Source organism: Paroedura picta, chromosome 12 (genome assembly GCF_049243985.1).
Source record: "Paroedura picta isolate Pp20150507F chromosome 12, Ppicta_v3.0, whole genome shotgun sequence".
NCBI lineage: Eukaryota > Metazoa > Chordata > Lepidosauria > Squamata > Gekkonidae > Paroedura > Paroedura picta.
Genome location: NC_135380.1, coordinates 8734137 through 8856032, shown reverse-complemented (window position 1 = coordinate 8856032; position 121896 = coordinate 8734137). Strand labels below are relative to the sequence as shown.

Sequence of the window (121896 nt, the reverse complement as noted above, 5' to 3'; positions counted from 1 at the left end):
CACATGCTTGGTAAAAGGCTAGGATCAACCACAGCAATCGGCCTCCCTGCCCCATCAGTAAAATGACAGAGTTGTGCCAGCTACTGACATAGAAATCTAGCTGTTCAAGGGCGAAGCTGAGCTAGAAACCCTGACCTGCTAGTTTTCTAGTGCTTTCGATTTTGCCTGTAAAATCATCCAGTCATAAGAGTCCCTGTCAGCAGCTCAGATGGACCACACGTGAGAATCAGGCCCCGCTCTGTGCTGTCTTGCAGCGTCTGTTGTGTTTTCGGAGTTTGCCACTGCTGCAGCAAATAGACAGCTACGCTGGACCCTGAGGGCACTGTGGAGAAGCAAAACATTTGTGTTTCCCTTGACCGGTTCCATGCTAGGATGCACTTAAGACATCTCTTGTTTTTTCTCAATGAAAGGAAGCGGTTGTGGGGGGAGGGGGCGCCCGTGAAAGCATGCAAAGAATTTAACAAGTTTCTGTTGCAAACATGCAGCTGAGGCCAAGAGATCCCTCACTGCACAAACATCCAGTGGCTTCGCTACCCAATTGTCTTCCTACAGGGGGTTGGAAAAGCTTCAGTCGTGGCTCCCACCCAGCCAAAAACTCTCTTAAATCTGTTTGGTCCCTGGGTTTATTGCTACAGTCCATAAGATAAATCTGTCTAGAGCATTTCAGAAGAATTCTTTTTAAAAATATCAAGAACAAACAGTTACACCCATCAGGTTGGTGGTGGGTGGAAATTGCTGTCAAGTCACGGATGAATTACGGAGACCCAAGAAGGATTTTCAGGGCAAGAGGCCTTAAGAGATGGCTTGGCATTGCCTTCCTCCACGTCTTCTTGGACTTCCTTGGTGGTTTCTCACCTGGGTATTAACCAGGACTGTACCTTGCTTATCTTCTGAGAACTGAGGAAATCTGAGGAGATCGGCTAGCCTGGGCTATGCACTGAATTAAGATTCCTCAATTAGCACTTTTAAGAGAGCCAGCTTGGCGTAGTGGTTAAGAGCAGTGCCCTCTAACCTGGAGAACTGGGTTTGAATCCCCGCTCCTCCTCCACATGCAGACAGCTGGGATACCTGCGGCTAGTCACAGCCCTGTTGGAGATGTTCTCACAGAGTAGTTCTGTCAGTACTCTCTCAGCCCCACCTACCTCACAAGGTCCCTGTTGTGCGGAGAGGAAGGGAAGGTGATTGTAAGCCGCTTTTGACACTCCATTCAGTAGTGAAAAGTGGGGTATAAAAAACAACTCTTCTTCTTCTTCTGATTTAACTCAACCAAGTCTTAACCAGCTGGGTGAGGGAAAAGATGCCAGGTCAACACCAGAATGTCCTTTTCAGTGGCATCATCATGCCAGTGATATGCAGTTCCCTTTCAAGCATTCTGCTGCAATCGCTGGCCTAATTTGTCCTTGTATTCAGCTCAAGTAATTCAGGCCTTAGTTGCTTTAGGATGCTTAGGGCTGATCCTGTGTAGAGCAGGGAGTTGGACTAGATGGCCTGTATGGCCCCTTCCAACTCTATGATTCTATGATTCTATGATCCTGCGTTGAGCAGGGGGTTGGACTAGATGGCCTGTATGGCCCCTTCCAACTCTATGATTCTATGATTCTATGATCCTGTGTAGAGCAGGGAGTTGGACTAGATGGCCTGTATGGCCCCTTCCAACTCTATGATTCTATGATTCTAGGCCGATACAAGGTGCAGTCATTTGGGGGCACCCTAGCGATGATGACAGATCTCTCCTTGCAAGGGAATGCTGAGCCCATCTTTTCCTTAAAGCTCGGCTGCAGGATGTGCTTTCCGTCGGCCAAGAAACCCGACGCATGGGAAGATGTGCTCGAAGGGGGAAGTGGGCTCCCCTCCTTCGTGGCATCAAAGCTCTCGTACGCAGGTTGGCCTGTGGGGACCCAGCAGCTCCACTGTTTTCCTTTGACCTTTATTTTCTTTGGAATGCCACTAAAGCCCATGTGGGAAATCTGGCGCAAAGTTTATATGACAGTTTGCTTTGGCAGGCGAGGGGCTTGGCGCCCGGCGGCGTTTAAACAGGATTGCGTGGACCGAAAAGCCACTCCCCCCCCTCCCCGGTTTTTTATCCGTATTTTATTTTTGCAACGCTTCGAATTAAAGCCTCCCCATATGCATTTAATAGATTCACTAACACACTTATTATACGTTAAATAAATATCAGCTGATGAAATAAAGACCGCTCACCGAGGAATAGCCAGCGTCTAATCCAAAGAATCCAAGGCAGCTGTTAAAGGTCTGTAAAACTTTTAATACCGTAATCATGGATTTTATTAAGATAATTGCCCCGGCTGACGATAATAAAACAAGGGAAGGCTGGTTCACATAGGTGAAGAATTTCTTTGCATTCGCAGCCGATGATCCGCCGAATGATGCAGGTGACACGGGGGTTGTACAGAGAAGCATCGTGTTGTATAGAAAGCTGCCTCACTGGCAGTCTTCAAGCAAGGGTTGGATACACACTTTTCTTGGATGCTTTAGGATGCTTTGGGCTGATCCTGCGTTGAGCAGGGGGTTGGACCAGATGGCCTGTCTGGCCCCTTCCAACTCTATGATTCTATGATTCTATGCAAAGACTATTGAGCATCTAGCTGAGAACTACTGAGATCTACCTTGACAGACAGCTGCTCCCTGGGTCTTTCTCATCTCCAGCCACCGGAGATCCCTCAGGCCACAGGTTGGATCTGGGACTTGCGACAGGCAAAGCAAAGAATTTTTAACTGAACCATCACTCCTGTCCATTCTTCTCCAGACTTGACACCGACTTCTTCTCCAGAGTGGCAGAACATGAGACTGAAACCATGATCAACGGGTTTAAGCCAGGTGCCATGCTTAACTAGGAATCTCGATGGCAGTTTGGAACATGCCAGAAATTCGGAGGCAATGTTCTGGTGAGAGTTTGGGTAGGGGAGGGAACTCGCCTGAGAACCAGCATGATGTAGCAGTTAAAGGCAACGGGCTCTAGTTTGGAGAACCAGGTTTGATTCCCCACTCCTCCTCCACTTGCAGCCACGTGGGTGACCTTGGGCCAGCCACAGTTCTCTTAGACCTGTTCCTCCAGCAGTTCTCTTAGAGCTCTCTCAACCTCACCTACCTCATAGGGTGTCTGCTGTGGGGAGAGGAAGGGAAAGGTGTTTGTAAGCTGCTTTGGGACTCCTTTGAGTAGTTAAAAGCAGGGTATAAAAATCTCTCTTCTTCTTCTTTGGTGGGGATATGATGATGATGAAGAAGAGTTGTTTCTTATATGCCACTTTTCTCTACATGAAGGAGTCTCAAAGCGGCTAACATTTGCCTTCCCTTTCCTCTCCCCACAACAGACACCCTGTGAGGTGGGTGAGGCTGAGGGAGCCCTGATATTACTGAATAATAAGAAGAGTTGGTTCTTATATGCCACTTTTCTCTACATGAAGGAGTCTCAAAGCGGCTTACAGTCACCTTCCCTTCCTCTCCCCACAACAGACACCCTGTGAGGGAGGAGAGGCCGAGAGAGGCCATTCTCTGGTGTGAACCAGCCCTGAAGCTTTGTCCTTGCACAGCTTTGTTTGTTGCAAATGTCAAAGATAAAAGTTTTCAAACATTTTTTTTTAAACCACCCTGAACATTTCAAGTTCAATTTTGGTTTATTTACATATCTCCCTTCTTTTCATATAAATCTACCTACAAGGCAGCTTGCAGTGCCTAACTGTAAAAACACATTAAAATATTTGGCAAGTTCAAATCATTACAAAGTATTTTTAACTCTTCGCTAAGATATATTTCGGGAAAGTCCACTTTTCACTGGATGGTGGTTAAGTAATTTGTCCATAAGAACGTAGAAAGAGCCAACATTCTGCCTCACAGAGTGACCAGCTGGGGTTGCCAGCTCTGGGTTGGAGACTTTGGGGGTGGAGCCAGGAGTGGGTGGGGTTTGGGGCAGGGAGGGACCTCATTGGAGCATAATGCTATGGAGTCCACCCTCCAAAGCAGCCATTTTCTCCAGGGGAACTGATCTCTGTTGCCTGGAGATGCGATGTAAATCCAGGGGATCCTCAGGTCTTATGTGGGCACAGGCATCTCCATGGCCAACTAGTTAGGCTGATCTTGCATTGAACAGGGGGTTCGACTAGATGGCTTGTATGGCCCATTCTAACTCTAGGCCTTGATCCATAAGGTAGGAATGCATCATGCAGGGCCCCAGGAAGTGCAGGGCCTGTAGCACATACTACATGGATAAACCGGCCCTGCACAGACAGTATGGTATATCACAGAGTCTTCCCTCTGAAAGTGGAACTCCATGAGAACTCCAGGTTCTACCTGGAAGTTGGGAATCCCAGTCCCAGCGCTCATCTGTTTGGACTCTCGATAAAAGAGATGGGACTAACCACAGCTCCCTACTGGGTGCCACTTGTGTGAAACCACTGGCCGGTGGCTGGGAAGACCAGGGTTCCTTCTCTTGGATGCAGGGTCATACGTGGGAAGTGCAATGACGTCATTTCAAGCATACTTCAGTCATGTGTTCGGAGCTGGAACGAGGGGAGCAATTTCCTAGGAAATGAACAGTGCATCATTTTATCTGATTGTCTTTCGCCAGCGCTTTATTTTGTCTGCTGGTTTTGTTTCTTGCAGAATTACTCCTTTCTGGCATGCTCATTGTTCTCTTTCCCGCACATCATGGCTGGAATGGAGACCTGACCGTCTTTTACAGTAAGCAAGTTGGAACGATTGCAGCTTCGATACGGATGACTTAGCCGGCGAAAGTATATCTGAGAAGAAAACAATAAATACCCCGAACTCTGGAGCCACCAAGACTCTCTTGGACTCTCCAAAAACCCACTCCAGTGTAATGCGGCCTGGGGCAGTGGGCTGTGGGCGGATGGGGAAAATGCATGTGGGACAGATCCCCTTCTTCTTTGTCATTTCCCCGCCTCCATTGCATCCTGTGAGTTAGCTTAGGACAGTGTTTCTAACCTTTTGACCATGGAGGTACTGCTGGGAAGCTGGGGTCCTGGCTGGTGGAGCCAGTGAGGTCTTTGACAGTGGGGCCCACCAGAAGCCATGGGCCTCAGCAAGGGTAAAATATTGCATTTTGATTATACTTATTTTTGGTTTTATATGCTGCTGCTCTCAGCGATGCTGGCTCTTGACCAGACTTGGAATCTATCAATAGGCAATGTGGGATAAGCAGTGGCACATTCATTCCAAGACCTATGGGAGAGATTAATGTTTCTTGTTAGGAGGAACTGACCATTGTAGGAGCTGGGTTCTTGTGAGTCAAACAAAACAGGGGCGAGGGCAGCCGGGTTCCCCAGAAGCAGCCTCGTGCACCAAATAGGTTACAAAATGCAGTCTGAGAGCCAATTTGGTATAGTACAAAGCCACAGGTATGCATGGACTACAATTCCCATGAGCCTCTGTCAGCATGCAGTGCTGGTAGGGCCTTGTGGGAATTGTAGTCCATGGACGTCTGAAGAGCCACAATTTGGCCAGCCCTGGTATAGAGCAGGGGTAGTCAAACTGCGGCCCTCCAGATGTCCATGGACTACAATTCCCAGAAGCCCCTGCCAGCATTCGCTGGCAGGGGCTTCTGGGAATTGTGGTCCATGGACATCTGGAGGGCCACAGTTTGACTACTCCTGGTATAGAGTGTTGAACTAGGATCCGTGAGGCCCAGATTCAAATCCCCACTTGTGCCATGGAAGTTTGCTGTGTGACCTTGGGCCAGTCACATTCTCTCGGCCTAACCTACCTGATAGGGTTGCTGTGAAGATAAAACGAAGAGAGGAGAATGCTGTAAGCTGCACCGAGCCCCATTGCAAAGAAAGGTGGGATGCAAATGAATTAAATAAACAAAACAAACACAGTCGAGGAAAGTGAACACACCTGCAGCTGGGTTCTTGTGAGTCAAACCGCTGTCCTGTCAAAATTACTACTATCTACACGGACCACCTGCAGATCTCTGGTGGGGGATGGGCCAGTGCCTATCATATTGCCTACCTGGACACTGGAAACGCCAGCGGCTAAACCTGGAAGAACCTGCATGCGGAGCAGATGTTTTATGACCAAGCCATGGCCCATCCCTTGATACGTTTGTCTGAATTTTCCTTTTCTGGGCCTCTTGAACAGATCTAGAAAAGCACAGATCAGATTGCTTCTTGAGAAAAGGTGGGGGAGTCAGGAATGCGATCCGAGGCACCCGCCAGCGTAATCCTGCAAGGCTGAGCAACCAACCTCCGGGGCTCCAAGATGACCCCAGGCACCCCGTCCTGCGTGCTTTGCCTCCTGGGCATGTGGTGCCATGCTCCCTGGTTTCCTGAACAAGGTCCAGGGCTGGTTTCCTACACGTTTGAATCCCGCCAGCTTGACACAGCCTGCCCTGCCGATGAAATCACCAAGTTGGCTGGCTCTTTGTCTGAAAAACAAGACTCTTTTCTCCGGGCCCTTCATGTACGGAAAGGACGTCGGTTCTCAAACACAGGCAGAACCCTGCCAAGTTCCTATGGCCGGCCGTCTGAGCAAGCTGATGCTGGGCCGCGGGTTTGTCGATTTGAACACTTAGAAACAAAATTAAACGAGAGGCCAATCACAGCCCCCCTCCCCTCTGGTTAACTTCACCAAAAATTTATTAAAAGTCTGTTTAAGCGGCTACAAAATGAAAGTTACGGAAGGTGGCTTGAAGCCAGGAGGCGCGTGATCAAGTCGGGAATCATGGAGGCTGCACCTCGTGAAGATAAATGTTGACAAGAAGCCACGAGTTAATTCTGCTTGGACCACCGTAGAGCAGTGGCTAGTGTTGAAGCTCAGCCAGGAAGAGATCTGGGTTCGAAACAGCATGGTGTGCGGGTTAGTACATCAGATGAGCATCTGGGAGATGCACATCCACAGCTTGGTATGAATGGTTCACGATCCTTTAATAGCCTTGGGCCATTTATACGGTTGCCAGATCCAGGTAAGAGAGAATGCTGGAGATTTGGAGATGGAGCTTGGGAAGGACAGAGACGTCAGTGGGGTATGCCAGGGGTAGTCAATCTGTGGTCCTCCAGATGTCCATGGACTACAATTCCACCACATATTCCAACAGTACTAAACCTGCTTGGCTTCTGAGATCTGATGAGATGGGCCTCTATTATACCATCCCACAGAAAGTCCTCACACAATTTCAGGCTTCCCACCAAAGTCCTGAGGACTAGGAACTCGCTCGTAACCATCTCCCCCCTCCCAGAGAGTCTCACGATGCATAATTCCGGAGCCAGAAACCCGTCTGTACACGTGGATGACCTCATGGTAGAAACGTGGGACGTATTGTAAACAGCAGCAAGGTGATGGATTGCAGCTTCAGAGGGGTTTACATGACAAAACTGGAGGGGGGAGGGTTCTTTAAAAAAAGAGACTGCCGTAAATAAACAAAAGAAATCTACCTCCGCTCCGCATAGCTGGTGAGATTTAACAACCCAGCAGGGCTTATTGGTGTAGACAGGTTCTAGGCACACAGACTGAGCCTCAGGCTATGTCAGGAATTTGCCCCTTTCTTCGCCCTCTCCTCCTGTGCTCTTGCAAGAAGGTTGGAGGGAGTCTCCATATGGTTATCATTGGGAATTGAGGCAGCATATGGCCAGATCTGGGGGGTGGGTGGGTGGGGAGAGCACATTTTCTTCTGGACCACACTGCCCATTGTTTATGGTGAGGGAAGGCCAGGTTGCGGGGTGGGGGGAAAGGAACTGTTAAGTGGGTGAAGGAACGTCATTTTTCAATAATAGGAAAACAACAATCCAGGTCTGTTGGGTGGCTGGAGAGAGCCTTGGCACAGGCCTACTCTTCTGGTGAGGGGAGTACTGGAGGGAGAGATGCTGCCATCGTGGCCAATTCTTCCTCACTGTTCAGCTTCGGTGCAACTGAAAGGGCCGGCTTCCAGGAGCAGATGCTAGCGGACCCTTGAAGAGCTGCAAGTTGTTGACAACTTCCTTTACTGCCGTGGCGAGGGGTTGCCAACTTCCAGGTGGGGCCTGGGGATCTCCCAATGTTATAATTTATCTCCGGATGATAGAGAGCAGTTTCTCTGCAGAAAAATGGCTCCTTGGGATGATTGACTCTATGGCCTGGGATGCCGCTGAGGTCCCTCCCCTACCAAGCCATGCCCTCCCCAGTAGGGTTGCCAGCTCTGGGATGGGAAATCCTTGGAGATTTGGGGGAGGGAATCTGGGGAGGGAAATTATGATGAAAAAAGAGGGATCTCAGCTGGATACAGGGTTGCCAGCTCTGGGTTGGGAAATACCTGGAGACCTTGGGGGTGAAGCCGGGAATAGGTGGGATTTGGGGGCAGGAAAGGACCTTAGTGGAGTATAATGTTATGGAGTCCACCCTCCAAAGCAGCCATTTTCTCCAGGAGAACTGATCTAATTCCAGGGGATCCCCAAGTACCACCTGGGAACTGGCATCCCTACCTGAAATCTCCAGGTAGAACTGACTTGAAATCTCCATGTAGAAACGCCCATGCAGAACTGGCAACCCTATCTAAGGTTCATAGACCATAGACTGTGCAGGCACAATGAAAAATCTGAAATTAAACATAAACCTATGTGACTGAATGCTGAATCGGAATTACGTGTACTGATTCTGTTTTGCAAGAACAGATCGATCACTACCCAGAGCAGCTGGCAAATGGAACTTGCTCAGGATCCCCAGCCTCAAAAAGGTTAAACTGGCTTCAGCCAAGGCCAGGGCCTTTACAACCCTGGCCCCAGCCAAGTGGAACGCTTTTCCTAGTGAGATCAGGGCCCTGCAGGACCTTAAAGAACAAGACAGAGGTGTTCTACCAGGCCAATAGCTGAGGCCTTGAAATAATGAATGAACATCAAAATCCTGCTGGCCTCTCTGCCCCAAATTAACCCCCAAAGGTTGATATTATCTGTCCCCCCCTTTCCTTTTCCTGGAGAAGGAGACAGCCTTTGGGCAAATTAGCTTTGATTTATAATTTTACAATTCTAATACGTTCAGACTTTTAAATCTGTATATTTAACTGTATTTTCTGATGGATGTGATCCACCTTGAGCCTTTGGGGAAGGGCAGAATATAAGCAAGCAAACAAACAATTAGACCAGCACAGATACCCTCTGAAACCACCAGAGCAGCCACGACAGAAGTATGAGCATCAGAGGCAGCCAGCCCAGCAGGCATTATGCAGGAATGAAAAATAGCCAGCCGATCAGCATAATTATCATTTGCGATTATTAATTGTGTTCTTATGCTGGTTTTCAAGGGGGCAAAACCCCGCAGGGGTGCCATAGGGTGGGACCAAAGGGCACAGTCCCTGATACACCATGCTAAAAAAAGACGCCAACGTCTACAACCAAGCCTCCAGATTGTTTTTCAAAGCTCAGTTTCAAAACCTGCAACCATAACTATGATTTATTCTTCGTTTTTACTCTTTTTAAAAACATGACACAGGGCAGCCTCACACCAGGGACCATGCCAGCCAGCCAGCCAGCCAATTTTTAAAGAAAAATCCCTAAAGATGTCTTCTGTTGAAGAGAACACTGGCATTTAAAAAGAGCTTGGCTGTGGCAAAAGGGATTCTAAGGCCAACAGGATCCTGGGTGAAGGCAAATCAGGAGGCTGCAGGCAAGGAATGAGGGTGGGCTTGCCAGCCTCCCTGAATGACAATTTCTCCCCTGGAGAAAAGAGCTACTTTGGAAGGTGGCCTGTATGGCATTATATCCTATGAAGTCCCCCCTGCCCTCCCAAATCTATCTTCCCTAGGCTCTTCCTGCAAAACCTCCAGGGGGTTCAATTCCCCGCTCCTCCTCCACATGAAATCTGCTGGGTGACTTTGCCTCAGTCCCAGTTCTCTCAGAGCTCTCTCAGTCCTGCTGAGCTGCCTGTTGTGGGGAGAAGAAGGGAAGGTGATGGTAAGGTGCTGCGACCTTAGGGTCAAGAAAGGCAGGGTATAAAGGCCAGCACTTTTTCCTCTTCCTCTTCCTCTTCCTCTTCCTCCTCCTCCTCCTCTTCCTCTTCCTCTTCCTCTTCCTCTTCCTCTTCCTCTTCTTTCTGATTTTACTATTTAGACGACTGCCTATGGAGTAGCGGCACAGTGAGAGGAGAATAGAATTCAACGGAGCTGTGTGAGAACATGCCAGTGGTTCATCAGAAAATGGGCTTCCTGGATATGCCAGAGCTGCTAACCAATCAGCATAAGGCACAGCCAGCTTTGCCTCAAATCCCAGAACCAGGAGGCAACATCAGGAGAAGGTTTTGGCCTCTATACCCTGTTTTTGGCTGTCCAGAGGTACTGGTTATCCACTGTGTAAGTCAAGACGTTGATGGACCACTGGTCTGAGGGGCTGCTGGGCTAGATGGCTGGCTGGTGTGATCCAGCACGGCTCTTAGGTTCTTAAATCCCACTGGACCAAGTTTGCTCAAGTGGAATGCAGGTATAGATGGCCACATGGTGTAGGGGTTTCCAGAGCACAGGGACTGCCATTTTAAAGGGACCTATTTCTGAATTCCTAATAGCTTTTTTCAGAATTTCCCTTTGTGTGTCTTAGCTCTTCAACTCCACACATAAACCAAGATGGGGTCATGGTAGTGGGCAGCTGGCATACTTGATTCTCCATCACATCCTCTCTTGATGTTCACCTGGAGGAGCGGAGGGTTGAAACATTATTTTCCTATGATTCTGTTAGATGGGGGGGGGTCAGTAGGTGGAGCCAAAGTCACTGGTCCTCCCACCGTCCTAAACAAGAAAATATAGTCATGTTAAAAATTAGTGGCTGACCAGGGCAGTCGACTATCCCCCCTCCCCAGACCAGGCTATAATGTATACCAGCCAGCGTCCATCACTCCTGAAGAGGCTGCTGTCCGGCAGTCTCTAAATAAACAGAGAGAGAGGACCAAACATCTGGAATGAGCAGCTGGTTTTAATGTCCATGGAGAGTACATTTCAACACATGCCTGCCATTACTCATCTGCCTACAAAGAAGCAGAACCAAAATTCCCAGACGAAGGCAGCAGTCGTCCCTTCTCGCGGGCCTGGAGGGGTGGGGTGGGAGAATGCAGTAAGGGGGTTGCCGCTCTTCATTTTGTTTTGTCCTGGTCGCGATTGTTGCACACTTCCTGTACATACGTACGGCCTCCTCCTGGGAGTGAGCTCTGGTTTTTATTCCTCCCACCACCGCCACAACACTCGGCTGGGTTTTGCCACCATGCACCTATGCGCCCGCCCCAAATAAATTGCAAGTTGTTTGGCTGAAAGAGGGTGTGCATGTGCGTGTGTGTTCTTGGGGTGGAGTGAGACGGCGGTGGCCCAGTTTGGTTTCTCCTAAAAGAACTGAGCGGAACAGAGAAGCAGATTCACCCGGCTTCCTGACCTAGTGGCATTTATTGATTTATGTTCACATTTCTACTTTGCCCGTCCAGGAGTGGTTTAAGGATTTGCAGGGCCCTAAGCAGAATACAACTGCAGCGGGATCAGCCAGATGGGGAAGGGTAGAGGGGCTCCCCACAGTGGAAAGGGGTGTCACTCCAAGTGTCCTTAAAGAGGGAAAAGGGGGGAGGAGAGATGCCACAGCCCTGATCCATGGGGGGGGGGCGGGGTGGGGGGTGGCAATGAGTGGGGCCACTGGAAGCACGGGGGCCGTAGCAAGAAATGCTAGAGATACCATCTGTCCACTTCCATCCAGCTTTTAAAACAATATTTGGGTTTTTAAGCCATATTTCTAGAACAGCGTCCAAAAGTTATGCCTTTTCTGGGTCACACAGTCATCAGCCCCCCTTCCCACCTAGAAATCTCTCATAGCTTATGGGCAACCGTGAAACCCTCCCTGAGTAGGGAATGCCAGTCTCCAAGTGAGACGTGGGGGTCCCCAGGAATTACAGTTCATCTCCGGACTAAAGAGATCAGTTTCCCTGGAGAAAATGGCTGCTTTAGAGGGTGGACTTTATGGTAATATATTCCTCTCCACCTCAAATCTCAGCCACCCCCAGGGACTCCAGGTATTTCCCAATCCAGAGCTGGCAACCCTAACCCCGAGAGAACGGCATGGCAATACCAGCAAACCTAAAGTTTAGCTTAGCAGTCTAATATAGGCAATGCATGTTGTGTTGCTGAGCAGCAATAGCTCCAGGATCGATGGCTCAAGGGGGTGGCAGGTTACAGTGGATGAGTGATAGGGTTGGGAGTGTCCTGCATATTGCAGGGGGTTGGTCTAGATGACCCAGGAGGTCCCTTCCAACTCTATTATTCTATGATTCTATGAAATAGATACTTTGATTTGAACGATTGAGCTGCAAACTGCTGCACGGTACGTAGAGTTATGCTTCTCAGTGGTATGAGGTTTTCCTATGCAAGAACGTAGAAGTAGAACGCAAAGTCAGGGCAACGGGCGATGGATCGTGGCTACGAAGCAGGTGGAAAGCCGCACAGAGGTGACCTCTTCGGTTGCCCCAATTCATTCCTTCAGCTAGCAAACTACAAATATCTCCGGGAAGATTCCCTGGCTGTCTCTCAGCTGTAGCATGTATCCCTGCGACAGGCCAGTGTTCAGGAATGGTGTGCGCCTTGTTCTACTTTGGACCTGGAAGGGCTTGCTGGGATAAAGCAATCAGTGCAGCCTCTCTGGCTGATGTTTACTTTGGGCCAGGTGGAAACCGTCTCCCTTTGGCCCAGAGCCACGGGCCCAGCATGTTTGGAAGGGGTTCTCCCCTACTACTACCAGACACTGTTTCGGAGTCTTTGGCTTTAAATCTTCCCCTGTATTTGATTAACCCGCAGCAGCTGTTTTTCCATTTGGACAACAAATCATAAATCTGGAGGCTTGTGTGAGAGAGTGTCTCTGTCTGAGAATGTTTGTCAGTCGGAGACGAGCTGGCCTGGTGCGGGAAGATTCCACCTTGGCATCATCTGTGCCAGGGGTAGTCAAACTGCGGCCCTCCAGATGTCCATTCGCTGGCAGGGTCTCATGGGAATTGTAGTCCATGGACATCTGGAGGGCCGCAGTTTGAGTACCCCTGGTCTATGCCAGTGGAGATTCTATCGAAGAACTCTGATTTCCAGGTTTCCAGCACCTTCTCGTTCCATGACACTCCTGTCCCTTAAATGCATGTGTTTGGGCCTGTCTAATCATTTGGCTTTTCTGGGAAGGAGTTTTTGAATCAGTTTTGTATTAGAATGTTCATTGGTCGTCGAGGACGTGGCTGTGCTTTTCGGCTATCTGCCTGTTCGTTGGAGACTGTCAGGCAATGAAAATTCACCCTCCCTGCCCTTAGTATAGCTAAAAGACTAGCATTACAACACTGGAAAGATAAAGTCCACCGAATCCTTGGTCAAGTGTCTGGGAGCTTTTAGATGTCTCCAGGCTGTGAGACACCCCAGAAGTGGTAGAATCATGCAAAATAGACCAAGAAAGCATGGCTGGATCCTTCCCCTTCCCACATTCTCCAGGCCCATCATTGGCCATGTTTTGGGGGCAGGTTGACATGACCGTATATGGTCATATCACTCAATAAATGTTTAACAAATTAAAAAACATAAAAAATTAATTAACTCCCACCCATTCAGGAAACCCTTTTGAGGACATCAAGAATAAGCCTGCTCTAAGCTGAGGCTACTGCTGAAGTCTAGGTCTCCCAGTGGGGTCCTCCGCAGCCACTCCCTATCCATGCAATTCCCCTACTGCCCAGTTGTTTGTTGGGATCCCTCCTGCCAGCCCCACGCTGCAGGCACTATCCAGCTCAGGATGTGAGCACCAGGAAGAATGGGAAACGAACAAACAGGTCGAGTCAGGATGGATGGGTGGAGAGACACACTGCAGCACTGTGGAAGATGTTGTCATAAGAAGTGCTAAGATCAGAAGTCCCCAGAGGCTGGAACAAATTAGACACATTAAGAGAGATACTTAGCCTGCCGCCTTAAGCAAGAACATTTTGCACACTGATGTATCTGAATATCTCAGAACTGAGATGTGCTTGAAGTGCTGCTTTCTGCAAAGTTAACATGTTTCTGCAATTATCACGTCAACTGGCAGGGGCTCATGGGAATTGTAGTCCATGAACATCTGGAGGACCACAGGTTGACTTCCCCTGGCCTAGGGTATCTAGGCCAGGGCTATGCTTATCTGGACTTAAAAAGAGAAGAGCTGTTTTTTAATATCTTGCTTTTCACTACCCAAAGGAATTTCAAACTGGCTTACCCACAACAGACACCCTGTGAGGTAGGTGGGGCTGAGAGAGCTCAAAGAAAACTGCTCTGCGAGAACAGCACTAAGAGAACTGTGGTTGGCCCAAGGTCACCCAAATGGGGAGCCAAACCCAGTTCTCCAGATTAGAGTCCACCCCTCTTTAACCACAGCACCACGCTGGCTCTCAAGCGTACAGGTGGTGGATTTCTGATGGAGGGGATGGTGCAGGAAGGAAATTGCCTGCAATTCCGCAGCACTGTGGTCTCAAATCTCCTCTTTGATAGCTGCTTTTTGCAGCACAAGTACACATATGAGGATTCAAACCCAGCTCCCTGGCATCATGTATGGTCCAGCCCTTTAGCTTTCTCAGCTATTGGACGGCTCCCGTTATCTGTACATCACCGAGAATTCATCTGGGCTGGAATCTTCCATTTTGCGCCAAGCATGGGGTGCTTTCTGAGAAATCATTAACCTTGCATGAGTCTCTGCAATGGCCCAAGATCTCACCGTGTGTTTGGTTCATTCCCTGCCAGGAGCTGGAGGAACCAAGCAGCAGCCTTCCTGGACATGAAGCAAAGATGGAACCGTCAATGACATCCCAAGGCCTTGGAAACTAACCAGCCTCTGGTCCTAGCTGTGGGCGAAAGAGGAAGGATGGTGGGGCCAGGCGGTGCTGTCTGGCAAGACCCTTTTGAGACGGGGATAGGCTCTGGGTTCACCCCAGCCATCTGGTTCTCTCCAGCACTGCTGATGGGAGATAGAGAAAGGCTGTGAAGCAAATGCCAAACTGTCCTTTCCAGGTCCAAGGGTGCATTTTGCATGTGCACAGGCTGTGTTAGCAAAAGCCTGCATTGGAAGTAAATGGCCCTTTCCCAGCTGAGATAAGTTGGAGGTGGGAGGGGAATGGTTGGGTAATAACGTTATTGCCCTATACGTTTCTCTAAAAGAAAGAGAACAAGAGAGAGAGAGAGAGACAGGGAGGGAGGGAGGGGGAAAGAAGAAGTGTTATTCAAAGACTATAAAAGGCAAAACTCTGGAGGAAGGTGATGCAGAGGGGGTTGCCAAGTTATTGGGAAGGGGAGGGGAAGTTATAAAAAAAAAAATCGACAGAGAGGCACAGCCAGAACTTGGCGTGTGCACTTGGGCTTGTATAAATCAGCCGCCCGAGTCCGGCGGTTGCTCTCGCTGACAAGATTTCAGGCTCCTTGGCGAGAGACGTGGGACATGAGCTCGGGAAGCACTCACGGAATAGTAAACTGTTATTAAAAGTCGGGATGGAGCCGGGGGTGAGGAAAGGAGAGAACAAAAATCACCAGTATGCATTACGTGTGGCTTTTGCCTGCCTTGCTGTCTTAGAACAGAATGACCTGGGCCTTGCCCAGGGCGCAGGCCGCAAGTAGGAGGAGGACCTGGCTGGGATACTCCGGCCTGAAGTCAGGACTGGAAAGAGGTGAATTCGACTAAGTTAATGGCTTGTATATTATAATCCGAACAGGAGGGTTGTAGTGCCGACCGGTGGCTGGTACTTTTGGATCCGGTCAAAGGGCTCAGCATTCCAAAAGGTCACATGACCTGTGGAAGCGCCAAGCCCTAAAAGGTAAGGTGGGTGATGTAGAGGACAGGGTCTTTATTGTGCGTGGCCAGGGTCTTTGTTGTGATCCTCATCTAAGGACACGTCTGCTTCTGTTCTAGGACCGCACCCGTGAAATGGCAGTGGATAGGGCTGTCCAGTTGCGGGGGACTTACAGAGATGCAGTAGGGAAAGCTTCCTCAATTTCTTTACCCTTCAGAAACCCCTGAAACATTCTTTGGGCTTCAAGAAACCCCAGAAGTGGTGCGATCATGCAGGAAATGGTTGGGAAGCAGAGCTGTGGACATGTCCACTCTGGGATCCTCCCCTTCCAGGCCCATTATTGGCCATTTTGGGAGGTGGGAGGGTCAACATGACCATATATGGTCATATCATCCGATAAATGGTCATATCATCCGATAAACAATTTTTTAAAATATATAAAAAGGGCCAACTGCCTCTCCCCATTGCTTGCCTTGAAAACCCTACAACAGGGTTTCTTTAAGTCCCACCCATTTGGGAAACCCTTGTAGGATTTTCAAGGCAAGGGAAGAGCAGAGGCAGTTGGCCCTTGTCTAATAGGCTTGTACACCAGGGGCCCGATCTGGATCGATTCGGTTTCAGCACCCATTCTAGTCAATGGTGCCATTGACTTTAATGGGAATTCCGCCATTCCAGCCTTTCCTGGAGCCTGGGGGTTTCAATTATGGCCTCCAAGCTTTCAGGAAAGCTCCGGGAGGCTCTTCTCTAACTATCCCCCCAGATTTCACAACAATGGGACCACGGGATCCACATCCAGGGGTTCCAAATGAGGGTGCCCTCAGCTGCTCCTTTCTATCCAATGGGACGGACTCTCCATTCTGGGGAGGGGGCACACAGAAGGGGCCAGGACTCAGTGTAGAGCATCTGCTCAGCACACAGAAGACCCCCAGTTCAATCCTTGCCATCTCCAGTTAAAACCACCAGGCGGTAAGTGATGGGAAAGAGCTCTGCCGGAGAGCTCCTGCCAGTCTGAGTAGACAATACTCTCCTTGATGGACCAAGATTCTGATTGGGTAATGGACAGCTTCATGCATTACCTCAGACCCTCAGAGACAAGGGAGGACTCCCTGCAAAGGGTCTTGAAAGACCCCATCTCCCAAAGAACGCCCCACACATGCCCTTTGATCCTGCTAAACCTTGAAAGCCAGAGGCATGCCTACTGCCCCGTGTCTCCCCTGGAACTAATGACATTCAAGAGACCCTGCAACCACCTTGCCTTTCTGCTCTTGCTGCTGCTTTCCAAGAAGGGTGTATTTGAGGGCGACCACAGGTTGGCCCTGCAGTGCTCCACGGAAAGGTGGAGCTGCTGACTTGGGTCTTTGGTATTGCATGTCTCCTTCTGACCAGCTGTGAATTGCTTTGCCTGGGTGGGAGCAACCTGGCTGGACAGTTCCCCTGCTGCTTCAGCAAACCTGATCTGGCTCTTGCTCTTTGCCCCGCTGGACAGCTCCCCGGCCTCACAGGTAGATGGAACCTGAGCCTGGAGGGCCAGGCCTGGCTGGGCATGGCCCACAACGCCTTGCTTTGCAAACACCGGCTCGTACCTGCTATTAATCAACACTTTTTAAATCCTACACTCTAGGTCACGAACTGAGCTATTGCCTCTGGGGACTCTATTTACTGACGTTTTGCAGATAGAACAACTTTGCTGTCCCCCTCCCGGAAAGCCAGCTTGGTGTAGTGTTTAGGAGTGCAGACTTCTGGCAAGCTGGGTTTGATTCCCCACTCCCCCACATGCACACGTTTGCTGGCAGGGGCTCATGGGAATTGTAGTCCATGAACATCTGGAGGACCACAGGTTGACTACTCCTGATTTACAGTGCTGTGGGCTGAGGCAGGTGCCTAGGTATGCTAGTCCCTCTGACGGGCTTTCCTTTTGTAATGGGTGCATTCCTTTAAATGTGCTATGAACAACGGAAACTCAGACCTTGTAAGTATTTTAAATAGACATTTTTTTCACCTGGATAGCCCAAGGCTAGCCTGATCTCATCAGATCTTGGCAGCTAAGCAGGGTCAGCCCTGGCTAGTGCTTACACCAGGGTCGGGACATGGAAGCAGGCAATGGCAAACCAGCTCTGAAGGAGTCTTTGCCTTGCAAACCCTTTGTCAGCTGTGATTTGACAGCTCGTTCCGCTACCACCACACTTGTATACACATCGGACACGTTTACAATAAATCCGCAGGGCCTGGGACAAGCCCTGACTTGCCCAGGGCAACATGCTGAAGCAGGAAAGCAGTGCTCGAGCAGATTTTGGAACCAACTAGGGGCTTTTGAAAACAGCAGAATAAAATCTGAGCTGAATAACTCTCCTTTTCCTGCAGGCAATTTAACATCTGTGTATGGCCAAAGGCGTGAGCTGAAGAGTTCTTGGTTTGTGGGTCTTCTGCACTTGGGACAACCCCGTAGAGATCATAACCTCCTTTAAGTTTGTGCTGTGGGGTCCACTGGGGTGTAACATTTTGTTGCGTATGCTCTTTTAATTTATAAGGACTTTGTGCCCTTTGTAAGTAGGTCAAACTACAGAAAAATAATGACACTGAAATAGGTACTTACTCCATAAAACATTAATATTTTAATGAAAAATCTTAGCATCATGTTTCTATCCAAAGACACTCAAAACTAGTTTTTCTTCCCTCTTAATTTTGACTTATAATGGGACCAGTCTGGAGATTTTTTAAAAATTTCTGAAGGGTTTTTTTTTCCTTTAAAGATTAAACAACCAGGCTAGCAAAAAAGGTACCCAATACATATTCTTCTTATATCAAACAAGCTATTATTTCAGTACAATGTAACTATACAGAATATATACAATACACGTAGAATCACAAAAGCGAACACTACAGGCTCAGAACAGATTTGAAAAAACCATGATATTCACATTGATTACAAGAACTCTAAAAATGATTGTAACAGTGAAACGGCACTTTAGTTTACAAAAAAGTCACAAAAATATATATATAGCCACCGAGAACTATGGGTTCCTGAAAAATACTAATAGCCAGATATAGTATATAAAATGCAAAGTGTATTTCAACATTTAAAAAACGAAAAACGAAAACGAAAAACAAACCCAAGAAACATTTCCATTTAGTCGATAAACATGCCAAGAAGTGTAGCTGCGGTTGGCACGGACAAGGGGGATGCTGAACGAGATGGCGGCTGGTGACCGAAGGCTGGCACAGATAAAAAGGGGGGGGGAGGCTGCTGTTGTGGGGCCCCCCGTAAGACCCCAATTCCTACTTTACTCCCATCTCTCCCCCCCCCCCAAGATTCTTCTAAAGGTCCAGAGACAGACGGCACTGCAAAAGTGGAGCCAGAAAACAATCTCGGGCTTCTATTATTCAGGGCTATCCTAATATCGGCAGCTAGCAGCAGCCGCGGCCCTACCCCTTTCGAGGCGTCTCGAAACCCTCCCGGGTCACCACAGTGCTACATGAAAGCACCTTTGACACAGCCAAATCTCTGGATGAGCTTGATAAGACCCACTGAAGGACTTCAATACCGTACAGAGAATAAGAAACGAAAAACAAAACAAAACAAAACACGCACACACTGCTTATGTTTGCATTTAAAAAATAGATTTTGTATTTTTAATACCGGCTTTATGCTACTGATAAACTCTAGTATTTAGTTGTATATATTTCTACCCCGCTTTCTGGCCAAACGTGGCCCACAAAAGCCTTGTAACATGGCAGAATACTAGCCTGGATGCAAGCAGGGACTGCTCGTTCTGGCAAAGCCAGAGGTCCGTTAACAGCAACGTTTTGTTCTTGATTGGGATAAGAAAAGAAATACCTTTTGTGGAAAGGCAACCACGGACTGCCTCTCCTTTGTATTACATGTCATCCAAACTGTTCTCGATACAGGGAGTTCAGCAGATTCGAAGAAAGGAAGGGGAAGGGGAAGGGGAAGGGGGGAGACAAGATCTAACCCTCTGCTATCTTGAGGCTGGTGAAGAAAATATTAGTAATAAAAAAAAAAACAATGTTAAAAAAAAAATTGGCCAAAGCCACTATTTTTAAAAATTTGCAAATGCGTTATTAAAAAAATACAATCTTAATCTCTTTTTGGGCCTAGGGACTATGGTTTTATAAAATATAGTATTTCTCTATAGTGTTTTCCTTTTGCTACACTGGCACTGATCACTTCATTTAAAAAGAAACGATTCACATTTACACTTTTCAGCCTAAAGGTAAGTGCCAAAACTAGAACTATTCTCAACAATTTTAGCTGACTGTTATGTTCAGCGTTAGAACTGTGAGCATAAAATTGGTCAGCCTGAGAAGAGAGGTCAAATTGACTTCCCAAACATGCATCCGAGGGGAATAAGCTGGTGACAGAAAGACATTATGCTACATGAAGTTGACATTCCGTATTGCAGTTTGGGGAAACATAATCTCATCTCCAATGTACGTACGCTCTCCATCTGGCCCTCGGGGAGTGTGGTTTGTCGGCACATTAAAAAAAAAAGAAAAACCCAGCTAAACACCTTTCTAATCCTCACAGCATTGTGCAACTCTGCTCCTTTTGTGGGAGAGAACTGAGGGAAATGTCAGGTGTGGGTTCTAGCCCTAGTCGGTGCCTCTCTTTCCTAATTGTGTGGGAACAGATGATTTCCATCTGAATTTAAAACCCTTTTTGTTACAAGTCACGTTAGGGGAAAGCTGTACAGTACATCCTGATACGTGAGAGATACGTACATACATGATGTAATGCTCCACCAACCCACTGTAGGAATTGAGTTGGCCAATGACCATCATAGATCATAAAGAGGATTCTACTCTGTCACCAAAGTGAACCCAGTTTCATCATCTGATGCTGGAAATAGCGTTCAGTCTACAAATGCAGTTCTTGTGATGCTCCCCTGGGGGGGGGGGAAATTGGACTTTTCGCTCACTTTAATTTAAAGCAGAGATGGTTAGTCTTTTAAGGCCATGGTAAACCTCCGTGATCAAACCACTTGGGGTTGGTTCATTCATGCACTTTGCAAGAGAACACTGAATGAAGCGCTTTATAGCTTTCTGAATAGTGGTACATGTGCTCTTGATGAGGATCAAATGGTTGGAAAGAAGGGCTGCATTTGGGCCCGGCTGCACCAGCAATTTAAAGGAACATGGTACTGATTAAAGGATCCACAGCATCACATCTAGTTTGGCCCTCAGACCTGGATTTGCCCGAGTGCTGGTCAGAACATCTAGGTTTTCAGGGGTAGTCAAACTGCGGCCCTCCAGATGTCCATGAACTACAATTCCCAGAAGCCCCTGCCAGCATTTGCTGGCAGGGGCTTCTGGGAATTGTAGTTCATGGACATCTGGAGGGCCGCAGTTTGACTACTCCTGATCTAGGTTTTCAGGGGCCAGAATTAAGGAAACTTCGCACCTAACAACAACAAAGGTGAGATGTGCCACAAGATGATCTTTTTTTTTTTTTAAAGTCTTTGTTTCTGGCTTGCTAAGGTTGCAAGAAAGACATACTAACCTGGAAGTCAGTTCAATTAAAAAAAACACTGGGGCTATGTGTTCTAGGTTGGCCAAGGGGTTAGAAATTGGCCCGCTTTCTGATCCTCACTTGTCTTCCACAATTCTTTATCTTAAAGCACTTCTAACAATGGAAGCCTCTCCATGGCTGAAAAAGGAAAACACAAAATCCAGAACGAGAGACAACAAGAACAGCAGTAAGACACTTCATTGGTAGGTAGCTCTAGGGTCAGGGGCATATTCCTTTATTATTTTTTTTTTTTACAAAAAAAAACCCCACTCTTGGGAAAAGAGAGAATTATGAACTGATCCTATACTGAGCTGAGATTTAAGAGTACCGAATAAATGCAACAGGAGGACTTTTACAGAAACTGTGACACAATGCACAGTTCATGCAACCAGCAACTAGGTTCACTTTTATTTTTGCAAGGACAATGGAAAGAAGACTTCTGAGCTCGAAGCAGAATTACGAATGTCTTCTTTTAATATTTTGTCCTGTTTTCAGAAAGCAAGTTGCAGTCTGATACCACATTTGAAATCTTCCTAAAATCCTGTTAGGGTAGATGACCTGCTTGGGCTAGGGTGATACACTTTGCACGCTGTTTCTCATTAACAAGTATACATTGGATAAGATTCACGCGTGAGCTGAACAAGTCAGTCTAGGGACGAGAAGCTAAAAACAGCCGCACACTTTACTTGCAGGGTTACCTGTCAAGCACAAATCTATCCGTAATGGATTAGTGCTATTTAATTGTCACCAATAGTTAGTGGCCTCTTTTGCTTGTATTTTTCTTTACGTTGATGATGAAGCCGCCCAAGGCACTGTATGTATTCCAAGCCCCATAATCCTTTGCTACCAGTTCTTCAGGAAGATATGTCTCTTGCCCTAAAAGTTAGTGGTAGGGTTGGCCGCTCCGGCGCCCAAAGTGGCTGGTCTCTCCTGGCACAGCCAGTGCCGCGCCGTGGGGGGGCAGGGGGGTGGCGCGGGTGTCAGCTCGCCGGCTGGCGTACACACGGAGCTCCACACCTGCGTGTGTGTGTGCCCGCCGATGACTGCACCTCCCCTCCCCCCCGCGGTGTGGCGCTGGCTGTGCCAGGAGAGACCTGCCACTTCGGGCACCGAAGCGCCCAACCCTAGTTGGTGGTTTAAAAAAAAAATCTGGAAAAGATGCTTTAATTTAAATTTTTTTAAACAAATCTGTTGGAAAAATTTCATGGGAAGAAAAACCTATTGGACAGAACACTTTAATTTAAAGCCAATAAGCATTTATCTGTGAAGCCCTTTCTTAAAATAGCAGAGAAGTGCAAGGAGTGGTCACAGACTGAAGACCGGGTGAATGTGCTATAGGCAGAAGCGTTCATGCTCCCTGGAAACTAATGGCCAGTTTTCCAGGCTTCAAGCACTGGTGCACAAAATAGCAACCCTGTTCTTTGAACTCCACAGTTACTTGAGACTTCTTTTGTTTCTATCAGCCCTTTACTGATTTCCCTTCGGTGAGATGACAATGACATGAAATGTATCAGTACAACTTTGAATAAATCTACCTCCTTGGGGTTCTCTTTGTGTGTGTATTAGATGAATTGTCAAGTCGGACTGTACTGAGATGCCCAAAATCGAGGGGAAAAAGAACGAATATAACCTTTCGTTTAAATTTTTACGCCTTAACAATAACAGAAGACATTGGCAATGAAATGGAAACTGCTGGCCTGAAATGCTGTATATCGTGTGTTTTCAACCTTCTATAAAATGGGGTGTTTTGGGTTATTTTTTTTTTTTTAAATGGTGAGTCTTTCATATTATTGCTTGCTGGAGCTGTGTATGTAAGCTGGAGGAATGGCTTTTATGAAACCAGCTTGGCCAAGGGTATAAAAAATCTTTTAGAATAAGAACATTTTATCATTGCTAGCAGGCCTTTTGTAAACAAACCCGTTTGGGTTAGAAACTTGGCCTCTAAAAAGAAAATAAATTGCTTGTTTTTATCTAAAACAGACTAATAAAACCGCGGTGAGTACACATAGAGATGTAGAACCGCATTAATGCACAAAAACTCTTCTTTTTTTTGCCCTTTGTAAACTCTCTCCTTTGTCATTCTTTTTTTTTGCTATCCCAAGTTGTTAAATATCACTAGAATTTCTTGACCAGAGAGAACAGTTAGACTTCAGAGAATAAAATCCAGATAAGGCCATTTCAAGGAACAGTTTCTAAAAAGGACTGGCATACCAGAGGTGAACATACTGGGGGCATGTTCCCTCTCCTTGCTTTGCCAGATCCAATCTATCATCTACTTTTAAAAAACAGAGGAGGTCCTGTAAGTTTCAGCAATAGTTACTGCATGCCCAAGAAAAGTAAGAGACCAAAACAATTCGTTCTTAAGTGAAAATACTCAAACAATGTTCATCAAATGTCTGTTCAGTGCTTGACACGTTACTTGTCATTCTGAGAGCGATCAATCTCCCTTCACTTACAAGAAGTTCTGCAAAAACCAGGATGGGAGGGAAAAAAGAATCTCTCGGTGATTGGTGCTAATTGCAGAATAATTGGAGCTTGTGTGTGCTTGGCTTTTCTTTAGAAGTGCATGTTATATTCAGAGAAGATTTTTTTACTGTGCATTTCAGCCTTGAATGTTTCCACGGAAGTGGCTGCTCGGTTGTGAAAATAGTGTAATATCTCTTGCAGTTTATGATTTTAACAGCATAGCTTACAAAATAACAAAGGGGGTGCATTCTCCCCCCCTCCATTCTGAAAATTAAATTAAATTGTACAAGACCAAACACAGGCACTTCCAAAAAGACAAAAATGAAACCAAACTCTGACTTACTCAATAGTAATAGCTGAGAGCCCCGGTTTCGGGGGTTCATCTCGGTTTGCCTCGGCACTTACAATAGTCTTTGGCTGCTCTGGCATGTCTTCCTCCTTCTCTGCCAACCCACCCAGAGGCCCCAAGGGGAAAGTGCTTTCACAATTCTGAGTTGAGGAGACCTGCGAAATGACAGGCATTTGGACAGAGGAGCTGCTTTCAAATCCGTGCTCTCCTAGCTCATACTGGCCGAGGGTTTCTTCTTGTTCTTGATTTAAGTAGTCCGGTACTAGGAAATCACTACAAGGGAGGTCAAAGGTCAAGAGAGAGCATTAGTGGAAAAGGGAATATGCTTGGGATAATTATAACATTGCATAGGAAAATGAGGAAAATCCCCTTCCCTGCACAGTGTTAAGATGGTCTCAGGAAAAAGCTGTGTTTATGGACATGCTATGGCTGCCATACAGAGAACCCTTCAAACTGCTTCAGGTTGTACCTGTTTCACGTAAAGGACTCAGAACATGGCTGGGGCAACTGCTTCTCAAGTCCCGCAAAGCAGGGGTAGTCAACCCGTGGTCCTCCATGTGTCCATGGACTACAATTCCCATGAGACCCTGCCAGCGTTTGCTGGCAGGGGCTCATGAGAATTGTAGTCCATGGACATCTGGAGGACCACGGGTTGACTACCCCTGCCACAAAGCGTTCCAGTAAAAAATCACCCCAGCCGTACAAATGGTTGACAACATGAAATCATTTCAAGAGACCTTCTATATGAAGGCCTGAATTTTGTAAACGGGTCCAAAGGGTGCCAAGATTTCATCTGGCAATACACCAGAGGGTGTGGGTTCACATTCTGACTCCATTAAAGATGTATAAGAAATGCATGGTTTATCATCTACAGAGTGCTTTCATGCAAGAATGGATGGATGTTTATTCTGAAGGCAAAATGGTGGCATAGAATCGGATTAATAAAATGTTAAAGGTAGGTAGGAAGGAACAGGTCCATGAATCATATTTAGATCACCAAGGTTTTTCTATTGACCCAAACAACCTGTGTTGCTAGTGTAAGGCAATTCCTGTGAGCCAGTTTCTCGGGAAGGAAAATGGTGAATATTTCTGGGAAGGGCAAGCCTTGGTGGGCCTCAAACCTACCTCAAATAGGCCTCAAATGGGCCATTTATGTTAACTACTTCTGAATAACAAACGAGGGATGGCAGAGATTCTCAGCTGGGGGAAACCCAGACAACACACAAAACTTCTAGAGGAATTTTGTTCTTCTGTGGCTTGCTAGATAGTTTTGCTGTGCAACCTCCCCCAAGAAAAAAAAAAGGCACTTATTTTTGTTGGACTGGTACTGCAGAATTTAACGAAGGAGTATTTTATAGGTATTTAGAGAAGCCTTTTAAATTACTAATGCAAGAAAAAAAATCAAACATCTGCAGTAAATAGAAGAATGTGTACAAACTTGACATCTTTACTAAAAATTGTTAAAAAGACAATTTGGGAAACATTTAAACAGAAATCAGTACTAGCATTTTGCATCTATGATGGAGTCAGAATAAGGAACCAACACTGCATACATAAACAACAGCTCAAAGTTAAAAACAAGCTGCCCCACAAAACTTAATTAATGTGATGTTTTATATCCCACTTTTCACTACCTGAAGGGGTCTCAAAATGGCCAACAATCGCCTTCCTCTCCCCACAACAGACAGCCTGTGAAGCTGGTGAGGCTGAGAGCACTTCTAACAGGACTGCTCTGTGAGAGGACTGCTCTAACAGGACTGAGACTAGCTCAATGTCACCCAGGTGGCTGCATGTGGAGGAGTGGGGAATCAAACCTAGCTCTCCCGAACAGAGGCTGCTGCTCTTAAGCAATACACCAAGGGAAAACATAAATTAAAGGCGAGTGCTAAACTTTTCTACATGCAGCAGGTTTTAACAGGTATACTACTGAGTCCAGTCCAGTCCAAATAAAGCAATTTTAATTTATATCAGTGACGGAGATAAACAGATGCTGAACTGCTCTCCTTAAACCAGTGAGTCTTCTAAAGGGCTGATCACCTAGTAGGTCACCTTTGCCTGGCACCTTTTATCTATGAAACTGGTGAGGATCTATTTTATGTTACGTGCACTTCATTCCCCCTTCACAAAATCAGAACTTTCAGATCAAATCAGCCACCTCAATGGTGTGGTTGTTGCTTCTGGAGGCAGCTAATTATTACAGCAGACAGGCAACAAAAGAAGTTTATATCCTGTCCTATTAACTTGCTGGTAGATAGTCCAGCACAGCAAACTGGGTGGGGGCTACTTCGTGTGAGGTAGTCTGAATGTACCTCCCCCCCCTCTCCTGATCCAAAGGTCACTCTAGATGATACTGGGCCAGGACAGCCAAAGAAACACAGTGCCATTTTCCAACCTGGTTTTTAATTTTTCAAAGGTTTGCAGGGCCCCAGATCTACTGGGGACTACGGTGGGGGAAGCAGTGAGGTGTTCTTGCCTCCTCCCACACTGTTTTCATGGCATGTGAGGATGAGGGGACAGGAGTCCTTCATCGTCTTCTGTGCCCTGATCCCCAACCGGATGGGCATTCTGAAGTTAAAAACCAAGCTGTAAAACCACACTGCATCCTTGCAGCTGACGGTGGGGTCCCAGTATTATCTACCTTGGCTCTGATATATACACATTTACATATTCCAAAAAGAGAACAGATATTACTGGTAACAGGGATGCAACAGCCCACAGGACAGCAATAAAATGGCAACCTGACAGAAAAAGGTAAATGCAGGCTGCCCTGAAAGCAGGAAGAGATGGTTTAGGAGGAGAAAAAAAAGCATGTTTCCCTGATGGGTATTTTTTTGCTGTGCACCTCACCTGCTCTGGAAGTAGTTTGCTAGCTCTGACGCTTCATGGTTCAGACTCCTCAGATGAACGATTAAATTTCCAGAGTTGGTGAACATGGCGCCACATGTTTTGCACTCGTAAATCCGAGGCTTGCGGATAATGTGCCGGGAAACCCGCATGTGGTGTTTATATTCCCCGAAGGAAGTGAAAGTGGCACTACATATCTGGCACCGGAAACAGCGTTTACCTTCGTGCTTCAGGCGATGCATCTTTAGCGAATAAGCCCGGGTGAACTTTTTCCCACAGCGGTCACACTGAAATGGTTTAATGCCTGTAGAAAGACAGGGAAGACAGGGAGGGAGCGAGGGGGGGAAATGATTTTCTGAGTGTAAGAGTGTGGTTTTACAGCTTGGTTTTAAAGCGTAACTTCTACAAATGTGGGGTGGGGGGGGGGAAGAAGAACCTCGTCAAAACTTTAACGTTGCCAAATTATTTCCAAAAGACTGAGAAGTATAAATCTTTGACCTAAATGTTAACGTAAATCTGTATGCATCAAGCACAGGATGTATCATTTAAACCTGCAATGAAGTTTTACAAGGGAGCCTTTAAAAATCAGTATTTTAAAAAATGGTCTCGGTAGGTCATAAAGGCAGCAGATTTAAGGACACCCCCTTTAAAAGTATTTTTAATATCAAAGAGTTGGACTAACTATAGTCTTTGCTGCTCATTATACAAGTTGGCTGTAACTGCAGCACTCTACGTTCCGTCACATCAAGGGCTGTCTTGCATGACTGTGCTGTAACATTCTGTGTCTCTGTTAACCTTTTCTAACCCGTTAACCTTTTCTAATTTTGCCTCTGAAGGATGTGTGCGTTCAGCCAACATGTATGATCTAGGGGCGTTCAAAAACAAACAAAACTGAACCTGAAAAATATCAGCATTTTCAGCTATTCCCAAATCCCAATATTGGTATGGTATTGGGATTCGGTTAAATAATCAGGAATATAGTCAATGGTCCCTACAGGATATAATGGAGAATCAATCTGAGGGCTGTGGCTCTAGGGGGGCTGTTTTCTGAGGCAGAGGCACCAAATTTGCATTATAGCTGCTGGTGCCACACCTCAAATACCCTCCCCACCCCAAGTTTGAAGAAGATTGGATGAGAGGGTCCAATTCTATGAGCCCCAAAGAAGATGCCTCCATGTTCCATTACTTCCACTGGAGGAGGAAAAGGCATTTAAACTGGCCCCAGTTATCTAGCGGTTCCACAAAAATTTGGATTATTTTCCAGAATGGCCATTTTGGATACCTGAAAATAGCACCCCCTCCCAAATCTGGCAGAATTAATAGTCAAAAAACATCAGATTAGCTGAATGTGCATCCCTAGCACAATCCACAGCAAAGACCAGTTTCCCAAGCAGTAAAGCCAACATGCTTCCAAGACAGCATAGGAATGCCTCTGGCAATATTAATATAATGATAGTAGCAAGAGGTGCAAACTTAAAAGGACTCCAGGGAATGGTAGAGGACAGGAAGGCCTGGAGGATCATTGTCCATGGGGTCGCGATGGGTCGGACACGACTTCGCACATAACAACAACAACAAGTAGCAAGAGGACTTCTATACACCAGGGGTAGTCAAACTGCGGCCCTCCAGATGTCCATGGACTACAATTCCCAGAAGCCCCTGCCAGCATTCGCTGGTAGGGGCTTCTGGGAATTGTGGTCCATGGACATCTGGAGGGCCGCAGTTTGATTACCCCTGCTCTACACCAATGCCTTGCCAAGTACTAAGGAGCATGTTTAAAATGTGGCTACAGCTTTTCCCCAGATCAAGACACAGGGAGGCTTGGTTTCTTCTGCGTCAATTTCACTGCCATTTGTGGCTCAGTGAAAAATGAAACTAAGGATTAACCTGTGGTTTTGAATACTCCCAACTTTTGCAAATGACATTCCGACCCTAAATCTCTTTATTCATGAGCTGATTTAAGTAGGCATTACTAGTTTCCAAGCAAATGTGGTTAACATTAACCGCTTTAGGCTCTCTGCCCGTTACTCACAAACAAAAAACGTATGGCATCATCTTCCATTTTTTCCCCTTTCTTTTTAGAAGGAAAACTTTGACATGGTTATCTTCCTACCTCAAGGTGGTATCCTTGCCATACTACATGCAGATGAGTTGATATTTGTGGGTACCCTGCATAAAGGCTGAAATGGTTGAGGGAGGCACTGCTGGCCATGCAGAATTCCAGAACAGAAGGGAACCTTTCAAGATGTACAAAAAAGCTGTAGCTCTACAATCCTAATCTCTTGGGCTTTCGGATAACAAAGGCTGATTCATGCAGTAAGATGTGGAATTCGCTGCCAGAAGATGTAGTAACGGCTTCAGGAATCAACAGCTTTAAATGATTCATGGAAGATAAGTCTATCAGTGGCTACTAGCCTTGGTGGCTGAAGGAAACATCCACGTTCAAGGCACTAAACCTCTAAATCCCAAAACAACATCAGGGGAAAGTCTTGGCCTCTATGCCCTGTTGTTGGTTCTCCAGAGAAACTAGCCGGCCACTGTGTGAGACAGAATGCTGGACTAGTCTGATCCACCAGGGCTTTTCTTATAGGCTTGTGGGGAGGGACAGCCTATAAAACGTAATAAAATAATAATGTTCTTGTTTTAGGTTTTACTGAATTTCACAATTTCTGCCACCTATACTGTCTTATGGCAGTTACTGGGTGAATTGTAAAATGAACTTTTTTTAAAAAGTCATCGGTTCCTCAATCTGTAGCTTTATAATCCAAACGGCTGCATTTTGGAATGTGAAAGAGTAATGATTCTTACCTGAGTGGATGAGCATGTGCTGTTTTAGGTTCTGAATACGAGTGAATCGAACACCACAGGTTGGGCACTGAAAAGGTCTATCAGGACCATTTGGACTGGGTCTCTCTATGCTACTGGTTGAAGGAGTAATATACAGCTGGTAAGGATACTGGACAGTCTCCAAGCTGCAGATATAAACAATCACTCATTCAGAAGTGCATCAGGGATGTATATATGTAAAACATCAAAGTACAAATGTGAATGTATGAAAAGAAGCTGTAACATGCAATAAAAAAGTTAAAACCACATTCTTTGAACTGAACTACATCAAATGCCCAAATGAATTTAAAACATATTTTCCCTACAGTGGACTTTTTTTTGGAGAAGGGTAACAGCAGGTGACCAAGGAGTGAAAATCACAGAATCAGAATCACAGAATCATAGAGTTGGAAGGGGCCATACAGGCCATCTAGTCCAACCCCCTGTTCAACGCAGGATCAGCCCAAAGCATCCTAAAGCATCCAAGAAAAGTGTGTATCCAACCTTTGCTTGAAGACTGCCAGTGAGGGGGAGCTCACCACCTCCTTAGGCAGCCTATTCCACTGCTGAACTACTCTGTGAAAATTTTCCTGATATCTAGCCTATATCGTTGTACTTGTAGTTTAAACCCATTACTGTGCGCCTTTCCTCTGCAGCCAACGGAAACAGCATCCTGCCCTCCTCCAAGTGACAACCTTTCAAATACTTAAAGAGGGCTTTGCAGCTGTTACGCAAGTCCTGCAGAAATCTCAACACACGCATAACATGCAAAATGTGTGTTTATACTGTACTTATGAAATCATTACCTTTCTCAATGTCACCTTGAAATTCAGTGGACAATCCTAAGTGGAGATGTTTTGGTTTTTATTGGCCATCAGATCACATCAGACTTCTGGTGACTCCACAGGGTTTTCAAGGCAAGAGATATTCAGAGGTGGCTTGCCACTGCCAGGCCTCTGGGCAGCTACCCTGGTGTTTTCTGGTAGTCTCCAATCCAAACACTAACCCGGACTAGCCTAATCCATCAGATTGTAGAAGTTTAGCAGGGTCGGTAATTGGAAAGGAGACCACCGAGGAAGGCTTTTCAGAGGTAGGTATTTTTTTAAAAAATTGCTTTGGCAGCAAGTACCACCACAACACTAGGGTCCTCACAGTGTGATAGAAAGCATGCTGCAGCAGCAATTTTGTACCTGGCTCCACTGCCTGTGAGAGCTATTTGATAGCAGCCATTTTGTGCACCCACCACACTGCCCCAGAATTCCAAATGTACCCACAGGATCAAAAAGGATGGGGACCCTTGTCCTAGACCAACACAACTGCCTGCAATTTTTATGTTGGACACTGTTTGCTTAACACAGAAAGTGCATCACAGCATATACTGCAGAGCATTTTACACTGCTGGTACATACCGATCGTCGTCATGAACGTTACCACCAGAGGTACTTTGGAGTGTTGGCAAGCCCTCAGTGACTCCTTCATCTATCGAACCTAGGCAGTTGAGGAAAGAACATGTATCAACCTGCAGTTTAGGTGGAATAAATGCAGCTGTATGTGGAAGAATCCTCATCATTGCTCCTTGGTTTTCATAGAAAAACATTCAGCAACTGTGATGTTATGTTGTAAAAATCAACCCCATAAAGAGTTCAATGCTCTCTGACAAGACACTTCAACATTTAGTGAAGTGATAGGCTGGCTTGCTAGTAAACAACTCAGTACACAGACTCAGTATTATAGGGCAAATTATAACCAGTTTTGTTCATGATTTCAGCCATCAGAAGATTCTCTGATGGAAACAGGACTTGGACCTGCATAAACAAGGATAGGACTGTCACTACAAAGTCAATTTGTCAAAGTGATATATGCAAAGTAGCAAGAGCAATCAGTATATAATAGCCAATTACTATTTACAAAGGCTTGAACCTCAGTTAACTCAAAAGGGCTTGGTACCAGCCCCCTCCCTTTAAAAAAACTCTAATTTTGTCCCTTAGTGTACCAAATTTTGTATTCTCTCACAAGCTTCCTCTCCCAACTGATCAACAGATCACTACACTACAATGATACTGAAGTAATTTAACTCGATAACTTCCAAGTAAATACAGGATTAGGACACTTCAGCACAACAGCCAAACAGTGATGTTTTCATCTGATAAACACACATAATGAAATTGTAACTGTGGTATATCACAAATGGAAAAAAACCCAGACACCACAAAACTCATTAAAAATCAGCCCTGCAGTATGTGGATAAAGACAAGATATTATGAACATGTGGAACTTAGAATTACACAGTTGGAAGGGGCCATACAGACCATCTAGTTCAATTCCCTGCTTAATGAAGGATCAACCTAAAGCATCCATGATAAGCATCTGTCCAGCCACTGCTTGAAGACTACCAGTGAGGAGGAGCTCACCACCTCCTTAGGCAGCCCATTCCACTGCTGAAATAGACTCAAGGAATCCTAGAATGGGAAGTGACCATCCAGGCCATCTAGCTCAATGCAGGATCATCCTCAAGCATCCAGGATAAGGATCTGTCCAGCTGCTGCTTGAAGATTGCCAATGAGGAGGAGTTCACCACCTTCTTAAGCAGACTGTTCCACTGCTGAAATACTCTAACTGGGATTCCCCACCCCCCACACCTGAAATCTAGTCAGTACCGTTCTACACATAGCCTGGACTTCCTTGGCAATCTCCCATCCAAATACCAACTAGGGCCAACCTGTCTTGGCTTTTGAGATCTGAGGTCATGGCTTGCTATTGACAGTGCTATTTTTGACCTTTTGTTGCAGACAATCTTAGGCCTAACATGTCTACTTTTCTTACCAGACAACCTTGATCACCTTTATAAACGGTCAGGTACCTGGACAGTATATTATTTAACGGGGGATGTTATCCTAAACATACATATCAGGGACTCCCGTTGAGACCCACTTGGTGGGTCTTCAGATTCAGAATGTTTATGAATGGGCTGCAAGAGATCTGTTTTGAATTTCTAGGGCAGTGGAATTGGCTGTCTAAGGAGGTGGTGAGCTCCCCTTCACTGGCAGTCTTTAAGCAGCAGCTGGACAGATACTTATGAAGGGTGCTTTAGGCTGATCCTGCACTGAGCAGGGGGTTGGACTAGATGGCCTGTATGGCCCCTTCCAACCTATGCACCAATCCAACATTTTTTCAACTGCTTTGTTAAGGGAACACAATTTCATTGGACAAACTTGTGCTTTCTTTCAGCTTTGTTTTCAGGTTTCTGCAAATGAAATCCTATTGCTTGTCTCATGCTGCTGACTGTATTGACTTAACACAGTGTAATAAGTCTGTGAGAAAGGCATATAAGATACCTGCAGGGCCAGAAGCAGCAGAGTCACTTTACTGCTAACAATGAAGCATTCCAGGCAGAATTAAGGCGGAGTGAAGGTCCTTCAAAAAAGCCCCCCCCCCTTTTCTAGTTAAACCTGCTAATTAAAAGTACAGCTCTTAAAATAATTCTAATAGAAAGACTTATTCAACCACCTGTAATCTCTCTGCAGAGCATGACCTTTACTGGTTCCCCCTTCCACTGCAGCCCAATGCAATTTTGTTCCTAGAGATCAGCAGACCCTCAGGGTCAGCACTAAAAGCAAAGTGGGGGTCTGCAGTGGCAAAAATCGCTGCTCCTTCTTCTGAAGACCCAATTGCAAATTAGTCCTCAGAATGGTTTAGTTGGATACACGCCAGTAAATTTCAACAGTTATAACATTTGTCACATATAATTTCAGTGTGATACTCAATGCAAGGAGCAGGCGGGCATTAGCATCTTAATTAAGACCACTGCAGGATTACAACAAAGCAAGAACATATTTTATGGATCACTGCTTTCTTTTCTGTGGTGATCTCTGCTCCGGATGTGGAGAAAAGATCGAGGAAAAGAGACCAGTGTATTCAGACAGCAAAGGGCAGCCTACCAGGAATGCCTTCTGTGAAAGAACCCTCTGAAATGAAAACTGGCTGCAAAAGAAAACGGTATTTATTTAATAAGGGGTTAAAGCAGGAAGAAATTCCTTTGGGGGGGGGGTAACGCTTGAAAACATTGTTGGGTTTAAAGGTGCCAACTGGACTCAAACTTTGTTCTAAAATTTGATCATGTCTATTTATCCATCTGTCGGATCTGATGGCTCACTCCCACCAGTAGAACATCAGTAGAACAACAGGAAGAATGGCCTTTGGCTGGATGAAGAGATGAGCTAGTTAGACCGTTTATGCACTGGGAACTTCACTGCTCCAGCTCCTGTGCAGGAGCACAAATCCGGGCCGGATGAGGTGCACCAGGCCAAATGCTCTCCATGTGGGTGCAGCAGGAGGTGGGGCAACCCGTCATGACTAAAACTCCAGCCTGCAGCCCAGCATAAAACCTTCAGTACATAAACAGTCTTATTGGTTCTTTTTGCCTGCTGCCTTAATAGTTGCAGTAGTATTTTTAAGGGAAATGATGGGACTTTGTGTTTTTATTCTTTTATTGTCTGTAAACCGCCGTGAGCCCACCCGGGAATGGCAGTATATAAATCTAAATAAATACATATAAATAAATAAAATTTGATCCTTTGCTATAGGAGCTGCTCGATGTGTTCACACAGCTTCCGAGAAGCCAGGATTTCCCTGCTTAGTTCAGTGATGAGCACAGCACTATGCACAAATATATCAAAAATTGCCTACAGAACTACTACTGAACACGATGTGACCAGCAAGGCCCTTGGCTGTGCACTTATAGGAACACCCTTGAGGCTGGCAGGTTACAGAGCTTAGTATTATTATGCCATCCCAGTGTATGACACTCTTCAGGGTTCTACAAGAAGACACGCCCTTGCCTTTAACAGTGTATCACAACACTACCCTTTCACTGAAATTTTCCTTGTGTTGCTGAAAACTGCTCTCTGTGTCATGATTTCACCTATGCAATCACATGCCGCTGGCAATCTCTTCCCTGAACTCCTACTTCCATTTGTTTAAGGGCATGGGGTCAGATTACATCAGTCTAGTGAACCAGTTTTTAGCGAATGGCTGCCAGAAAAGAAACTCTGCTTTCCCCCTTTTAATTTACAAACCTTGCTCTCAAATTCCCGACAGCTTAAATATAAAGAGCCTTGGAAGATAATGCATTCAACGTTCGTGTGCTTTCTATTTAAAAAGGATTCGCAACCAATGAAGTCTACGAAAACTCTTAGCAGGTCAAGCAATTTGATTTGAGCAGAAGCAACACCAATATAGAACGTCAACATATGAGCGATTCGAAGAGCGGTGCAAAAATAGCAACAGAAATACATTGAGGCATGTGCCCATTGGAACACTATCCCTGCTTCCTTAAGGCAGTTGTGCAGCTGAAGTAGTATGACTGCACAGCTAAGACATTTCCTCCCTGAAAAGGCTCCAGTCTGTTCCCACCCCCTTCACGGTGCCAGGCTAACAAAATGAAAGGTTTAAGCAGCAGACGAATCTCAATGCTGAGCTGGAAAGAGCGTTCATGACTGTACACCCTCATGACCACCACACTCTGGTTAAAGTAGGAAGACAACAGTCGCTATCATTAACAAGAAGAGCTTTTCAAATTGTCTGAAAACACTGCACTCAAACACTTGAGAATATTACATGGAAGCCCACCCTGCTCCGGATGAAACCACAACGGGACACATAGTGCAAGTGATTCTACCTATAGAAGATGACTGTGGACTGATCAAAAGGTCTTCCTGAACTTGCTCGCTTCCAGGAACCGTCTGCTGATCGCTCAGGGAACTTTGGGATGCGCTGACGGGCTGTGACACCTCCTCGTGAACTTCCTCGTCACTTAACCTTTCCACTTTGACACGCACATCTTCTTCAATTACCAGAGGGGAACTGACCTTTGTGCTCTCGCAAGTCACATAATCAGTAATTCTTCTGGACGCTTCTGCTGGGCCAGGCACTTCTAGAGTCCGAGAATTTTCTACTTGCTTCACCTTTTCCGACTGAAGCCTTCGGTCAATTCCAAAAGGGAAAGTCCAAGGAAAAGCCAAGGAAGAGTCTACAGGGTGACTTCTAGACTCTGCATAGGAAGCTGAAGGATTCAGAACCTGCGGGGAGTTAGTTTGAGTGCTACATTTTAGCGGGCTTCCGGGCGACATAACTATGTAGCTTTTGCGCTTTCGCCTTGACTCTCGGCATACAGGAATGGTTCTCTCCACCATGCTGCATTCCGAAGAAACTGGAGAAAGGCTGCCGTCTCGAGAGGTAAAGTTGCAGGTGGTGCTGTTTTCCTGCCCTGTGTCTAGGACCTTTTCTTGCTGGCTATTGGGAGTGTTCCATAAAATGCTCGACTTCATGAACTCAGAACAGGTGCTAGCAACACTGAACATTTGCATATAGCTAGCTGCAGCCAAGACATCGATAATATTTTCTGTGTTAATCGACAGGGTCGCTGTGTATGCATATTCCAGAAGAGGCATGAACCCGGTCACAGTCACATGATGCAAGTCCAGTACACTTTTGCTGTCCTCTTCTGCTTGTCCGACCAGCTTGGAACGGAAGAAGTCACTGCAGGCTGCCAACACTACTTTGTGTGCCCTGAAGATCTTGTCTTGGACACGAATGGTGATATCGCAGAAATGCCCATCGTTGCGCAGCATGTTCAGCTTCCCGAGCATCTCCTGGCTGTGTGCGGGGGAATTGTGGGTAAATGTTTTGACGCCCATCGTTTTGCCTTTCTGCCAAAATCCAGAGTATGAGAAATCAAAATGGACCTACGAAAGAACAACAAGCAAATAAATCCATGATGACAAAAATCGTTTCCCCACCAAATGGAGCCAATAAAAATATGCTTTAACATTCTACTAAATGCATATAGTGAATACAATATGCCCTGAAGGGAAGTCAATAAAGAAAAAATGCAGACTAGAGACTATGTATCATAAATTCCTAAAAAGACCACCAATGACTTGCAAGAATTTCCAGTCTATCTTTCATATTTTAAACTGCAAATTGCTTTGGACGTGGATATAAAGGGATTACATAAATACGTTAAATTAAAAAATGCACATGTATTTATGAAAGCACAGTCCTCTGGAATTCTTCAGAATATATTGAGCTATCACAAACCCAATTCAAATGCAATTCAGTTAATAGCACTTGTTTGCTGTTGCTGATGGGGGGTGGGGAAGCTGAATTATTCTGCCAGTCTGCTTTGCCCCCCAAATCACTGGTGTGCAAAGGCTAGGCTAATGTGCAAAGTTGTACCGGAAAGGAAGATGAGGACAAAGTATTCTCTTCCAGTGGCATGTTGCATGGATTAGGAAACTGGGTTGGGATGGAAGGTGAGTTGGACATGGAAAAAGAGCACATCAACACTCATGGTATCACTTCTCTCAGAAAGGTGTTGTAGGCCAAGAATTGCTTCAGATCATCCAGTGTCTATTGTACTGCATGTTCTTCAGTGACAGTAATGTTATCAATCCAAAATCTGCCATGAAATGTAAGCCTGGAATCAATCTGGCAGAAAGATGAGGCAAAAATACTTCAAACACTTAAGCAAGTTTTGCCTCATACCATACAGGTTATAGGACTAAAGTCACTTTAGTGGCAGTCTGTTTCCTCTACTACACTATTGAAAAGCAGCGAATTCTCACTTCGTTCTCCCATCTCATCCAACTTTCTCATGCTGGAATTGTAAACTACCTCAAGAGAAAATCATATATCTTCTGGAACACAAAATCAACTGACCAGCATTAAAGGTCACATGGCTGATATACTTCATTAGCTAGAAATGACGAAGGAACACCAACAACTTAACATGGCAGAGTATTCCTGGGTTAAGCTATATGGGTTTAGAATGAAACCTCTTACTGTTTGCGAAGGAAAACTAAACATAAAAGCACAAGCCTTCTATTGAGTGAAGAAACATGTGAAATTCCTTTGTACCACAAAGGCAAATAAACATTCTGCATGCATATAGGTAAAGGTAAAGGTATCCCCTGTGCAAGCACCGAGTCATGTCTGACCCTTGGGATGACGCCCTCTAGCGTTTTCTTGGCAGACTCAATACGGGGTGGTTTGCCAGTGCCTTCCCCAGTCATTACCGTTTACCCCCCAGCAAGCTGGGTTCTCATTTTACCGACCTCGGAAGGATGGAAGGCTGAGTCAACCTTGAGCCGGCTGCTGGGATTGAACTCCCAGCCTCATGGGCAATCTGCATGCATATAACCTTTCCTAAACATTATCTATTTCACTAAAGCCAAAACCCATTTTTGTAATCCTAATTTTCCAATACATGCATTGGATTCTTGATACTTGGGCATGGAGAAGGCACTTTTGCTCAAGCAATAACAGGATGTGTTGATTTCCAAGGATTACACACAGTTTGCACAACACACCATTTCAGGGGGTCCCAAACCTTGAGAGTGACTTTTCAGTTAATGTGAGGATTAATGCATTTGGACTGATGTTGGGGAAACAGGAAACTCCCAGTATGTGAGTGAAAGGTTCTTCAAGCTGATATTCTGGAACTATTTCCAAATCAATGTTCAGATATATGTTCTTTCTCATAACTACTCAGTGCAAATTTTATAAAATAAATATATAAAATGAATAAAAGTTAAAACACACACCCTTAATTTTACTTTACCCAAACAACCAGCCCATAATTTTGTACTGCAAAAGCTGTAGAGAGAAACTGAGGTTATAAAAGCCCCATGACCCCCATGTCATGCATTATAAAGGTAAAATGTCACACATTATCAAGGTAAAACCTGCCTTTTACCATACATCACTGGAAATCCCTTCGACATACAACTGTATAGCACAAAAATTTCAAGAATGTAACGTATGACCGCAAGGCTACAATTCCAGTGCGCACTACAAGTGCAGAAGAACAAGGCTGCCGTTGTAATGAAATGACACCTCACTCTACAGGTAACATAAATAACAATTAGAATTATGAAAGGGGCATGCTTAATTTGTACCCTGTCAATGCTCCACCCAGCCTCCCTCGCTTTACAAAGGATGCAGAAAATATTTCAATAGCCATCTTTCAGACTGCCTGCGTAGGAAGATGAAAGCTGAATTTCTAATGGTGAATAGCCAATGGAACAAGCATTGTTTTTTTTTTTTTTACAGAATTAGGATCTTGTGTGTAATCAATGGATTCACTGGAATATCCTGGAACCAAGGGAATGGAATTTTCCAACAGGTAAGCGGAAGAGTCTGATGTCACCCCCACCTCCTCCCATTTAATGCATATTTGCTGAGAGTGTTGCTCAAAATACCAGGAATTTTAGGGGAGATCCTCAGAGAGTCTGAGGAAGTGGGAGGGAAGGTTTTGACTCTTGACTGGCTAGACAAGCAGGAGAAAACACAGCTTTGAGAACAGGACCTGGACAGAGGCAGCACAAAAAGACCCAAAGTTGTATCTAGTAATCTTAAGTTTTATTCTACCTATGCTGAAATTCAACATCACAGGGAGATATATTTGAAGAATTACATTTTTCTTATTTTCTATAGTCAAACATTCCTAAACATACTAAAGGTTTTCCCTTTTCCCTGATCAATAGCTTTAAGTTAACATTATGATGATTTGATTTATAGGCTGCCCTCTCTGCAAGCGGGCTCGGGGCGGTTACATCAATAGATAAAAACATTCATAAACAGATTTAAACATTCTAAAAATTAAAAACTATCAAACAACATCCCAGCCCCCACCCCTTCCAGCCATTTTCATTTCCCATTTCCTGAAAAAAACATCTCATAATGGTCAATCAACTTCATTTAAATATGGTCCACACTACAGAAAAAAACAAGGAATGTGGTCAGACAAAACCTGGAAGTAAAAAGGGATGGTTTAGCTTCTAGAACAGCTAAACTAACTTATCACCATAGTCTCCTTGCTATGGTGAGTTTCTCATGCTTGTTGGGTGTGGAGACGCAGAACAAGATTGGGGAGGTAACTTCCTGTTAGGAGTCTAATAACAAGAAATAGGGGACAGCTAGGTAAATTCCATACCCCCTTGGTTGAATAGATGGGCCCATGGGACCCATTTTGCCACAGCTACCACTGTCTCATATGTAGGTTTGCCAACTCTGGGTTGGGAATTACCTGGCAATCTTGGGAGGTCTCCAGCCACCACCTGAAGATTAACAAGCTTAGTCATACAGTGGTGTCCTTCTGGTGCTAACCCTCCTGTTCCACCAGCTAGGCTGCAGAAAGCCCTGCCTGCTACAACAGGAAAAAAACAGAGTAAGATGTGCAGCTATGCAGCAGTGCCAGCATCTCAACTTGCTGCGTCAGTGCTGTGGGTAGGTTCTTTAGATTGCAACTTGGAACCATGTCCCGGAGGTATCCTGGCTCCCAGCAATATCGTTAAGGGAAAACCTGTGATCAGGATGTGTTTTAGCGATAGCTTCTGGCTCAGTTCCTGCAGGATTCTTTTGGAAGGAGGGCAAGGACTACAATTTTTCCTTCCCCGTGAGAAGAAGATGGTTGACAAATTTTTTTTAAAAAAAATACAGAGTTGGGCAACAGCAGCAACATGAATCTCTATTGTTTATCAAAGATCTTCTTTCCCAGCTTTTCCACAGCTTCTCTAATTTTCTCTGCTTACATTTCATAATAACAGTTAAGCTATACAAATCAAGCTTGCTCCCCATAATTTCCGAAACAAAATGTGGATTTGTAGTTTCAACAGGATACCCATGATGTAAGAATATAACTGTCTTGTTGACACAGATGAATGGTCCCCCCCATGTAATCTTGTTTCCAACAGCAGGTACCTAGATACCTCTGAAAACTCAAAAGAGAGCAGAGATATGATCAAGGTTGCCAACAGGCCTTAGAATAGATGCTATCTGTCGGTAACAGAGGTTTAATGTGTGAAAATGGACAGCCAAAACTTGTCATGGCATGCAGGTAAATAAAATCACCTGGTAAACAACAGCCCATTAAGCCTCTTATCAAAAGGACATCAAGTGTTTATTTCTTCACACAGTTGATGACTCTAAAGATGATACTGAGAATTCTTAGTACTAAAACATCTCTTAATTTCTTATATGTAATGCTTGTACCATCTTTAATAGAGTTGTGATCTTCTTGATAAGATGAAAATGTTTTAAATTACCTGTATCTCAGGGTTCTTATCTCAGACATGAAGTGTTGGCTCACCAGATGATGTGTCTAAGTACAGGTGAAATAAGGCCCATGTAGATGACAACTGTTCAGACAGAAGGCCAAGGAAGATTTATCTGAGTGTGATTAACTTGTTTGGAGCAGCTACCTAAATCATTATGAAAGCAGGTTTGTTCACTGGCAACCAAGATCAAGATAATTCATATTATAGTATTTCCCATTACTATGTATGGGTGTGAAAGCTGGACAACAAAGAAAGCTGACAAGAAGAAAGTTGATTAATTTGAAACATAATGTTGGAGGAAGATTTTACATGTACTGTGGACCACCAAGAAGACAAATGTGGGATCTAGATCAAGTTTGAACTTTCCATAGAAACTAAAATAACTGCATAGTGGCTATAGTACTCGATCCACATTATTTGAAGACAAAAGTCACTGGAAAATAAGGGGAAAGCACAAAAATACCCAACATGAGATGGGCTGACTCTAACAAGCAAACCATGTCACTCAGTTTGCAAGACCAGAGCAAGGCTGTTAATGATAGAACATTTGGGAAGTCGTTAATTCATAGGGTTACTGTAAGTCACAAGTCACTTGACAGCACTTAACACATACACATCTAGTTGGGGAGAGAACGAAGGAACTAGAACATATTGTTAACCAAATCCTCATATATGAAACTTAGGAACCAGTATAATTGTTGAAATGTTCCACTAGCACCAGTGAGACCTAAGTTCCAATCCCTGCTCAATCATAAAGCTCTCTGAGTCGCCTTAGGTCAATTGGCCCATCCTACTTCATAGTGTTGCTGGGAGATAAGACAGAGAAGGGGAGAAATATGTAACACATCCTGAGCTCCTTGGAGGAGGGGCAGGAAAACAAGTGTACAACAAACTTAAGCTTACCACATTCCAGTACCTTTTGAAAGCTGCCAGAAAGGCACAATTTAACTGAAGCTTACCAAGAACTGGGGCCAGGAAAAACATTCAATGTAAGAGCAGTGTAAGATTATAAAGAGTATGGTCAAGCAAGCCTTTCGAATTTCCTCATTTGCAGCCATTTAAAAATGATGTTATCTGTTTGTATGCAGAAGAACAATTAAAACGTTACTGCAGCTGAATAACTAAGAAACAAGAATAATGTAGAGCATTCTATAACCTGAGCAGCAACATCATTAGAACAGATAAGAAACAATCGCACAGCTGGATGTGGCCAATTGCTTGTAGTTCTTCCTGCATCCAGCGCTGTGTGTGTTCCCAGCATTTAAGGCAGTTGTTCTTGGCCTAGACAGTAACACTTTGTGCTCTTCCCCTCCCCAACTTTCCTGCAAAAATCTATTCTCATCTCTTGAGGGCCAATAAATCCTATTCAGTTTATAACAAGTGATTAACTATTGTAAGACTGTTGTGGTTTTATGGGACACATTAAGAAATACCACACTCCTGTGGGGTTGCTTTAGTTTAAAAATATTTAAACGCTGAGGTCCGCAGAATTTGAGAAATCTGCAAGTCTTTAATCTTACCTAATCAACGTTTGGCCTTTGATTTCTTGGCTTGCTCCTGTTTCACTTACTTGCAAAGCCTACAGCCATGTCCTGTTAGCAAAGGAATTTAGACTCTAACCTAACAAAGAATTCATGATGAGCGTTCCTCCCTTCCCAGCCTGAACTGGAGTTGAGCTCGCTAAACTGAGCTATTTTGGTGAAAAATTGGAATGTACTTTTAGTACTTTCTGAATTTCAGAACCCCACCCAGGCTCCCCTGACATAACTGGGAGTACTATGGATTTCTGCAAGTCTCCTCTCTAAACTTCCTTCTGGCTTTCACTGTAGTAGCAATGTGGATAGAAGAACGTATACGTCTTGGTGTAGTGGTTAAGAGCTGTGGCTTCTAATCTGGCCAGCTGGGTTTGGTTCCCTGCTCCTCTGTATGCAGCCAGCTAGGTGACCTTGGGCTTGTCAGTCCTGTTAGTGCTGTTCTCAGAGCACTCCTGTCAGATTTCTCCCACCTCCACCTACCCCACAGGATATCTGCTGTGGAGAGAGAAAGGGAAGGCAATTCTCAGTCGCTTTGAGTCTCCACTGGGTAGTGAAAAGCAGGGCATAAAAAACAACTCTTCTTCTGTCCCCAAAAGCCTTCAGAGCTGCTTGCGCTGGACAGCTAGGAAATGTAAGCTTACAAAGGACCTGACACAGAAAGGGATATGTGTACGAGAGATATCCTCTCTTTCTTGCTGTCATGGCTATAGTCAGGTAAGTGGGAGCATTAGAATTCAAGTTATAAAAGACTTGGATTATAACGGTTTGGGGTTATAACATTCACTTCATGTTAGAAGTGACTATTAAGAGCACCCAAAATTCACTTGCCAGATCTAGAAGTTATGAGTTCTGGCAGAATCACATATAGCACACACTTCAATAATCCTAACCCAGCTTGTGGGGTCTCGGTACAATGATAACATCAGCCCAGTTCACATTATGATGAAAGGGTAGACTTCCTGCATGTGTATATGCACACCAGTTTCTCAAAAAGTGCCAATGTGCATTCAATCTACAAATCCTATTGTATACCATTTCCTGGATAAGTGTGCAGTTTCAAGCATGCATGCAGGAGTTGTGGTTTCCAATCACACATTCAGCTGTGCATGTATCGAATGTATCTTGTGAATTTTACTTTATGCATGTATAAAGAAAAAGCCTAGTGCATGTGGATGGTACATGCATCGACTGTAACTTGTGGACAGGCTACTAAACGTCTTCTAAAGCAACCATAACTTCTCTTTCACCAAAGGCTGCAACACAGAGCATGCATTGCTCTTCAAGAACTCTAGCACAGAAAGACAGGCTACTATCTTCCCAGTAGTATGTGTTTGAGACACAGAAGAAGTCACAAGAGGTGAGTCAACATTCTAAAGCTTTGTAAGAGTTTAATTGCTCCATCTGCTATCGCTTAGGCTTTCAGCAATACTAACAGGTTTCTAAATATAGCATAACTTTCTTCTTATATTGCAACAGGCATCTAAGGACAGCATCGTAAGACAGTCTTATTTGAAAGACAAAGTTAGGCATGACCTGTTGCCTTTCAGATGTCATATTGCTTTGCTGGAAATAAGCGTTAATGGCCACTGCTTACTCAAAGGGATGCGATCCTGCATGTAGCTTAATTGTATGAAGAATTTAAAGCAATTCATTCCCACTGCCCTAACTCCAGGAGTTGTGGTTTCCCATTATCTTTTACTAGGGCTAAGTCTAAATTAGAAAAAACATGTAGTGTGCCTTCCTTAAAAAGATGCACATTATCTTATCTTGAGGAGTAGGGTAATGCACAAAGACTGTGCTAGTACTTTTCATTCCGAAAACTGAGCATTTCTGTTTTCCATCAATTTCAAAGGGATAAGCTAAACAGGAGAGACAGAAAGCGTCTGGAAACTTTGAAACATTAAGGAAAACAGAGTTTCAGGGCGAAGGGGTGCGAGGAGGCATGTGGAAGTGGTAAACAAGGCAAAATATGTAATACTAATAATTTTATATAAATTTCTATACTGCTGTATACATTTTAAAAACTTTCAGAGCTTGACAGCACAAATAATTGTAAAGGCATGTTAAATGTAAATTTACTTTTTCTTTTTGAAACCTAAATCTTACGTAACGTACCATTTCAAAACAGTTCAATAACTTTATTCTGCAAAAGGAAAAATGTATAAGGAATTTCCTCACTCCTTTCAATTTTCTCCTGATTTTTCATTTTAGGCCTCTCCAAAACATAAACGCTTTACAGCTCTAATTTCAAGGTGTGTACTTATTCACGAAGCCACCCATTACTCTTACATAAGTTTCTTCTGTAAAAGGAAGTGACTTCCAGGAATCTTGCTCAAGTTTAAACAAGACCAATAGCTAGCATTGTCATCACCTTCTCTGCATTGAGTCATCTTTGAGCAATCACACGAACAAATCTGTGTATGTTAAAATCACTTTAAAAACTTCCCAAATAAGAAGCATTTCTGTTGCAGGATCAGCAGAGACATGCCAGAACAAACAAAGCTTTCTTAGAAACACTATAAAGATCTGTAACTCCTATCCTTAGAAGGGGGGGGGATGAGTGTGTGGTCTTCAGAAGGCGATCTTACATCCTTCTATTTACCTTTTCCTTGCCCTGAAGTGGGGTCAAACAAAAAAGTGTGAAGAGGATTAACAATTTGCAGCAGATGCTCCAGCTCCCTTAAAAGAAAAATAGATTGGAAACTGCTTTTGTATATATTTGGAGGATTATACAAGACTTCTTATAGTTACCTGGGAGAATAAATTTATTAATGTCACAGTCTTGAAACACAGGCAGCAAAAACAAATTCTGGCACTGTGCTAGCACTGTATCAAATGGAAGGAGGGACAGGAGAAAGGAAATATGGACAGTCACTTACAGAGTCCTTATAATCTAATTTATTATTATTTATATTTATTTATTATCACCTGTTACTTGATCATTTTAACTGGAGATGCCAGAAACTGAATCTGGAACTTTCTACATTTATATGCCATCTTCCTGCCATTGTATTCAGAGGTTAAACAAAATGTCTTTACCTCTTACAGATCTCATAATATGTGTGAGTTATACCAAAAAAGAGAAAGGGGGGAAAACTGGCAAATCTAACTTTTTTCTTTAGTAAGTAGGCACAAAATTGGGGGAGATTATGTGAAGGAAAAATTCAACAAAAAGTTCCTTTGAAATGTTGACTTTTCTGTTTCTTGCCATCATGATAAGGATAGCTTTTTCTAAATCCAGAATAACTCAGTGACTTAATATTCAATGTTTTTTTTTTCTTTAAAAGAGAAAGGTGGGCCTGCATTCATGTCAATCATTAGGCAGGCTGCTTTTTAGGTTACCAAGTTTTATGGACATATTTGTAAGGCTGCCATGAGTAATTAATTATACAATTAGTGGGATAGTTAAACGAGTTTGTATGTATCATCTTCCCAAACAAAATCTAGTTTTCTCCACTCTTAGCTCTAACATTTCAGTCACAGGCGCCAAACTGAGTAATGTTGAAAGCTAACACCAGTCACTTGGCAAGCGTGAACAACACAGCATTAACTACCAGTCTGACCATGGACTGTTTCAAACGTGGTGCTTGTCCATGCCTTCTCTTTCCCATAATCAGATTCCCCCATATCCTGGATCTTGGCAACTGCCATTCTTGGCAACGGCCATATTCCCCCCCCCCCCCGATATCCTGGTTCTTGGCAACTGCCGTTTGCTGTAATTACCAAATTCAGCAAACTAAGATTACCACAGTTTGTCCCCAAACCAGAACTAGAAATCATAGGTTTGCAACTCTGGTTTGGAGGCAAATGACAGTTTGTATTAACCATAGTTTGCCTGATTCAAGAATCAAGAGAAATGGTGATAACCAGATAAGAGAGAGAACCTGGAAACCCAGTAATGTGGAGGAAGGAAGATGCAAGCATGTGGTTGTACAGAAGCCTGAAGATCATGGTAGAACTGCCAAACTGTCAGAAAGCCAACTTCACTGCATTACTGTGATCTGAGAACACCATCTAAAAAATTATCTATGTGATGAAAACGTAATTACTACAATAAGAAGCACTGTCTGCACCAACTGTGGCCACTGATGGGAAAACAGACTGACATGTTTAATTTAGATCAATATCTGAAATAAGCAAATTGGCTATTTATAAAAAGGAGCAAGTTGCCTAACTTTGCTTCCACTAGTCCTGTTCCAGTTTCATTTGATGAATACGTACTTTTTTGTAAATGGGTTTAGGACAAATATTGCTCACTCCCTTTGAGACAGTTGTGGTTTGTTTGTTGCAAATTTGTTAATCAGAAATCAATTTTCAACTACCAGGCAGCAGGCTAATTGCGGTGAACACAGTGTAGGTCTAAATAAGCACCTAGTTAATAGGATGCACTACGCACAGAAGTCATCATGTATCTCTTTGGCATTCTGGCTTTGGGTTGTTAGAATTAATTTTGATGGTAAAAGCACTAAAACATTTTTAGGCTGAACTGGACTAAGGTCAGCATCTGACAGACTATCAGAACAAAGAGGTTCTTGATAGATTTCTTCATTAAGCAACCCCCTCTAGACCAGTTCAGAAACTAGTTTTGAAACTTTCCTCAAGTTATGGGAAATTTCACTGGGCTGGCACACGCTCTTTGGATGGCTAAAGTATCCAGCACTGATATTTATTGGGCTGAACAGAGCTCCTCTATGGCAGGGAATGTAAAGGTCCAAAGTGCAAACTAGGCAAATTATGAATTAAAAAAAAAATTCAAATGAAAACACAAAACTTGACTGTTGAGTATCATACTTATAATGCAATGGCCTCCACCTTGAGCCAACAATATATAACCCCTATAGTTCAGTCTTTCAAAAATGGGGGAAGGGGAATGCACTAGTTAAGAAACAGAAAATAGATTCAGATTTTAAACCATGTTATTTTTAAAATAATAAAATCAATTTAAAATTAAACCTTACTTTTAGAAAATCATGTTAAAAATCCCAGATTTCTTCCTTCCCCCAACATAAAGGTGCTACTTGCTTGGGGCAAGAAGCCATTGTTTCCAATCCTGCACCTAAACGATAATCTTCCATTAGTTGGACCCCTGAAGCCCAGTGTATTTTCCACAGCAGTACTATAGTGACTGTATTTCCTCCCTTTGATGGGAAGGCTGAGGACGAGACTAGCTACCCACCCAGTGCTATGTTGTGTGTGATGCGGGAAGCTTCATCAGAATGGGGAAGCAAAGCCGAGCATGGATTTATACCTCTCCCCACTCCCCACAAACCCTGGAATATATTGCCATGTTTGAAGCCCTTCCCTGTATCAATGGTTTAGCAGCTAATGCATAAGTTATTTCCTTGTCTAGATATAATCTCTAACAACACACTGGGGCGTATGAAGTGCTGTGGTTTACAGTTGACAGTTACTGCCTCCAGCAGAGCAGGACTGGCCAACATTGTAACTTTACCAGCCTGGAAGGGAAGCTTCCCTTTGAAGCCGTCCACAAAGTGAATAAAGCAGAGTTTGCATTCTCAAACTTGTTTAGTATCTTTTCTTTAGCATCTAAATGCTAAACCCACACCAATATACAACCAGCATTCTATAGTGCAGAGTAGGGGAAATTACTAATGCTAGCAGTTAGAGGGGTGAAAACTTGTTGGTACATTATACACTTCAGGCATCACACACGGTGTAAACAGAATGTCTGTACATACCAAGGGCTGAACCTGTGAGCAGAAGTGAAGCCCCAGTTTCTCACCTATAGTCAGTAATGCCCACAATATTCAGTCATCTTCAGCTGCACTATTTCTCAATCCACCTGTGCTACATCCTTAGATAACTAATCAAGTAAACAAAGGAGTGGCTGTAAAATGGGTTCGCTGAGACAAAGGTGGGAATTTACTTCACAGCTAGTGATGCACATGTGATGACAGAACAACATGGTAGGATTAATATACTCCATCATGTTTCACTAACATAAATGACCCCCCCCCCCAAATCCTGCTTCTGGGGCATTTCAGGCTGCTGGAGGTGAAAACAGAAAAGTCACAATCTACAGGTGCTCTCTGGAAATGCTGCACTGATTTCAAAGCAAGAACTTACAATTCAGCACAATCTTTACACAACAATGCTGTGAAGCCCCCTGAATCCCTGATCTTGCAAACTGTACCTGTTGCTTGTAATGCTGAGAGAACCAAAGCCTGCTTTATTCGGCCACATTCACCTGACTTGCAAGCCTCAAGCTTAATGAATTACATTCAAGTGTGCAGCCATGTTGGTCTGAAGTAACAGAACAAAATTTGAGTCTAGGGGCACCTTTAAGGCTAACAAAATCTTAATCAAGATTGGAGCTTTCGTGTGCATGCATACTTCATTGTGCAAGTGTGTGTGTGCACACAAAAGCTCAAACCTTGAAGATAACTATGCTGGTCTTTGAGGTGCTACTGGACACAAATTTTATTCTGCTTAATAAGGTAGTTATTAATGGAGAACCTTCCAGATCCTGGCTGTTTGGAATGATACTCATAGTTCCTGGTTGCTGTCTTATTGCAAAACCTGACCATAAAACTTCTAGTCTAAAGTTGTTATTTAAATATTCTCCCCTTAACATTTTGCTACTGTAACTTCAAAGTCATCTGTTGAGAAGACAATCTTGAAACAGCGATAGCGTAATTCCTGTTTTCTAGGGACTGCTCCACACATCTTACACAGACAGGCTATCAACCATTCAGGAAAAATTGATTTAAATTGAGATTAAATTCACTTTGAATAATAAACGGAAAACTGATTTAAACCCACAATTTAATCTTTCCTTTTCCTGATGATTTAAATCACCAAGAAAACGATTAAAATTGTGAATTTAAATCAATTTTCCATTTATTATTGAGATGCCTTCTATATATGAGTGCACGCTAACTAGATATTAGAACCATAAAACACATTGATTGAAAACTGAATAGCCTTAAGCTGATCTTAGAGGATAAACATTTCTTAAATGTTTAATAAATTTACGTTTTAGAAAACAATATATACGATAAACGATAAACAAATGATATGTTTTGATACAATACTTATGATTTCAAATAGTCTCTTGTGACATGCTGTTATGACAAGTTTCAGTAAACAGATAGCTGGAATCAACATTAGAAGTTGCAGGGTTCATTTGAGTTTTAGTATGCCCCTCTCGCCCTCACAAAAAAGTAAACAGTCTCAATCAGTAGCATGTACTCTCTCTGACAGGTACTGGCCAGATCATTGTTCTCTGTGAGATGGAAGGTTGACCGATTGTTTACTTAGTGAGTATAGTCCATCATTTGTAATTCAGGAAACTGAGCTAATTGCAGAGATCAGGTTGCTCCTAGGCATAATATAGCAGTAAAAGAGTCACCCAGTGGGAGACTCCTGGGGTGACTTTTCCAGCCTTGGCTTCAGTATCAAGCCATAATGCAAGCGCATTAACTGTTTTGCTCCATAATGACTATCAAAGATGCTTTCTTCATAGTTCTCAAGCGGCCTTTTATAATGATCTTAACTTCAGTTCTAAGAGACAAGATATCTAAATTCACTTAATATTTATTTTTAAACAAAATTATTTTAAAATTTTCAATTACAGGTGTAACATTAAAAATAATTTGTTTTAATTCACCTTACAATCATTTGTAAGAAATATTTTCTTTCAACCTGTGTCTAGCCTGGAAGATGGCTCCTACCTTAATACAGCCTGGTCACCCTAGATCTAAAGCACAGTGACACTGAGACTAGACTACTGTAATCCACTCTACATAGGTCTCTCCTCAAAGTCAATTAGGAGACCCTAGTTGGTAGAATGCCCCGTCTTGGTTGTTTAATAAGAGCTAGATGGAGCATTAATATTTCTCCCATACTGCAGGCACTCTATTGGTTGCTTATCAGTTAGTCGGCTCAATTTAGGAGACTACCTATCATATACAAAAATATTTATGGTCTTGGTCCCTCATATCTGTGGGAGTTTTGCTCATTGGAGCAGGGCCTTCTGTGGGATCCACCCTGCAACTGGGCAAAATCAGCATCCGCCCATATATGTACATGTTCCGTTATGGTCCCTTGTTGAGAACAGGAAAGCTACCACTCTCCAGGATTCTGCAAACTATGCAAAACTGAATAATTCAGGGAAGATATTTGCACACAAAATAGGGCTTTGCTGTAACAAAATAGTTCAAAAAGAAGGTTGCAGTTAGGGATTGTTGATGATGTGTGTACTTGGTATTATCTGTTGTTGTAAAGTACCTTCCTACTACATGTCATGTTAATACTTATGTTTTGTTTCATCTCTGTTTCAGATCTCTGGTTGGTTCCAAGTCAAATCCTGTTCCACTGTTTACTGGATATTACATCCTGCAGTAACGCACTCTGAGTACCAGAGAGAAAGGTACATTATAAATAACGTAACTAAATAAATAGATGCGTATAAGACCTGCAGCCCTAGACAGAGTTAGGCTTGCTTAAGGATATTAATTAATTTCAACAGGTTTAAGAATGTCTGCTTCTGTAATGAATAATGCATTTTTTAATCTCATTTTCTTACAACAATACCACAAGGAAGATAATATAGGTGAACTGAAACTTTAATCTTGTTCAAGATTATCCTAGCATTTGGGACTTGATTCCAAGTTATTTGTAGACAGGTGACATCAAGTGGCCTGTACCAGTTTACATAAGCTGTAGATAAGCTGCAACAACACAACTGAATACCTGTCCACACAAGACTGGCTAGAGAAACTAAATTTCTGCAGTGATGTATCACACCCTTTTGCAAGAAGGGAGAACAATTTCAGCAGCCCACAAGAACCTAAACTTTTATTACAGAAAATGGATTTAATCTGGGAAAGGAGAATACAGAACTGGAAGGAGGACGAATATGGATAGTGTGGAACAAAGACTGATGAGATGCAAGACATGAGATCTAGGACAGGGGTAGTCAACCTGTGGTCCTCCAGATGTTCATGGGCTGCAATTCCCATGAGCCCCTGCTAGCATTTGCTGGCAGGGGCTCATGTGAATTGTAGCCCATGAACATCTGGAGGACCACAGGTTGACTACCACTGATCTAGGTTATAAAGAAACTGGTATAGTAAGTGACAGTACTAGTGGAGCGATCCACCAACGCTGACATCAAGGCTGGAGGCATCTCCCCTGAGTTTTCAGCTTGGCTTCATTTAATAAACTTTTGTGGTGCCAATATTCAACTCAGTTACCGATAACAGTACTCAGTTACCAATTCTCAACTCAGTTATTGGCTTCTAACAAGAAAGGCAGTGGCCCTAAGTGGTACTTAAAATAATTTAAAATCAGCCCTCTATAAATGCATTAGCCAAACGTCATAGTATATTAAACATAAGTTATTTGTATTTAGATTTCTGCAGTCTCATACAGATTAATGTTCTCCCTCCTTCCCACCCATGTACGGTTTTGGCCTACCAACAGCATCAAATGCCAGGCTAAGAATCTGTCATATCAAAGCACAATGGATATGCTTAAAGGTAAAAATAAATGGGGTTGGAGGTACAGGTGCTTTAAGAAGAGATGCACAAAATAATGAAATGCCAAAAGCAGGCAAGTTTTATATTGGCGGGGAGGACAGTGAATTGTGATTCAGTGACAATAGTCCACATAACAGTGAAAAGAAAGATAACCAAATGAACAGTCAAATAACAAAGATGATGACAGGGGGACAGACTCGATGCCAGATTATTTACAAATAGAACGATCAGGTATTGCAACAAGACAAAAGAGAAGGGCCCCTTAGGAGACATCAAGAGAGATGAAAATAGTGAATCCATACAAGAAAGACAGAAGAGTAGCTGGAAGGAGGGGAAAGCAGAATGGCAGAAAGGATGGATGTTTGGAGCTACTACCTTAGAATGGGGTCAGGTGAGATACAGGATAAATGCCAGAGAGCAAGATAAACTACAGGAAGCTGGAAACCATGTAAAGAGAAAAAATGGAGAGGTGCCAAGGCACAGAGAGAAAGGAGGGCCTGGGATTTTTGGATGGTTAAGTCAGGACCAAAACAACTGTGGGACTAGAACAAGAAAACAGGCTGTGATGCAGAAAAAAGGGGGAAGAGGGGCAATAGGACCTGTGGCCAAAGCCACGAGGGAAAGAGAATCAACATCAGAGAGAGAGATAATCTGAAGAATAAATAAAAAGGAGGATTTTTAAAATCATCAGAGCGTGGCGGCATCTGGAGAGGCAGCATATGTGATTTTAAAAAGCAAGCCCTTAGAGGCAAGGCAAAAGAAGAGCGGCAAGGAAAGGATGCGGTTAAAGGTGCGCATGTCTGTCTGTGGCCACGCAACGGTGATAAACATGCCCACATTTGTTTATTTCCCTCCCTTCTCCTTCTCCATCATTTGTGTGGTGCTTAGCAGGTTTGCAAGCCGTCCTGACCACTTCTTTCCTACTACAGCAAAAGAGCTCCGAGCACGAAACGGCACACAGGATTAAGCAAACAACAATAACGCCGCCCAGGCGAGGAGGGCCAGGGCCAGCAGATGCCAGGCAGGGGGAAGAGGCGGCTTTCAGGAGGACGGGCAGGGAGATGCAGCCCGGCGAAGCCACGGGGGGATCAAGGCAGCCAGCGCGGGAAGGGTCTGGGGAGGTGGGGGGGGGGCACCTAGGGATGCAATGGGAAGCGGGGGGGGGGAATGCCCCGAGACGGGGGCGGGGCAGGTGCCAGGAGGGGGCGGGGCCTGCCTGTTTGGATCCGTCTACCCGCCCCCGTTTCAAACCCCAACCGACCAGCCGCCCCTTCCTTCTCCCCCGTTACCTGCTTTTGGTGGGGCCCTCCCCTTTTCCGGGCCCGGCAGTGAGGGGTGTGTGTCTCTACCTATGGCTACGTGGGAGGCCAAGGCTTCCTCCGGGTTCCCCCCACAGCCTCCCCTCCCCCCCCTATCTCGGCCCGCGTCTGGGCCCCCGCTGGGCCATGGCGGCCGCCGTCGCCACCACAGCCGTCGCCTCTTCTGGGCTCGCGCCGCGGGCGAGGGGGAAAAAGGGGGGGGAGTAAAGGAGGAGAGAGGGTGGCAGAGGCCCGCGCGCCTGTACGCAGGCGCTCTGAGGAGAAGGGAGAATGGAGGGGGGGGAGAAAAAGGGAGGCGGTGCGGGGCCACTCACGCGCTGACTGGCTGGCTGGCTGGCGCGCGGGGCCCAGGCGCTCGAGCTGCCCGCTCCCGCCCCCCCCCCCTCACGCCAGCCCAGCCTAGCCGGGCACTTTGTTTGTGTCCCACAATGCAACGCGGCGGCGGCGGCGGCGGCTGTGAAGGAAAGGAGGGAGGGGGGATTCGGAGTGAGAATGAAGGGGGCGGGGCCGCGCTCGGGGCAGCGTCGATCGGAAAGGCGGGAGGGAGGGAGACGGAGAGGGGCGTCTGGCGCGCGGCTTGCGCTGAGGCGACCGTGAGGCGGTTTCTGACGGTTGGCGGTGTGGCCTCCCGCGTTTCTCTCCCCCGCACGCACGTTACCGCGCAGGCGTGAACTGAGCTTGTGCCTCTCCCCGAGTGAACTCAAAGCAGATCGTGATTCCCATCCACTTCGGACAAACAGACAAATCAATAAATGGCCTCTGTGGAACGGCTCGGGGCTTCTTTCCGCCTTGACGCGCCCCGCAGGGGGTTTAGGCTGAAGAACGCGTCGCCTCCCGTGTCAGGAGCAGGCTGAACTTCGTCTGGGCGCGGGCCGGTGTTGGCGGCGGAGGCGAGGGGGGAGATTCCTGAAGGGATTTTTCGGGGGTGGGGGTGTGCCATGCCAGTGGGCGAACCTGACTTGGGCCCTGTCAAAGATCCCATCTGCAGATTTATGATAAGGTTTCTGTTCCTGCCTTTATAGGGTGATGAAAGCGCTCCTGTGTGCAAATTCCTTTGGATCGCCGCAAAAACACATTTTGTGGGGGGGGGGATGGGGCCACCTTTAAGACCAGTTTTATCCAAAGTACAATGACATGGAAGTGTGCATGCACATGGAAGTTCATACCTTGCCAAAAAACAAAAAAACTTTATTGGTCTTAAAGGCCCCAGAATTTGTTTTGCTTCTAACCAACACTGCTACACACTTGAATATATCTACGTTTTGTGTGTATGTGTGTGCTAAGTGCCATGTTGCTTCCAACTTTTGGTAACCCTATGAATTAATGTCCTCCAAAACGTCTTCTCCTTTACAGTCTTGCTCAGGTCTTGCAAAATGAGGCTCCTAGCTTCCTGAATCAATCCATCTCTTCCTCTTGCTGCTTTCAGCTTTCCCTGGCATTATGGTCTTTTCCATTGAGTCTTGTCTTCTCAGAATGTGACCAAAATAGATAGCCTCAGTCCAGGCATTGAGCTTCTAGAGAGAGAGTTTAGGTTTGATTTGATATAGAAGTAATCTATATTTTTGGCAGTCAACAGTATTTGAAAACCCACTTCCAAGGCTACATTAAATCAACTTTCTTCCTGCCAGCTTTCTTCATTGTTCGGCTTTCACACCCGTACATAGTAATGGGAAATACTATGAATTAACTTTATCTCGGTCACCAGTGACCGAATCTTTTCTAACTCTATCATGGTTACTCTTCCCAGTCTCAATCTGAATTCTTGATTGCAGTATCCTTTTGGTTTAAGATGAAGGCAAGGAAATCTTGAACAATTTCTTCTTCATAGTCAACCTTAAAGTTGTGTAATCCCCTACCAATCATTACTTCTGTTGCATCAGCTGCATATCTCAAAAATGCAAACATCTGTTTTGTGGCTTTTAAAATGTTGTTGTTTATAGAAAAACAAACTGCTTGTTCTCCAGCATGGCAAAATGTACATACCCTAATGCAAGTGTTTTATTTGTTGGGCTAGTAGATAGCAGAAGCAAGAAAGTGGTTCTGGTAGAGGTTCTCCTACAGTGTATAGCTGACCATGCAAAGCAAGAGTTCCTGACCTTTTTGAGCTTGTGAGTGCCTTTGGAATTCTGTCACAAGGTGGTGGGGTGCAAACACAAAACCACTGCCGCAAGAGACAGAGCCAATCACAGAATGTCAGGGACTGGGGTAACTCTACTGCTTGAACTTTTCAGGCAGAAGCTCTGCTTAGCAGGCTCCCTTTTGAAATTATCACACTGTTTTAAAATATTTTCTTGTGTACACCCACAGTTTACCCTTAGCCCCTCAGTGAAGATCTTTATGTTGGGCTGGTGGCTGCTCCCAAAGCAACATTTCTAAAAATGGCTCAGCCAATCAGAAGCTGGTCCCACCCACGTTCTAAAAGCCCTTGGCAGGCACCAAGGGAAGGGATCAACAGGTGCCAAGGCACCCACAGGCATAAGTTTGAGGATCCCCGATGCAGAGCATGCCAGCTGCCTCTGAACCCAAAGCGTCCACTTAGCCATTGTGGTTAATATCCGTTGATAAACCCATCCTCCATCAATTTGTCTAATCCCTGTTTAAAGCCATCTAAGCCAGCAGCCAGTACAGCATTTTAGAACAATGAATTCAATGTTAATAATGCAATTGTGGCAATCTCTTGGGTAAATGTAGTAAGAGCTGTGTTTGCTATTGGTATGGTGAAAAGAAAAAGTCAATAAGAACGCTTACCAGAATCTTGCTTTCTTACTATGTTTGCTTTCTTCCTTCCAACACTATCCCTGGCTTTTTAATTCTTTCAGGTTTCTTTCCTCTTACTGTTGCTAGCTATGCAGTCCTATCAGTTTGCTGCCTCCCAGTATTTCAGACTGGATTCAGAAGAGGTAGTTGTAGTCCTCGTTGAGATGATGCCCTTTTACTGCCCTACCTGCTACTGGCCATCCCCTCTTTGTCAAATCCCACAACTTTAAAATGTTAGTACACTTGACATTCTTAAACCAAGCTCTCCTAGTTATCATAATCCAACCTCTATTAGGCTGTGAGCCTAAGGGAACTGCGGTATACAAGTTTAATAAATTAATTAATTAAATAAATGACCCACGGCCTCAGAATGTTCATTCTGTTCTGTAGCGAGACATCAGACCAGCACCTTCTGTTTGCTTGTGAATAAGCAGTAAAGAAGAAATTAAAATGTTTTCATGCACTTCTCATTCTCATTAGCTCATTCCCACTGTGCTAATTCCAACCAAGTCATTAACAGTTTCAAGAAGCTCAAGAGATTGTGGTTCTGAGGAAGAACATGAAAATAATGTGCAAGGTTAAGGCTGGACATTATTTAACCAGTTAAAATTATATAGTAGCCATTGACTGGTCATCTGACAGAATACATCACTGATTGGCTATTTGTTTCCAGGTCCAGTTTAAGATTACAAATGTGAGGTCTGTTAATGTGTTTAATTAGGATCAATTTTAATGAGTTTAATATCTAATTATAATGAATAGTATCTGTTACTTTACCTGTCTTGGGTTCTGATTGTTGGGAAAAAAGTATATACATATCCCCAGATGAACAAGTATATGACCAGGCCATGGATCAACTCAGTTTGAGGTCCTCTGCTGAGGAAAGATTTCCTATCTGCCCTTCTACCCTCCACTAGCCCTTATACTTGTCTACACCTTCAGAATTAACTTGCTTCAAGCTAATAATGCACCATGACAAAAAATAAAAAGGAATAAGCCAAAGTTTTGGACAATAATGACGATTATATCCTGGCAAACCAAAAACAACATCTTTCTTGAGTCTCCTTCAAAGAAAACAGTTATAGCTCAGTTTGCAGCCATACAATTCTTCTCTTTCCAGCTTCAAATTGTCTGATGTACAACCTTGGTGATACATCCGTTTGTTCTTGCGCCCAAGGTGTACCAGTTCCACTTGTCATTTCCTTTACTGACAATGAGACTCACATTTCTAAAATATATTTATATGAAAGAAAACTCAGCTAAAATTATTGAATCAAGTGAGGCTGTGGTCTGTATATTTTCTGTTAGGTAGAAAATAAATTCCCTTGTTAACCTAGGGATCCTTGCTCTTTCTTCCTTTTTTTGCTAGGGACTGAACAGCAGTTATTAAAGGACAAGTCCTGTACAAAAACAGCCTCTAAAGCAATTTCTGTTAAATGAAAAAATAACAAGGTTTAAGAATGTAGAGATATCATTTAATTTATTTAAAATATTTCTTCATCCTTATACATTAAAATAATGGTTATGCTGGCTTATATTAATTAAGATAATAAAACCCATAATAAACACAGTGACAAAAAAATCCAAAACTAAACTAAAACCCCGTTAAATCAGTCTTTCTTGCATGCCCAGAGAAATGCTGATCACCACTTTGGGGTCAGAAGGTGAATTTTCTCCAGACCAGACTACACTGACCAGGGATTTTTGGGGGGATGGCATCATCTGGGCATGGAATTGGGGTCACCATGTGTGGGCAGGTAGTTGTGAATTTCCTGCATTCTGCATAGGTCGGTCTAGTTGACCTTAGAGGTCCCTTACAACTCTATGATTCAATGATTCTAAGAGTCATTCAATAATCCCAAGACCAGTGCTTTAAAACAATGGGATGTACCTAACCTCTCATAGACTTTGTTCACGGTGACTTTCCTGTTTCTTCCATGCTGCAACCAGATGAGCCACCTGAAATTTTGTACCTGGGAGTTAGTAGAATGTCTGGGAGAACATACGGTAGAAAACAAGGGTCTGCAGTGAGAAGGAGGAACTAGCAGCAATTGTTCCCTTCCCTCTTCTGTACATGGAAATGCCTTTCTGACAGAGAAACTTCATGGTTGGTGACACTCCAGTAGGTCCCTGGAGTGTGAATGTAATGCCAGACAAATAGACTTTACACATTTTTCTGAAGGGTTGGAACAATTTTTATTGATAGATCTCTTCTGAGACATGGTTGCACAATCTGGGGCTACAGCTGTGAAGGCCCCATTCCACACGGCAGATATTCTGGCTGCCCGTACCAAAGGAACACAGAAGAGGATCTTGATAGAGAATTTAACAGACAGCTGGATGTATCTGTGTGTGTGTGGGGGGGGGGTGGAGAGTTCATCTTTAGGTAGGTGTTCTCTGGTGTATTCAGGTCTCTAGATAGAAAAGGCTTTAGAGTTGAAAACCAGCTCTTTTCCTTGCTTGGATTAACACAGCTCTCATACGTGGAGACACTTGTTTTCTCCCCTAGGATCCTCAAGAAGCTGATTTCATTGGTGTGTGCACATGCGTATGAACCCAGCAGCTGCCTTTGACTGTGTCAGCTACTTGAAGGCGATGCCAAGTTGATTTCACTGGCCTATTGATGCAACACAGTTCCAGAGGAGCTGCCAGTTCTGCAAACCACTCCTCTAGTTTTCAGCTACATTTCTCAACCTCGGTTCCCAGCTCATCCATTACTGTTTCGTTTGCTTAGAATTTGGCAGCTGCTTTGGAGTGAAGTCAGTAGCTGAATATGTGTGTGTGTGTGTATTCCATTCTACACAGATCTGGCAGAAAGACACAGTCATGGTTGTGTTGGGACGTGACAGTTATTGTACATATTCATTTATATGCCCTATTTGACAGATGTACCCAAAACTCCTGCAGTGAAAGGTGAGAGCCAATTCACAGCCTAGTGTATGAGAATATCCATTTTGTAATAGGACTCTGCAACCATCAAATTGCTTTGACCTGTTTTCTGATTCACTCAGAAATATTTACCAGGTGGATCGGAGAACAGAATTAACTAAACAACCACTACACGTTTGAAGGAATATGACACCCTTAAAACATACAGTGTTGATAACAGGAATTACATTTAATTAATTTTAAAAAACAAAACCCTATGTAATCCTTAATGTAATTCTGGCCTTTATAACCCTTAAAATGCAGCCCAATCCATAGTCAAAAAATAAATACATCCTTAAGGGTAGTTTCAGTATATTCTTCATGCTCCTTGTATATCTTGCATTTCAGGTATACATTTCAGCAATTAACCATCTGGATAACATATCAGTTCTGCTTTTCTCAAGTGAGCGGTGCATTTTTTTTTTTAGCAGCCCATGAATGTTTATTCACTTTTATCCTTCACCTTATACCCCTTACTCCTTGCAAAACTCTTCATCGTACTCTTAGAAAAGCTATTATATACTCTTAGAAAAGGTATTAACCAGTTGATGCCTTCCGCAGTCTGCTTTCCCTTAAGTCAAACTGACCATACTGAAAACATGAAGAAACAGTGTTTTAGCTTTCACCCTGGGAGAAAAACAAAAAGCATAGATTTATATATTAGGTATCTTTGAACATTTCAAACTACCGTTGCTGCTCTATGTCTGTTCTCAGTCTTAAATGATAAGTATACACAGCCTGAAAAGCCACCTTTCACATTCCAGTTTCTCTTTCTTTTACTGCTTTACAGCAATTTAATTATCATGCAGAGAATGCTCTGAAAGATGTGAAACTCAAAATCCATTCCCATCAACTTCAATATATTTTTTCAAGCGTCATGTTAAGATAACAAAGCCATTCTTTTTTTTTTAAATCACTTTTCCAGGTTTATCCCTTGTTCTTAGCAACTCCAAATGGCACACCTGTCCCCCAAATCCTGGCTGAAATCTCTCCTTGCCTCATTAGGCTTTTTGCTGACAACAGATCATTTCGGTTTCCGAACGAAGAGCTGGAAGCAACTAATGAGCCAAACTCCACGGTACCCTTTTCTCTGTGTATTATACATCGCTGTAGAGTACTTGAAAGAACTAGTTGTGTAAGCCTTGCTCAGTAATTGCAAGTAAACACTGCAGCTGCACTGCATATGTTCCAGCTGAGCTTGTCATCTTTGTGTCCAAGAACTTTTAATTGCGAGAAGCCTCTTTTTGCTCTTAAGGAGCCAACATCTGCCCCCTCCCAGCAACAGAAGGTGGCATCTAGAATTAATTTACCCTGAACTCTTCGATTCCTTAGCATCTGGCATGAGCTGGCATAACAATTGATAGAACCTTGGAGCTGTGCCTCTTTATGCCAGATGGGAATTGGATTTGCTGTTTCCTTAGATACTGGATCATCTTTTCTAACCTCAGCCAAGATCTGTTCTACAAACCATGGGAACTATTCCACCACTCTAAGCATTTCTAAATTACATTGATTTAAACGGTAATGTCAAACAGCACTTACATATCTCTGAAGGTAAACAATTAAATGATCTAAGAGACAGTGTCTTGGGATACAGTCTGAAGGTACAGCATGTGGCAGGTCAGTGGCTGGATAGAAGGCTTCTTGAGCACTCTCGGTGTGCTGCATTGAATTCCATGTAATAAAGTCAGGAATCAAATAAATACAGTAAGCTTTTAATGGTTGGTGCCTGTTTACTCAATACTCCTAATCCCCTGCACATCACTAAATATTCCCTGGAACATGGGATTTGAAGATCCAAGTTTAATCAGATGTAAAAAGCAAATGTGTGTTTATCTTATTGCTTTTTGGATTCATATGTATTGTTTGAATATAATATCAGTGGGTAGCTGTGTTGGTTTTCAGTGTAACAGCTAGATCTAAATCCAGTAGCACCTTAGAGACCAAGAAGACTTATATTCAAATACCCAGATTGTAGTTCAATAGCACCTTGTAGAATGTAGATCATCCTTTCTTAACATTTTTACCTATGAGAAACCTCTAAAACATTCTTCAGGTTTTGAGAAACCCCAGAAGTGACACAATCATGCAGAATGTGGTAGGGAAGCAAAGGTGTATACATGTCCACCTGAGGCCCCTCCTCTTCCCACTCAATCCAGTCCCATCACTGGCCATTTTGGAGGGGATGGGTGGGTCAGTGTAACCACATATGGTCATATCACCTGTTGAATGTTTAACACATTTTAAAAATATATAAAGCATTAATTAACTCATACCTGTTCAGGAAACCCAGGGCCTTCAAAAACCCCCAGCGTTTCACAGAATCCAGGTTGAGAAAGCCTGTTATAGACCAATAAGATTTCTAGGGGTGTAAGCTTTCAAGTGGGAGCTTTGATTATCGAATGTTTAATGTTTTAAAATGCAGTTTTAATCTATTTTTTAAATATTTATAATTTCCTCAAATTATATGATTGTGTTTTATGAAATGTATTCTAATATTAAGGTGTAAACCACCCTGAGCCCTTGGGAAGGGTGGCATAGCAATTTAATAAATGGATGGATTAATAATATATACTTTGAACATATTCTTGGTCTTTAAGGTGCTACTAGACTCAAATCCAACTATTTGAATTTAAGTTTTCTTTAGGATGTAGAACCCATCCTGCAAAGAGGTGCCTGGCTTTTCTGTGGGGTTATTTGCCAAGAATCGCTTGTGAATTGCCACAGTTCATTGAATCTAGCATTATAGACATTTCAAAGTTTACTGAGGTTCCAGCTAGATGCTTTACATATTTGGGGAAGGGATGTTGCTCAGTGATAAGGCACCTGCTTTGCATGCAGTTCAGTTCCTGGCATTTCCAACTATAAAAGGATCTGGTGGTAGGTGATGGGAAATACTCTGAAGAACAGCTGCTGGTGAAAGGAGGTGATACTGAACCTGATCAGGCTAGTGGATTCATTCAGCATTTCCCTGTATTGAGTAACATCTGTGTTACCTACACAAATGCATCTGGGTGAGAAATTTTAGCTTTCCCCTTTCTATCTGGGACAGGGGTAAGTAGTCCTTTATTTTTCTCCCTCTCTTGGAGTCTTTATCTGGAGTTGTTGTTGTCCAAGCATCAACTGTGAGAACACTTGTTGGTGATTTTTCCCCCCTGAAGCCATTTCCCTCAGCCCACCATTGCTTATCAGAACTGTTTTATATCATTCTTCACAGCTTGTTGCACTTCAGTATGGCTTCCTGTGAAACGCCCCAAGGTTTGGCTTGTGAGGAACACTTTGTACCACACCTCCTGGAAATTCTCTGGAGCTTTTAATACAGATGCAAATATCTCAATGGGGATAATTCTGTCAACAATTCCTGTCAAAGTAACTCACCAGATTTGAGCAAGGGAAAAACGGGATGCAAAAATTTCTCGTTTCCTGTCTGCAAGACTGACGCCCGGTTCTATCTCTTGGCTTCGTGATAGCTGTCGTGGTGCAATTGCCCTTCTGATATCACAGTTTGGAGGAGATGACTAATTTTCTCATGATGAATGCTGACAAGTCAGATCTGTGATTGATTGATCCCATGCATTCTTCCCATTCCACTCTCCACCCGGGCTGTTTCCTTTCATGGTGGCTTTTGCTCTTCCTGCCATGGAGCTTCTAAGACAAGGATTTATTTTTTACTTTGGACATGCGGAGGCTTCAGGCTCCATGAGGACAATGGCAGGAATCATCCCCTGCCAGAAAATCCCTTTCCTTATCTCTTCTCTTGCTGTGTCTTCCATTGTTTTTATAACCTCTCCTTTTTTTTTCAAATTGTTCAGCTTCATGGAATTTCCCCCCACGTTGACTTGTCTGCTGAGGAACCCCTAACTTGTCTGCAATGGGTCTCCTGTGTATTGAAGGAGATTATGGAAAATGTCCAAAGGTAGACATATAGAGGGTGAAACTAGACCAGTTGCTGGGAGTATTATCTTTAGAACTCCCAAACATCTTTCTTTGAACATGGCAGTTTTGCAGAGGAAAATATATGGCTGCTTTGGATATTGTCTGGATATCTTTGACCTTGACAGAACAAAAAGCAGCTCTATGGGGACATTTCAAGTGAGTAAAATTGAATGGGGGGGGGGAGATCTTCTTGTTCCTACAACAACAGTTGTTCTCTCTTGCCCCAGAGGGATGGACCAGAACCAGTGGGATGAAATTAATTCAAAAGAAATTCCATCTAAACATCTGGAAGAAGTTCCTGACAGCTAGAGAGGTTTCTCAGTGGAACAGGCTTCCTCGGGAGGTGGTGGGTTCTCCATCTTTGGAAACGTTTAAACAGAGGCTGGGTAGCCATCTGACAGAGAGGCTGCTTCTGCGAAGATTCAAGGGGGTGGCAGGTGACAGTGGATGAGTGATAGGGTGATGAGTGTCCTGCATAGTGCAAGCCAGGGGTTGGACTAGATGACCCAGGAAGTCCCTTCCAACTCTGTGATTCTATGACTGGTTAAGAGGGGACTTGTGTACAGGCTTACAGAACACTGAAAAACTTGGTCTTCTGTATTATAATTTATTTGCAGAACAATAGTAATTTCACGGTAAAAACACCGAAGACTTGTTCCTTATCTCTGTCATCTGGGACCTTGCTATAATGCCGGATATTACCCAAGAACTGTTTTCCCACATGTCTGTGCACTTTCAATGTGCTTTAGCAATCATTTGCATTGAAAGTGCATTATCCATGTGTGAAAGCAATATCATCCTTGTTTATTGTAAGTAATTGTTTATTGTCATTAATAAAAAAATATCTTCATTCCTTACCTCCTGCAGTTATCTCCCCTATATGTGATCTCCTCCACTGGAAGAAAAATTCTCATGGAGCAGCCGTTGGTTTCCTTTGCTTACTAAAGGCCTGGTACATGGAAGATGTCATATTCATCCTAAATTATAAGCAAAAGGGAAACACGCTTTGCTTCTTGTACCAGGATTGCATGTATTGTATTGATCACTGGCCAAGACAGCAACCAGAGACATCTGTTTCCATGACGCAGGAACGTATCAGAGCCTTCCCTGCATCTCCTTCCCGTTCCTGTGATGCTCAAGTACAGCCGCAGTATAGGAACATGCCATTCCCTTTCTGATACCAGAACATCTACCATGCTTTACTGTCTTTGAAATCTTGGCATTATGAATCAGATCTAGCAGTTGTTAATGTCAAAGGCTATTACAGTGAGGGATGCAGTTCTATTCCAATTTGGGGTTCAGAGCCTCTTAGACAGTACATCACCCTTTAGTGAAAAAATAAATCCTGTTTCCTTTTAGGTGCAGTCTCAGCTTTTTCCAGGGCCCTCTCCATCATAATGAACATCAGAGCCCTTTGATTTTTACTGCTTCCCTTGAGGAATGTTTCGTTGTTTGTATGATTTATTCCAGAAGCTTTAGAGTTGCTGTCTACCCATGCTCTAGTTCACATTCTTGGAGGAGGATTAACTAACATCAGACCAACTTTCCTGCATTTTTGAAATCCTTGTTGATGGATAGGGTTGCCACCTCTGGTTTGGGAAATATCTGGCAATGTGGGGGGGGGGGGGTGAAGCCTGGGACGGGCAGGGTTTGGGGAGGGAATTCAGAAGGATATAATGCCATAGGGGCCTCCCTCTGAATCTGCTGATTTCTCTAAGGGAATTGACCTTGGACATCTGGAGATCAGCTGTAGTACCAAAAGATCTCCTGCTGCCACCTGGGGGCTGGCAACCCTATTGATGGATGCCTTAGCGGTGTCAAGCAATGCCTTGCATGAGAGAATGGGCCATCATAGTCCTATGTACATTTCTTTGGAACTCTTTTGGGTGTTACTGAGTAAATATAGCTCGGTTTCCCTGAATTATTTCCTGATGGAATGAGCTCCTAGGGGAGAACTGACCCAGTTCCGCAGGGCCTACAAAACAGTTCTTCCACCAGGCATTTGGTTGAGGCCGGACTACCAGAAACATCTCGGCCAGAGATGGCTGGGCTGAGGGGGGTGGTTCTATAAATCTAATTATAAATAAATTATAAATAAATACTATACCTGTACAGAAGTATTTGCTGGCCATGTGTCAGAGATTTCGCATGGGTCAATTATACTTTGGAAAGAGAATATCCTGTTCATGTCCTCCTTTAATTGTCCAGCTCGGTAGCTCTCAAGTAGTTTCCCAAAGAAGATACAGCCTTGAAAAGAGACCAGTTTTCAGGAAGAAATGCATTTCCGTGTATTGTATATGCTAGTTATATTTTTACGTTCCTCCAAGAGAATCCGAGAAATCTTTCTGGCTCAGGTCCAGGGTATAAATAGCAGTAAAATAGATCAGCAACCATGTAATGGTCTGAAAATAAAATATAGCCACTGGATGACCTGAATAAGATTTGAGCAATTGTGGAGATGTCTGTATTACAGAAGTAATGCTCATGTGATCTCAAGCGGCAGCATTGATAAAATATTCTATGTCCAATGAACTGATCCTGGCTAAGGATAGCTCTTCATAAAGGTTGGATTTATATGCTAGAATACACTGTTTTGCGGGCAAAAGTTTACAGCCACAATTTTTGTCAAGTTTTGTCGGCATGGCCAAACCATGTGCTTGCCACATGCACGGCTCTTCAAAGTTAGTTAATAATCTGTGACTTGCAATAGATGGTGCTAAAGTCTTTTCCTGCTATCTGTCTTACAGCTGGACAGTAAGAAGGAAATGTGCCTTTTAATCTCATCCATGCTTTGCCTATACAAGGTCCCTAGCTCTAAATGTTAGTATCTGCAGGGGAAAGGATTTCCATATTTTCCATGGGTCTTCTCTAGGCCTGTTGTTCAGTACTGGGACATTCCCAGGCATGGACATGTGAGTTTTGTCAAGCATAGAATCATAGAGTTGGAAGGGGCCATCTACACCGTCTGGTCACTCTCCTCTGCACCTTCTCAATTTTGTCCTTGTCCTTTTCAAAGTGAGGCCTCCAGAACTGCACACAGGTGGGGTCTGACCAATGTGGAATACAGGAGGATTAGGGCATCATGCGATTTTGATGCAATGCCTTTGTTGATGCAGCCCAAGATTGCATTTGCCTTCTTCACTCCTGCATTGTAGTGGGATCCCCACGCATATTTAGCTGACAATCTGCAAGTACCCCAAATTCTCATTCACACTGCTGTAGTCCTGCTCTGAACTGGATCTGCACAATTTTGGGAATTTGAGTTTCCAGAATGGACTCTTAACAGGTTGTTGGAGAATAGCGGTTGCAAGCCCCACCTGCCCTGCTGGTAGCAGCTCTAGAAGGGGGGAGGCACTGATACCAGTGTTGAGGTTAGGGATGCCAGTCCTCAGGTGGGGCCAGGAGAGCCCCAGTTTTACGATTTATTTCTAGGGGGCAGAGACAAGTTCCCTTAGAGGAAATGGCCACTTTGGAGGGTGGACTCCACTGACTTCCCTCCATGCCTCAAAGCCTGCCCACTCCCAGCTCGACCCTACAAAGTCTCCAGGTGTGTCCCAAACCAGAGCTGGCAATCCTAAAAGACAGCCAGTTGGGACATAACAACAGCCAGACTTTGAGGCTGAAAGAAGAGAGGTGGGGGGAGAACAGAAGATTAGGGGTGATTGTTAACCCTTTTCTTCCACTTGGAGGTCATTGGGCCACAAACTAATTAGGTGCTGACTACAGCCAGAGGTGAGGGATAGGACCAGCACTCACCTTCCCACGCACCTGTCTGATTATTCATGCCCAAGGAAGACCTGGGGAAAGTGTAACATGTTGTCTGTCCCTCTGTTTGCATTCCTGGGAAAGATTTCTGCCTGTTTATAGCACATTCTCCAACCACTGTTGATCAGAGCATGTAACGCTGGGCTAGATAAACTAGTGAAGAGTGTTATCTCAAATTACGGCAGAGCGCTTCAGAAAAGATTATGTCAATGGCTTTCCGAGAGGAACAGGTTTCCAAGGCCCGAATCAGCCTTGAACATCTAGCTCTGCCCTAAACAAGGGAAGGTACTTACAACTCTTAAATCTGAGGTGGAGGAAGACAGTGTGTTATGCTCTGCTGCCAAGTCACTTTTGATTTAGGGTGACCCTTTGAATGAATGACTCTCCTAACATCCTAGCTCATTCTGCCTGCCTTCAATTTTTCCCAGCATCGTTCCCTCAGTGACTCTTGTCTTCTCATGATGTGACCAAAGGACAATAGCCTCCCAATGCTCCCCCCTTTTTAAGAAAAAAAGGAAACAAAAGTGATCTTAACCAAGGAGGTATTTATTCACGGCTAAAGGCTAGTGTTACAATTGTTTCTAAAGATTAAGGGCTGGGGGAAAGATAACGTTTGAATGGAAAAATAAAATCTGAACGTTTATTTTTGTCAGCAAAACGGGACTGGAAATCGCTTTCCGGCTGCCATGCTGGCCTCTACTAATATATCGTCTGTACAATTAAGCAGTTAGGAAAAAGGCAAGAGATTTCCCTACAGAAACACAGGAAAGCTTTGGAGAAGGTGGATGAAGCAGCTGGATTGCCTAATACAGGTACCCCCTCCCTCTACCAAAGACAGTTATTGTACACAAAATAAATATCTTTTATAAGAGGCTCAGTATGATCCTACAGTCAATTGAAGGGAAACCCATATACATATCAAATCCCATATATAACTTATTTTACATACATTGCCATAAATGCTACATAATAAAACCAGAGTCCAATAGCACCTTTAAGACCAACAAAGATTTATTTAAGGCGTGAGCTTTCAAGTGCAAGCACCCTTCGTCAGACTAAGAACTCGAAAGCTCATGCTTTGAATAAATCTTTGTTGGTCTTAAAGGTGCTACTGGACTCTGATTTTATTGTGCTACTTCAGACCAACACGGCGACCCATTTGAATAAATGCTACATGTTTTAAAAACGAGGGTGGAGACTGGATCTGCACGTGCTCCTCGAAGCCCTGCTCAGCCTCCTCATTCTGCTGTCAACTTGCATGTGTGAGAATGGAAAGGCGCTTGAGGGCTGGCCTAGCAAAGTTATCCAGGCATTCGGAAAACAGTCTGTGCAGCTGCTGGGGCTGGTCTTCTGGTGGGGTCCACAACTTTTGACTATTTGACTAACTAGGAATATTCCTGACCTTCCAACCCAACAGGACATTATCATTGGTATTCCCTCCCCACAAAAAAATAGTGCCCCAGAGGGGTTATGTCCTCTAAAAAGAGGATATCTGGGATCCCCACTGTATTACTACAGCTATATCTCTAACACAGCTTCAGGGAAATGTCAGGCCAAAATGCCTGGCATATTCCGAAGAGGTGTTAGTTGCAGAGCAGAAGAAAAGACGTACACCGTGACCTTTGAGTTTGGAAGCACATTGCTGGGGAGAAGAGTGAATCCAGGAAATGACAATGATGGTATCCAGCATCCTCTTGGGAGTGACTGAAATTTCGTTTCACTGTGAATAAGCTGACTTTTTACGTATGGTGAAGACCGGCATACCTTCTTCAACATGACATAAACGGTTCAAATACATTGCCTTGAAAGACACAGTGAATTCTATACTGGAGAGAACTCTGGTTCAGCAATTTCCTAGCAGGCCTGGATACGCTTAATGCCTATTGGCCAGCGTCTGTGATGTCATTAACATACCTTTCTCCCCATGTCTGCCAATCTGTTGCAATTGTTGCCACAATATTTACACATTTGTTTTTTTGTTTTTGTTTTTTGCTATAATGAAGGATGGACCTGTAAATGCAAAACAGACCAAATACTGCTTTGAGAAAATAAATAGGTAAGAAGCCTACATGAAGCCCAGTGGGAGGTGAGGAGTTTGATCCCATTTTTAATGGGCAAGGAAAGATGCAAAGCCAGATTCACCCCCCAGAGAAGAATATAATCCACAATAATCGCTGTTTAGAATGTTATGTTTGTCTTCACCCTTCAATGTACTGGGATCCCGATCATCAAAACTTCAGTTATATAACCCCCCTTGTTATTAATTGATTGCTCTGTAACCCCATTTCAGTGAGTAGAACTAGCCATCCCTCTCAAGACCATTCTGTTTGTGCCAATGTTTCTGAGATTCCCCCAGCCGATAAATCAAATCTTGCTACAGTTATGAGAGACAGTCTGAATTTCCTCGGGGGAGGGAAGACAAAACGAGCCCTGCTCCAAACCTTTCATCTGACCTTGAGCTTCTCGAAAGGCGTAAACCTGAGAAAGTCGGGATTAGAAATCCCCCCACCCCCCCAGTTCAACCATCTCATATCCCCAAAGAGACATTGTGCGGTTTGAGTTCATTGTTTGTTGAACTGAAAATGTATTAAACTGATAAATGATACATGCAAAGAAGTACTATGGTTGTACTGGGAAATGTCCTGCACCTCTCAAGCGAAGGGAAGATAGTTGAAGGCGAGGTCATGGTTTCTTTTAAGCTAATGAGAGCATCCAAGGATTCTCCAGATCTCTGAAAGAATGCAAACCACAAGTCCAGTGGTTTGGCTCAGCAAACGAAACCCTCGGTCATCTGGAACTCGATCTCTTCTGCAGCTCCCTCCGTAGCATAAGGAATTCCCTTGGCTTCACAGGAGTTATCCATATCCTGCTAAGAGCAGATTGGGACTTTTGTGGCTGGAAGTCTTGGGCCCACAAAATTAAGATAACCGTCTGGGTAGGATAACTTTTACTGGCCATGATCCACACTGTTTCCTGTTTCTGGTTAGGACTGTCAAGCTGCCTTTTGCTGTTTTTTTTTTTTTTAAAGAATTTATCCTCTAGGTTGTACGGAGAACCTGAAAATGCAGCATGAGCAGCCAAGTTCTTAGGTTGAGGCACAGTTCAAATTTGGGGCAAAGATATAGGTCATCCTCCCCCTCTTTCCTTACCCAAGTTGAAAACCTTCTGTGCAGCGTGGCTTTTACAGAAGCTGCCTGTCAAAGTTTTCTGAAGCATTCAGAAATGCCTCTGATGGGGAGCGGTCATAACTCTGTGAAAAAGTACATTTTTTTTTGCATACAGAAGGTCCCAAGTTCAATCCCCAGCATCTCCAGCTAAAAGCATCTCAAATCTCAGGGCTGGGGTGGAAAGCCCATCCAAGGCCACAAAGAACTTCTGTCAATCAGAAAACACTGGCCACTCCTGAACAAAGTTTATCATCTATATATTTACTTAACCACAAAACCTCCACCTTTCCTTTTGGCTTATGTCTGTCTAAAGCCTTCATCTAATCGAAGGAGTTGTCATTTCCAATTAAGAGGCTCTATCATAGGAAGACGAGTCCCTTAAGTTGGAGAAGGCACCTGAGGCTGGAGGATGATTGGATCCATCTCTGTTTGATTCCAGATCCAGCAGTTTCATATAAGGTACTTTTGAACCTGACCTGAATGGGTCAGGCTAGTCTAACTTTGGCAAACCACCACTGAACATCTCAAGAGAGGCAGCTTGGTGGAGTGGTTAAGAGCGGCGGCCTTTAATCTGGAGAACCGGGTTTGAATCTCCACCTTTCCTCCACATGCAGCCAGCTGGGTGACCTTGGGCAAGTCAGAGTTCTCTCAGAGCTCTCTCAGCCTCACCTATCTCACAGGGTATCTGCTGTGGGGAGAAGAAGGCTAGGCAATTGTATTTGTAAGCTGCTTTGAGACTCCTTTGGATAATAAGAAGTGGGGTACAAAAAACACTTCTTTTTCTCAAGTTGATAACCCTACAGTGTCACCTTCAGTTGTAATTTTGCACAGTTTTTCATATTCCTCCCCCTTTTGCTCAGAGCAATCCCTAACAAAGGGGATTGACCAGAGAGTACAGTTTCCTCCCAGTTCCCAGAAATTATGGCCAGTTTTCAAAGTGGGGGATTTTTGAGTCTGTTCACACATGAAGCAAGACTTAGTGCAGGTTTGTGGCCAACTGCAAAACTCAAGAAGGAGCTAAAGCTAAACCCAGCTTGCACCATCAATATGACATTCAGGTTTCCAAATATATCCTTGTCCCATTCTCAGTTAGATAGGCACTTAAATGTATCTTTCAAAATGAATTGTGGCAAAGCCTCCGTACTCCCAGTGTAGCAATGAAAAATGTAATTAGGAACCTGCAAAGCTGCTGCTAAAATACACTGCTAAAGCCAGACCATGCGCAATAACATATACTTAAAAGAAATATTAAAATTGACCATCAAGGGCTGTATTGTGCAGCTAGTCTGTTACACAAACCGATCCATTTTGCTTATGTATTATTCACCCTGTACTTGAATTGCATGCAATAGGTGCAAAGCCCTTTATATTAAGCAAAGAGCAATTGTTTGTCTGGAGTGGAAAACCTTGCTGCAGGCGCGTAATGGACCACAGCATCCTCGGACCACAGCATCCTCGCAGCAAATGCTCTGTAAATATGCCATTTAACACCTTGGGTATGTCATTTGGATTGTGCCCCTCAACCTTGTGCAGAATCTTCTCCCACACCCAAGCTATTAACCCCACAATGTTAATCTGCTCTCTGCCTTGTAGATATCCAGGAATCCCCATCCTTGTTTTTTAAGCCACATGGATAAAACTCCTGATTTGAAGAAAGGCATCTGTTTCCCTTCCTCAGCTGTCCCGTAATGACCAGATCTTACACAGGGATTTGATTACCGATGGCCAGGCTCTGGTTCTCAGCCCAGCCATTCCCAGTTTTTCATGCCTGTACTGATTTGCTTGAGGGATGGCTACAAGGCGGCAGGAAATGCCATCCAAGCAGACTCCCATTTATTTTGATATTTATACCCTGTTTTCTTTCCAATTGGGATATCAACCAGTTTCTTTTTTTTAATTATATTCTCTCTCTCTGTGTTATATCCTCACGACAGAAGCTCATTGTTAGGGCTAGGCGGTGAATGACTGGTCCAAGGGCACCTTCGGGATCCTGACTCAGTGCCATGCGGACAGCCACAAAGTGGCTACCATCCGTACAATGGCTGCTGCAGTTTACCCTCTGTTGCACAGGGAGGATTCTTGCACTGGGGTCGCAGCTACTGCCAAAGCAATGTTTTGGAGAATCTGCACCACCAATCAAGTCTCCAGGGGCCAATTAGAATCTCCGCTGGGCAAAAGGCCCACCTGGCTCCGCCCACTTTCTAAGAGGCATGGCGGGAGCCGGGAAGGGTGTCAGCTGGCATCACGGTGCCCTTGGGGACCACGTTAGGGACCTTGACCATTACCCCCACCATACGACTAAGACACATCTTACATGGACTTGCTGCAGGGGCACAGCAGTTTGCAGCGTTAAGTACAAATTACTTGGTCTCATAACAGGAACACATGCCAGGGGCTAATTATAGGTCCCTGTGCTTGTGGTCACTACATGCCTCTCCCACGTGCTTTGGAGATGTGGAGCCCTGTCACTGACACTCGGGGCTGTTTGGCAACCTGTCTTATGTGTTCTTGCTGTACGAAGTCTGAGTTGGCTGTCAGGGATGTCCCAGATGCCTTTGATTCTAGCAGGTGACAAATTCGCCTGGGTAATAGCCTGAGAAGAAACCTTTCTTTTTCGCTAAAAAGAGCATATGCAGACCCGCTCCAAAACACTATTATTGCTAAATCTAAGTACATTGCATTAGAAATGGGGAGGCATGGGGCTCATGGCAATTATAGTCCATGGACATCTGGGGAGGCAGATTTTGGCCTCCCCTGCACGAGGGTGTCCTTTAGGTGGTCATTAATTAGCTTTATTCAAGAGGAACAAGGCCCACTCTGCCCACGTTGGATAATGCACTTTCAATGCACTTCAGAAGTAGATTATCCCATTCTGCACAGGAAAATCCAGTTGTCAAAGCACACTGAAAGTGCATTATCCAACTGGCGTAGAATGGGTGCAAGTTTGCTTGTTTTTCATTGTGGAGGAAGTGCCAAGGGTCAGAACCCTTGCTGAGTGACCAGTCCTCAGAGGAAGATTTCCCTTTGCTTTTGCTGTTGTCAGCCATTCAGTCAAGTCCTACCAAGGTCCCTCTTCTGCCTAAATCCTACTCTCCCAGGGTCCAGCCTCATATCTTCAAGTATTTCTGAACCTGGAGTTGGCAGCCTGACACGCGCACACACAGAGGGAGTGTACAGAGCAGCTGGCTCTGCAGAGTTGCCATCTGCAGGAAACAGGGTCGCCGTTCCCTATGTCCCACCCTGTTTCAGGCTGCCAGAGCACATTCTGCACTCTTCCAGGCCCAGAGAGGGAGCAGCTCAGCCGGACAGTGGAATTCCTTTGCTGTTTCCTAAGAAAGTACCCAGTCTTGCAGTGTCCCAGCAGCCAGACACGGAATGACCTTCACCGCCGGGCCCCATTAATTCTACATGTGTTCCAGAAATATTCTGTAGAAAATTCTACATGTGTTCCAGACACAGAGAGGAAATAGGGCAGGGGTTCCAGTTCCATTCATAATGGCGACCTTTCACCACTGGACATTGCTCAGCACTCCTAGAGTGGCCGACATCCAGGCGGAGACTGTGGTTCTCTTCAAATGACAATGGATCTCTGTACTGCAGAGATCAGTTCCCCTGGGGAACCAGCCACTTTGGAGGACAGACTGTCTGGTATTGTGTTGCCAGCCCCAAATTCAGGAAAATCTGGAGACTTTGGGGCTGGAGCCTGCAGATGGAAGGGTTGTGGAGGGAGGGTGCCCAGTGGGGTATAATGCTATACAGCAGGGGTGGCCAAATTGTGGCTCTCTAGATGGACTACAATTCCCATAAGCCCCTGCCAGCACTGCCAGCATTTTCTCCAGGGGAACTGTTCTCTTTTGCACTGGAGATGAGCTGTAATCTGGGGGATCCCTGCCCCCCCCTGGAGTTTGGCAACCATACTTCCTAATCACTGTATCAACTCGTGAGGAAACCCTGCAGGATATTCCTCGCTGGGGAAGATCAGCTCCGGTACATATAATAAGCAGATCTGTTTGAAGGCAGATTGACTTGTTTGTCTCTTTGCCGTGAATGCCGCAGCTAGCTGACGAGAAAGCAGGCTGAGGCACTATCTGCCCATGTGGCTCTAATTACGAAAAAAAATCTAATTAAAAATGGCAGCAGGACATGCACAGAGAGTCAGAGAAACAGCAGTAATCATGTCGAACCCGCTGGTTTTCCTTCAAAGAAGCAAAATGCACACGGACCAAGGGGAGAACACCAAAATGGAGGGAGTACTTCTGGAGTATTCTGTATTCTCTGATCCCCAAACCAATTATTCCTCAGGATCTTTGCAAACTAAAGCTGCCAACTGAGTGGGTAAATTCCTGTCCTTGGGGATGGAGCCGGAGAAAGGTGGGGTTTGGGGAGGGAAAGGACCTCAGCAGGGTATAAGTAGTCCATTCTCCAATGCATCCATTTTCTCCAGGGGAACTGATCTATGTAATCTGGGGATTGGTTGTCATTCTGGAAGATCTCCAGGCCCTCTCTGGAGGTTGGCAAGCCAGTTTCCAAGCTGTTGCAGGGCCCGTGGGTCTCAGTGTCCGAGACAGCTGTGCTCGAAAAGGTGAAAGTTCACTGACTGATTGGATGTCTGCTCCAGGGCCAGACAGTCTGGGCTGGAGGGAGATATTTTGGCAGTTCTGCCTGGCTTTGGCAGAGATCCTTTGTTGGGAAGGAAGAGCCCCCGCCTTGGGGAGGCCAGCCGCCTGCTCGGCAACAGAGAGCCAAATGGGAAGTGCAGGATGGGATCTCAGCCGTGCTCAAGATGAATGAGGAGCGACAGGGGCAGAGTGAGAGGCAGAAACTGGATCCTTCTTGCAGACAGGGCTCAAACCTGGACGGAACTCAGATCAAGCACGTCCTGCTTTGCTGAAAGCTGATCCAGCTGTTCCGGAGAATCCAAAATCAGTATTTGTACATTTTCTTTTCACTTAAAACCAGGATGTCACGGGGAGTTTAACCTCAGTTGTAATATCTGGAGGGCTTCTTTCTGGGGTGTCCGAGGGACTTTGTATCCTCCGTTCCTTTATTTATCGTACGACTTGAATAGCATAGCCAGGAGAGCCTACAATGGTCGGGCAGGAGCCATTTGAAGGGTTTGCTATTGCCTGCCTTCGCGTCCTGACCCAAGTGCTCCTTGCAGGTGTCCCATCCGAACACTAACCAGGGCAGACCCTGGCTAGCTTCCGAGAATGGGCAGACCCTGGCTAGCTTCTGAGAATGGGCACACCTATGCTATCCAGGTCACCTCCACACCTAAAGTAGCCTTCTACGATGCCAATAGCTCTAAAGGACATGCAAGCGACAACCCTAAGCACACAGTTTCCTAGCAGCAAACCGCCCTCAAACAAAACAGGACTTATTTGTGAGCAGACCTGTGTAGGATTATGTTTTCAGATGACTGCTTTTCTGCTCATGCATGTCTTAGTTGTGTACCAAAGCCCAGAAGGTGGCTGGTAAGAAGATGAGAAAGAAGTGGTAAAGAGAAAAAGCTTAAAACGGTTCAGTGTGGGGATTAAGGGCTGAATGGTGAACATAAACGGTCTACTCCAGGGGTAGTCAAACTGCGGCCCTCCAGATGTCCATGGACTACAATTCCCAGGAGCCCCTGCCAGCATTCGCTGGCAGGGGCTCCTGGGAATTGTAGTCCATGGACATCTGGAGGGCCGCAGTTTGACTACCCCTGCTATTCCATTGGGACTTTAGGTTAGTTTGCTTCTGGAGGGCGCTGCCCATTTCATGGAACTGTCCCGGGGAATCAGGGGCAGAGCTGGGAGATGGGGGGTCGGGCCCTCTGCAGGGATACAGTGTGATGCTGTAGAACTTTTGAGTGTCTGAGGAAGTGTGCATGCACACTGAAGCTCACGAATAAATTAAAGGTGCTCCTGGACTCAGATTTCCTTGTGGGGAGAGGAAGGGAAAGGGGCTTGTAAGCTGCTTTGAGACTCCTTCGGGGAGACTCCTTCGGGGTATAAAACCCAACTCCTTCGGGGTATAAAACCCAACCCTTCTCCTTCTCCTTCTTCTTCAATTAAATCGATGCATCTTCATACTCTCTAGTGCCTTGGCCCCTAACTTTTGCCACTGGCATCACATCTACTGCTAAATTCAAGTGGTCCGAAGTAGCAGGACAACATTTGAGTCTGGTGATACAGTGCAAGTTGCAGGATCCAGCCACAGTTCCAGACATCCCTGGGGAGATGGCATTCAGCAGGACAGTACAGATACTTCCTGGAATTCGGCATAACTATTTCTGTCCTCCTGAACAGAAACAGATGATGACAGGCCTGCTCTTTAGAAGGGCTGCTCCATCCTCTACACACCCTTAACTATGGCACAGAGCAAAATTTTCCAGTGGAGAAAGGGAAGAGCTGGTGCAAAGGGAGCAACCACAGTACCAGGGCAAAACAGAAGGAATGGAGTTATCACGAGAATAGAAGCAGGAGGGGCCATGGCTCAGTGGAATAGCATCTGCTTGGCATGCAGCAGGTCCCAGGTTCGATCCCTGGCATTTGCAGCTAAAAGGATCGAGTAGCGGGTGATGTGAAAGAACTGAAGCTCCAGACAGCCGGGGTCTGCTGGACAGAGCAAACACACACACGTGAACACATGGAACTGCCTTATATGGAATCAGACAATTTGTCCATCGTGATCAGAATTGTCTGCTCAGACAGGCAGCTGCTCTAGTGTCATGAGGCAGAGATCTTTCCCATCATCTATTACCAGGAGATGCCAGGGACTAAAACTGGGACTTTCTCCATGCCGAGCAGATGTCCTGCTCTGACCTGGACTCATTCTGCACATGGAGAATAATGCATTGTCAATGTGCTTTTGCAGCTGGATTTTCCTGTGCAGAACAGGAAAATCTACTTCTAAGGTGCATCGAAGGTGCGTTAACCCTTGGGTGCAGAATGGGCCGTGGACAACCCAAGGTAGCCCAATCTCATCTCAGCTCAGAAGCTAAGCAGGGTCAGCTCTGGTTAGTGCTTGGATGGGAGACCACCAGGGAAGTCCAGGGCTGCCAAACAGAGGCTGGCAACAGCAAACAGCGAACGCTGGCAGGGGCTCATGGGAATTGTAGTCCATGGACATCCGGAGGGCCGCAGTTTGACTATCCCTGGCCTTAGGAAACCAATAGTCTAAGGGAGTAATTCTACCAAGCAAGGGGGAATCAGTATGCCTTAGAACGTAAAAAACCAGACAGATTGTCCTTAATGCTTTCGTACAAGAGCATGATAGAGCCTCTTGTGGCGCAGAGTGGTAAGGCAGCAGAAATGCAGTCTGAAGCTCTGCCCATGAGGCTGGGAGTTCGATCCCAACAGCCGGCTCAAGGTTGACTCAGCCTTCCATTCTCCCGAGGTCGGTAAAATGAGTACCCAGCTTGCTGGGGGGTAAACGGTAATGACTGGGGAAGGCACTGGCAAACCACCCCGTATTGAGTCTGCCATGAAAACGCTAGAAGGCGTCACCCCAAGGGTCAGACATGACTCGGTGCTTGCACAGGGGATACCTTTACCTTTACAAGAGCATGATTATTGTTATAATACAGTTAGCTCAAATACACTGCCGCTAAGCCCGTCTAGAACAAAGTTTTGCAAAATAACTCCGAAAGCTATGTGAGCTTTCTGCAAACTTGCCGGTCCTGTGTTTGTCTCCAGGTCACGCTGACGAGCCATCTTAAAACAGATCTGTCGGCTTCATCAAAACAAATTCCCTTTTACTGAAATGGAGGAGAGTTTGCAAGCTGCATTCTGTATTTGTCACTCTCGATTAAGCTAACAGCAAAGTCCTGATTGTCAGGAGCTTTTATTTCTGGTAGTAAAAGAACCTGGCTTAATTTTCAATGCTGAGGCCTGTCTTGCTCTTCTGGTTCTCAGATTTGGAGCTGTGCCATGGAAGAAAGAGATGAAATGAAATCTTGCCTTATTAACGAACTTCTTTGATCACTGGGATTAGCGACTGACTGATTGGAGGGCATACAACACTCCTTTTATACTATGCATGCTCACTATTAATGACGGGTGAGCTCCCCTGGACTTGACTTGGAATGGACCCAGTTCAAACGAGTTAATTTGGGTTCAGTCTGAATTGGGCTCGAATTAACTCTTTTATACCTGGACCCAATTAGGATTAGGCAAAGGGAGACCTCCTTTCCCCAGTTTACAATGGCTGGAGTCTCCTAAAAGGATCCCCCTCTACTTTGCAAGGAAGAGTTTGGGAGAAGAGCCAGGACACTAGAAGTGGTGAAAAGACAACCCCTGAACTGAACTCACTGGGGATTGTGCCTGTCATTTCTGGAGGCTGGGGTTGACCTCCTGTCACTTACATCATCTGGTTCTATTAGATGCTTTTAACAGATAGAGTGATTGGAATGGCTATAATTGCATTCATCTCAAAAATGGCATACACTTCGTTTGCAGAACATGTGCAATTTGGAGCAGAAGATCTCAAGAACCCCGCAGATGTGCACTACAAATGATATATATTTTAAAGGGCTAGATAACCCAATATTAAGAATATAGGCTATGGTAAACTGAAATACTAAACATCCACAGTTTTTGATTGACTTCCAAGGAACATAGTTAGGATTAGGAGACCATTTTGGGGAGCAAACCAGCAATTTTTAAGAGGTAGAAATGCCTTCCAGATAACATTTAGGTTATGTAAATGTTCTCTTTTCTCTGATCCTATTTAGCACCATTATTTCTCCTGACAGCTGAAATTTCAGATTCGTTTTTTAAACCTTGGTTGCTGCTTGTCACATGATGGTCAGGGAATCATACAGGATTACCAACGTGATGTTACACAGCTAATCACATGAAGCTACATGATGAGGCCACTAAGGGCAATCGAGACTGAGGGCAAGTGAGGGCCATGTAAGTGATTAAAGGAACAGTTTTTATAAGAAGCTCTGAAAGTTATTTTAGAAAGAAAGAAAAATTGTCCTCAATACTGTCAAAAACGTCCTGTGAAAAAGGAAGAGTAATTTTGTCTGAAATCTAGTAAAAACTAACACACGTAAAATTGTTGTTATCTTTCCACAATATACAGATTGGGTTTATTAATGGCGGAGGGGTTTGCTGGAATCATTTTTGAGCACGATGCTGTCATGACTGTGGTAGTTATTGTAACATTTCTTTGGTATAACAGCGAATAATGCGATATTGTATTGCCGGTTCCCTGTTCCATGAATCTGAACTTTGAATAAGGCGAGAAGGCAGGCAGAAGACATGAAGCATTTGGCAAAATCGCAAGCAAAAGAAGTCAGCGGATTCTGGAGCTATCTGTATAAATACTGACACATCCCTCTGTACGGCTGAAACTGGACAAGCTACTCACAGGTAACAAAGGACTCAGTAGACAGAGGACTAATTTCCTTTTTAGTGAATAATCTGTTTAGAGTAACCTAAAGCTGACTAAGTATGCAATGGCTTGGAAGTAACAACGGAGGCTGTATAGATAAGGAAATGCTCACCTGTGCTTAGCTGGAGCCAACACAAAGTGGCTCACAATTCCTTTCTTTGTGTGTGTGTGTGTGTGTGTGTTACACAACAGACTCAAGGCACCTCACTGTTTTGGATCAACAAGCCTCTGTCAAATTGTGTTTTGTTGACAGATCAAAAGAATTGTTTGCTAACCTTACTTCCTGCTCCACAAAAGCCCAACCCCAAACATAAAGATGGTTCCCCTTGTAGGCTACAGGGGGATGGTTCTCAACAATGCTATCACCTGGGAATCACTTAGGCCTCCAAAGCACCCCATGGTTAGGTGGTTCTGTGGTTAGGTCTGAAGATTTGAGCAGGAGAAGGCAAAAGGAAGTTAAGGATCTCCCCCTACCACCCCTAAACTTGGGGAGGGAAACCTAATGTCCCAGGGAGCCCCGAAAGTACTCCAGTGTCTTCTCCTCCTCATGGCTGGCCTTTATATAACTCCCAAACAAGGGCCCACTACACTGTTCTACAGATGGATGTTCTTGGTTTTCACAACACACAGCTGGTCGAGATGCATTCTGAAGGCGAAGACCAACATACAGGGGAAGGGGCTTCTTAACTTCTTCCTCTTAAGCTGTTGTCCTACTGAAAATTTCCACATCATGATGGTAGCAAAAGGGGGGGGAGTTTTAAAAGGATCCCAGCTCTCACATATTGGTCTCCCCCTTTTGTCCCAGCAGAAAGAACTTGCTAAACACACAAACAAATTCTTATAAACACACCTTTTTTCTTAAAAAAAAAAAGAATATTCTTCATTTCCCAAAATGGCGGCCATTACAAAGCAACAATCAGAAGGACGGATCTTGCCCGCCATTTTGGATCCCCAAAAGTTTGGGGGAATTGAAGTGGCAAATACGAAGATACCGTTTCCCCCGACAAGCTGCTTCAGCAAAGAAGAAAAGTGCTTGATCAATCAGCTGGAAGTCTTTGATCAAAGTCTCTCCGAGCACCGGCCAACTGCGGCCCACGGTTTAATGAACCCCTCGCAAGAGAGAGGTTCTTGCATTTACCTTTGAAGCATTGTCTGAGCCTTCCTCTAATCCTTGCAAAAGCCCGTGGAACAGGTTTACCTCAGGAGACTTGTTTGGCTGCAGCTTAAAGTGCAGCAGCAAATCAGTTGAGAAATCAGTTATTTGGAAGGAAATCCGACTGACCGGGAGTCACGTGAAATACCGCGGCCAGACGAGGGTTAAACGACTCGCACCAAACATCTAGAGAGGTGATTGTCCAAGACAAAGTCTGGCTCAAAGGCCCATGGTGGATCGCTGCTTTTCTGACAGTTGGAGATGCAAACGGGTAAGAGTCAGACCAGGTATCTTTGTATCAGAAGGTTGGATGGATTTTCTTAGATAAAGTCCCTCCAATAAGCCCAAGGGGGAAAAAAAAAAAGAATGACTTCCTGGAGGTGATCTTTGGGAACAGCTTAGAACACATTTCTATTTCTGCCTAGGTGTTAAATATAAATCTGCAAAAAAAAAAGAATATATATTTTTTGAAATGTCAAAAATCCCAGGCTTTCCCCCCGCCCCGCACTGAGGTAGATGTCCATTTGGAGGAAGACAAAGGCAGAAAACGAGTGGTTGGTTTTTTTTTGATGCCTGCTACCCTTTCCAACAGGTCTACCCAACGAGGTCCTGTTCAAGTCTATTAGAGTACTTTTGCCTATGACCTACGACCTCGCTTGGCAACACCAAGCTTGGTTCGGGTTCGGTTAGTAGTTAGCCTATCTTACACACCCCTTGGATCAGGGGTAGTCAAACTGCGGCCCTCCAGATGTCCATGGACTACAATTCCCATGAGCCCCTGCCGGCGTTTGCTGGCAGGGGCTCCTGGGAATTGCAGTCCATGGACATCTGGAGGGCCGCAGTTTGACTACCCCTGCCTTCGATCATGCTTTAGCCCGTTCTGAGCCTCAGCACTCTTCCTGCAGTGTGCAGACGGTAGTTGCAGATGGTGGTCGCGGAGACCCACACTTCTCCACGGCAGTGATTTTCCCCGTGTAGTCAATGCACAAGGCATTCCGTGTCCGCACGCCCTCTCCGCACGTTCGGGAACAGGGGGACCAAGAACCCAGTTGCCAGATGGGGCACGGGAGATCGCTGCAGGGCTTGATATCCTCTGGCTTGAGGGCCTCGTCACAGGTCGATGAGGCCTGCCCTTCCACATCCAGACATTCCACTGTCCGCCTCTGCCAGCCTGAGCCGCAAGATTTGGAGCACTCGGACCAGTCTCCCAGAACCCACTGCGAAGTCAGCATGGGTTTAATGATGTTGGATGTGCTCTTCTCCTTGGTCTTCTGCTTGCTGAAGTGGACGTCCTTGGGGATAAAGAAGGTGTACTTCACCTTGGGAGGGAACACCTTGGGGGGAAACATCTCGCTGGAAACCGTCAATAGTTGGATAATAAGCGGCTCCGGGAGTTGGCGGAAACTCTGGAGACGTTCCACGGTGGTCAGGGAGCCGCTGTACTTGAGGATGACACCCTTGACCAAAATGTCTTGCTCCATGGCCGAAATGGCATAGTCTCCATTCAGGAGGTATTGGCCATCCAGGGTCTTTAAAGCTAAATAGTTGCCGTCGTGTCTCACCCTGCGGTGGCTGCGCTGTTTGACGTCAATGTTGGTTGCTCCAGCGGGGATTGTAATAATGTCATTATACCCGAACCTGTGGACAACAAAGAGACGGTTGAAGTCCTTTCCGTAATCAACCTGCAAACAAAGTTGTGTTGCTCAGACTTTTACTGCATGCCAAGCATGGGCTAGTTTATGAATCCACTTCTTGGAGTCTAGGACAGAGGTGGGAAAAGACCTTTTCTGGGCCATTTAGTATGGGAAACAAGTTAAGCCAGTGCCCACACTGGATCCCTTAAAGGCAGACGGGGACCTAGACTTGGCTTTCTCTTCTACATTGCTGGTCTCTGTGATCCTTAATGACACATGACCCTTGAAGTGCTGAATGGTTTTTCAGGAAGCATCAACCCATTGTCAAATCACAACTGACTTACGGAGACCCCAGTGAGGAGTTTTCAAGGCAAGTGAGAAGCAGAGGTGATTTACCATTGCTTTCCTTTACAGAGACTTTCTTGGTGGTCTCCCACCCAAGTCTTGACCCTGCTTAGCTTCTGAGATCTCACAAGACTGGACTACACCATTTCACCTTCCCTGCAATGCCATACCCTTAAAATATATGCTAGAAACTGGGGGGAAGCAGGGATCGGGACAGATATGGAACTAGAGCAACAAATAACAATTTTTTTAAAAGTCTTTTTGTACTATACATCTCTAAAACAAACAGGCTACCAAATGAAGAAAGAACTGTATTGGGAAACCACAGTAGGATGAACTTCATCTGAGGACAGCCCATAAAAATAGCCAAGGTTGTCCTAAGTAATGGTAGGTCATGGACTTTGGGGCATGTGGTACACAGTTAGGATCCCCATGTGCTTTGTCCCAGAGCCAGTGCTCAAGTGGTTTACGGACTTGCACCAAAAGATCCTTAGAACTAGTTCCAACAGCTTCCTAAATAAGGAATTGTCAGTCATCGATCTCCAGTGATTCTATCCCCCCTGTGTCCTCCTCTGGACAGCAGGATTAGGCTGAGCAGTCCCAGCAAGTCTCTTACTTGGATTTGTTGAGTGAGCCAGATATCTTCCTGCAAGTTGAGCCGTTGCCGCCGCAAACCCCACACTTGTCTAACTTCTTGGGTGACCCGATGATGTGGTCACAGCCAGCTTTGATGCATTGACCATGGACACAAACAGAGAGGGTCTCAGGTCCACAGAGTGTCCCGTCAATCACCTGTTACAAAAATGGAATAGTCTGATTTCATTGCGTTTTTTAATATACCATGACTGCTTAAAATGACAAACTGCAAATCTGCTTTGGCTGGAATGAACTTTTGGTTTTATCCTTCCTTATAATCCCTCTGCATATTTTTTCCAGTCATTTTTCTGTGCAGTTTCTGCACAGCGGGGAGAATATTTAAAAGACCCAGCTTTGTGGGAGGGAGGCAGTTTAAAGAATCTAGCCTAACAAATTGGCATCCCCCCCCCCAGGGCAGATAAGTGACTTCTGCATTAACATGCATGGGCACAACAGCAGATGACTCCCGAAGGTGCTTTCAAGTGCCATGTGTGAATTAGTTCGTTGCTCAGAAAGGGAGACCCCAGCAACAGCAGCAGCAGCAGTGGAGCTCTTACTTTTGTCTCAAACACTTTGAATTCATTTCCCCTTTTGGCCCGGCAGAACAGTTTGCAGCGATCACGAGGTGACACACCCGAGTACATGGGGACCCACTCTTGTCCGTTCCCATTCCGCTCCGTGCTGTTGCTGTTGTACTTTTCGCACTGTTCCTCTCGAAAACTCTTGTCTGCAAAAAAGAGCAAACGGTTCCCCGAATGGTCTTAACGAACCGAAGCATCGCTCAGGTTCTCTAGGACAAGAAATCCTCTAAAATCACTGGGATGTAGCCAGAGAGCCATCCCTGTGGCTACACTACAGGGAAATAAACATGCATGCCCCATCCAGATTGATTCAACCCCCAGCTATGCAATTGAGCACACCGAAACCACAGTGCAGTGCAGTCCTGCTTTTTGGCCACAAATCCAGGGGCTCTAACGCCTTGCCTTTCTTCAAAACCTTTTGTGCACCCCAAGTTGCATTCTGCAACACCAAACTAATTGAATGGAAAGCAGCCATCTGGATGGATGGCTTAGCCAATGCTTAAGCATGCATGACTTCCCTGCTTTCTCACAGCTACTTGAAAAACGAGGAACCTGCCTTGTCTTTGGTATAATTCCATGGCACAAGCAGCAGTCTGATCTTGCCGATATGAAACATTTGTGGCATATCTCCTACCCACAGGCTTAAAATAGTTTCACAGTCAGTTGCTGGTCCCAGGAATTCTAGTGCATTGCAGTGTGACTATTTGTTTTAGAGACTTAGGTGCTGCCACCACAATTTATTTTAGAGACGTAGATGCTGCCACCACTCAACTGTCTGGTTCCTTGGATGGTAAACGTAAAATTTATTGCTATTTACTGCTATTCAAGCAGTTTCAAGCCGTAAGCAGGGCAAGATACCAACAGCCCTCCAATCAAGGAAAAACAGAATTGAAACTAGGACCTGAAGAGGAGGGAAACCCCAGAAATAAATAGAAAACAAACCAATATGATAGATCAAATGCTTGAGCAAAAAAAGGAGGGTTTGATCTGGAAGCTAGGCAAGTGGTGAGTGCTCGATAAGAAAGGGGCCAGTACAGAAAAGGCCCTGCTTCTGACAACTGTTCACCTCCCTTCCAAAGGTGGGGCCCACAGAGAAGGACCTTGGCAAATGACCTAAGAAGCTGGGCAGTCGCATATAGGAGTAAGCAATCCCTTAGGACTGTAGAGGTACAGAGTGCTTAACTATCTCCAACGCAAAATTCTTACCATCCTCATCAAACTACAATTCCCAAGATTCTTTAGGTGGGGGAGAATGATGAGTTACATTGGCATGAAACTCACATGTGTTTGTGGAGTCAATATGCCCTTGCAATGCAAGAACAGACGTCTGACAGCCAGATGTTTGGCTTTTTCTTTCAGTCACTTCCACCAGACCTGAAGCTTTTTTGTGAGGAAGTTCTAGCCCTTCTAGCTAATAGGAAGCAAACATTCAAATAGTTGATTACCATTAGGCGGACATTCTTCAGTGTGGCATGACTGATACTTGATCCTTTGACCCTCGCAGTACTTTCCTCTGTTTCTAGGCATGGGGTTGTCACAATCTCTGTAGGAGAAATGGACTCCTCCATCACACGTTCTGGAACATGGCCCCCACGGGCTCCAGGAACCCCAGTTTCCATCCACGGCAGGCTGCAAGACACAAATCCTTGGTCACCAAACTCCACTAAATATGCATACAGAGGTATATAACTTAGCAAGTCTGCTGTGGATATTATGACACAGGTACCAGCTTCTTCCCAGGACGGCACACAGGGGAGAGCCCTTGTATTCTTTGATGGAGGAGAAGCACTTGGGTTATGGCCAAGTGTTGGACTGAGTGTGCCACTGGCCTGATCTAACATGGCTTCTTTTGTGTTCCTTTGTTTGGGGCAATGATGCTTTGTATTCTTGGTGCATGGGGGACAATAGAGAGAGGGCTTCTAGAGTAGTAGTCCCACTCGCCACCCTTGCAATGGCACCTGGGTTTTGCCCACTGAATAACACAAAGCATTAGATTGGATGGGCCATTGGCCTGATTCATTATGGCTCTTTTTATGTTCTTATTTGCATAGCTCTGATTGGACAATTCACAAAGCTGGTTCCATCCCTCCACAGAGCAGGGCTACACCCACTGTGATTGGCTGGCTCTTATGCCAGTTTCAAAGCCGGAATCCATCTCAGCACAGTTAAGAAACTGTCAACAATAAAGGTAAAGGTAAAGGTATCCCCTGTGCAAGCACCGAGTCATATCTGACCCTTGGGGTGACGCCCTCTAGCGTTTTCATGGCAGACTCAATACGGGGTGGTTTGCCAGTGCCTTCCCCAGTCATTACCGTTTACCCCCCAGCAAGCTGGGTATTCATTTTACCGACCTCGGAAGGATGGAAGGCTGAGTCGACCTTGAGCCGGCTGTTGGGATCAAACTCCCAGCCTCATGTTCAGAGTTTCAGACAGCATGTTGGCTGTTTTACCACTCTGTGCCACAAGAGGCTCTTTTTCACCAGTGGATTGCAGTGTGACTACATTATAAAAAACTACATTATAAAAAAATGGTTCAGGAAGGCAATTGGTCAGATCCAGCAGGGCTCTTCTTATGTTCTTATGCTCCTCAGTCTGAGAAAGGATGTCTGCTTCTCCCAGTGAAGTTACCTGGTGGGTCACTGTGTCTTCTGCCACACAGCGACCATCCAAGCACATCTTGGCCGCTCCGCATGGTGTCCCATCTGCCCAGGGCAAGCTGCCATTCTTGGTGTGACACAAGCGCTCTCCAGCCTCCAGCTTGCACCAGAGCTGAGAGCAGATGTCCTCGTGGGTGGTATTTGGGCAGTGTCGGAACTCCTTGCCAAAGATCTGCTGGCACTGATGATCCAGGTCGTACAAGGGCACCTGGCCAGGAAGGTCCGTGGGGAGGCCAATGGGCTTGGCAGGTTCGTCGAGCAGACAGTCACCTGGAGAGGGAGGACAAAACGAGAAGGGTACAGGAAAGGCTCATGAGCGGGATGAGGGTTTTGTTCTCTTTTACCTAGCACGGCTCGTGCGCATGGAGCTTTCCCCAGAGACGGGCAGAACAAAAAGAGGAGACTCTGAGTCTTGTGGAAATTGTAACCCAAATGCAAACAGCAGGGCAGACAACGAGAAAGGCCAGGTGGCATTTGCACAGGGCAGCTTCAGACCTTTTAGTGCAACTGTACAGAGCACAAACTCCATCTTACATTGGCACAGAATGAGCATTCAGCATGCCTGAGCCCTCACTGGCTCAGATGTTTATGGGAGAAACGTGCACATATCCAAGCCATTCATATGTGGAATGCACTGAGTGATGGCCTGGAAGGGGGCAGAGATTCTGTTTTGCATAAATCTTCTCTTCCTTGGCTCCCCCACCAATTGATGATGTCATCTCTATTCTGGGGCAGCGGGTGGAAGGTATTAGGAGGGTGAGGGGGGCCAGAAATGGGGTTTTAAAACTGTTCTAGTGCTGTATTTTATCATCGTATTGCATTTTAATGTGTAGATGGTTTTATTGTTTTGAACCACCCAGAGCCCATATAGGGAGGGGCAGCATAGAAGTTAAATATATCAGTTTAATTTTTTAGGATTTAAACTTTTCAAAATAGTTATTTGAATATTTACATTATATGTTTTTAAAGTGACGTAATCTGTCCTGTGCCTTTGGGGAAGGGCGGACTGCTGCTGCTGCTGCTGCTGCTGCTACTACTACTACTACTACTACAAGGTGGAGTAGGAGTAGGAGTAATAAGAACAATAACAATAATCTTGCAGGTTTGGTCCTTAAGATCTCTAGTTCAAAGGACTGGGTAATGTAAAAGCCGGGCGTCTTCGGGGAGGGGGGCGGGTGGGGATGGCTCCCTGGAGAGGGCAGCCGGCTGTGGGGGCCGGCGGGAGGGCCCTTCAAAGACCATCCTTAGGGACGGGCTTTGAAACTAGTTATATCATAAAGCCATTAAAACAATTCCCCTCCCAAACATAAACAACTTTTTAGAAGAGTTGAAAAGAAGAGTTGAGACACACATGTAATACACGCAAAACGTAAAACACTTGTTAGGAAAGACACGGGAACGGAAGGATACCCGCATCGTCATGTCTAGATTGACTGTGGGCAACAGGCAGCTCTGGGACTACCCGGCAGAGATGTATTTATTTTATTTATCTCGGGGATTTTGAAAGGACAGCCAGACCACGCCTACCGTGCCCTCCGTCCAGGAATTCCGTGATGTACATGGCACTGCAAGGGGACCAAGGCAAGGTCTTGTTTAAATGGATAAAGAGAGGGGCCATCATGTGATGTTTTCCCAAGTTGCCAAAAAGCCTCTCGCAGGTCTTAGAGTCGTCGTGGGGCATGCTGAGAACGTGACCTGGAACAGAAGAGAGAAACTGGAGGTTAGCAGAAGCTGGTCTGAATCCACATTCTCTCCAAGGAGGGACTCACTACTCTTTTCAATATCTCTCCAGACATAGTGCATATCTGAAAGTTCACCTCCACCAATATGTCCCCCGGACATGACAAAATGTTAGTCCTTGCGGCTGGTCTTGTTGCCGTGAAAACTTGTGCTACTTAGAACTGACAGCCCAGGAGTTCCGGATCAGGATTCCAGCACAGGGAACCGGTACCTATGGGGGAACGGGAGTCACCTAGTTCGTGGGCTAAGGTGTAGGCAGCCTGGAGGCCCTCATCTTCAATCACAGAGCAGCTTTTGTTTCGATCACACATGGTGCCCGTCTCAGCCACTCCAAGGGTACTGCAGCTCTGGTGTCCACAGAAGTCCTGTAAAGGGGGACAGCACTGAATGTCAAGGAAGCTGCAAGGAGAGTCAGAATTCATTTGCAAAGGAAATGAGGGTTGGTCGTAATCAGGACTGGCCCATCCCAGGCAGTGGATTTAAGGTATCATTCAAAATGGCAGCACACTGGTATTGTCTCATCCTATCAGAACGTGATGCTTCGGGTGCCAAAACGGCTTAGTCTGTCTTTGATTGACATATATGGGGTGTGTACCCGATAGCTCACACACATCAATGAGAAAACAGAATCTTTTGTAATCTTTTGGACTTACAAATAGCCATTAGCCAGGTCACTGGCAGAAAATTAGATTCACCTCCAGGTGACCATATGATACCTGATGCATTGAAGAACAAGACTCCAAGCTGGCAATAATTAAACTAGACCAGGGATGGCCTAACTGTGGTGCTCCAGATGTCCATGGACTACAATTACCATGAGCCCCTGTGAACTTGCAGGCAGGGGCTCATGGTAATCCGAGTCCATGGACATCCGGAGAGCCACAGTTGACCACTCCTGCACTAGGCTATTAATATGTTTTTGTTTCTTCTCCAGTTCAGCCCTCAGGATGGCTTTGAAGGAGCCTAGCGGGGCCTCACCTGTCTGGTCAGTAGAATGGCCGTGTCGTAATGTTCCGGGTGACGGTCACTCGCAGGGTTGAAATGCTGTTGCCAGTTGCAAAAGTTCCGCAGCATGAGGCCTCCGTTGTCGGACACCTCCGGTCCGGCCTTCTTGTCTTCCACTACCAGCACCTTCACCACGACCAAATTGATGGAGTTCTTAAGACTGGGGTGTTTGTAGATCTGAGCAGCCACTGACATCAGGGTGAGGATGTGATTCTGAAGAACAAGGAGAGGCAAGGGGTGAAGGGAGGCAAGGCTTCCGGCCCAGATCTTCTGCCATTCATTACAAACCATCCCCGTCTCAAGATGGGCCTTGGGAGAATGCAGCGTTATTGGATCCACATTGCAAGAAAGAGAGAGAAATAACTTAAAAAAAGAAAACCCTTTGCGTCCCCGTCGAGTACAATGAGCAATCTGTTTTGACAATGTTAGGTCTCAGCTGTGGGACAGCCAGTTAGATCTTTTTAATAAGTTATTTCTGGTTCCAAGCTATTTTTATAAGGTTTAGTCTACACTGCAGCCAACGAGCAATTTAAAGTCCCAGTGCATTCAAAGGCTCACATATAATCACACCCGCCCTAAAGTGCCAGAGTCGAAAAAGAACACCACTAGCAGCGGATGCCAGGGCCAATCAGAGGAGATGCCAGGAGGGCCAGTTGGCTAGGGGTTCAAGCTGAAAGGAGAGCTCGTGGCTCAGTGTTTTGGCATTCCAGATCAGATTCGAAGCCTTGGTATTGACCTTTAAAGTCCTACGCCTACCGGAGGGACTGCATCTCCCAGTATGTTCCCCAGTGAGCAATAAACTCTGCAAATCCCAATTTGTTGGTAATCCCTGGCCCTACAGATGTCCACCTGGCCTTCACCACAGCCAGGGCCTCTTTGCCCCTGGCCAAAGTGGTGGAATGACTTGCCAGTGGAAACTCAGACCCTGATGGAGCTGTCCAAATTCCGCAAGACGGCGGGGGCGCTTCATAATTGTGGTCCGTGGACATCTGGAGAGCCACAGTTTGGCACTCCCGCAAGGCAAGAGAGCTTGCCATTGCCTACCTCTGTGTTGTGAGTCTGGGCTTCCTTGGTGGTCTCCCACCCAAGCACTAACCCAAGCCAACCCTGCTTAGCTTCAGAGATCTGGGGAGATCAGGCTAGCCTGGGCTACGCAGGGCATTTCCCAGACTGCAGCCATCTTTTGTGTTTTCATCAGCATCGTGGCCGTGGTCACGCTATTGGTGTGATTGGTTCACACTGACATAGTTTCTTTGGTCTTTCTTCATCAATCTCCCACCTGTTCAAATTCACATTTTAGGACTGTATTTCTGCTTTTTTCCCTGATTTCCCCCTCTAGGATCGCCTGGTCCCCCAGCTACTAGCAGGAGATGGGGAGTGTAGGGTTGCGAGATCCAGGCTGGGAAAGTCCTGGAGATTTGGGGATTGAGTTTAGTGAAGACAGGGACCTCAATGCAGATACAAGGACATAGGGTTCCCTTGCTAAAGCATCCCTTTTCTCCAGAGAAGCTGATCTCTGTAGTCTGGAGAAGAGCTGTAAAACTGGAGGATCCCCAGGTCCCACCGGGAGCTGGTGTCCCTAACCCAGGGGTAGTCAAACTGCGGCCCTCCAGGTGTCCATGGACTACAATTCCCATGAGCCCCTGCCAGCGTTCTCCAAAGTGCCAAAACAACCCCATGGAGACCCCTATGTATTCTTACTTCCAAGTATTGTACAGAGGAACCACTTCGCAAACGGAAGAGAGAAAGGGAAAGCAAAGAGAGCTCTCCCTGGTGAGATCAGGGGCCCTTCGGGGCCCTTCAACAGTTCTGTAAGGAACAGCTGTTTCACCAGGTCTGTGGTTGAGACCAAGAATTTAACATCGAGGAACTGCTATCCTGAACACCCACTTATAATCTACTGGCTTTCCTGATATAACTTAAACACCCCCGGCCTGTTTTTTTAAAAAAAGAGGCGGTTTTTAAAACAACTTATTTAAACGTATACAAAACTGTTTCTAATTGTGACATTATAGTATTGCACGTTTTGTTTTGTTGTCACCCGACCTGAGCCAACCGGGAAGGGCAGGCTATAAAAATAAAGCTTATTGATGATTATTATTTAAAGGAGACCGGTGAATACACCACAGTTCTGTCAAGGGAGGGCTGCTGATGATAGGAAAGGGGATGGGGAGACGATGTTTGCTCATGAGCCTTTCTTAGATGAACTGTCCGGGCGCTCCGGTACCTTCAGGGGTGCTCGAAAGTGTGCTGGAGTTCGAATGAAATATCGGAGGCCACAATGAGTGGCTGATGTCGGCCTTCCTGGTGGGACCATCTATTTGTCTGGCTGCAAGTGGCATCCAGGGCTGGAATGGTTCCAAGCTGGCATGCAAATTAATTTTTAAAACACCCCCTCAAACCCTGCCCCTTTTAAAAAAAAATATTATAGTAGAGATGCCAGGTCTGGGTTGGGGAATATTGGGAGAGTCTGGGGAAGAAAAAGCGAATTAGCAATCAGTGGTGTGGATACCAGAAAAAAGCCCAGTAACATCAGGGAACAGAAAATGGAACTTCTGCTGAGCATGAGGGAATAAAGGAGAGAGTATTTGTAATGGGAATGAGCCTCTTTGCCCAAGTAAATGTTCCATTCTGCATTCAAAAGGCCTGAAGCAAGATCTTATTTAAGCCCTGGTTTGTGGAAAGGGGGAAGGGAACCCTCTTATGGATCGACACCAGTCCTTTAAAGCAGGGGTAGTCAACCTGTGGTCCTCCAGATGTTCATGGACTACAATTCCCATGAGCCCCTGCTGGCAGGGGCTCATGGGAATTGTAGTCCATGAACATCTGGAGGACCACAGGTTGACTACCCCTGATTTAAAGAGATGCAGCAACCCGCACTGCGACAGCATGTTGCATTCAGGGTAACACACGGGGGATACACCCCGATGGCATATTTGTGAATGGGACGTGTTCCTTTAGCCCATTTACGCACGCTCGCCAGTGTTTACCCCACCGCACCTTCTGCTTGGATTAAGGAGACAGAATGGAGATGACCTCATGCGTCAGACTTTCCAGCAACGCTCAAGGGCTGATGTTAACATCTTATCAGCGAGTGAAAATTCCCGCTCCGTTTGGCACCGGCTCATGGAATCATGTTATGAGACAAAAATGCAAGTTACACAACGACAAGCTCTGGAGAAACGGCCACTTCGCTTCCCCGGGCACGCTGCCCTCTGCTGCCTTTTGCCTCCGTGACGTTGTCATCAAAGTCGAATGAAGTCACACGGGGCCAGGCGGAAGACCCGAGTCTGGCCTCACTTCCACCAAAAGAGCAGGATCTGGGCCAAGCCCTGTTATGCTCTTTGCCTTGCTCTGGGAGGGACTGTAGCCACTGCTACCAAATGAGTCACAAGGGTAAAGGCAGAGGGGAAGCAGCCGGCAGGACGGGAGTAGGTGAGAACACACACAACCCCCTTTGCCAGGCACCTATGCATGGCCCCAACCTCCCTGCTCTGGTCTTATATGAAACTACGGGCAAACCTTGGAGAACTCTCCTGCCCTGGGTGTGCCTTGCTTCGTCAACCTCCTACCAATGTGGATCTAGCGTGATGTCATGGTCCAGAGTGGTGGCTTCTAATCTGGCAAACTGGGTTTGATTCTCTGATCCTCCATATGCAGCCAGCTGGGTGACCTTGGGCTTGTCACAGACCTGATAGTGCTGTTCTAACCGAGCAAGAAGGTTAGAGCTCTGTCAGCCTCCCCTCCCTCACAGGGTGTCTGTTGTGGGGCAAGGAAGGTAATGTGATTGTAAGCCACTTTGAGACTCCTTTGGACAGTGAAAATCGGAGTATAAAAACCTCCTCCTCCTCCTCTTCCTCTTCCTCTTCCTCTTCCTCTTCCTCTTCCTCTTCCTCTCTTCCTCTTCCTCTTCCTCCTCCTCCTCCTCCTCTTTCTCCTTCTCCTCCTCCATGGAGTTCTCCCTCCCAGAGTCAATCTACCAAAGTACCCTGCTAATAAATCCTTTCTATCTTTTTAGACCTGTTGAGCTGACTGGGAGCTGAAAGGGAAGTGTCCCGCCTCTTGGCAGAACGGCCAAGGGCACACCTGGTGGGGGATACCAACCCACGGGCAAAACAGCCAAACCAGCTATCAAGTCCTGCTGCAATTGCCAACCTTGAAGCGCCGTGCTACACTTCACCCACGTTCACCCCTAGACTCTGGGCACAACATCTGGATGTTTCCCTTATTGTGAGGGGTTCCTGCTATCCACGCAATAAATTAAACAGGGGGCAGCAAAGACATAAACCAAATGGTGCAAGCGGCTACTCTGTAGAAAATCAGAGGACACTTTCACTGGTTAACACCATCTGGTGTCTATTTAACCCCCCCCCCCCTTTCCCATCACCGTCTCTTTCAGAAGACAAGACAGGAGGTTGAGCTGACCCCACAATAAGAACCTTGCTGTGCTGGGAGGAAAAACAGCCAACTGGGTCAGGTTGCTCATTTGGCCAGCATCGCGGACGACGTTTCACTGTGCTGGAATCCTGGGGGCTCAGGAGATTGCTCAGCCATGTCATCTCACACGAGGTGGCTGGTCTTGGGACGGGGCCGGCAAAGCCATACAAGGTAACAGTTGGGGGACCCAGATAAGTTTATGCTTCTCATTTTTATTTCCACTCACCTCCCCCACCCAAGGAGCTCAGGGTGGTATACATAGCTCTCTCCTCCTCCATTTTATCCTTGCAATGAATTAGGGTTACCAGCAGGTCTCCCCTAGCAGCCAGTAGGGTCAGGCAAGGAGTGGGGGGGGGGGGGAGGCTTACTGGTGGCAAGGGAGGCCCAGGCCAGAGATTTGGTGACATCGCCAATGACATGGTGACATTACTTCTAGCATGCACTGACAGCGTTGCCAGCAATGTTAGGGTGACTCTAACATTTGAGCAATATTTTGGCAACCTCATGAGAAGGAAGGACTCCCTGGAGAAGAGCCTAATGCTGGGAGCGATCGAGGGCAAAAGAAGAAGGGGACGACAGAGAATGAGGTGGCTGGATGGAGTCACTGAAGCAGTCGGTGCAAACTTAAATGGGGAATGGTAGAGGACAGGGAGGCCTGGAGGATCATTGTCCATGGGGTCACGATGGGTCGGACACGACTTCGCACCTAACAACAACAACAACAACATTTGAGCAAAACTCTGTGGTAAAACCACAGAGCTTTCCTCAAAAACCAGAGTGTCTTTGATGCTGTTATTTAATGCACAGGAAGTGACATCATCACACTGTTATCTCCCCATTCTTTGTGCCATCCCCCCTACCCTTCTGACTGGCTGATCAACAGTGATAGCGAGGTGGCAACTGGTGGGGGTCGGGACAAGGGGCTGGCAGTCCTGCCACATGCTTGTGAGGGAGATTCAGCTAGGAGATTGATCAACACAAGGAAATCCAAGGATCTTCATGGATGACGGTGGGTTCAAACCCACCCCCCACCCCCCAGCCCTCATCCAACACCCTTGCTGTTCTTCCACACTGGTTTGCATCATTACTACACCACACTGGTGATCCTGCCCATTTGCCATGTGCTCACAGCTCATCTTAAGCCCGTTTTACATATGCCTGAGGAGGCAGAGGGCTGGCCGCTTCCTTGAGACTGCCCACCTCCCGACAAACTTAAGGCAGGAGACTAGTCCCATGTACCTTGTCCCTGACAAAGGGAGCTTTGACTCCCGAAAGCTGCCTGACTCAATGATTCTATGGCAGACCAAACATGGCCACCCACCTAAAATCAGTTTTGTGTACTTGAATTTCCTTCCAGCGAACCAACAATGGCTTGCAACAACAATACGGAGATTCTCAGTGACTCAGTTCCACCTGATTCATAGGCTGCAGTGTGTATTTTTCTGGAGTAACCATGACTCACAGGACGGCTCTCGCCTCCTTGGCATCCTCTTGGACCCCCAATTTCCCTTTCTGTACAAGCCAATGGCCTTCACTCCCTCGGCATGTCTGTGAACTGCGTCCCGAGCTTGCTGATGACCAAAGGCAGAAATATTCTCTGCTAATGAGCCTTTTATTTTTAGTTCACTGGTGGTGCAGATGTTTGGCATTCATCTGCAAGGTTTTTTTTAAAACATATAAATAAATATATATAAATAAAAAGAGAAATAAGAGTATTATAGAAATGTAAGCGGGGCATGGAAAAGAAAAGGGGTTTAAAAATCTACTGTATTTGCTGGCGTATAAGACGACTGGGCGTATAAGACGACTCCCCAACATTTCCACTCAAAATGTAGAGTTTGTTATATTACATTACAGTACTATGGGCCACTATGGGCAGCTATGTCTATCCCAACTGAAGTGCACCCGGCGTATAGGACGACCCCCCCCCCCACTTGGAGGCATGTTTTTCAGGGGGGAAAAGTAGTCTTATACGCCAGCAAATACTGTAATTTGCTTTAAATCTAATTTGCTCACATCTTAAATAGACAAGCAGGGGAAGAAAAGACTCTCTCCAACATCTCCAAAACACTCCTCCTCATAATCTTTACAGTAATCCTTACTTCAGTTATTATAACCAATCCATTCTGCCACTGTTTTGTTTTCCTCATGCCTGGACATGAATCTCTGTGTTTCGGACACGGCTCCGAACAGGCAGGAGAACTATTAAATCGGCGGGTTCGGTAAAGACACGGACACTTAAGCTCCAAAACAACCCAAACACGGAACACAGCATAAATGGGGAACTTATATACATGCCTGAGGCTCCCGTCAAGATACGCACTTGGTCTTTAACGGAGGCCTGTGATAGGTTCATAAGCCTGTTTGCTGATTTGTTAGAACACGGGAACCGGCGAATCCAGTCATTGCTCCAAATATAGAGCTTCAGGCAGGGGTAGTCAAACTGTGGCCCTCCAGATGTCGATGGACTACAATTCCCAATTCCGCATTCGCTGGCAGGGGCTCATGGGAATTGTAGTCCATGGGCATCTGGAGGGCCACAGTTTGACTGTCTCCGGTCCACAGACACAACAAGAATATCCACCAGGACCACATCCTGATAAGGCCCCGTTGGTCTGGTTCTGATGGCTTTCAGCAGAAGCTACCTGTCCACTGCATTGGCTGGTCAACCCCACATTGGGGGGCCTCAGCAGTAGCACAACAAATACCAGGAACCTAAAAATGAAATAGCAGATTGGAAAACAGCAGCAGATAGCAGATGACGCTACAAAAAAAAAATCTAAACTAGACCCAGAAATTTGAACGTGTTGACCCCCTCCCCCCCACACACACACATACCATGCTCAAAATCATGCTGAAATCATGGTGACTTGGCCTGGTATCCAGAGGCAAATGGATATGAAACACAAAGCGTCCCCCGCTCCCAAACCCAAGAGCAATTTTGCAAAATGGATTTACAAAAATCAAAGTGCTGAATAAACCTTTGATCAGAGTCACCTGCAACAAGGTGGTTGGGAAAATGAATAATAAAAATGCAAAGGATTCATTCATATAGTAAGCTCAGATCTAGATGGCCCAGCCTAGCCTCATTGTGTCACATGTTGAAAGCTAAGCAGGGTTGGCGCTGCTTAGTATTTGCTGAGGCAGGCCATGGCAAACTACTTCTGAACGTCCCTTGCCTTGAAAGCGTTTGCTGGCAAGGGCTCATGGGAATTGTAGTCCATGGACCTCTGGAGGACCACAGGTTGACTCCCTCTGCCCTACAGGGCAACCTGAAGGCAGCTGTGAATTGACAGGACTCCACACACACAAAACACACACACGCACACAAGCATATGGAAGATGGAGGCAAGAATGAATGTCATTCAGGAAACAAAGGGAGGGAAAAACAAAGCTCATTTCTGAAACTTCCCCAACTCCCTATTTATACATCCGTCTGTCTGCATGCGCCTTGGCAGAAGCTCTGGAGGGCTACCACGCGCCCAGGTGGGCCACATGGGCTAGCCGAGGCACAGAACAAGACTAATTGCACCCTTATTTGAAACAGAATTAATGGCTCTAGCTGAGGTGAGTGACGCCATAAACACACAGCCTTCCTGTCAGGAAATCCAGCTGGACTCAGTTGCAGCAAATCAAAATCAGGCAAAAATTCAGCATTGGAGCTGTGCTGCTAACAAAACTGCTGTGTGCAGGCCAGAAAAGGGGGAGAGTTGCATTCGAGTTTTAAAAACACACACACACAAATACACTGGAAAGGTTACATTTCATTTTTGTTGCCGATCTGGCATCTTGCACTTTTCTCTGAACCAGCTACAAATCTTGTTGTCCTCCTAGTACGCCAGGGCCATCTTAGGGACGGCGGGATGTAATAGTTAAGAGCAGCAGCGTCTAGTCCGGTGAGCCCGCTCCTCCACACGCAGCCAGTAGGGTGACCTTGGGCAAGCCTCAGCCATGAGAATGCCGTTCGGAGGAGACCGGTCAGAAGCTCTCTCTGCCTCACCTACCTCATTGGGTGTCTGTTGTGGGGAGAGGGAGGGTAGGAGATTGTAAGCTGTTTTGAGACTCCTTCGGGCAGTGAAAAGCAGAGTATAAAAACCAACTCCTCCACCTCCTCCTTCTTCCCCAAAATGCTGGTGTCTGCAGACAAACTGATGCTACAAGGCTCAGAACCAAATGGTGTGCCCTTGCCAGTCATGATTGTGCCTGAAAGACAGCTGGACCACGACTGGCCATGCAAAACCGACCACTGCACCTTTGTAAGGATCAGGAGAGATGCCTCTGTATTACTACTCTGCTTGTGCATGCTTGGAATCACTGCCCTGGGGCAAGGTCGCCAAGCAGCCAACCGGCCCTGTTTACCAGACCATCTCCCAAAATCTGCAGATGTCTTGGCTCCCCCCTCAAATTTAGCACCTCCTTCAACAGCTCGACGCGTGAGCCAGGAATCTCCTAACACCAATCCAGGTGGCCGCCCCAGGACCCTGCAGGCAGCGCTTGGGCATGAGACAGCTGGAAAGGCCCAAGACTCCCACTCTGGCGCTTGACGTCTCTTTCCTGATCGGAATTCTGCCCGCCGATAGCCTCCGACATTTTGCAGATGGCAGTAGGGAAACATACCACAGCTCTCGTCTTCTCATATTGAGTGCCAGCGCCCAAGCTTCCTGCAACCGCAAATTGCCCGGCTCTTCTCCATCTGGTACAGATGGCCTCCCTTCAGCTCAAAGTCAAGGGGAGTGTTATGCTGAAGAGATTAGGGAGGGGTGGGATCGTTCTGCTACAAGGGTTCAAAATGGTCCTCGGTGGGATGGGAAAACAGCTGCCTGGGTAGAGCCAGTGTGGTGCAGGGGTTGGTTGCTGTGCTGGACTGAGATCTGGGAGACCCAGGTTTGGATCTCTGCTGGTGCCAGGAAAGGTCGTGGGGTGACTTTGCACCAGCATACCCTCTCTGCGTGAGCCTACCTCACACGGTTGTTGTGAGGACAAACTGGAGGAGAGGAGAAGGATGGAAAGCCTAGTTTAGACATTGAAACACAGATGTCTGAAGCAGGTAGAATGCTCCAGTGTAAATCCATCTTGTTTGAAACATGGAATCCCTAAATAGGAAGCTGTAGTGTGCTGCAAGCAATAAATCAGTTAAAGTCTCTGGTTAGCTCAAAGTAGCCATGCACAGAAGAGGTTGCCTGCCGCATCTCTTCCTGATCAATTGTCTCCTTCCAATGTTCCTGTGCTGTGGGGAGGTAAGCCAGCCCCATCTCGACATCAACTGTGGTTCTCCAGATGTCCATGGGCTACAATTACCATGAGTCCCTGTCAGCATGGCCAGTTGGCAGGGGCTAATGGTAACTATAGTCTGTGAACATATGGAGAGCACAGTTTGGCCACACCTGAGCTAGAGCATACAGAGCGGAAGGAGGATGCAGTCCTGAGCACGTCTGCTCCAAATTAAGGCCTACTGTATTCAATATAGCTGACTTCGAGGGCCCATTCTGCACACCTTGGATAATGCACTTTCAATGTGCTTTTGCAGCTGGATATTCCTGTGCGGAACAGGAAAATCTACTTCTAAAGTGCATTGAAAGTGCTTTATCTTACATGTTGCAGAACGGGCCCAGGAGAGTGTTCTTAGGACTCCAGCCCTAGCCACCTTTAGACGCTGCTGACCGTTGTGTCTCTGTATGCATCATGGTTCGGGCCCAGTCTCCTTCCCATTAGGAGTCTAGCCCAAGCCAGTGACTCATGCAGAGAGGTGGGCTTTCTCAAAGCACGGGCTGTTCTTACTCAACTTAACAGTACATTTATTTTGGGCCGCAGAAATGAAATGTTCCACAACCACTCTGGGAAATGCTGACGTAGTAAATATTTTGCCTTGCATGTGAAGCAAAGTCACCTGTTTGTTTTAAAGGCGAGATGTGAGCGATTGTTTGACAACCTGATAATACAGTTTCAAGGGCCCGCCTGCTGCTTTCTTCAGTGCTTGGAAATTACACACAGGGTCCTGTCCCCCCCCCCCCTCTTTCAGCACAACAATGCTCACTTGTGTGGCGCGTTTTTCATACCAGAGCGCTTCATAATCAGCGGCTGCTTCTGCCAGCAGCTGCTCCAGAGGCGTTTTGTGGCAGCTGTTTAACATTACATAGATCTTCGGGGAGGAAGCTGAGAAGAATCTTGCATCCATGGGGGGGGGGATGGGATGGGATGGGATGGGATGGAGGCAGACTGTAACCACTTTAATTGCAAATGTGCCTTTAATCTGCATATTAATTCTGGGCCTCCTCAAGTCAAATGGCCCAAACAGATGCAATGAAATGACAAAAGAGGGAAGAAAGTAAGCCAACCTGTCTACACAAGCTGGGAACCTATAAGATTGAGCAGCAGCAGCATAGGTATTCAATATTTCAGAGTGTTTACCGCCCTATAGTTCCGATTCATGACATGACATGGATGCATTTAAACATTAGACCACTGAAGAAGACACCAAGGTGAGTTTAAATCATTTGAATATCTGGTTTCTTGTCATTTCTCCATGTGTCAAAATGTTTTGGATTTGGGCAATACTGTGTGATAGATGTTGATGTTTTAAAGTTTTACGGTTGCCAATCTCCAGGTGGGGCCAGGAGATCTCCTGACTATGGACTTCTCCCGGAGAAGATGGCTGCTTTGTACAGTAGACACAGTGGCAATACACCCCACTGAAGTTGCCCCTTCCCCAAACCTCTCCTTCCCAGTCTCTACCCCCCTAATCTCTAAGAATTTCCCAACCCTAAATCTGACTATAGCTCTGATTCCCATCCCCTGAACTATATTTGCAACAAACTTGTGAACACAAGTTTTGTAAGTTGTACCCCCCCCCCCACACACAACTGTTTAAATGTGAGAATTTTCACAAAGCAGTGTAATTGTTTCTGGAAGTGTAACTTCATCATATTCCTTTGTTATTCATATAGCACGTTCCCTGAGTGCATAGACCTTTCCCATTCATAAAATACCAGGATATACGGTACTTATCAAAACCCGCCTCCTGATTGTGGGTGCCTACTCCAAGTGGGGAAATGCCTGGAGATTTGGGGGTGGGTGGCATTTGGGGAGGGAACTCAGCAGGGCCCCAAAGCTGTCACGTTCTCCAGTGAAAAGATCAGTTGCAATTCTGGGAGAACGCCAGGCCTCACCTGGAGGTTTAAGGAGAGCGATAGCAAAAGGGAAGAAAAATACGGAACTCTTAGCCCCACCAAATGCTAATGACACAGATCCCTTAATTATTTCTTTCCCTTTTTCCGTTTCAAAATGCACACAGAAGACTTGCCAAAACGTGCACCGGTTGAGCAACATTTTCTAATGAGTTTCATCAGGGGCAAGGACCACTAAATTTGTCGTAAACATCATGTTCCTCTTCAAACAGATGCTGGCAACGTGCATAGCGTTTGAATCCTCAAAGGCGATCTTTCATCCTTTCATCCCGGTACCCTGGGGGATGTCCAGGTAATGTGTAGACTGATCCACAGGTAAACCGGGTCCCCAGGGAACAAGGATGAAAGGATGAAAGATCAGCTTTGGGGCTTTAATTACTATTGAATGCTGCCTGCATCTGTTTGAAAAGGAGCATGATGTTCACAACGAATTCGAGGTCCTTGCTGCTGCTGAATCTCATGAGAAAATATTGCTCAACCAGAGCACCTTTGGCAAGTCTTCTGTGTGAATCTTGAAACTGAAAAAGGAATAATTAAAAGATGGTGTCATTAGCATTAGTGCGGCTTAGAGTTCCGTATTTTTCTTTCCTTTTGCTATCGCTCTCCTTAAACCTCCAGGGGAGGGCTGGAGTTCTCCCAGAATTGCAACTAATCTGTAGACTACAGTTTCCCTGGAGGACATGACAGCTTTGGAGTGGGGACTGCTAAGTTCCTTCCCCTGAACGTCTCCCACCCTGGACATTTTCACTCCGTATATTCCTGAGGCAAACTGGTCTTCTGAGCGGCCAATCAAGACAAGACCAGCACCAGACACATCCTGCACAAACTTTTAAAAAACAGTATTGACTGGAAAGTTGTCTTGAGGTTATACCTCCCCGTCAAATAATGGTTATGCCGGCTTTTCTTGACTTATGTACCATTGGGAACCCCCCAAAACATTCTTCCGGCTTTGAGAAAACCCCAGAAGTGATGTAATCCTGCAGAATATAGTTGGGAAGCAGAGCTGTGGACACGCCCACCTGGGGCCCCTCCCCTTCCCACCCCCTCCAGGCCCATCATTGGCCATTCGGTGTGTGGGGGTCAACATGACCATATATGATCGTATCACTCAATTTTTATTTATTTATTTGTATTTATATAGCGCCCTCCCCTGAGGCTCAGGGCAGTTTACATAAAACGTAGAAATGGTACATATGTTTATCTAATTAAAAAAACACATTACATGTTAATTAATTCCCACCCATTTCGGAAACGCTTCCAGGGCCATCAAGAAACCTCAGGGTTTCATGAAACCCTGGTTGAGAAAGCCTGGGTTATGAGAACTGAGGCAATAAAGCCAGGCCAACTCTTCCACAGGCAGCTTTCCTTCTCCTGGGCCATCTCTTTCTGTGTGTGGGCCTCCTTCCTCTGTTCCACTCAAAGTTAGAACTCACGAACTGACCTTTTCATGTTTAGTAATTAAAATGTGACCACGAGGGGAGAGAGAAAAGGGCTGTGTAAACATGGCTGCTTCTGACTCAGTGTTTCTGTGACATGTGTCGTCAGACCCGAGAGGAATGGACATAGTTTCCCTCCATCTCACCCAACAGGACCAGTACAGCTGTGGGTGGGCTACTGGAATTCTGTGGTTTTGGGGTTTGTTTCCTTCCCTAATTTACAGCAGGGTATGGTTGCCAATGCTTGCCCCAGGAAATGTTAGTTAAAACACAGCCTTGTTTATGCTAGAGGTCAGGTTTCCATCGAGGGAGAGTACGACAAGTGCAAGCATATTTATGGCTCTCGTGCATCCCTTCCTGGAAGCCTGTGAAATGGAGTGGCAATTACAGATGTGCTTGGACATGTCACTCCACCCCGCCCCTGCCCCCAGACGTTTGGCTTTGGCAATTGGAAAAAATAGATGCTGTTTTTTTATACTCCACTTTTCACTACCCAAAGGAGCCCCAAAGCAGCCTACAAACACCTTTTCCTTCCTTTCCACACAATAGGTACTGTTTGAGTTCGATAGGCTGAGAGAGCTCTGAGAGAACTGTGACCAGTCCAAGGTCACCAGGCTTCAAGGTCAAGCAATTCACATCAAAACGGGAAAAAAAGCAAAGTAGCAATCCTCATAGAATCATAGAATCATAGAGTTGGAAGGGGCCATACAGGCCATCTAGTCCAACCCCCTGCTCATAGAATCATAGAATCATAGAGTTGGAAGGGGCCATACAGGTCACCTAGTCCAACCCCCTGCTCAATGCAGGATCAGCCCTAAGTGAAAGAAAACCATTTCACTGTTCCTTTTTCTGTTTTTCTTTTATCTCATTCTCTGCCAGGATGTCCGGATTGACCAGTCATTTTCACTTGTACTTTCATCAGTGGCAAAAAGCAATTCCTCTCAAGATTTTCACTTGTATACAATAAGCATTCATAAGATTCAAATGAAATAAATAAAAGTTATGGACTTTTAAGGGGTTTCTCAATGGTAAAAAAAAAAAAAAATCAAAAAAGGCTGCCCTAGAGTGACTGCATAAAAAAATAAGAAAGGAAAAACAAAACAAAACTTAAATTAAGGAATTTTCAAATCTTTCATGCTAGCATTTTTGTGTGTGGAAATGCAATGTACTTTTCCAGTGTTCGTGATGTGTATTTTGACCTGCAGACATCACACGGCGAGAGACAAGATTCCAAGATTCCATTTGGATACAAGGATGTTATGATAGAGTTTTGGCTCTAACAAGGCTCCTATAGGCTGAGCCAGAGTTCAGTTGAGTGAGCTGCCTGTCACAAATGTTCACTCTTACAGCTCCATCCTACCCCGTAGGAAAATGACGCTGAATGTAAGACGATCCCTATAAATCAAATTATATACAATGACTGTACATAACAGCAACTAGGGAACCAATCTAAGATGTCCAACTCTTGGTGTAGCCATCTTGGTGTAGTGGTTAGGAGTGCGGACTTCTAATCTGGCGAGCCGGGTTTGATTCCCCGCTCCCCCACATGCAACTAATTGGGTGACCTTGGGCTCACCACAGCACTGATAAAACGGTTCTGACCAAGCAGTAATATCAGGGCTCTCTCAGCCTCACCCACCTCACTTGGTGTCTATTGTGGGGAGAGGAAAGGGAAGGCGAATGTAAGCCGCTTTAAGACTCCTTCAGGTAGAGAAAAGCGGCATATAAGAACCAACCTTCTTCTTCTTCAGTAATATCAGGGCTCTCTCAGCCTCACCTCCCTCACAGGGTGTTTGTTGTGGGGAGAGGAAAGGGAAGGCGACTGTAAGCTGCTTTGAGACTCCTTAGGGTAGAGAAAATCAGCATATAAGGAGGAACTCTTCTTTTTCTTGATGACATACTGGGGGGGGGGGGGGGAGACGACCCTACCATTTTACAGGCTAGTTTAATAACAAAAAAGTGAGATTGTCCATCTAAACTTGAATAGCAGGGGATACAACAGATGGAAAGATGCCAAGGCAGAGATGTAAGACGTGGTGGTAACAGAATGAATACATGCAAATGCAGTTAGGTTTACTTGACTCCCCCCGCCCCCCCCCCCCCCACAGTTGGTGGCAATTCCAAATACTTTATGATTCACTAGTGAAATGACAGATAAAATTTGTCTTGTATTCCACAGCAATATGTTTCCTCATTGGGTAAAGTCTAGAGAATGAGGAAAAGCTTAAAAACAGCTTTTAATAGGAAGAGCAATAATGGAAGTAATCCTAGAAGGTCTACTCAGAAGGAAATTTCATGTTAATCAATGAGGCTGATTCCCAGGAGAGCACTGGTAGGATTGCAAACGAAAGCATCTTGTACTGGAAGGAAGGCCATGTGACCTTAGGGCAAATCCACCAGGCACCAGTTCTGTAGCTGTGTGAACTAGAAGGGAATCCCTCTAAGCTGCAAATTCCATCTCTGCCAGGCATAGTCTGGGAAGATGATAGGACTGAATGTTTTAAGGGGAGTAAAATTGTTTAGAAAAAGGGATGACAATTTATGGTGCTACTCGTTCCAGTTTAATTGCTGGTAACAATGAATTTGATAGATTTGTGTACTGAAGAATTGTGTCTGTGATTTTTTCAACTCTGCACCTTCAACTATTGGAATTCCTCAGTCTAGGAGTCTCCTAGATCAGCAATTCTGTTGATGTTTCAATCCATATCCATAAAATATATGGATCCACAAAGTAATGTACTTTTTCTGTTATTCCACTCACTCCATATGTGCAGGGAAATTATTCCCCCCCCACCTCATCTTATTTGTGTTGGTATGAAGTGTTCAGGCAAAATCATACCCAGCCTAAAAACAGTGACAGACAATTAGCAAGGAACCGCAAACACCCGTGCGCTTAGCAGAAACCACTGGAATGAACAGTCCACATCTGTTCCCCTCTCCCTTTCAATATGATGCCCTTAATAGAATTGCTCTTAAATTTTTCCTATGAGAAAGCAGCAGTTCCAGCAGAAGCAAAAGTCTGCTTTGCACATATAACCAAGGATTGCAGCCTTCCCTTTTGCAGCTAGAAAGGTTTTGACTTGGCCGTTTAGAAGCCCTGCTTGAAAGTAGTCCTAGAAATAACTTCTGAAATGTATAGATTTCCTGGTTCTTTCCTCCCACTGAGATACTAGATGGCCTGTATGGCCCCTTCCAACTCTATGATTCTGTGATTCTATGACTGGGGTGAGACATCATTCTAATCCAGCCTTTCTCAACTTTTTTACCCTTAAGAACCCCCTGAAACATTCTTCAGGCTTCGAGAAACCCCAGAAATGGCCGAATACGGTGGGGAAGCATAGATGTACATGCCTACCCAGGACCCCTCCCCTTTCTACTCCCTCTAGGCCCCTCATTGGACATTTTGGGTGGTGGGGGCAGGTCGACAGGACCATATATGGGGCTGGCCCTGGCTAGTGCTTGGAGGGCAACCTCCAAGGCAGGGGTAGTCAAACTGCGGCCCTCCAGATGCCCATGGACTACAATTCCCAGGAGCCCCCTGCCAGCATTCACTGGCAGGGGGCTCCTGGGAATTGTAGTCCATGGACATCTGGAGGGCCGCAGTTTGACTACCCCTGCTCCAAGGCATGCCAGGGTCATGATACAGGGGCAGGCAATGGCAAACCTCATCCGAATGTCTCTTGCCCGGCAGCCGGACAATCTTAGGGTCTCTTGGCTACATGGCACGGATGCCGTATGATAAATAATAGTAATAATGAATAAATAAAGTCTGCTGGATTCTGCTACCCCCTCCCAGTTCTGCCAAACAAAGTTCTTTCTCCCCTCCAAGGGTTCTCCAATGCAGGAATACACCACGGAGTATATCTAAGAGGCAGAAGCTTGAAGGAGATAAGTGGATAAGATTACATTTATATAAGAGTATTTGTTTTATGGCGACCGCATCATGGGCTTGGTTTCAGAGGAAAAGCTGCTGTCCCGGTCTCCACCAGAAAGAGAAAGGGAAAACAAGTAAGCCAAGCGTGTCATTTTACAGGACCGAATTCTGCTCACCTACCAGCTTTCATTCGACAGGATGTTGTAGGAGCCACAAGAGGGGGAAAAGGAGGTGGGGGAGATGAAGTCAAAGCACTGATCTTTACAGATGGACTAGCAAATCTTTTCTGTCATTGAGAGGGCTGCCCTTCCCACCTGCTACAGAGTTTCGTATCTATTGCGAGAGACTTGTGGCCCCTGCAAAAACCGGCATCCCAGTGTCAAAACCCTTCCCTTAAGCATGTAGGGACATGAAACACCCAGGGCTTCTTCACATCCTGGTATCCCTGGCCAATGACGAAAGCAGAGATGGAGAATGTGTGACATGATAATGCCACATTGTGAAGTGTTACTATACATTACAGGGGGGGGGGAGGATTTGGCAGAGAACTGGACTCAGAGATGCTGCTTTCAGCGGCAGCCCTGCGTCTGATGACATATACCCCCACCCTTAAACAACACACAGTGTCAGGGAGAGGATCCCACAAAGATTTCTCCGTACCCATGTCTTTCCCTAGTTGCTACTCACGTTCTTCTTGATAATAACATGTATATAGTACCTTACAATGCTCACGCACGTGACCTCAGCAATCCTCACAATGACCCTGCAATGCGGAACGGGGTTATTTTTGTCCCCATTTTACAGGTAGGAAGCTGAAGACGGGAGGCAGCGGCTTATCCAAGACAACTGAGGCCGTTTCCACACAGACGTGTTGCTCCGTCTTGACTTCCTTGCCACTGTTCCGCTAAGGAGACCATCCAGGTGTCATCCCCTAAATTCCCCCTTTCTACGCACTCCCTGGTTACGATGCTATACCAGCTTCCTTGCTTTGGGCTGCTGCGACACCAGAACCTGCTAAGTGTCCCACATCCAGGAGTGATTTAAGGATTTGCAGGGCCTGTAGCACCAGAGCCTGTTTAAAGATTTGCGGGGGCCGTAGCAGAATACAATAGTGATGGGAGCAACTGGACTGGGGGTGGAGAGGCGGCGGCGGGGGGGGTGCCACTCTGAGTGTCCTTCAGGAGGGAAAAGCAGGGAGGTGAGAGACCAAGCCCCAGATCCATGGGAAGAACATGGGACCCCTGGGAGTGTGGGGGCCGTAGCACTTGCTACATGTGCTACAGAGATAAACTAGCCCCGACAACGTCTCTGAAGAAGCTGCAAGCACCTGCTTTGAACCTTGGCAAAGGAAGGACCAAAAGAGCCCCTTACCTTTAGCTCATCGCCATAGAACTGCACCATGGACGCGTCTGCTACCAGCAGGGTCTCCACGTAGCGAGCCTCTGATGTGAATCGCTTCCTTCTGCTTCGTGTGGAGTCGGGTTCTCCCTGGGCCTTTCCTTCTGGCACGTCCTCGGAGCCCTCGTTTCCCCATCCCTGCTTCTGGAGCCGGTGAACCTGCAGCAAAGGCTCTCCACTGTGGTTCCCAAGGGGCTGTATCAGGTACTTGTCTCCGGCTACCAAGAAGGAGCCGTGGATGCCCTGGCACAGGCTGACGGCCACCAGGGAGTCCGGCTGCGAGTCGACAGTCCCTGAGTAAAAGCACCTTCGGACCGTGCCCGCATCTTCCACCGAGAGGGTCCCAGCAGGCTGCCTCCTGCCCACGTGTTGGATCTTCAGGCGAGGCGCTAAGAAGCTGGCATCCGGGACCAGCTGCAGCGCAAACTCCTTCCCAAAGGCAGCCACAGAGAAGGAAACGTGCCCTTCTCCGTCCAGGGGAGAGGTCGTCCAGACTGGCACCACCTCCTGGAAGTCACCGCTTCGGACAGGCAGTGCCCTGGCACGGTGAAGGAGCATCAGGAACACCAGCCAGGGAACCGGGTCGAGAGCAGGTGCCAGCCTGCCGGGGAAGGGCTGCTGATGAACGGGAAGGGGCATCGATGCCAGGAGTTGGCAACAGCAAGAGGTGTTGGCTGAGAGAGAGAGAGAGACACACACACAGAGACAGAGAGACAGAGACAGAGAGAAATAGGCAGGGGGGGGAAGATGCAAACACCCAGCTACTTTGGAAGTTTGCAAAACACAGCCTTTTGCAGGAGGGGGAATGGGAAAACAACAACAAAAATACAACTACTCTGCAAAGGATAAATGTGGTTTGACAGAGAGGAGGACAAAGATGAATAAGAGAGAGAGAGAGAGAGAGAGAGAGAGAGAGAGAGAGAGAGAGAGAGAGAGAGAGAGAGAGAGAGAGAGAGAAGCTTTATGTTGCCCAATTTAGCCCGCAGGGCAGAGAGAGTTGGAGGAAAAATCCTTCTACCTAGAAGCTGGCTGTGGACTCCCTTCTGGTACCCGATCTCCGCTTTTTCCAAGGGAAGATGTCAGGATCATATGAAATTGTAGCAGCACCAGCCTATATATAAAAGAAAAGGCGAGTTCTCTACTTGGGAGAAAGAGCGTTGAGTGGAAAAAGAGCTGGGGAGATTCTGTGATCTGTCTCTCTCTCTCTTTCTCTCTGTCTTTCTCTCTCTCTCTCTCTCTTTCTCTCCTTCCCCTTCTCTTCTCTGAGCGTCTCTCCCTAGGAATCTCCCTCCCTCTCCCTGGGTAACTCCTTCCAAAGACTTTGAAGCACCAGAGAGGGCTGCAGAGACCTCGGTATTTATACTTTCTTCCCCCTGCTTTGACATAAGAGGTTTATTTTTGATCTCTCTCACTATTCCACATTCCCCTCCCCTGGGACCCAGAGAGCAGGAGGAGGAGAAATGAAAAGGGGGGGGGGAGATTTTGGATGGGAGTTAAAGCCAATCCGAAGCAAGGAGGACCCGCCTCTCTTGTTTAAGTGTCAACTCAAACATTCCCCCCCCCTCTTATTCTCTTGGCGTTAACTCTTTCAATGCCTTTAATCAGCCTGGGAGGCGATCAAGAACTATGTTAATACAAACAGCAGCAGCAACAACAGCAAAAAATTCAAATTTCAAGCATTTCTTTTTATCTTCTTGTCTACACCACCCTGAGTTTAGACTGCCACCTTCTGCTGCCTTTTGGCAGGGCTTCTCGGGGCTGGTATGTGTGTATGGGGGTTTGGAAAAGCAAATTTTCCCAGTCTTAAAACGAACAACAGACATTTTATCAGCCCCTGCTTACTTTTGATGGCCACCCCTCCATATGTTTGTGGTCCCAAAAAGAACAGCCACTAAAGAAAGTGAGGAATTCTGACTTATCACACCTGCTGTGTAACCAGGATTCGTGAAGGCATATCTGTCTGTCTGTCTGTCTGTCTGCCTGCCTGCCTACCTACCTACCTACCTACCTACCTACCTACCACTCATTTTCCCCCAGCTATTTCTCCAGTTCCTTGTGACATTTTGTAATGAAAGGAAAATACCAGCTAGAACTCACTTCTGCCTTCTGCACATGAAATATCAGAAAGATCAAAAGACAAAAAACAAACAAAAACAAAAAAATCCAGCAACCTCCCAGCTGCAAAACTGTTGTATGTAACCAGATCTATGAAACCCTTTAAAACCAAGTTCCTGGTTTTGCCTGGACTCCTTCAGCCTGGCTCTCCTGACTGCTCACATGCTGCCCACTGTGTAAAATATTGGCTTTGTTTTTGTTCCTCTCTAGTGCTGATGGAGTTGCCAGAAATGCCTTGATTCAAGAACACGATGGTCATCCCTTAATGAATTTGTTTTCTTGGATCAAGTAAAGCTCGGTGCATTCCCCGTGCCCTGGTTAGTGTCTTCCGAACAAGGCGAAAGAGTTCAATGGCTCCCTTTAGTTGTGCAATATGAAATCTCTGCTTCCCTGCAGGGAAAATAGGATGCATACCTGCTTCCCCACCCTGCTTCAATGTCTAGATACAGGAAACTCTATTGTGCTGAGCCTTAGAGAAGCCAACTCATTAAGAGACTGCGGAAATCCTTTGCATTAGGGGCAGAAGGAAACGAGAAACCGCCTTCCAAAAGGCCAATGCTCCATGGACTTGATAGCCTTTCAGTTCAAGAGTTCTCTCCGTCCTGGTGGAATTTCTGCAGAGCCTCAATATTGTCCTTCCCTCCAGCGTAACGTTTGCATAGTGACCAGAGAGAAGGGTTCCCCATTAGATCCTATTGATCATTTGGATCAGGCCTCAATTCCCTCCATTCTGCAGTTAGCCAAGAGGTGCTACAGGTCAAACCCCTCTCCCAGCTCTCACCTTTCACAATGTGCTGTTTGAAAACCTTAATCCTGAAAATATTTGAAAGGATAAAAGGAGCCATGTTCCAGAGACCTGCTTTTCCGGAACCAAGGAAATCAGCAGATGGACAAGGGTCAATATTTTAATACTGCTTGCTCTGCACGACTATCCGTGTGTGTGTTTGTGCTTAGAGGGGATATTTTTACGTGCTTATTTCTATTGAGAAGTCCCCTCCATAGACACACACCAACTGGGTCTCTAAATAGGAGCATGTTTCTAATTACTGCGTTTCCTTTTATAAAGCGTGGTTCTTTGGGCTATAAAAAACCAGAAACACCCTGAGTATTTATTGATATCCTCCTTAACCGGGTCAGATCAAAGAAATAATCAGGGATGATCTAGTGAGTTGTGTCAGGGTTCATTGCCAGTGAGAGCCAGTTTGGTGTAGAGGTTAGGAGTGCGGACTTCTAATCTGGCATGCCAGGTTCGATTCTGCGCTCCCCCACATGCAGACAGCTGGGTGACCTTGGGCTCCCCACAGCACTGATAAAACTGTTCTGACCGAGCAGGAATATCAGGGCTCTCTCATCCTCACCCACCCCACAGGGTGTCTGTTGTGGGGAGAGGAAAGGGAAGGCGACTGTAAGCTGCTTTGAGTCTCCTTCGGGTAGAGAAAAGCGGCATATAAGAACTAACTCTTCTTCTTCAGTAATCTCAGGGCTCTCTCAGCCTCCCTTCCCTCACAGGGTGTCTGTTGTGGGGAGAGGAATGGGAAGATGATTGTAAGCCACTTTGAGCCTCCTTCGGGTAGGGAAAAGCGGCATATAAGAACCAATTCTTCTTGTTCTTCTTCTTGCTACAAGCACTGAAATTGGTGGCACAGAGCAATTTGTCTGTGTCCTAGAAGTGAGTCTGGGCAGACTTGGTAAGAAGATGATCCCAACGCTGCAGATGAAGATGGGATTTTGAGAACGGGGAGGAGAAGATGAGACCCGGAGACAGAGTTGCCACGTCCCCCTTGACCACCAGTGGGGGGTGGAAGGGTAAAGTGATCAGATCCAGGCTGGGAAATTCCAGATTGGGAAATTCCCGGGGATTTGGGGACGGATCCTGGGGAGGGCACGGACCTCAGTGGGATACAACACCATAGAGTCCATTGTCCCAAACAGCCATTTTCTCTGGGGGAACTGATCTCTGTAATCTGGCGACGAACTGTAGTTCTGGGGGATCCCCAGGTCCCACCTGGAGAGCAGGTGGGCGCAGGTAGGGCTGAATCAGGAGAAAGGCTAAAAAGAGAGCAATGAGTTGAAAAAGTGTAAGATGAAGAGCTATGTAGTCAATTGTGTTGACCCAGGTCCACCGGAGCTGAAGAAGAAAACCTGATGTGGCAAAAGAGGCCCTCTGCTGGAGCAGTTATTTTATTGTATTTATTATTTATTCATTTTTATTACTGAATTTCCGCACCGCCCTTCCCAAGAGCTCAGAGCGGTCCACGTCCTATAAAGTGCACTTAAATAAAACATCGCCATATATTCCAATTAAAGTCAAAATTAAAACCACGACGATTATTTCAAATGGTTTAGAACAGTGCATTGCAGCATTATCGTTCAGAATATGGAGCATTCTGTTCTTTCTTACCAGCGTGTGTGGAGGAATAAATGCTACAGCAGGATGTCCTATGGTGGTTTGATGCTCTTAAATGCACCCACTTATATGCGTTCATGTCCAAATGCACAAGGGTGGTGGCCCCTTGGTGAGACCCAGCATGGCATAGTGGTTAAGAGCAGCAGCATCTTCTAATCTGAAGACCCAGGTTTGATTCCCCACTCCTCTTACTGTGCTCTCAGTCCCACCTATGTCACAGGGTGCCTGTTGTAGGGAGAGGAAAGGAAGGCCATTGCCAGCTGCTTTGAGAAAAGCAGGGTACAAAAAAACAACTCCTCCTCCTTATTCTCTACCAGGCAGCAATGATGGCTACACAGCATTGGTTAATCTTGACTTACCTGCCCAGATGAGCCGTGATGGCTTCTGGGAGCAGCCAGGAAGAGGGCAGGAGAGCGAGGGCAAGTGAGAGCTGCAGGACATAGCAGCGGCTGTTCATTTCTTGGCTCTGGCGAGCGACAGAGAAGTGGTGGAAAACGGCAGCTTCAGGGGCCAATACTACCCTCGCTCTGCCATGTCATGAGATGCCTGGACTACCATCTGGCCAAGGGCCGCTCCACCTCAGGAGCAGCCCCAATCCCCTCCCTTAAATGGGACTTGGCTGGGCCAGGAAGGCCTACTCTGATCCTCAAAGGCCGAGGTTTGCCTGCACAGATTCTGTGATTGCCGGCTGTTGGTGAAGACAAATATTTGCCTCCAAAGCAGCAATGCCTGTAGAGTGCTTTGAAACAGGAAGAGGTTCATTCCTGTTCTCATGCCCTCCCTTTACCTTTGACCTTAGTGGACATGCCTGGAGTTTTATGTCCAGGTGGTCCTAATTTTCATTCATGTTCGTGTTGCAAACCTGAGCCTGGAATGTGTCGTGGCTTTTGCAAACCTGCTAAGAACTTATTAGAAATACAGCAGGGGGATATTCCAGCGTCCGCTTTAACTGGAGAAAGAGGAAAAGTCCGTAATGAATTTCGAAGGAGACAAGGGTGGGAATCTTATTTCCTGTGATTGTTCGAGGTTACTTATTTGGGGAATTTAGATGCCCCCTCTTCAGTGTCCTGTTTCAGGAGGCTGTGACCTAACTACCAATGATCACTCATTTCAGAGGACAGCCATGTTGGCCTGTATTAGAAGGTTCAAGTCCAGCAGCAATTTATAAACCAGCAAGAAGAAGAGTTCAGTTTTTACGCCCTCCTCGAAGGAGTCCCAAACAAACACCTTTCCCTTCCTCTCCACCCAACGGACGCCCTGTGAGGTAGGTGGGTCTGAGAGAGCTCCAAGAGAACTCTGACAAGCCCAGAGTCACCCTGCAGGTGGAGGAGGAGTGGGGAATCAAACCAGCTTCTCCAGATTAGAGGTCGCCCTGCAGGGTCTCCAGGTTTCAGGGCTCAGCTTTCAAGCATCATAGATTCCTTCATCAGATATAGCAGAGTAGACATGGAAATGTCCTTTTATCCAACTCCTCTCTCCCACCTTCTGACTCGGATAAAAGGATTGAGAGACCCATTTCTACTCTGCTGCTTCTGATGAAGTGAGCTCAGGCCCTTTCGCCCTTCAGAGCTGAGCTTAAAGCACTGCGGCTTAAATGGTCCGTGTGAAGCTCCGTTTAGCCACCATTTTGAAGGCGGAGCTCAGGTCTGTACTTGGCCACCGATTGGCTGTGGGGAGAGCAGCCTTGTTACGAGCAAGCTATTCCTCAAATCAGGGACACCTCACTGGCCATACAGGGCAAAATCCTTTCGAGGGAAGCTGCCATTTCCCTGAACTTACCTGTAACAAAACCCGTCTCTCTAGAAAGAACCACTAGATGGCAGCCATGCCTCATCATGGTCTCTTTGCCTTCTGTAGAAAAAAAGGAAAGGAAAAAAGACAGCCACAGGCATACAATCCATAAACCCAAGACAATGCAATCGGTAACAATAATTAGCTCAGATAATGGTGACATGCAGTAAGGGAGAGACCTTTCTCAGAAGTGGCAGTACCCATCGAAGGTAAGGAACTACAAACTGTCCAGCCATATGCTCCAAACATCTCGTAGGGCCCAACCTCCCTGTCTCTGACCTGTTGAATTGCTGACTTTGTTTTATCCTCTATTGTGTTTCCTTTTTGGAGACAGTGTTAGGCCTTTGCTGGCGTGAGATATTATTTCTTCGAGGTACAAGGGATTCGACAGGTCGCATTGCAAGGGATCCTGCAGGTGGAACCATGGATGAGGGGCAGAGCCTTGCATGCAGAAGGTCCCAGGTTCTAACCCTGACATCTCCAGTTTAAAGGACCAGGGGGTAAGGCAGCAGGGAAAGTGGAAAAGCAAACATGAGACGTATCAGCTCAATAGTCATGGTTTGCGAGAACTGATTGAAGCTTGTGAAGGTTTCGGCGGTAATTAATTCATAGCATTGCCACAGGCCAGAAATGACTGAACAATTGATACATTGATACAGCAATGGATACTTACAGAAGGCCAAGTGAAACATTTCAGCAGTGAGACCATGGGAGCTGCTGCCTGTAATAATACACAGTACTGAACGCAATAAACCAAGGGTTTGACTCAAACTAAGAAGAAGTCCTGTTCTTTTATATCCTGCTTTTCACTACATGTTCCAAAGCAGCTTACAAGCACCTTTCCCTGCAGCAGATACCCTGCCAGGTAGGTGAGGCTGAGAGAGCTCTGAGAGAACTGCTCAGAAGAACAGCTCTAAGAGAAACCCAGCTGGCTGCATGTGGAGGAGCGGGGAATCAAAAGCGGCTCTGCAGATTAGAATCCACTCCTCTTTAACCACTACGCCACACTGTCTCTCATCCTGCCCATTAGGAACTCCACCATAAGGCAACTCCCGAAGTTCCTCTGAATCTGTGTTTGTAATAGGCCGGTTCTCCTACTGCAAAGACCCCACTGGTCACATTGGCAGGCATTTTGCTACTAGTACAATGCAATGAGGATTAGGTCTAAAAAATCAGGATGCTGAATTCTGGTTTACTATATGAAAAAAACAAGAATAGTTCCTGTTGTTATGCTCTGTTCTCCAATGAGAAGCTCAATCAACGCTCGTGTTGGGTGTTTTGCAACCGAATGTCTCTCATACAACCTCCAGAGGGCACTGTTGCTTTTCTGATGACTTTACAGGGGTAGTCAAACTGCGGCCCTCCAGATGTCCATGGACTACAATCCCCATGAGCCCCTGCCAGCTGATGGCAGGGGCTCATGGGAATTGTAGTCCATGGACATCTGGAGCGCCGCGGTTTGATTACACCTGACTTAGAATATGATTTCACCAGATTAGGTGTAGGAGGCTGATACCCTTTCCCCTTTTTGAGCGGCATATAAGAACCAACTCTTCTTCAGGAATATCAGGTCTCTCTCAGCCTCACCCACCTCACAGGGTGTCTCTTCTTCTTCTTCTGGACAATCAGCCTAGCCTCTCTCTCCCCTCTTGTGTTGTGGCCTGACTTGCTGAGAGTGGCATTCCCACGTGCATACCTGTGTAGAATAATTATTCTCCTTCTCCCCAGCCCCAAATCAATCTTTCTAGCTCAGGCAGGGGTTCTGTATCTCTGCATGGATGAATAGCCAGGTGCACGGATAAAAGCTTAACCACAATCTGAGATATTTATAAGAGAGAAAAAAATATACATTACCGTTAACAAGAAAAAAAATATCTTCTACAGACTCAAAGCACAACGACAGGGGGACATCTATCAAAACGCAGCACATGGGTTTCAGCACACTCTATGAACTGCAATGCCAAAGGAATGCTGGTTAAGCCACACTGGTTACGGAGTAACCTTGGCATTGCTCTCAAAGAAATGGACACAAGGAGATAGGAATGCTAAAACAAAGCACGGCCTTGGCATCTGGGCAGCCTTCTGTTTTGGTCTTGGTGTCCTTACCCTGAGTGAGAGGAACATTTAACTCTTCCCTTCCCGGGTGGGAGGGATCCTGTGGGGCCAATCCTGTATTTGTGGGCTGAGCTAGCTACTTCCTGCCAAGCTGGCATTTAACCAAGCATGTTGGGTCTTTCGCTCCTGATGTTTAGGTCTCGGGGGCTGCAATTAGAGAGGCCAGCCTCCAGCTCCTCCCCCCTCCAATCACAATTCACCTCCAGACTACAGATGTCCCCTGGATAAAATGGATAGTGTGGAAGCAGACTCTATGCACCATCCCCCACTGAGGTCCCTATCCTTGCCTGGCTCCACCCCCAAACCTGCAGGATTTTCCCAACCTGGAATAGGCAAGCCAGTGAGGATGGTGGAGGGGAACTTGGCCACCCTAGCTGGAATATTAGAAGTAACTTATCTCTCCACTCCCAGATAACATCTGGTTGGCCTCATTTATCACTATAACTGGGTTTCTTCCCTGAGCATGGCATGAGGATCTGATGGCAGAGAACACAGGCCTCTTCTCCATTGCACAACAGTATCCTCCACAGTAGGGACAGAAGCATGAACAAAGGACTTATTGATGTTTGAGGCTGATCCTGCATTGAGCAGGGGTTGGGCTAGATGGCCTGTATGGCCCCTTCCAACTCTGGGATTCTATGACTCTCCAGCTCCTTTCGCCCTCAGGGGAATGACCAGAGAGGTCTTGGTAGAACAGTGTCGTTATAATGTGCTCATTATTACCCCTGTCCGTTTTCCTGTGCTCATGTATCAGGTTCATAGGAAAGGGAGAAGCAGAGTTAGCATAGCTCACATCGGCACATGAGTAGTTAAAGAGCTCTTTGTCCTGTCTTTGCTCCACTAGGAGAAAGGGGCTGATGCGCTTCATTGTGGCATCAGGGCTATGATAAGGACCAGACCAAACAAACCCTGGTGCTGCCAGCTGCCAGCCCCTCTCTGGACGGTGGAATGTGCCATCCAGTGACTTTGGGTGACCGGTTTTCCAAGCAGGAGATGAACAGAGGAAGTTCAATGTCTCTGCATCACAGCCCTGAATTTTCTTGGTTGTCTCCCATTCAAATACTCACCATGACCACCTAGCTTTCAAGATCTACTGAGGCTGAGTTAGCCTGGTGAGGTCTCTCTCCTAAGAGATGGGAAAAAGACCTGTCCAGGTTTACAACTCTGCTGCAGGTTCTTCTGGCGACTTCAGAATCAGGCAGCTCACTGATTCACCGAAGCATCTCTCCAAGTACGTCCGTTGGCTGACCAGCCGGATCTCCTGAGAGACATCCAGATGTTACGTGGACACGGTCATCCTGCATAACTCTAATAATCACAGCCCACTCCCAAATGTTAGAGGGTCTTCATCCAGGTTGTGCAATTGCCGTGTTTATGGGCTGCTCTGCCACAAGGAATGAGCTGTAAAACCATTGTCCTGGCCTCCACATGCATCTTCGGCATGTTCGGTTTGCAAACACGCCAGATGCCAGGTTTGTTCCAGATGTCTAAACTCTCAGCAACCTCTTGTGGTCTGTGGCCTTTGTGCTATTGTAAAAGCAGCTCACCTGGTGCAGGGTTAGTCAACCTGTGGTCCTCCAGATGTCCATGGACTACAATTCCCATGAGCCCCTGCCAGCATTTGCTGGCAGGGGCTCATGGGAATTGTAGTCCATGGACATCTGGAGGACCACAGGTTGACTACCCCTGAACTAGAGCACTATCTGTGGGTTTCCAACTGTAACGCTCAGTGTGAGTCTTAATAATCTGGAACAAACTCTGGGCAGAACAGGGCCTAGTCTGCACACAATAGATAATGCACTTTCAATGCACTTTAGAAGTAGATTTTCCTGTTCTGCACAGGAAAATCCAGCTGCCAAAGCACATTGAAAGTGCATTATCCTATGTGTGCAGACTAGGCCCAGGTGTGAGCGATATAACTCTGGATCAGCCTTGGCTGGAAACTCCTAGATTGTCTGTTAAACTCTGGTCCTGGGTGCCAATTTGCAGGTAATGGTTTTATTTCAGCTTTAAATCGGTTCTTGGGGTTTGCATCATCGAAACAATTCCCCGGGCTGAGCTTCTTGTTGGAGAGAGTGACTCAGCATGACTGGACATTAGAGGGCGCTATATCTAAGAGTGTTTAGGTGTTATCTCCTTGAGCAGGATGCCTCTCCTTGGCTTTACCTGGGAACTGCCCTCTGATACCTCCTTTCTTTCCCTTTGTCCTCTCACTCTCTCTACATGGCTTTCCATGGAGACGCACCTCTCAGCAGGTCTCTCCTGTAGAGACAACGGCCTCATATACCCATACACAGGATGCTGGACAAATTGGCCATTTGTGATAGGGAAAGCGCTCTTTCAATTAGGCCATGCCCAGCAATCGATGCTATGCTCCCATTCCTTGCTTTGGCGTGCAAATTCTGCAGACCTCAGCAAGGTGGATAGACTTCATTGGCTGGATGCTGATTCAAATGCACTCAGGCTCTTCCTCCTTGTTCCATGTTACCCACTGATTTATCTGCTGGCACACCTGAACTCCTTATACCCATTATAATTCTATGGCTTTCAGCAACGTCCAAATCCCACAGCAATGCAATTTGGCTGCAAGAGAGGAGCTGCTTGTACTTGAAATGGAAGTAGTTACATTTCCGGTGGGCATCTGCCTTTTCAGCAGCTGAGATGATCTCTTAACAGCAGTGCAAGTGGGCTGCAATAGAAGAGCTGCCTCTAATTTAAAGTAAGTTAAATATCCAGTGGGCAGCTCCCTTTCTTAGCTTAGCCTCCTTTCCAGGATGGCTTTCAGGATAAAACAGAGGCGGGAAGAAGCTTGTGCACCACTCCAGTTTCCTTCCAGGGGTTGTCAAACTGCGGCCCTCCAGATGTCCATGGACTATAATTCCCAGGACCCCCTGCCAGCGAACGCTGGCAGGGGCTCATGGGAATTATAGTCCATGGACATCTGGAGGGCCGCAGTTTGACTACCCTTGCTTTAGATGAAGGCAGGATGAAAATGTGATGGAAAAATAGAGTGACAGATGATCACGCGTACCTGTGAAGAAGCCATGATTGGTTCCCCCCTCCCCGTTTCTCATGTTCTTGGTAGCAGACCTGTGACAGATGTGGGAGATGAGGTTACACGAGATTGTGCTCATGGGAGCATTGCCCTGAATTTAGACAGGCGTTGATTTCAGTCCACACAGGAAACCATCTTTCCTGGTCGGATTTCGAGGTGTTGGCTGAGGCAGTGGGAAGAATGCTCAGTTTGTCTCGGGGAAAGGTCCAACTTCCTATCTCAGCCGGGCTTTTGAACGAAGACAAGCAGAGGGGTGAGCAGGCCAGCATTTCCTCCGCTCTTCCGCCCTTTGCGCTGTTATCTTTGGCTTGGCGCTCTCGTAAGGATTGCGTCCAGCCAGTTTGACATGGCTTTAGCCAGAATACAGAAGAAGGGCCTAGATTTTTCCCCCCTTCAACTTCCTCTTCCCTTGTTTTTAGTTTCCAAGTGTTCAAATCAGTTTTAGACAGGGGACCAAGTTTGTGGGAAGGGAAGTAGGGGGACAAAATTGTCAGTATGGGGGGGGGGCCTTACCCCAATAACCCACCAAGATTATGGAACTTCTCCACGGAGATGTACCTGGCCCCCTCATCCTTGGCTTTTACAAGGCTGCTGGAGACAGTTTTATTCATGATGGCCTTTTGATCAGTTCTATCTACTGACAATTTTAAACAGCTGTTTTTAAGCCATTGGGAGGAGGTGGCAGCTTGTTGGTTTTTAATATTTTAAACTTAAATTGTATATATCATAATTTTGATGGTATTTCCCTACTCTGAAATCGCTGGTGAACATGGATGTTTGGAACCCTCGCATGACATCTTTTGGAGCCACGTCACAGGCTGGAGTTGGGCCTTTGGGTCTGTCACGGTTATACCGCCATCTTGAGATTATTGATTGGTATTTTATTGTATTGGTTTTAATGTTTTAAGGGGAGTTTTATGGGCACTTGGTATTCTGTTTTTATATTGGAAACCACCACGAGATGACATTGTTGAGAGTGGCGGGATATAAATCAAAGCATAAAGAAATGAATGAATGAATGAATGAATGAATGAATGAATGAATGAATGAATGAAAATTTTATGCTATGTTTAATTGACATAGTATTTTGATTGTCCTGGAACTTGTCGTGATCTGCCAACTCTATAATTCTATGATTTTATGACTCTAAGATCTGATTCAGGATAAGGCAGCGTGCATTCACGGGATGAGATACTGCTACAGAAAACACTTGGGGTGAATAGGTAACACAGTCCCCCTCCAATCTGTCCAAAGCCCCCCCATCCTTCCATTTTCAAAGCCCTCCCAGACTTCCTTCATCTAGTGTGCACTTTTGATTGAGGTGTGTGTTTCTGCTCTTCATCATATCCTTTTGCCCTTAAAATTGGATTTGCTTTCCTGAGGTGCTCCTGTTATCAGCTGCCTTCGAGCTCCCGCCCTCCTGCCGGATGGAGCTGACCGGGCCTTTGTGTTGGAGTGTTCTGCCAACACCAGGGTCCACACTTAGCCTTTGTGCTCAGAGTATTCAAGTGCCCATTAAGGGCCTGCATCAGTTGTTGACTTAGCCATTATCTGCAAGCCTTTCCTGATTTCCTCCTGCTTGATGTTTCCCCTTTCTTCAAACACAAGAAGGCTGGAAGGAGATGATGCTCTCACACTGGGCATTTGGCTGAGGCCACAGATCACCCTTTCCACCTGAATGGGACCCCCTGTCTGATTTCTGCCTCCGCCATCTTGTGCCTGGTTGACACTGGCATGCAACTATTTGATTCCTGGGCATGATAGTCGAAGATGTTTGATGGAGCATGTTTTGATTTGTCTAATTTTAAATGGATGAATTTTAAGTGGTTCCGGGGATTTAGACTGGGCACCCCACTCCTCTTAGGACCGGGGCCGGTATTAGACTGGCCTTGATCCCATGGGCCCCTTTGACATTGTCCCAACTTTCCCACCCCAAGGCCACTTGGAGAGGGGCGATCACAAATCTTAAAAGCAGATTGTGTGGGCGAGGAAGAGTAATTTTTAGCAGCCTAGGGATTAAGCACAGTTGTCCTACAATCAAAACCTGAGGGGACCACCTCTCCAAATACACTCCCTGGAGGGTTCTCCATTCAGCTAATTCCAACCTGCTGATGATCCTGGGCCCCGGAGAGGTACACTTGATGTTGTTTCAGCCCCATGAATTTGCCATGAGTCAGCTGCAACTTGATGGTTGGTAACGCCTCCCCCCCTCCCCAAAAATAAGCATGGCGTGCTTTTCAGCCACAATTATGGCTGAAACACTTTCTGAGGACAGTACAAATAGTTATCTTAAAAGACAACATATTTCAGTGCAGCTATTACCCAACCCATTCATTTGTCAAAACGGATTTGTTTTCCTTTTTTTTTTTTAGGCATAAATCATTGCATCCCAGAACTAGTGATAATCTATGCCAAAAAGGGGGGGGAGGGGCTCCAGTTGATGAAATTCTGTTCACTTTTGAAATCCTGGGCTGAATCACCCCCCCCCCATAACAGCCAATGACTCCCCCCTCCCATTTCTTTTTCATTCCTTCCACTGTGCACACAGAATCCAGTTCATTACAGTAACAGAGCTCATTAGCAAATTCAATGACTCAAAAGGGGGGGAGTGTTTGTGGGTCACAGGTTTAGCCCCAAGAGAGGCCGAATGATGGCCGATTTGGTCAAGGGTGCTTTTTGCCGTTGGCGGATGGTGCTTTTTGCATGGCCACACCAGGCTTGCGGGAGCTCCCAGCCTCCTGCTAGAAAGCCCCTTTGGCTTTAGATGTCACGGAGGCATACAGTTCTTCATCTTTCAGCCACTTCAGCCACAATTCTTCATCTTTCAGCCACCAGCACTTATTAATCAGATGAAAGACCCAAAGCTTTTTCGCATAGCCTCAATAAGATCAATACATATATACGTACTAATGCCTCCACTGACCAGCCATGTATCGGTGTTACTGCCTTTATCAATGGTCAGGCATCCAATAAAACCAGCATACATAAAGTATACAAGAAAGGCAATCATTATTTTGGCCACTTGGCTCCTTTACATAAAAGATATATTCAGAACACAATGGACCTATAGTCAGTTCTGTGGACCGGAAGGCCAAATGAAACTCTTCTATCGTTTCAAAAACAGTCCCTGGTCAAGGCAAGCCCTTTCAGTGCCCAGTAAGTATCTTGTAATCAGGAG

At 45.7% G+C, this 121896-nt stretch overlaps 2 protein-coding genes and 2 long non-coding RNA genes across 9 annotated transcripts; 1 reads left to right on the top strand and 3 right to left on the bottom strand.

The window, feature by feature from the left end:
* Positions 1 to 18324: 18324 nt before the first annotated feature.
* ZBTB44 (zinc finger and BTB domain containing 44) lies at positions 18325 to 53654 on the bottom strand. Of its 5 annotated transcripts, XR_013225974.1 has the most exons (7): positions 53192 to 53529; positions 35425 to 36490; positions 31157 to 31235; positions 29730 to 29893; positions 26925 to 27225; positions 22357 to 24350; positions 18325 to 22192 (listed from the first exon to the last, which is right to left on the bottom strand). XR_013225974.1 is itself a non-coding variant. In XM_077306416.1 (6 exons), exons 2-6 carry the CDS (start codon positions 36440 to 36442, stop codon positions 24068 to 24070), a joined length of 1845 nt encoding a protein of 614 aa, XP_077162531.1. In that variant the 5' UTR covers positions 36443 to 36490; positions 53536 to 53654; the 3' UTR covers positions 18325 to 24067. The 5 variants fall into 5 exon arrangements, 4 of the variants coding, with proteins under 4 accessions (XP_077162531.1, XP_077162530.1, XP_077162532.1 ...); XM_077306416.1 differs by lacking the exon at positions 53192 to 53529 and adding an exon at positions 53536 to 53654 and having other exon boundaries at positions 18325 to 24350; XM_077306415.1 differs by having other exon boundaries at positions 18325 to 24350.
* LOC143821923 (uncharacterized) lies at positions 38795 to 68685 on the top strand. 2 transcript variants are annotated; one of them, XR_013225976.1, is made up of 4 exons: positions 38795 to 38931; positions 43652 to 43756; positions 50703 to 50791; positions 68611 to 68685. It is a non-coding gene; the product is annotated as an uncharacterized LOC143821923 (long non-coding RNA). The 2 variants fall into 2 exon arrangements; XR_013225977.1 differs by lacking the exon at positions 68611 to 68685 and adding an exon at positions 63710 to 64443.
* LOC143821922 (uncharacterized) lies at positions 58191 to 65123 on the bottom strand. The gene is made up of 4 exons (XR_013225975.1): positions 64950 to 65123; positions 63701 to 63819; positions 60449 to 60568; positions 58191 to 59533 (listed from the first exon to the last, which is right to left on the bottom strand). It is a non-coding gene; the product is annotated as an uncharacterized LOC143821922 (long non-coding RNA).
* Positions 68686 to 80018: 11333 nt separating the features above from the next.
* ADAMTS8 (ADAM metallopeptidase with thrombospondin type 1 motif 8) lies at positions 80019 to 108691 on the bottom strand. The gene is made up of 9 exons (XM_077306414.1): positions 107209 to 108691; positions 88880 to 89119; positions 88134 to 88266; positions 87689 to 87856; positions 86133 to 86431; positions 84950 to 85133; positions 83481 to 83650; positions 82904 to 83079; positions 80019 to 81946 (listed from the first exon to the last, which is right to left on the bottom strand). Exons 1-9 carry the CDS (start codon positions 107872 to 107874, stop codon positions 81196 to 81198), a joined length of 2787 nt encoding a protein of 928 aa, XP_077162529.1. The 5' UTR covers positions 107875 to 108691; the 3' UTR covers positions 80019 to 81195.
* Positions 108692 to 121896: the final 13205 nt, after the last annotated feature.

Excerpts from the sequence above, each read along its gene's own strand:
- ZBTB44 (XM_077306416.1), bottom strand. The coding sequence starts at position 36,442 with ATGGGCGTCAAAACATTTACCCACAATTCCCCCGCACACAGCCAGGAG. Across the intron at positions 31,236-35,424 it reads TCCACAGTCATCTTCTATAG|GTTCGATAGATGAAGGAGTC; the intron begins GTAGAATCACTT and ends TCAACTGCCTAG. Across the intron at positions 27,226-29,729 it reads GCACATGCTCATCCACTCAG|GCATTAAACCATTTCAGTGT; the intron begins GTAAGAATCATT and ends GTCTTTCTACAG.
- ADAMTS8 (XM_077306414.1), bottom strand. The coding sequence starts at position 107,874 with ATGCCCCTTCCCGTTCATCAGCAGCCCTTCCCCGGCAGGCTGGCACCT. Across the intron at positions 83,080-83,480 it reads TCAAAGTGTTTGAGACAAAA|GTGATTGACGGGACACTCTG; the intron begins GTAAGAGCTCCA and ends TTTTTGTAACAG. Across the intron at positions 81,947-82,903 it reads GGCTCACTCAACAAATCCAA|GTTCGGGTATAATGACATTA; the intron begins GTAAGAGACTTG and ends TGTTGTCCACAG.